This window comes from Melopsittacus undulatus, chromosome 3 (genome assembly GCF_012275295.1).
Source record: "Melopsittacus undulatus isolate bMelUnd1 chromosome 3, bMelUnd1.mat.Z, whole genome shotgun sequence".
Classification (NCBI taxonomy): domain Eukaryota; kingdom Metazoa; phylum Chordata; class Aves; order Psittaciformes; family Psittaculidae; genus Melopsittacus; species Melopsittacus undulatus.
In genome coordinates, this window is record NC_047529.1 from 91,327,292 (window position 1) to 91,458,592 (window position 131,301).

General features: G+C 38.8%; 3 protein-coding genes across 10 annotated transcripts in view; 2 read left to right on the top strand and 1 right to left on the bottom strand.

The window, feature by feature from the left end:
• Positions 1–1,332, top strand: part of LGALS8 (galectin 8) — a 15,701-nt gene extending 14,369 nt beyond the window's left edge. For all 3 annotated transcript variants that reach the window (XM_031046245.2, XM_031046246.2, XM_031046247.2), the window contains exon 9: positions 41–1,332. In XM_031046245.2, the coding sequence (XP_030902105.1) occupies positions 41–190 (150 nt within the window). In that variant the 3' untranslated portion in view covers positions 191–1,332. The remainder of the gene's footprint in view (positions 1–40) is intronic.
• A 981-nt stretch (positions 1,333–2,313) lies between these two features.
• On the bottom strand, positions 2,314–38,190 carry HEATR1 (HEAT repeat containing 1). Its single transcript, XM_034060694.1, has 45 exons — positions 38,187–38,190; positions 37,827–38,004; positions 35,326–35,542; positions 34,238–34,379; positions 33,610–33,711; positions 32,763–32,903; positions 31,986–32,197; positions 30,595–30,728; positions 29,785–29,893; positions 29,338–29,448; positions 28,743–28,860; positions 27,413–27,520; positions 26,904–26,999; positions 25,846–25,934; positions 25,360–25,571; positions 24,968–25,089; positions 24,267–24,464; positions 23,592–23,775; positions 23,183–23,331; positions 21,450–21,642; positions 20,750–20,922; positions 20,262–20,429; positions 19,172–19,414; positions 18,340–18,471; positions 17,830–17,936; positions 16,653–16,796; positions 15,770–15,888; positions 15,379–15,500; positions 13,796–13,924; positions 12,959–13,189; positions 12,156–12,282; positions 11,122–11,288; positions 10,453–10,499; positions 9,490–9,613; positions 8,525–8,665; positions 8,032–8,321; positions 7,326–7,476; positions 6,687–6,845; positions 5,871–6,005; positions 5,509–5,613; positions 5,247–5,415; positions 4,303–4,457; positions 3,750–3,908; positions 2,956–3,064; positions 2,314–2,534 (listed from the first exon to the last, which is right to left on the bottom strand). Exons 2-45 carry the CDS (start codon positions 37,966–37,968, stop codon positions 2,446–2,448), a joined length of 6,474 nt encoding a protein of 2,157 aa, XP_033916585.1. The 5' UTR covers positions 37,969–38,004; positions 38,187–38,190; the 3' UTR covers positions 2,314–2,445.
• A 15,087-nt stretch (positions 38,191–53,277) lies between these two features.
• On the top strand, positions 53,278–121,694 carry ACTN2 (actinin alpha 2). 6 transcript variants are annotated; one of them, XM_005146001.3, is made up of 22 exons: positions 53,533–53,637; positions 78,548–78,662; positions 79,211–79,330; positions 85,819–85,905; positions 86,964–87,051; positions 89,122–89,200; positions 92,499–92,580; positions 94,613–94,698; positions 97,350–97,442; positions 98,465–98,695; positions 99,844–99,991; positions 101,500–101,650; positions 107,851–107,959; positions 108,719–108,859; positions 109,249–109,431; positions 110,600–110,734; positions 111,214–111,393; positions 111,747–111,893; positions 117,633–117,710; positions 118,834–118,899; positions 119,789–119,947; positions 121,301–121,694. In XM_005146001.3, the coding sequence occupies exons 1-22, from the start codon at positions 53,533–53,535 to the stop codon at positions 121,457–121,459; spliced, it is 2,742 nt and encodes a 913-aa protein (XP_005146058.1). In that variant the 3' UTR covers positions 121,460–121,694. The 6 variants fall into 6 exon arrangements, with proteins under 6 accessions (XP_005146057.1, XP_005146059.3, XP_005146058.1 ...); XM_005146000.1 differs by lacking the exons at positions 94,613–94,698; positions 117,633–117,710 and adding an exon at positions 95,848–95,933 and having other exon boundaries at positions 53,278–53,637; XM_005146002.3 differs by lacking the exon at positions 117,633–117,710 and having other exon boundaries at positions 53,512–53,637.
• The last annotated feature ends 9,607 nt before the right edge of the window (positions 121,695–131,301 follow it).

The following is a 131,301-nucleotide window of genomic DNA, read 5'->3' on the forward strand; positions in this document are numbered from 1 at the left end:
CTGAGCTTAAAACTTAACTGTTTCTTTTCTGGCTTTTCAGCTGATCATTTTCTGTGATGCTCATGAGTTCAAAGTTGCTGTCAATGGTGTTCACACTCTGGAATACAAGCATCGTTTTAAACAACTTGAAAAGATCAACATAGTGGAAATCATAGGAGACATTCAGTTGTTAGATGTGAGGAGCTGGTAATATTTTTCAATCAGTACTAAAAGAATTAAACCTCTTTTAATAACAGTGCCTCCTTGTCAAGTACAGACAGGTGCTGATTCGTGCTGAGCCTGCCTTTATCTATCTAGGCTTCTGTGTCTGCCTCTTGTGAGTGAGGTGAGTACCAGAACAGCTAACTGCAAGATTAAATCCTCCTCTACTTTACAGTATCCTGGCAAGCTAAGTACATGTTTGCTCAGATAAATCTCCTGTATTACTGAACCTAAGAATATGAAAATACTGCATCATACTTCATCTAACAATTGCACTCAGTGTGTTCAACTTAATCTACTACTCAGCATTCCTTGATAGCATACATTCAATATAGTGAAGCAGAAACTATACTGAAGTAGGATCTGAAGATATGGTTACCCACACCACATGGGACATTGATAATTCATTTAAAATAGAATTTTTAAATATACCTTACTACTTATATTAGCACTACTTTGCTAGTTTATATTAGCAACTATAACCTTCTGACTGAGGTGGATTAAGGAAACAATTGACCCATCAGTTCTAGCAAAAGGCAAGGAATTTGATCTTCTGAGGCTGCTGTGCAGTAGGACCTTATCTGGCACCTTCTGCTTGTGTTTTAAATCAAACATAGAGCAGCATTTCTAGATTTTAGTGTTTCAAAGTGTTACAAATGAAAATTATTTCACTGGTAGCAGCTGTGTGAGCTTTTGAAAGCTTGTTTGATCTGAAATGGCTCTGAACTGAGTTGAGATTGCTCAGGGACTGAAATGGATGTTTGCTGTTTTCATTTAGAAAAAATAGATGTGTGAACCCAGGTACTCCAAACAGGGTTTCAGCTGAGATATAAGACTCAGATATTCATCAGTGGAACAAAGAATGAATCTTTTTTCAGTCTTGTATTAAAATACTATCTGAAACAAGCTGTTCTGTTCAGTTTTCTGTACAAATGTCAGTCTCAATTTTTATACTTTTAAAAAGTTGTTCCTGGCTGTCAATACATGTATGAGGGATGTTCATATTTATCTTAAAATGAGTGATGCAATTTCAAGAATAATATGTACCTTGAAAGACTTTAAAATTAATCATCAGATTTAATGTATAAAAAGCATAAATAAAAACATTTGTGAACTCTGCTTTTCTCTTAATGTAGCTACATAGCTATTATGCCTTTTTGGTTTATATTTTGTCTTGTGTTGCTTATTATCTTACTCATATCTCCTCACTTCCCCATTGAGGAGCTAGGGATCCACAGACCAGTTACCCTGAGTAGGTCTCGGCTGTGCTGGTGTGTCCTTCAGGACAGTGTTGTACCGCACAATCAACTTAGCTGACTGATGGTAATGGAGGAGCCGGTAGGCAGCTCTCACTTGGGTGTCCTTGCCTTTATCTAAGAGTTGAGCAGGAAGTTCTCATATGAACATTCTTTTTGTTTGACAGCAGACATGATTAATAGTTATTTTCTAAGAAAATCCTTTAAGAGCATGAATGACCACAAAGGGGCAACTTTGCTGTAGAGATCTGCGTGGCATGCTATATACCCTGAACAGAGAGGCCTGTTCCCAGCACTAGATGGGACATACGAGTACCTTCTTTATAGTGTTCTTACCAGTTGCATTTTAAATCATACTTTAGAATTTCAGTGCCTTTTGTATTAGTGATGTAAGGAACCAGCACCTCCTGGTGCAAACCAGGTGCTCAATTTTTTGGTGTGTTTATTAACAGCACAATTTATTCTTCAGATAAGTAAGTTCTATTGCTTTAGCTTGTCTTTAAAGACTAAAAAACTCTATGAATCCCAATTTATTAGGATTTATATGAATCCTAATATGAATCCTAATTTATTGTAACTTTTCAGTGTCTCCCGTGGCTTTACTTTTTGCTTCCCTGAAAAGACAGAAAAGCAGATTCTCAGTAGTGCAGCACCTGGGTGCCATGAGTTACAGCCCCTCCACAGGGAGAGGGATTCCGTACCCCAAACACAGCAGAACTCGAGAGTGTCTTGTGTGTCACTCTGCCCTATCAGAATTTGCTTATAGCTTGCTCCAGTCTCCCACTGTTAAGAAAACAGCAGTTAAGGAAAAGTCATGCAGAATGTCCCAAGACCATCCAGAAATTACAAAGCCAGATTCTTACAATGTTTTATTAAAAAGTTAAGATCTTAGCTCTGATAAAAATTAGTATGACTAATTTTGCCTGTAACAGTAGCCTGTGTCAAGCTAACATGATTCAGACAGAATCTGAAAACAAAGGAAATCAACTTAGAAGTAGCTTTGAAGTGGTTCTCCTAAAATGACTTCTAGTTGTTGAATTGTCTTCTGACACAGCTGTTCAACTTCTTCACATTCATCTAGAAAAAGAAAGAAAGCAGGAATTACGTAGAGCAGCCACTGAAAGCACACCACTTAATGAGGAAGGCCTCATCACTTGCCAAGGCCAGAACTGGTTTCAAACACCCGGTATGAAATTATTATTAAAAAATACTTTGGTGCTGCCTTAGGACTTGGGTGAATTATTTCTATTGTAACACTGATCTAAAACATGAAACTAGGGAGAGGTGCACACTGGAGAAACTACTATAACTGAACTTTAGAACTGTTGCATGCAACCCACTTCAGTTTGCATCCTGTGCAGTTTAACCCACCGTATACTGATATGTAAGTTTTACAGCAACTATAGCAATCATACTGTCTGAACCTTTGAAAAGTGACCCTTATTCTCTGTTTTGTCTTAGGGGAGTTGTCTGCACCAGTGCCACTTTAGAACATTACCTTCCATGAGCTCAGCTAAGAATGGAATGGATTCAGGTAGCAGGACCAGGTAGTTCTCTTTCAGTTTTTGTGCAACTTCTACCAAAGCAAGCAGAGCAGCAAATCGGACCTAAATCAAAACAGTAATCTTTGTAAGGAAACAAACATTTCAGTATAATTCTCTTTCCTCCCCTGCCTGCCTCCACTTTCTTTCCATCTAAGTTTGTAAATGAGCTCCTGCTATTGAAGGGAACTAGTTTTACACCAGTTTAAATCTCAAGATTTGGGTTAGGGTAATATGAAAGGAAAAGATAGGTCGCAAGAAGCAGGTAAGTTGATAAAATGGTCTTGAATTTCCTGTTGCAATGAAACTGTTTCACTGTATCAGAAGGACTTAGCTCATTACAATGACAACCCAAGCACTCCCCTTGAAGAGTACAGCCTGTCAAATAGGAGAGCCTTGACAACTGTATGTAGTAAAGTTTGAAGGTTTATAGATAACTGTCTTCCAGTTCCCCCTCTTCTTACACAGCTTTTATTCCAAGAGCTACCCAATCTTTAAAGAACCCAAACCACACAGTGCGGAAGCTATCCACATGTGGAATATTGACTGCTTACAGTAAGAGCAGAAGGCCATCTTGTTCACATCTCTCTATGGCCTGGGAGTAGCACAGTACTCCCAATACAATATTAGTATTTTAACTTAGGTGAGTATTTTAGTAGTGACTTGGCTAATCCAATTCTGGTTTCAGATGCACTGTTCCCATTTTCTAATGCAACAAAGAAAACCAGTTTGAATGCTGACAGCTCCCAACCTTAGAAGAGGTGTGCCTCATTTTCAGCAGGATCTGGTAGTTCAGTGGTTTCCAAAGAGAATCATCTGCCATTGCCACTGCAAACTGAGCTATGCAGGGTATCAGGTGTGCTGTCACTCTGTCCTGGAACTTCTCATCTCCTCCAAGTGTATTTTCTAGCTGTGGAACAAAAAGCTTGTCAAACAGATCCAAACAAATAAATCAAGCCAAAAGCACTTCTAGCTTTGGCTTTTAGGTACTCAAGAGTTGCATCAAAGACCAGCACTGGGAGTGCAACTGGTCTGCAAGAACCCAACATGCATGAACTTTACAGAATGAGGATGTTTAGAAAGAGGAGAAAACAGTAATTCAGAGCCTTAGGCAAAGCAATTAATACTGCTTTGTCTTGGGCCACAGACAACCTATTGCCTGTGGCCCAAAGACAATAAATTAATTCCTCCCTTTTTGTTAAGGAAGAGGATTGACGTGAGGTTAAATAGGTAAAAATAATAAATCTTTCAGATGGGGAAAAAAAAAGTCAGTTTCGAATTGTTTTTCCTGTGTCTGTCAATACCTGATCAACCAGAGGCATCATCAAGGTTTCTGCTCTTTCCTTACTCAGGAACTTCTGCGTGTCAAACAGGAAGAGCTTGTGCAGACAATTCATGGTGAACTGCAACAGCAGACAGCTCTTCTCTGTGCTATTCTCACAGTCAAAGAAAGCTTCATCTATATGTCAATCAAGAAGGAAAAAAAACCCCATTAAAAAAAATCCCTGAAACTTTCCCACAAGATAGAAACATTATTCATTTGTGAACACAGCTAAAGGATGACTACATAGCAATTATGTACTCATCACTCAGAACAATAAAGATGCAATATATTATCTGGCTTTCAGCTAATGCCCTAGCAGGTCTGCCACTGCTGTTCATATTCAGCTGGGGATAAAAGGGACTAGACATGGGCTACAGGAAGACACAGGCCATACAAGTGGATGTGGAGAATTACTTCACTACAAATAGGATGAGCAAATAGTTTCCCATACAAAAAAGTAATCTCTATTTTTGCCAAGAAAGCACAGGAGTCTGAATACTCCAGGTAACATGTAGGAGAAATCAAAGCAGGGGCGTTGGAACTAGATGATCTTAAGGTCCTTTCCAACCCTAACTATTCTATGATTCTATGAAAGTATGGAAAAACAAGAAAAGGCTAAACAGAAACAAGCTGTCCTTTTCCCACACAATTTCATTCTCATGGAATTCACTGGGACTGACACTGAAAATTTTCATGTGGTCTCAAGTTTCTACTGGCAGCCCAGAGCCCATGGATGAAATATGTCCTTTTGTTCCACTAGAATAAGAAAGATGCCTTATTTATGAGAGAAAGAAGAAAGGGAAACGATATATGTGCCATGAAGTAAATCCTGCAAGACTAAACTTCCACCAATTATAATTAACCTATTTCAGCAATTAAATTAGCCTGCCAACACCTCTCTATAGTTAGTAACTGAAAACTTACCAGTTTTAGAAACGTTGACCTGGTTCAGTGTCTCAGCAAATGGCTTCAATAAATGACCAGCAAACAGGGTGAAGAGGCCCTTGAGCTTGTCTGCAATGCAATCTGCTATTCGGTGGAATGTCAGTAGTCTGTCTTTTAGGGCAGACTCTGTTCTGGACCAGTCGAAGAGCTGAAAGTGGAAGTCAGATTAGCTCTTTCCTGTATCTGTCCATTGGAAATTACAAATGTGCTGATGCAGATGTATTATATTTAAATTTCTTACCTTAAAGAAGAGGGGTCTGAAAGAAGCCTCGGAAAGTTTCATAACCATGCTTATTAGACAATCAATAATGTAAGTCTCTGTCTTACCAACTTCCTCTAAATCATCCTGGGAAAAATTAGAAAAGAGAATCCCAAGTTTGAAATGTAAGAATTTCAGTTTTCAAAGCATATTTTAGTTTGTTTCAGACTAAATACCTAACTGTGATGCTTTCTACCCCAAGAACAATTCCAGAACACAGAGTATTTGATACCCAGAATTTCCAAGCACAAATGCCATGGAAACTACTAATATTTTTTTAAACAACTGATAGAATTAGCACACAGAGGTTGAGCTGCTGCTGTTCATCCCCCTAAACAAGCCACCTTGGCATGATCTGTTCGGAAGTCCAGGGCTTTCATGAAAAACGCTGTCAGCTCAGACTGATGGGAGATCAGGTGCTCCTTCTCCATAGTAACAATATGCTCCTTCAAAATGTTCATAAGGGGAACCAGGCAGTTCTGCAAAACAAAAGCAAAGTAATGCAAAGGCAACTGTGATATTGACAGTAACTGACAAACATAACAAAATAGGATTTCGGCACTTCACACATTTACTCATTGAAATGCTGTCAATAAAATAAATAAGCTTTTTCGTATAATTTTGGGGGGTTTAAGGTAGTCGGATTCCTGAAAAGAGTTTGGTCTCTCTTGGCTGAAAATTATGACTCAACTTGTGCTCCCAGCAGATAAACCAAAGCTTTTACGAATGGACAATCTCTCAAGCATTCATCATCTAACATGCTAAGGGTATTAAACTGGTGCATTTCTCCCATGTCTAACTTTCCTGAATCACTATTGCAGTCCAAAAGAAAACAGAGGTAATATAAAGACTGTGCTAGGTTTGGCTGGGATGGAGTGCATTTTTTTCATAGCAGCTCACATGGTGCTGTGTTTTAGATTTGTGACCAAAACAACACTGTGAACACACTGATCAGTGCTCACAAAGCATTAAGACTTTCTTTGTTTCTCACTCTGCTGCCCCAGCAAGTAGGCTGATGGTAGGTAAGAGGCTGGGACAGGACGCAGCCGGGACAGGACGCAGCCAGGACAGTTGGTCCAAATTTTGCACTGCTTGGTTATATTTTTTTCCCCTTTCACTCTTTTTAATCACAATGCAAAAGAATGAAAAAAATTCCTTACCTTCCGGGTATTTGCCACTTCACTGTAACACTTCATAACTGCAGGCAAGAATATTCGGGGAGCAAGCCTTGTAGCTAGGATAGTTTTCAATGATGAAACACGTAAGCTTATCTGGGAAGAAGGACCAAACTCGACCACAAACTTTTCCAAGCGGACAACCTATCAGGAAATCCAACAAAAGTCAGACATACTTAGAACAACAAGAACTTGTTTTATAATAATCTGTTGCAAATGGCAGATAGGAATTCTGCTGTTTGCAGCACCTGGAGCACCTTGTGTTAAGATGTCTGTGTACAACGCTTCACTGTCTTTTTCAGACTGCAAAAACATATGTCAGCAGTAAGGGGTCAGAATTACCCCAACACATTTGATGTTATGGATATTATAGAATGATCCTCCAGGATTCATCTTCCTTTACAAACAGGCAAACTACAATCTATCAGAGGGAGGAATAGCAGATATTCTTTGTTTTAGTTATCTGCATAAGAAGGTGAGTGGAAAAGTAGTATGTTATGACCTTGCACATAGTTGGCACATCTATTTCAGTTTCAGACAGAAAAACTGATCTCTGTGATCTTCTTCTAGGAACTGGGCAGATCTTGTCCCCTTTACCTATCTGTAGGCAGTAAGAGAGCTCACCTGCAGCAAGCAATCCAAAAGATAAGGGCTAAGGAAGTGTGGTAATGTTTCTGCAATCTTCAGCAGAGCAGTGACAGCACTCAGCAAGTAAATCTCATTGGAGACCAGGTCCTTCTTATTTTTTAAAGTCTTCAACAATGCTGGCATCAGCCTGTCAATAACCAAGCATAGACAGAGGAAGATTAAACCACCGACCAGTTGGCGGCACATTTCCAGTCCTGTAAATCCATGTGTTAAGCCTGCAGGGACAAATTCTACATATTTTTTTACATGTGTATTTGAGGAAACTCAGTATTCTTGGCTATTCTGCTGTATTTCATTTTTTCGACGCTAATGAAGGGTATTAGACTTCAAATTGCAGAATGGTTCTGGTCAGAAGCTATCATTAAAATCACCTAGTCCAATCCCCCTGCCATAGGCAGAGACATCTTTCACTAGTTCAGGTTGCTCAAAGCCCTGTCTTTTGTTTAAAGATTTAATGACAAGAAATTTGAACTCTACTGGTTCTAAAACACTTATAATTTCACCACTAGCTTCTTAGTTCTATGACCAGGAAGCACCTTTAAGCACTAAGAATATCTTTATTCTTACCTATACAAAACACACACTGACAGACTGCCACTTGGCCTTCACCAGCATTCCTTCAGTAATGTATTTTAGTATAATTCCTGCTGCAATTGTTCTGTTAAAAAGAATCCAACAGTACCTTGGAAGCTGAGGTATTGCTTGGGCTTTCAGTGTATAGGTGACCTCAGCTATACATAGCAAAGCACTTCCCATTACATTCTTTTCCTCTTTCTCTGAAGAAATTAGATCAATGGCAGTTTTCAGAACAGGAACAAATGGCACTGGATTTTCTGTGCCAAAACCTTTGCAGAGTAGCTTGAGGCTGAACAAAGCAGTTTGCCTGTTGATGGCTTGCTCCTCCTCTTCCTCTTTTCTTTTACACTGTGCAATAGCAATGAGCTCAGGAACTAGCTCTAAGAGCTGCAGGATCTAAAAGGACAAGAGAACACACTTTAGACATGCAATTAGAAACTCAGAACATGCAAGGTAACAATGGTCAGGGAGCCTACATCTCACTACTCCTGTCCTGCCTGACAGACTTGGCTACTTGTCATCTTTACATAGAGCAAACCACTTCTACATCTCTCTGGTTACTTCTGCTAAAGGAACTGAGCTTAACCACTTAGCCTCACCTGGCTCTTCTGCCACTTTGTGCGTTGCTGCACCTTATTGTTCAGAAGGTCCATTGCCTTACGTCTCACAGATGGGAGCTGATTCATTATTAGTCCCCTAATAACAGGGATGAAGGTTTCTGTTGGCAATAAGGCATTAACCTACAAGAAAACACAAACAGAACAATACCATAAACGCTATTCCATATGCTGTGTGACCTGGTGTCTTCCAAATAAAACATGGAAACTCTCTTTGACTTCTCACATGGGTTTCAGGATCAAAGAAGAGAGGACAGGCCAGCAATGCTGGATCTGAGGTAAGCAAAAGAACAAAGAAGGTTCCAGTTACAAAACTTAACGTATGTTCACTGGCTGCTAAGCAGCCATTATCCACTACCCCCGAGCTTTCCTTAGCAATTCCTGTTTACACTGGTGAGCTCTCCTTCCTTACCCTAAAATACTTCTGGTAGTGCCCTGTGCACATACATCAGGAAAACTGGAATACACTTCACAGGCAAAAAAAACCCACAAAATTGAGAAATAAAGACACGTGCTCCAGCATGCAATGGGATAGCCAGTCCAATTCTAGAAATATACTTCTGATCCGAAAAAGATTAGAAATAAAAACATAAGGATTTTTTTCTCAACTTCAATTCCACATAGAAATATACAGCAGTTCCATTAGCATTAGTTAAACCCTTTTATGAATTAACAGTGAGAAATGCTGCCAAAAGCCATAAGTTTTCACCATGTAGTGAAATGACTGCAACCAGCCAGTAGAATACTAACTAAAGGAAACAGGCATTCTTGTCTAAGCTGTTAGCTGTAGTTACTGAAGTTGTTAGAGGAGTTTAAACAACGATGCACCAGCCTGCAGACAATCCAGTAAAGATTAGTACTAATCCAATAGGAAACCTGAAAAAAGTTATATTAATGAGAAAAAGCAGAAATGTCCCACTGCTAACATGAGAGCTAATGAAACATACTTTATCCAGCATATCATAGGACTTGTTAAGCAGAACCCTCCAAAATTTGGCTGTTGGCTTGTCCGCATTTCCTTCCACTGAAGATGCCACAGTGTTAATATAGTGAAGAACTTCTTCTAATAGCCTAGGTAGAAAGAAAGCATCTTTTAGTAATAACAAGGACACTACAGAAGTTGACTTTCTTTCTGGTAAACATGAAATCTCACAAAGCAGCAACAGTAAAAGAAAATGAAACACCTAATGGAGAGACTAGCAGATCACATCATTAACAAAAAGCTATGGCAATAAGGACAATCACATGCACACTAAAGAAGTCTACCTATTACCCCCAGATTAGCATCTACATACAGCAGTAGTTCTACTTAACAACTTCAAAAACAAAAATGATCTGGAAAAATGTAGATGTTTAAAAATGAGCTTTTAAGAACACAGCATTTAAAATAAATCCTATATCCTTTTTCACTTAGAACAAACAGAAAAGTTAAGCCTCCGCAAAAGAAACCCTCAATTTTGTATCATTGGCTGTTACAGACCAATGACTACAACTGTGATCACTGGTAATTTTATTACACCAGCATAGGAGCACCTGTGAACAATTATTTTCTTTTTTCCTATTAATGAAGCAACATGTTTTGCTAAAACTCTGTAATTCTTTAAGAGACTCCATCAGCAACAGCATAACAGTTATGGTCAAGTGTGCAAATAAGCACTAGCAGAAATGCAGGAAGAGTGGATATTGGGTAGACCAATCTTTCAGAAATAAAAAACTCCACATCTTATAAAAACAAACCCCAAACAAAAACCCCAACTAAATAACTTTTATATAATAAGTACAGGTTGTTGCTGAGCACAACTGAAAGTGTCCCTGGGGTAGAAAAAAAATGTCTAATGGAACTGTATTTAAAAACAATCCCAAGTTGTAATAAAAGCTAAAAAAAATAGTGGAGCAGATTTAAAGCATACCTCTGTTCCAACTTCTGCAGCTCTTCTGTTTCTTCACATTCAACTATCTGGTTTAAAAAGGAAGAATGTACATGCCAAGTGTGAAACTTCCATCTCCCCACTGAGTTACCATCCCAGTATATGCAAATTTGTTTGTTCTAAATGAAATGTCCACTAACATGGTAAGCATGAATTCCCCACATCTGCACTTAATCCATCATTCTAGAAGGAAATCTGAGAATCTCAGAAAAGCAGTCCCAGTAGCAAATACATTTGATGCTGGTGGACAACATTCAGTTGAAAAACAGTAAAGTACTTCCAGCTAGAGCCGCAGCCTAAAATTTGTTAACATTTATTTTCTCTTTTCAGATTAATAGTATGAATCCCATTCCAAACTTTGAGTTAAACTTTGACTCCATAGAGCCAGTGGGAATTCACTGGGACCAGAATTTCACTTTATTATCTATTTATCAGTCACACAAACAATCTATCTGGAAAAGCTGTATTAAAAACCAATTAACATTACTGAGAGGTTTCAAAAATAAAGGTCAACAAAGGTGTCAGTTAGATACACTGCACTTCATCCCCTTTGCATATAAAGCCATACTAAATAGCAAAATAAATCTCATCTATTACAGTATGGCACAATTAGTTAATGTGGTAAGTTTAAAAGCAATCTGCCATTATTACCTTCTTCACAAAACTCTGAGATGATAAAAGCTGTGACATGAAGGAGACTGACAAGAATTTGAAATGCCGAAGTTGTTTGTCTGAATGACACTCCACATCAAAGAGCTGCCCGTCCTGATTTTTTAGCTTTGTCTTGCATGTTTTTGACTTTTTTGGCCCAGGATCATCTGTTGAAAATGTTCACAAAACAAATTTGTAGCCAACAGAAAAAGATAAATTTTGATTTCTAGTTATGGAAACAAAATAAAATTACAGTCAGATGTCTTTCAAGGATAGTCATTCTGTAGTACCCCAAATTATATCAAATTTCCAAGGAAGATGCTCTGGAATACCACAGGAGATTAATTTTTCATTTCAATAGCCTCAAAAGACGCAGTGCCATTTCACTGCCGTGCCATCTGATCATTTTTACATGAAGAATCTTTTTTCTTGGTGCCAAAGCTATGGTAAACTGGCTAAAAACATGAGTCTTTAGAGGCAGGACCATATACACTGCATCACACACCAGAAACGACTGGTAGTCCCTGTGATCTTGTCTTCTATAACAGCTTTTCATTTCAGCTAAATGATTTACTTGATCTTTTAAATGAGGAATACTGTTTGATTCTAAGTGCTCAAATTAATCTACAATTAAAAGGATTTAAAAAAAGGTAAGTAATCACATATCAGCTGTATTATTAAGAAGTCATTATAGTAATTCATATCCCTCGGTCTTCTGTATAGAGTAACAGAATCAGAATCATACAATGGTTTGAGTTCGAAGGGACATTTAAGGTCGTCTAGTCCAACGCCCCTGCCATGGGCAGAGACACCTTCCACCAGACCAGGTTGCTCAAAGTTCTGTCCAACTTGGCCTTGAATGTTTCCAGAGATGGGACAGCCACAGCTTCTCTGGGCAACCTGTGCCAGGGCCTCATCACCCTCATCATAAAATATATCTTCCTTCTATCTAGTCTAAATCTATCGTCTTTCAGTTTAAAACCGTTACCCCATGTCTCCTGCAATTGGAGGGTTTACATGCATTTTGTGGTTACCTTCTTTGTTCTCAGGCAGTTCTGTCAAATACTGGATTATTTTCATCATGCCCTGGAACTGAGTCTGTACATTAAATTCACAACAGATGGAAATCCAAAATGCGGTGTCTGCTTCCAGAACAGCATCCTGTTTATGGTTTCAAAATTAAAAAAAAAAAAGAAAAAAAATAAAAAAGAAAGAAAAAAGATCAAGAATTAGTATTACTAATAAAGATGAAAAGACTCAAAAACGCCTTACTGAGTTTGTGAAAATGTCATAGTGAGCTGGATTAATACCACGGGTAACAGCAGTAAACTCTTGGGGAGAATGTAGTTCCACAGTGTAGAGATTAAATTGCTACAGCAAAGGCTGCATCTTTTCACCAGTGTTGCTTTAATCTTTTAATTTTCCTCAAAAACTATGCTTTCACCTAACTCATGGGCCTGCCTGCACAAAAACATTATAGTTTTTATCTTGCTCTGTACAGGAAGATCCATGTCACGTGTCACAAACATATTTGTTAGAAAAAAACCTCTTTTAGAATACTGGAGCCCTTCATAATCAGATTATCAGCTCTTCAGGTCAAGTACTGCTGTACAATATGATCCAATTTATTCAGGCTCCAGGACAAAACAATACTGCATCTGCAGTACAAATTGTATCAACATCACCATGAGGTTCTGCTATAGTACAAGCACAGAGCTCACTATATATTTTACTATAATCTAAGGGCTTGTCTTGCACTTCCTTAAAGGACAGATCGTGAAGAGAAAGGGGAAGCTCAGTCTCTTGAGGAGAAAGGTGACCCCACTGGTCTTCTAACCTTGTCTGTGCTTGATGTTGCAGTCACAGTTTTGGTGACATACTGCTCGAACAGCAGCACTAGAAGAACCCAGAGGAACTTGTCTCCTCCCACTGTAGTGATCAGCTGGGCCAGGATTGGCAGGCGGCGGTGCTCTGGCACATGGGGCAAGGCATCCACAAACACACGGATGATCTTGATCACCACCTCTTCCACACTTCCAGAGGACTCTGACAGATCACTGTCTTCAGCCTGCGTACAAACAGGTACAGCAGTTCAAACAGATTAATGCAGGTGGGTACAAGTTCGCTCTTGTAAATTCAGAAAATAAAAGAAAGCCCTGCGTGCCTGATGATGGCATTACCAAAAGCAAAATCTCAAAGAAAGGGTCAGTGCTCCAAAATTAACAGTTTTCAATCACACAATTCCTTCTCAGTGTTTCAGGAAGATGCTGCAAATAAAATCAGAAAAATAGGAAGGGGAAGGGAAAAAAATAAAGGAAGGGGGGCAGGGAAGGGAGATGGAAAAAAGGTGGGAGGTTACTTGGTACCAGTTGATGATGAAAAACCTCAAACTTAGGTACGTTTCAGGTCCTCTTTTAGGGACAGGTGTGATACTGTTTTAGCTAAATCATTTATGAAGTGCAGGAGCTCATAACATTCAAAAGCAGTAGTCTGATGAACTGAATTTGTCAGACAAGGAGCAACCTGTTAATACGTTATATATAATTGAACTTCTATCTAAAAATAATCCTAGATTAGGCTGCAATTTATTCTACCACTGATATTCTAAACCACTTACTCGATAATCTTATTGTTCACCTTTTTTGACTCTTTTGCATTACATAGACAGATTTACCTGTATAAGAGCTGGAATAACCATCTGCACTGTCTTATTAATTACTTGGAATGTGTAAGTATCATCCAGACGCAAGACATTTGCTCCCATGAATGTAAAAATGGGCATAATATTGTGGAGAACTTTATCCTGGAAAAGAAGACAAATGAGATTAATTTATTTTTTGAATTCTGCTGCTCTACATCTTATACCTTAAGGCATTTCCCCTTCCCACAAATGCCACAAGGCTCCTGTTAAAGAAAATGAGACTCATTAGTATCTTCAAAAATCTCCACTGAAGTAATTTTAAATGTAGAGTGTCCCTTAAAGCCAATTACTATGTGATTGTTAGAGTTCTAAATATTTAGAAATCCAAGATACACTTCTAAGCAAGTAATTCTTTAGCGGAAATTGGGAGTTTAATCTGATGAAATACCTAGTGCCATGCAAAATCAGCTATGGGGAGATTTGCAGAAGCACAAATGTGAGTGTGGTGTGGTCATTTTCATACCTTTCCCACCCACCTTTTTTTATATGTGTAAAATATCCTCAGTATCTGCAATCATACAATGGAAACCCACCATGTTAATTTTAAGTTTTGTCTTTTTGGGGGGGTTAGACTGTAAACACAGTAATTAGTTTGAGGGCTGGATTAGAGATGTCACCTAACTCAAGAGTTAGTTTCCCAGATTTTACCAAAAACTTAGAGCAAGAAATTATGGGCACATTTTTCCTTCAGTTTTAGTGAACTGAACTAGTGTTTTAGATTTAAAAAGAGAGATGAGACTCAGACAAAAATACTTCCTTGTACTCTGACCTTGAAAATCTTGTAAGAGCTAATATTAATGTAGAATAAAAGCTTGGTTCTATAGCAGGTGATGGCAGTATGATGGCAACAAAGGAAAACAACCCCAAGAAACAAAATCCAAATCCTGCACAGATTTGTCAAAAACATTCCAACTAATGCTTTTCAGAAAACGCTATCCTTCCAAATGTGTGGAGAAAGTACTGAGGTTAAGATGAATACACAAATTGAGTCTGATACATCTGGATACATTTTGCAGCTTTTAGAATTTCAGAAGAATCTTAGAAGAGTGAGCGTACAGTCAAATATCGATCAATAGAGGAAAAGACCTGCTTCTTGGTCAATTAAAATCACACCAACCTGACTTTACCGTCATTCAACCACATTTCCCAGTGTTGTACAAGTTAGGAACTTGTAGTATATGTGCTATGTATTTTTACACGGTATAAGTAAACAGGCTGAATGTTTTCTCTCTGGCATATGAAAAAGCAGGGGAAAAAAAACAAGGCACAAGAACTTTGACCACAGTGGGAGAGTGAAGCAAGACCGTTGTCAGAAAGCTAGTTCCATTTTTAATGCACTTAACTGCAAGTCATAAATGACCCATGACCAAAATACCAAGACGGATTTGATCTCAAGTTAAATGGAACAGAAAGCCCTAAAAGAGCAGGGAACCTGTATATTCTGCCTCTTGCTCCTTTCAGAAAGTTTCTCCCCATACAACAGTTCTATCTGTTCTTCACTCTTCCCAGTGTTTGGAACCTGAATACTCAACATGTAAATTTCAGGTACTACTTACAGGAAACATGCCAGCAACAGCACCAAGGAGAAGCAGTGCGTGGTGGTGTGTCTGGGGCATTTTAGAAATCCTGATGCACTGAACTATCAGTTCCACATTGAATTTTTCTTTGTCGAGGGTATCTGCCAGTAAAAAACATTCACTATTAAAAAATACTAATACTTCAATGGTCAACTATATAAGGAATAAACAGCACACTCAAGCACAGGTTTAAATTTGCAAGCCATACCTAAGGGATCTATAAAAATGATTTAGAAAGCAACTTTGTGTACACTGTAGACGAATCTCTCTCTCCTTAACAATACTATGTAGACTGAAAGAAAGAAGAAGTTAGAGGCTATTGTTTCAATGTTGTACTGGTGAGAGAAGAAAGGAATCCAGTCATTTTTACCTGCTGATATCTTGCTACGATCCGAAGTCAGCTTCTGGCATATGCTTAGCAGGCAGCTGAGGATTAGCTGCTTTGTATATTCCATATTTTCTTCTTCTGATGCCATAGGTTCCAGACACCTACACATTCAGGAATTACATTAAGAGATTGAAAAAGGAGACAAAAGTAAGTGACCAACTGCATATTAAGACACAAATAACCAATGGCAATCTTAATTCTATAGAAGTTCTAAATTGAGGCTTCTAAAAAGCATGGAAAAAAGTGTCTCCTTTTTTGTTTTCAAACACATCAACTGGTCTTATAAAAGACATTTAATCAAAGCACTGTCAAGAGCATAAGATGATTACCTGAAACATTATTGCCAGCCTATGAAAAGGCAAGTCTTAAGTAAAAGAGATAAATACCCAACCTATATGTAAACTTTCCTAAGTGTCTGGATATAGGGCTGGCAGGAAAGAGACAATTTTCTTAGGTTACGCTGCATGAAGGTTGCTCCAGAGTGTTTTGAGAGGAATTTCAACACTTAAGAGTATTATTATAATAGCTTTACAAAATACACAAGTCCTGTTGATTGTGCCAGTTTCAGCACTGGTATCATTCTTAGCAATCCCAAGCACTCCGCCTAAGAAACAAAAGCTTTACTAAGAAGCTATGCATCTTAAAAGTCTTTAAAAGCCCATCATATTGTTTAAAGGGAAAAAAGTCATAATAACTTCCCATTCCCCTCATCTGATTTACCTAAAAGAAGTTCAAGTAAAAAAGGAAGGCTAAGCTACCAAACATGACAAAAGAGTAGAGAGAAAGTAGCCCACATTTAACACTTTACAATGTCTACTGCAGAAGAAAATGCTCAAGGACTTATGTGTTATGGAGGCATGATTACCGGCTCAGCAGGTTAAAAAGTGGAGATACTAAAGCCTGTGGATGTCTGAGTTTCTTCTTATGCTGCAGCAATTCTAGAATAAGCATAATCCTCTGCCAGCTGAAGTGGCTTGTTTCTGGTGCCAATTCTGCATCTTGAGGCTTTCTAAAAAGGTAAGACAATCAATCAGGATACACAAAGAGTAAAGTGGTTCAGGGGACAAAAACATACGTAAGTGAAAAAAAGACAAGCTTTCTTTCACATACTAATACCCTTTACTGCTTCTACTGTGAGAGGTAGCAATATGAAACAGTGACACATTTTGAACAATCAACAGAAAATTCAGACCAAACTTGGAAAAACAAACAAGTATATTATAAACTCTTGACAGACATTTACAGATGGACCTATCTAATGGGTGACAATTGCTAAAAATGGTTAAGTGAAGGAAAATAAGAAGAGCTATTCTATGTCAAACCAAGAAAAGCAACTCAGTATCCTGTTTGAACAACAGCTGACAGCCAATGCTTAAAGGAGAGAATAAGTACAGTGGACAAAACAGCTCCTTCCTTATGAGAATGGAGAGAAAAAACAAGACTAAGATTTCTAAAAGCTATAGAATCACAGAATGGTTTGGTTTGGAAGGGACCTTAAAGATTATCTAGTTCCAAACCCCCTGCCATGAGCAGGGACACCTTCCCTGCTGCTACATTTTGACTGTACCTATTTTTAATGTCTGTACTTCTAATGATTATATTAACAATTTAACTGAAAAAACCCAAAATACTGGTTTTCAGTCAAGTATCAGGAATACTTTGATAAGTATCCGTAGGCTTCCACCTACAGATATGTAATATACCTACATATGTAATTTGTCCCACACATCTTTATTACTAACAAAGTTTAATACCTAAAAAACAATCCTGTGCAATTGTGTCAAGCCAAATTTATAAGATCAAATGTCAACATTAAAACTACTGGATCTTTAAGTTTGGATATTTTTTTTTACTATAGTTCCATCAGTTCTCAAACAACAACAGGAGTTGGTTTTCTCCTTCCCAAAATAGCTCAGTTATTTTACCATGCAGAGGAAAAGAAGAAATGGATGCTTATGCTTTCAAGACAAACCATGCAACACGTAAAACACATCGCCTTTCCAAACTGTACAGTAATATTCTGGAGTTTCTAGTTATTTTACCTCTGTTGCTGCATTTTCTGCCGTCTAGTTTGCTGAACAGTGGCCAGACTTGTGGTTTTTTCAGGAGGCTCCAGCTCTCTGACAATCTGCTCAGCACACACTGAAATCTGAAACAACAGTACCAACAGTACCAGTGAACAATGTGTTGTATCCCACATCCATACCCCCTCTTTTTTATTTTAAAATTACATACCTTTCAGGCACATATGCATATATAATCCACACATTCAAGTCATATCCCAGAAACCAAAAATCAGTGCAGCAGAAAGAAGGGATTTTGGGTTAATTCATTTGCATAGTAGAGTAACTAATGCATGGCTTTTAAAAATATACCTTCTAAAGCAGTAATTTAATAAACTTTTCACGCATTAATCCAATTATATTATGTGACAAATCGTTTCTGATTCCTTTCGTGTTACGAATTATATAAACAACAACTGTTACTGAAGTGACACAGAACTACTGCAACAGGTTTGAACATATTTCTGTGTTCTAGAGTTTGTCACTTACCCCTTTAAACACACTGCTAATTGTCTGGGCACAAAGTGGATTCTTGCAGTTTAACAGTAAGTCAAATAACACTTTCAATAGCTTCTGTTGCACCATTCCATCTGACAGAGCTGCAAAGAATGGTTTAGTAATCTACAAAAGGGAAAAAAAGGATGCAGAGAAGTTTACTGTAAGAGGGCAACAAAAATCACAAGCTCTGGAATTCAGGTATGTTGGATTATGTATCCAATCACCCATGCATGTTAGTGTGAACATGTATCATAAAAGTACGCATATTAGCTGGGTATTTATATATATACAGGAATCCTCATATGCTCATATGCTCATAACAGACCTACTGATGTATGAAATTTTTCACATAGCTTGCCTGGTGGGGGAACAAACTTGTTACTGCCAGCCTTTGGTAAGTATACAGTAACACCTCACTAATAGAAGGCCTGAATTTGTAGCCCCCTTCAAATGAGACTGTTTCTCACCTACTACATTTTCTTGACAATTTTTCCTCAGAAGACAAACATGAAATAAAGCTTCTGCCTGACTGACAAAAACTAAGGAGAATGGAACAGTAGTATCTGCAGACAACGATAAAGGTATTCATTTGAATGCAAATACAGTGTTATTTCTATTTCGTACTTGTCAAAATGGAGAAAGCAAGAAGCAATTTCTCCTGGTATATTTAAAAGAGAAAGTTTTGCAACCTGTTTAGACGTTTCCAAGATGCTATGGAGACCATTAAAACTTGTACTAAAAGAAAAGCAGGTCAAAAGCTATGGACTCTTCAACCCTGAAAGTCCTGAACACTGCTATTGGGTTTAAGCATAAAAAGCCATACCTGCCCAAGAGCTGTGATCTGAAATGGTGGAATTTCTTCATAGATTTTCTTGGCAACATGCAGACTTTTGATAAATAAATCCAGACTCTGCTGATTCTTGCACAGGAGAGTTGCTGAATATTCATTAAACTTTCCAAGGATGAGATGCAGGAGAACAACTTCATCTTTCAACATTGCCTCAGGATTCTTAAAGACCTTCTCTAGCAACCGGTCTAATGCAGGCAAAAGGCGTGAAAGAATCATCTGCAAACAGAGGAAATTCATAACAGAAGTTTTTATCCCTTCTCACTTCAACAAACGTCCAATAGCACACCTTCATTTTACTGCAACATCCCCTTTGGCAACAAACCAGGCACAGTATTTCATGCAACAGCTATTCAAGAGGAAAAATACAAGACTTATTGCAAGATCACCACAAGTACATGCTCATCTGCTACTCTGCTATTCTCCTTTGCAGGGCAGTATTTCATATTTTCAAAGAACAGAAAAAAAAGCTATTATTTTTCACTGATTTATGATTGCTGTCTCTTACAAAACCTGAATTTGAGCAAGAACTCTCATCCTCTATGCAGTTCACAGTCCTTTTGAGACACATACAACTGAACAGAGCATAAAAATTTGTAAGTTCATTCATTTTTTGAATATCAAATTCATGTATTTTCCAGCACTTAGAGAAGTCTGAATATACCGGATAAGAGGAAGTTAATACACACAAATAAAATTGGTATTACTATCTAATACATTATGATTCTGTACAGAAAGCTCTACTTGCACTGATATCTAACCAAGGTAATAAATTTCTTCTGGAAGAATCTTCCTACAAACCAGCCTTTGTCAGTAGCATCAAAGGAGTTTCCTTAAGAACTCTACTACAAAATCCTGCACCCCTTGCATTCCTGGAGTATGCAAGTATTTTGTTTCACTAAAACATACTTTGCAGCACTAGTGCACATTATTCGAGGTATTGACTTAATCCCTAATAGTCTAATACATTAAAAAGTCATTTAGCAGCATTATTACTACATGAAATTTTATTTCAGCATTTCAATCAAATGCAAACAGAGAAAACAACCAGAAAGGTGGTACTTACCTCACCATGGACTTCATGAATAATTTTCATTAAGTTTCTTGTAATATATGATGGAAAAATGGGGTTCTGTACACAATCAAGTACATTTTCCAATGCTTCCGACAATTTTTTCTGTTGGGATTTCTGTTTTGGTTGAGTCTCAAGCTCCTCAAATAGAGTTTCGATAATCTAGTTCATTAAGAAAGTGATAATTAAGTTCTTTCTTTGAATAAATATGCCTTAAATATCTATTGAATGTGTCTGTAATAATGTAATCTAGATACACAGTTCTTCATCTGTAAATAAACCACAAGTTAATACCTCTTATTTGACTGATATTCTCACTTCCCTGTAATAAATCACTTAAATGTTTTTTATAGCCTTAAAATAATTAGGCTACTATATTCTACAATGAACTTTCCCAATTAACTTGATTTCTTTTAGAAAAGATAACAGGTCACAGCAGCAGAGAGAACTTGTATTAATGTACACTTCAGTAATGAAGATACCTGTGCTATGTATTTAGGGTCAGATATGATTTCTTCTGTCTTTTGCTCCAAATGCTGAAGAACAGGATGAAACAGAGACTCCTTTATCCCGCTCAAAGAATGGAGGCAGTTGAGAGCAGCCCTTCGTACTTCACTCACAGGACTACCCAAGTTAATTAGCAAAGATATCAACACTGCAAAAAGAGTGAGGGAAAGAAGGAGGAGGAGAAAACAGAATAAAGCAAGTGGTCAGAATTTAACGTATCTGTCCTTCTAGAGACATCAACATTACTCTGGAATTAAAGAGTCCTCTCTTTTCACTATAAACGGCTACATTACACAAAACCAACATGACTCACAGATCATGGCTCTGAACTTCATCACAATACTTGTATTTGTGTTTAAGCTCAGAGTTCATATATTGCTACTGCCTGCCACATCCTATACAGCACAGAAAGTAAGGTGCTGTAGCTGACTTTTTCAGCATAAGTGTGTGCTTCTTTAAAGCTTTTAAGAAGAAAAAAAAGAAGTGGCTTCACCTACTTTCAAGCTTGGGCTGGTAACTGCAGCAGTGATTCAGCAAGAGCTGTCTCCGCCTAGTACAGCTGAACATAAATAACCACAGATACCCTTTGTGATATAAAATATATTAAAGTAGCATAAAATTAAGAGATACTGGGATTAGGTCTTAAGGTGAGAGATATAAACTGTTTTATTTTACCTGGAGATGATGGCAATAGCAGTTGTTTCTTTTTTTGGTATGTCTGTGATTCAAGCAGTGCATAGCCAATATATAGGGCTTGAGTCTGTAGCATTGCATTGACTTCATAGTTCAGCTGATTTGAAAGGTTATAACTGTAAGTCCATAAAATTGAAAGGAATTTGAAGAGAACCTCTGAATCTTTTAGATGTACCTTAAATTTAACAAAAAGAAAACAAAAAGATAAAACCACTTGATATTAACTAATTTATTCCGCAAAATGCTACTGGCAACATTTGATAAGCCATCCAAATTCAAGGAGTACACAGAAAGAGAATTGGAGTCAGAATCAGTGTCTTTTGAAAGAAAAAGTTACTGAGTTGAGGCATTTGGGTAAACAGTACTTGCATATCCACAGGTGAAAATGCTTCTTAACAACTGCCTTATTTAACAGATAATTTGTAGTCTATAGGTATGTAAATACAGTGGTTGTTTTTTTTAGTCATAATAAACTGAAAACACATCCACCTGAGTATGTTTATAGTGTGTCAACTGCACAATTGTTATATGCAAAATAAATAACTTCTATTTGCTGTTTTGTGCAGCAGTAAGCTTAATATTGAAAGTTCTCCAAGTAATCCCCAAATTTTTCAGTCAGCCATACAACGTGATTTTTCAGAAGCCTATAAACCAGTGTCTCAGAAGGGCTGGGCAGCACAGCATTCTGTGATGAATATTCACATCAACCTTCATTCTTACAATTAATCATGGCCAGGCTCTGGACAAAAAACTAGCAAATTCTGAATCATAGATGTACCACTGACCATCACAGACACCTTCCCCCCTCCCCCCAAGAGTAATAGATGCTCCAAGAAGAATAATTTTATTTTTTCACTCATCTCAGCCTGTAACTCGCCAGGCACTGAATCAATCTCCTTAACAGCTCAGTGTCAGTACAACTTCACTAGATCTTAGAGTGCCTGGTAATTACAAAGTTATATATAAGAATTAACACCAGAAACATGTTTTCTCACTAAATCATTGCTATTATGTCCTTCCACTGTTTGTGCTTGTTTGTTCTTGCTGAAACAGATCACATTCTAGTAACAGCAGCTTTGTGTCAATTATTTGCTTTTCTTTACCTCAGATGAACAGTTTTTACCCTCTGTCATCTAAAACACAAATTGCCAAAATCCTTTATTCTCTTCACAAAAGTGCATCGCTTCATGTGGGCGAGAAAATGTGGGATGATGTTACCAGGCAACATAGAATCATAGAATAGTTAGGATTGGAAAGGACCTCAAGATCATCTAGTTCCAACCCCCCTGCCATGGGCAGGGACACTAAAACATGTAAAGTCTCGTCAAAGTTTTCTTTTAATATTTTAATTTCAAAACTAACAAATTTTACTGAGCAACTGTTTGCTTTGCTCCCAGGTAGGACCAGAACTTTCAGCTCAGACTTCAAGCTCTTGACTTTGTCCTGCAAATCAGTGTGACGTTTCCACTTTACCTCAGCTGGGCCATATATTGGCTTGTTTGGGTTTGCCTTGATTTTTTCAACTTTAGTTTTCTATTACATGTAATCAGGCTTAACTAACCAGCTGAAGCTTAGACTTTCATCTGCCCACATCTAGCACGCCACAAGCAGCGTTGCATGATCAGTTTTCCATTTTCCTCAGTTTTCCTTAAATTTATGTAACTGCAGTAATAGTTGATGAATAATAATTCAGGCAACAAATGCAAAAGTAATACCCTCAGTAAGAGGTTCATCAGTGCTCTGTACTGGACAGCATTGTTTCCCTCACTTGCTCCACAGACAAGCAGGTCAAATAGCCCCAAAATGAGGTGCAGGTAATCTTGGCCATCTTGATCCAAAGATTCGGGATTCCACCAAGTTTCCTCTGAAAAAATACAGGTTATAAATAAGACACAGTGGATGCATATGAATGCCTTCAAAAATTAAAACACACATCTCTAGTTAAAAGAAGACAACACACTTGGCTGATTTTATGTTCATAAGTAATCTTTACAGATCCCAGTAACAGTAAAGCAATAGGGTTGGGGAAGCAAGTCCTGCTTATTTCCAACAACTTCTGAAGACAAAGTATTTCACCTTCTTCAGTTTATTGATATAAAAGACAGTTAAATCCTTAACACTTACCTTCTGAAAAGGAGAGAGGAGATTTTAGGCCATTAATGAAGGTTTTCAATAAGAACAGGAACATGGCTGACTCTTCTGCATGAGCAGTCTGATCACTATTGAGCTTTTCTATAAAGGCAGTTAACAAGTCCTTAGGCACTAAAGTTTCCTCTGTTGTTTCAACAGACCAGTTTAGGGGAATTTCCTGTGAATGAAAATTCGTTTTAATTCATACTGTCACAATTTCATGCCAGGGAAGGCAGGAACTGAGCATTAAAATTCAGCAATATTTAACTTCCACTCCTACTGAACAAGCCAGATTAACATTTACTCAGTGAGTAAAGCCCTGATATTCCTAAACCTAACAATGACACCACATGATGCTATGGGGTAGCTGATGGAAAAGCCCCATACTTTGTGCCAAGCTCACAGCACTGAAGCATTGAATTAGGTGGTGGGATGCTGGCCTAAAGCTCTGGAATTTAATTTTTCAATGCAGACTCATCAGAGTGGTAAAATATGAGTGATTTCTAATGGCAGTTTCTGGTACTGCTGCCAAGTGTGTGGTTCTGCTCTGAAAAGAAATTAAGGTGAAATTTCCAGTCTTTCTCAAGGCTTCTGAGCTTCTTTTTCTCCAGTAAAAACAGATTTCTCCATCACAAAGAACATAGCCTCTCCACAATGTTTACATCTTACCTCTTCAGAGTCACAAGCTCTGAGGCTTTTTATTTTTTTATCCAAGAAATGCAAGACTCTGATAGCCACTGAAAAATAACTCTCCTTCATCTGTGTATTGCAGCAGCATTGAACAAGCACTGAACCAATTATATGAGTAGTTACTTTCTGTCTCACACTGTCAGATTCCGATTCAGCAACGAGTATCAGATTATCAACCTTAGAAAGAGAGGGGAGGGAAAACAACAACAAAAAGTATATAAGACACTTAACTATGACTTTACACCTTTTTTCATTTTCTTGTCAAATAAAATCCCTGTTACCTTCTATCATCAGCAACAAGTTACTGGCTGCTGTAATGGTACTCTCTGGAATCTAGGAATGCACAAACATCTGTTTCTACAAACTAACCGCAGTTATACTTGTTTTATCTCTGGAATTTTTATTCAGTAAACTAGATTCCTGGAATTTAGTTACACAAATCATTTGTTCAAAAAGGTAATAGCATTGCTTATTTTCCTTATATGAAGGCAGAAATCTGTTTTATCTACATTGTATTAGGGTTTGTTATGCAATGTATACATATTTGCCTAGCAGCTTGATGACAGCACAGTAATGCTCAGAACAGAACATACAAAGTTTTTCAATATCATGTTTATTCTACTCCAGTGTCCACCTGGAAAGTGGGATCTCTGAAGGTTAGGGTACCATGGTACACCTACCATTTGCAATAGTAAGGAAGGGTCCCCTGAAGTCATGTTTTTAGCAAACAGCAGAATCATTTTCTTGTTGGTCGCTGCAATTAACTCTGCAGTCTTACTGGTTTCAATTGCCTCTTCAAAAGCTATTCCAAGAAAAAATAATAATCAGACAATCTAGGTATGCAAGTCACATTAAAACACTGGTGCCTCAGTATTTATAAGCACTCTGAAACACACTAGACAATTTCTTCATCTTCTCAAAGAGTTTTTAAAAGAACTCCATGCACACTCACAGCAAGATAACTCGTTAATGACAGCCAGTCTCCTTCACCATGTGTTCAGGTTCAGTAATGATGATGCTCTAAACTGTCACAAGTTTTCCTTTACCAAATTAGTTACAATTAATGCTTTACCTTCTCGCCAGCCTTTCAGTAAAGGGTGTAAGGAGCAGAGATCAGACTCTGAGAGGCAAACAGCCATTTTCCAATCTGAAGATTTTGAATTTGCATTAGTGGTGACCATAAAAGGTAACAACCGCATTACTGCTTCATCCAGAAGTTCCTTTTTCTCTCTCAAAACCTCCTCTGTGACCAAAATTTTTATTGCTCGCTCCAGAACCTTGCACCTAAAAAAGAACAAGTCACGTTGAAAGCCCATTGCTCAATCATACCAGCAGCATTCCCTTGGCTTGCTCTCCATTTTCCATGGGAATTTTCTGAATCCAAATAGCAGTGAGAACAAATAGGGAGTTAATGGGAAAGCGTAGGCAAATAATTGAACATTTTTCTTGTAATAAAAAGTATCTGAAGTAAAAATCATTTTAAAAAGTATTCTTTGGAGTTAGTTTTTAAAATGTGGTTTATACAGAAAGAATGTAGACTGAAAATGGCAAAACATACCACTTTCCGTCCTTTGAAACATCAGCTTTCTGGAAGATGCTCAGAATACTTAAAACTACTACTTCTGGATTGACTTGTTTCCTGAAAATCTGAAAAGTAATCAAGAAAAAGAAATGAAAATGTAATAAAATAATGGAAAATGCATCTGCTATATCAAGTGGAAACAGGGATCTACATCACTAATTGCATCCCTAGTGATAATCATGTAATAAGAATATTATCAGGGTAAACAGAAGCATATTGAGAGATATGCTAAAGTCTACAGAATTTATTGCATGCAGAAAGGTCCTTTCCAATCCTAACCAATCTATGATTTTATGGCTGGTAAAATTGACAAACAATAAGCAAACCACTTTATAATTAAGAATTGCTTTTACTTTACATAGCATCAGTATGACAAAAATATAAGGCACATTAACAAAAGATATGAAAGTTTAAAGAAGCACTAGTGCTTCCATTTCTATTTTTTAGTGATTGAGAATGAATGAACACAAAAGACCAATAATATTACTGCTAATAATATTCTGCACTACTACTAGCAGAAGCAATAGACAGTTACTCTAGCTGGAAACAATCAGCACAATGCATACCAGAGTCCCATCCAGTAAACCTGAGCTGGTGTTTAGAACTTCGTCACTATCAACTGATCAAGTGACTCTCACATGGAAAAACTCAACTGAGTACTTCTCAAACTGGTGTAATGACTTATCACAGCACCATTTTCCATCCAAAAGGCAGATAACATGGTTTGTTTTTTTATAAAAAAATATATAGGATGAGCAGAAAGGACACTTCAAGTAATAATCGAATAAAAAACTACATCAACACATCCAGGTTAACTGCAAACACTTTGGGAAATATCAGCAAGCAGAAATTTGAAGTGGAATTGTGAGGTAGTAAACACAAGCCTCCTAAATTTGTGCTGCTGCATTCTGTTAAAGGACGAAAGCCATACACCAAGGACATGAGTAGAATAAGGGCAATTACAATGAATGTATTTCAGATACAGATATTCAAGAAGAGCTAAAATCTCATCTGACTTATCAAAAGCTACACACCTCCAAAGAATTGAGAGCAGACATTACAACATCTTTGTTGTCATCCTTGAGGCGATCAAGAATTGCTTCTTCTATGAAAGACTGATCAAAGCCTTCCTGAAAAAGCAAAGGAAAATGAAGAGCCAAATGAAAAAAAATTATCATTTTTGGTAGCACAATTTACAGGCTTTTAATGAAATACCTGAACCTTTGTACAAGAAAAGTGTTAACATCATCTAAATTAAACCTCACAGGCAGACTAACTTTGAACAACAAAAGAAAGCCACATGTAAATATTAACTTAGATCCTAGAATACAAGCATCTCTTAACAAACGAAAGCAACATCCAGACTCCAGAATATGGGAAAATGGTGACAGAAGCCTACTGAAAACACCATGAAAAACAGCAAGGATGACATACGCATAGTTTAGTGTACCACCCATCTTCAACTGATGTGTCTGGCAAACAGCTTTTAGAAGACTTCATATGTTAAAGTCAGTTCTGTAAATGACAGACTCAGGACACAAACCTTTGATGTTTCAATAATATCTTTCAAATGCTGAAGAGCCAGGACCCGCACAGCTGGCTGAGGATGATTCAAACTAAGTAGAAGGGAGGTATCAGAGTCTTCCAGAAACTGAAATACAGATTTCAGAGTGACACACTGCATGTTAAAAATACTTTAAGTACATAAAAGGATAACAACAGTAATTCTTTTAGCACTTTTTGTACCAGAAGAAAACCTCTATAATTCAGACCTAGAAAGTGTCAATTATGGAACAATGATCTTGTGTAACTGTTTCAAATTTGTTCTTCTTCACTTTGACAGACAGTTTGGGAATATAGCTTCAAAAGTACAGTAAGCCACAGGCACCTTTTTGTCCCAGGAAAGCACTACACTTATCTAAGGATTCTGAGAAAGCTCTGGTGACAAAGTCAGTGTGACAGAGCACAGATAGAAACCATTAAAAAGTTATCCCTGCCAGTCCAATTGTGTACACTTATCTCAGGAACCTTAAAGGCTAGAAGAGTCATATGAGCCTTTGCTCTGCATGCCTTGTTCTTCTGTTAATCCACTTGCTATGCAGTCACAGAGTCTGTGTCTTTGTTAGATCAGTATAAAAAAATACATGAAGGACTTTTTTACGTAGTTTATCATCTTTTCCCAAGTGCTTTCAGTCTTTCAATAATTGCAAACAACAGCCATAATACTAACCATCTCTTAATAACAAATTCCTTGGACATCCATACGTGTTGTATTTGTGGTTATTCTGTGTTAGGCTGAGTTTCAATTGCTCTTCAGAAATGCCACAGTAGAACTCTGTAGTCACTCTATTCATCCATGTTACTGACCATGAACATCCATAAAATCAATGCAACAAGCAGGACCTTATCACCTCCTCTCAACAGCAATATAGTTGTCAACTTTCTCAAAGCAGACACCTCTGACACTGACAGAATCTTTAAATGAGATGAGGCCTTGCTGCACACCACCAGGTTGTCACTATCGACCACAACAGTATATGTAGTGGTATCGATAGCAATTGAGGCAGGTGGAAATGTTTACATTTGAACCATGAAAAGAAGCTCACACTGCTGTTCATGATACAGACTTAAAAGATCTGATAGCTTTTGATTGTACCACAGTTTTGATCAAAGCCCTCTCACAACACATTTAAGTAAGTTGTTGGGGTTTTTTGGTGGGGTGTTCTGTTGTTTTTTTTCTGTGGTGGGGTTTTTGATGGGAATGGTAGAAACTCTGTTTAGAAAGAGGAAAAAAGACCAGAAATTTGCCAATATTAGCCTTCTGACAGTATGACCAGATAAGAGCTAGGATCATGGACTGAGCTTCTACCTACCTTGTATTTGCCACAGCTTAATGAAAGAGAAATAAATTGGTGAAAAAGATTTTGGTCAGCTTCATCTGTGCAACCTTCCAGATGTTTCTCCAACACAGACTCTAATGCTTTAGGATACCTGCCAACAAACAAAACCCCAACGTTTTTCACAGAGTATTACAGAAGAATGTGTATTTATTAGAGAAAGGCAGGGAAATACAAGGAAGCTGAATGCACACACACTCATCTGAATGCATATGCACACTCATCTGAACCAGCTGCTTTTAAGCAGCTTTGCAAAGGCAATCAGTCATTATGTCTTAACACAGACGAATGCTATGTAGACTGCTAGGATAAATAAAGAGCACAAAAGGTAATGCTACACAGCAAACAGCTGTACAAAGCCAGTAAGTCTGTGTCCACGTATTACAGTGATAATAAAACATGCAAGGACAGATCAATAAAATAAAGTTTGGAGACAAAGATTAGGAGTCAGTTATTTTTACTGTATTTATTTGGGCAAGAATATTGTGCTTACTATAGCCAATAAGCTGAGATCATAGCTGACATCACCACTCTACAGACTGAGGATCTGCCATAGCAATATGGAACTTACTTTCTCTCGAGAAGTCTGATGAGAGGAAGCACCTTTTGATTGAGTGCAGCCATTTTGGTGGGATTAGATTCAGTCTCTCTGCCACAGGAAATAAACTCTTCAAGAAACTTGCTAAAATTACAAATGAAAGAAAAAGACATGTTTTTGACAGAACAGTTTTCATTAATATTATAAAGCACATTGCTAAGCAAGTTAGGATTAATACACATTACTTATTGCAAGTACAGATTTGCTGCTGGTCTGAAGTTTCACTTTGTCCCACAGGTACTCCCAACCAGCACTAAAATCATGGCTCTTCTGTATTATGGATTTTTTTCTGTTTCAAAAATCCAGGTTTGCAGTTAACTCCGAAAAACATGCCCATATAATGCTAATGCCATTGTCAGGAATTAGTTATTAAACCAGAAATTGCTGTAGTACTGCAGAAGAAAAATAAAGTGAACTCACAAAGCCAATAGATTATCTAAATCCTTTTCCAGTGGTATACTCTGAAGAATGGCTTCAAGATGTCTGACATAAATCTCTCTCTCTGTCTCCTCAGATTCTTCTTGCTCCTCTGAGGACAACACATAATCATAAACCATGAACAACAACAGTTTGAGAATAATCCCCTCATACTCATTAAAGCTAATAGCTTGTAGAGGCATCATGATCTGGTGAACCAAGCACACAACTTGAAGACCACAATGTTTATTGATTACTACCATTAACTGTCTGTGAGCTGATAGCAATGCTTTATCCCAATGTCATTAAAATGACAAAGGCTGTATTGCTACCAATAAATTCAAGAATGCTTTAGAATGTTCCAGACCTGCTACCATAACCAACAGCAACTCCCCACAGCATTCCCTGATGTGAATCTGGACCTCTTCAACAAAAGTTTTCCCCATCACAATTTGGCAGTTACAATCCCACAGTAAAAAAAGACTTAATAGTGCAGACACGGGCTACTGTGTACTCTACCCAAAAATGGTTTTGCAGTACTGCAATACCTCTCTAAGAGTCAGAATTCATATACCAAAATTGAGCTACTGCTGAAATATTGCAAATCAACACCTAAATCAAAGCAACGTAGATGTACCAATGCCTAAATAGCCTCCACTGTGGAGCTTGCAAAAACAAAAAGCAACACACAAAAGCTCAATCAGGCCTTCACAGGTATTGGTGCAATTTTAATAGGAGAAGGAACTAAACTTGGACAGCTACATTTACCACAGCCATCTGCCAACAAGATTGTAATACTGTATGCTAACTTACCTGTATCACCTTTTATGACAGTGCTAACAAGGTGAGGCAACAGGTAATGCAGTAGAGGAGAAATATCATAGTCTGTTGAAAGGCCTTGCAAAAGCGTTACCAGTTCTGGGGTTTTGCACAGATAATGAAATGGCCTGCGTAATGGAACAAAAGAAACAAGTATGTACACTCCTTGTTACCAACACTTCCAAACCATGCAGAGTTCCTAAGGATTAAATTTTCAGCAATAAGGGTAACAGCCTCACTGTAAACAATGCTGAAAAGACTCAAAGGGTTCCACTTCCTTATTGCCAGAGGTTCATTGGCACATTTTATATCCAAGAAGAAAACAGCGTGCTGCAGTCATGTTGAGCACAGCTGCTGCAACGGCACAGTAACATACCTACGTTTTTGCACAGTTGGTAGTACTAGCGAAAGTACTTGTAAGGACTGCAAAAAGAGATACCCCCCTCCCCCCCCCCCCCCCCATTTCAAGGAGTATATCTATTACCCAATGGCAGCAAAAGGAAGGGTGGAGAAATAATAGCTCAATGACAGGAGATCCGCAGAAAGAGTAGAAGTAATTTCCCTTCCTGCTAATAAATCTCTCATATCTTGTCTCCTTTTATGTCGACTAGCTGGGAGCTGTATAATGCATCAAATATGCCTCCCTTTAGTTCCCCACACCATAGCTTTTAACCTATTTTCCTTTACTATGAATGTGTTCAAGTATCTCAAAGGTAATCACTGTACTTATCCCAGCAAAGATTTATTCTATTGGAATACCCACACTAATATCTCTGCCAGCAACCAAACTCCCTTTATCCTGCAGGAGTTCCACCATCATGTTCAACATGTTCATGTCAACAGCACTAGCTAACTGTATCTGGGCAGTGAAGACAGATTGATGGGAATGAGATAATACATGTACTTCCAGAACACCTGACTTGTAGAACCAAAGAAGTGCTGGTATAAAAACACATACACTTCACGTGTCACACTATATGAACTCAAAGCCCTTCCACTGAAGGAACGGACTATTTTTTTACAAGCTATTCAAATAACCTCTAATTTGCACCACCATTATTATGCTGTTTTCTCTTACAGGATTCCCACTTTCAAGTAAATCTGCTAGCACAGTTCAGTTTTACACATTGACAGCAATCCTTTACTGAGGGAAGTGGCTGAAGAGGGACCAAAAGGTGACAGACTCACCCCACTGAGACTCCTTCAGCTGTACCAAACATACATGTTTTCAAGGCAAGCTCAAGAAACTTCCAAGCCCTTTGAAATGTGAACTACCAAAATTTCTGATAGAAAAGTAACCCATTAATGAGGATAAAACCCCTCAAATTATCCAAGCGGAGTCTGAGCTTTTAAAAACTGGGAAAACTCAATTCACGTAGACTTACTTTTTCCCAAGTTTGTCTCTCTTCTGAGTTTGTAGCAGCAGGTTCAAGCACGCCAGCCCATCCCTGACCAATGAGGGCACTTTAGATAATGTTTTGCTTATTTGTAACATCAAGGAATGCACCAAGGAAGGCTCCACTGTCACTTTGACTGTCATCTGGCAGATTATCATGTATGTTGCAGCTCTGTAATCCTGTATAGATGATTTCAAGCCCTAGGAAAAGAGACAAAGGTGAATTTTTAACACACATACACACATAGAACTACTAAAAAATAAGCATAATACATTAACATAAAAATAATTGTCATTATGACATCCATGGAATCACACTACCTTCTCTATAGGTTAACTTCTAAAGGATCTATAAAGTAACTTTCAAGAGGAGAAAGCTGTCATGCAGTGTGCACAGATACAGAAGATACATCCATTAACTGCTGCTCTATTCATTAACAAAGTAACAATCCTAGAGGAAAAAGGATATTAACAGGAGCTGTCCACCCTGACTCCATTTCCTTATCATTTAGCACAAGCCTCTGAAACAACAAGGCTAATTCAAACTGTGTATCTATTTCTCACAGCTCCAGTCCTCATGCAGAGTTCTTAAGTCCTCATCTGAAGTGTGAAAAAACATTATCCATGGACCTTTACCTGCCTGATGTTTCAAAGCAGGCTGAGTCATACATTTCACTTGGAAAGTCCCTCTTAAATGTTAGCTGCAGATGCATGTCTGCAGAACACAGTACACTTCACACAGGAAGGAAAACAAAGCTTCAGGTACCTTTTGAATGTAAGGAAGCAGCATAGAGACTATAGTGTTTGTTATCTTCTCTGCAGCACCAAGAGCTGATACAATGGTGGAGGCATAGAACACAAGCAGAACTCTCAATTGAGCTGAGTTGCCAGGACACTCTGAAAAGACCTGGACCACAGAGAAATCAGATGTTCAGACATCAGGAAAAAAGAAAACACACATACAGCTTCCTCCCAAACCAGCAAAATCTCAGAACTCCAGCATGTAAGATCTACTAGCTCCTGCTGGCACCACTGAAGTCACCATCTCCTCCTAGCAGTAACCCTCACCAGAGGTTACTGCTCCCTCCTGAGACAAGGTAGAAGTAGCACATTCTAGTTCTCTAAATAATTTGAGCTGTCATACATCTTACCCTTCTGACACTACAACTAGTTCTCTATTCAGCATTAACTGAAAAAAACCCAAATAAATTTACTCACCTCCTAACATTCTGAAGTTCTCATTAATATTTGAATATGTACATTTGAAAGAACTATGACACCCCTCAAAAAAGATCCCCAAGTTATGATCAGTTACAAACTAATAGCAGAAATGACTTTATAATAGAAATTAAGACAATGAAGTACTTTGAAGTGATACAGTATCACTAAATAATACAGTATCACCAAATTGTTTTGTCATGTCTCATTGGTTCTCAGCCACTTTCTTATAAGAATTTCTGATAGACCATCCATATAAATATTATTTACTACTAAATTGCTCTTTATACTGTTTGATATGTAATTCAAAATATCAGTAAATAGAGTAACATTATACGAAGATGGGGAAAATCAAGTGATAACAAACAAATAATATGCCAGAATAAATGAACAACCTTCACAGATTTTGCCACCAGCCTGCAGATGAAATCCATGAAATCCAGGTCTTTGTAGCAGTGTGTAATGACAGTACCCCTTGCCAGTGGGACTCCGGGTTTCTTTACATGGTGAAGAAAGTAAAATCAGAACACTCCAAGGTAAAGTGAAGCACCCAAAGTAAAAATCAATATAATCTCTAAATTAATCCTACTGATAAGTTAACACCATTTAAAGAGAAACAAGAAATGGAAACCCACACACCCCTCTGGAATTTTTTGTATCTACATGCAGACAGACAACTGAGAGCATTACATGTAATCTATATTCAAATAAACATGAATTTTACTAACTGACATATCTTCCTAGTAGTAGCAAATACTTGCACCCTAAAAGCACACTTTAACTTCGCCAAAGCAAAGAGTAATTACAATCAAAGCTTTTTATAATTAACTTTATATTTGAAGAAAGATAAGAGAAACAACAGGTGGGCATCCAGGCTCCAACCCTGCAATTAGATATTTCAGTACAGTTCTACAACTAACCACATGAACAGGTGGACCTGTTCATAAACCCAGTAACAGAGCTGAGATATTATTAATAAAGTCACTCATGTTTATCCCAGCTTGCATCTGTTCCATACTTTACCCTTATTGGATCCATCCAATGCCATTTATGAGTTGGGCTTGTTATATTTAAAAGCTGAATAACTCTCACAAATAGATTAGTCTCGTGATATGGCAGAACACAACCAATCAAACTGTCTTGATTGTAGAGATGGATGTGAAATCTAAGGGGGAAAAAAAACCCAAACAAAACATTACATCTGCTTTGTGTGTGTATATACATATATATATATATACATGTTTTTTAGCAAGATGAGAGATCACTTCCACACTGACTCAGACATATAGTCCACCTACAGTCCAGAATCCCAAGGTGGCCCCTAGCCTGTATGTGCTACAGGAGAGAAACACTGCTAGCAATTTTTTCCTCACTAATTTTAGGTCCTTACAGAAATTCAGACTGCCGTATTTTCTTCTGCATAGATTTCAATATTAAACTAGACATTACAATAATCCAGCATGAATTTCAGTATAATACATATATTGAAAAAAAATGTGATTAACAGGTTGTATCAACAAAATCACCCACTCTCCCATGACATGAAATATTACATTTTCTGCATCTGGATAGGAAAATGTATCTAAATAAATACAGCATCACTCACAAAATAATTGGTTTGTTTTTTCTTCACACCTTTCTGCATAATCCTGAAATAAGAATACTTAGCTAATAATACAGGGGCATGCTAGTTGTGGTTCACAGTTAATACTGAAAATTAGGCATCTTACACAGCCCATTGCTAAAAGTGTATTAGGTAAATGCCTCTCTAGGTCCTCTGTAAGATGGCTAGAGTTGGGCAAATTTGGTGAAAACCAGGCACAGAAATAATTGCTTTTATATAGAATATCATGACAGATCAAAATTTTCACAGGAATTTATCAAAATAAAACATCTAATTGGAAAACAAGACCATCTGGCCCCATACAGACTAAGCCTAAATGTATATTTTTAACATTTTAACCTGGGTTTTGGTTTGTTGGTTTTGATTTGGTTTTTTTTTTCCCCTAGAAAACTGAAGTAACATTATTTGAAATTATTCCCATTAGGGAAAACAATCTGACATTTCTAGTAGCCTTATCTGTTGACATGGAGGATATTCAGTGGATTACCTGTGAATCAGCCATTCAAGGCACTTCTGCGCTGGCTTAAGCATAAAATAAGGGGACAGATGAATCAGGAACAATGAAATATTCTTATTGAGCTCTTGATTTACTGCCTTAGACTGAACACTGCGTTCCAGGCCTTTGGACGTGGAACTAAACAAACTGGACTGGAACACTTCAAATGAAGGATCAATCCCAATCAGTTCTTCTAAGCCAGTGCATCCTGTGGGAAAAAAAACGGAAGAATGCTTTAAATGCAACAGTTCTGTTTACTAGTCCTACTCACCTCCTCACTGGTATGTCCAACTTGTTTGCTATACTGGTATACATCACAGTCACTAAGAAAACGAAACCAAATACTAAACAGGTCTAACACCAAAATGTTTGCTACGCTTAAAATTTAGCTAACAAAGAACTTTAACAAGTAGCGAGCAGGCTGAGGAAGGTGAACTGTGCTCTCCATTTGCAAGACTTCATCTGGACTAAGTACTACACACAATTCTGAGCTTGTCAGTAGAAGAAAAACACTGCCATATAGGTGTGAGTCCAGCAGAGGAACACGACTATGGCAAGGGGAATGGAAAATAACACACAAGGAAAAGAAGGAACTGAGTTTGTTCAGCCTGGAGAAGACAGAGCCAAAACGAAATCTTCCTGCTAACTACTTAATGGGATATAGTGTAGGTTTTCTAGAAGAGGAAGCCAGACTCTCGTCTGAGATGCACAAGGGAAAGATGGGAAGCAACAGATACAAGCTGCAGCACAGGAAACTTCCAGCCAACATACGGATTTATTATTTTTTTTTTAAACACTGGGGTGGTCAAACGGATTTAGAGGCCAAATACTGGATCAGAAACCATAAAACCTCCAGCCTCAAAATGAACCAGACACAGTCCTGTAAATATTAATGGCTAATCCCAAAGGAGGCAACTTCAGCTGAAAGAAAGAAACCAAAAAAATGCTCTTTGTTGCATCAAAGACATACGTATGTACAATCTTGTTACTTAAAACTGATTTATGGTAGCAATCGTCATGGTTTTACAGAACAGCTTTCTTATTCAAGAAGCATCCCATTCCCAGGTAAAGTTCTATGTAAAAATAAAAAGAGATAAGCACAAAGGGTTTGAATTTTTTAAATCTCTTCTGCCACTTTACACTATTTGTGGCCATAATATTACCAAAAAGCAGGGCACCTCAGCATGTTACCATGGAATCAGAGAATTCCGGTTGGAAGGGACCTTGTAAGATCTCCAGTCCAAGGCCCTGCTTAAAGCAGGGTTAGCCCTGAAATCACACCAAGTTCCTCAAGGCATTACTCAGTTGGAGTTTTCAAAAGGATGGAGAGCACAACCTCCCTGGACAACCTGTTCAACTGTTTGACTTTCCTCAGGGTTAAGATGCTTCTCTTATATCCAGTTTGAACCTCTATTGTTTCAACTCACACCCTATCCTCCAGCTATGCCCTTCTTTGGAGCACCTGATCCACTTTCTTGAACTCTCTAAAGAGGTACCACCAGGCTGCTCTTAAAGAGCCCTCAAAGCCTTCCCTTCTCCACTTCTCCAGACTGATACCAGAGATGCTCTTCCCACCAACTTCTCATTACAGGGCAAATTCTCCAGCTCTCACCCACTCTGGGGTCCTCGAATCTATATGCCCAGAAATGTTCTCCAAGAGGACCTGCTCCATTATTATTTGATGAGAAAATGAACATGAGCCAGCTTCAGTGTGTGCTCTCAGCCCAGAAAGCCAACCCTATCCTGGGCTGCATCAGAAGAAGCATGACCAGCAGGTCAAAAGAGGTGATCCTGCCCATCTACTCTGCTCTCGTGAGACCTCACCTGGAGTACTGTGTGCAGTTCTGGTGTCCTCAACATAAAAAGGACATGGAACTGTTGGAACAAGTCCAGAGGAGGGCCACGAGGATGATCAGGGGACTGGAGCACCTCCCATATGAAGACAGGCTGAGAAAGTTGGGGCTGTTCAGCCTGGAGAAGAGAAGGCTTCATGGAGACCTCATAGCAGCCTTCCAGTACCTGAAGGGGGCCTACAGGGATGCTGGGGAGGGACTCTTCATTAGGGACTGTAGTGACAGGACAAGGGGTAACGGGTTAAAACTTAAACAGCAGAGATTTAGATTGGATATAAGGAAGAAATTCTTTACTGTGAGGGTGGTGAGGTACTGGAATGGGTTGCCCAGGGAAGTTTTGCATGCTCCATCCATGGAGATGTCCAAGGCCAGGTTGGATGAAGACTTGGGTGACATAGTTTAGTGTGAGGTGTCCCTGTCCATGCAAGGGGATTTGGAACTAGGTGATCTTAAGGTGCTTTCCAACCCTAACTATTCTATGATTCTATGATTATTTCCCCAAGGACCAGAGTGATGCTGACTATCCTGTAGTTTCCGAACTACCCTTTCAGCTTCTTCTGAATAGGGGTTTGACTCTCCCATTTATCTTTTTGGGGTAGATGATTGTCAAAGTCATGGCATCTGGATAGCCCAACTCACCCATTGCAAAGAACGTGTCCCTGTCAATGGCAGCGGCTTCCTTGCTACTGAACAGCAGCGATGCTACTTCGCTGCGATTTAGGAGGCTGGGATCATTCTGGGGAAGCGCCAGCCGCTTCAGCTGCTCTGCGAGGGACGTCATGGTCCGTGTGCCCGGGAAAGCAGCCTCCAAACAAACCTAACGAAAGGGAAGCAGACCAGGCCCGCGGTAACTCATCTGCACGGACCCACGCCGCCTCCCCCCAGCTCCCGGTGCGGGCCCTGCTGTCAGCTGCCCCCCAGGGGCGCACACAGGCGGGGATGGTCAGGTCCCAGCCAAGCCGGGAAGACGCGGGACAGCGGCCGGCGGTGACAGGTCACCTGATCCTGATCCTGATCCCGATCCCGATCCCGATCCCGATCCCGATCCCGGTCCTCAACACCGACCTGGCTCTGCGCAGCGCCTCTCCACGCCGGACCCCACGTGTCCTGCGCGCGCCGCTAACCCGGAAGCGAAACGGTAAGTTCCCTCCCAGGCCCAGGGCAAAGCCACTCGCCTGCTCCCGCTGTCGGGAGCGCTGCTGAGCATGCGCTGTTGTGTCGGAGCGGAGCCGGGGTGCGTGAGGACGGGTTTGCTCCTCCGGGTGGCTGCTTCAGAGTGCAGCGCCTGGGCGGAATGGGGGAGCCCCGTAGCACCGGCCAGCGGGTAGTTTGGATGCCACAATACCTGTGAGATTTTGTGCCGATTCCGGGAAGGCAGCAGCTCAGACTGGGGATGGGTCCCTCTAAAGGTGGACTGCGTATCTTAGTAGTAAGGATGTGCGCAACTCCTGATGTTCACCTTAGGATTTTTCCATATCTGGAGTGAGGTGGCACTATCTGGGAAGTGCGGGACTCCTACGAGGAAAAGGTCTTGAGAGCTACAGCAGTGTGTGTAGGCTAGATCCCATTTGAAGAGCCATAGCTTTGTAGGGTAGAAGAGCCCTCTAAAAATCAGCCAGTCTCAGGGCCAGTTTAGAGCAAGTCACTCAGAGTTTTGTTCAGTTGCATTTGGAGAATTCCACAGCTTCCTTAAGCATTTCATCCTAGGTTTGGTTACCTTCAGATTAAAAATAAATCCCTAATATTAAAACCCATGGTTGGACAGGTTGAATGAGGTTTTGAGCAGCTTGGTCTAGTGGAAGGTGTCCCTGCTCATGGGGATTGGAACTAGATTGTCACTGTCCCTAGAAGTGTTTACAAACCGTCTAGATGAAGCCCTCAGTGACACGGTTTAGCGGTAGACTTGGCAGTGCTGGGGAACTGTTGGACTTGATCTTAAAGCTCTTTTTCAACCTAGCTGATTCTTACGATTCTGTGACTCTATGGCTTGTGACAAACCAGGAGAAGCCTGGAAAAAAAGGGCCAGAAATAAAGCTGACTTCAGTTGATGTCAGCCAATGGACAAAATGGTGCCAAATGTAACCATTCCAATAACCGATCTGTAAAATTATTTCTGTATATTGCTGAGAAGCTGTATAGCTGTGGCAGAAATAACAAATTTGTTTACATAGCAAAGCTGCCTTTATTGGCAACCATTTAGCATACAGTAAAAATACAAAAAGCTGATAAACATCTAGGGTTGCAGAGGATTGTTTAAATGGTTAACTGTATCCATTAGGAGTATCCACTGATTTCAACAAGACGCTTTGCTTGCATTAAGTTAAACCTGTGTAGGAGTGGGATCAAAGGGAGGAAATTAAGCTGAATGTCTGACTTTGTGCCTAATTATATTTATTGGTGCCTTGTCAGAGAGCATGTACTAACTATATATCATGTTACTTCTGACATGGCATTACCTGGATGTAATGACAGCAGCTGATGACCTGTTAAGGGTTGTTACCACTGGAGTTAAAACAATGATAAGGTGTTTGAAGGATATTACTGATTGCTGTAGTTTTTTTGATTGTTCTAACACTGAGATTCTGATCATCTGGCAAATGAGCTGGGTAGGGGTGGTGAAAACTAAGAGACCAGTTATTGCACTTTTCCACATTCCCTGTGGCTTCTGTGCATATTGTTCCTTTATGAAGCCTTCATGTGACCTTATTTTTAGCATAGTTTAAATCTGCATAAATGTGCACATTTCTGTGTCTAAAAGTACCAAACAGTAAAATATGCAGATTTCACAAAGGACAGAAAGCTGTTTCTAAACCAGAAAACTGGTCATTTTTTAGCAACATGGTTCATTATTTGAATACTCTAGCCAGAAAGATTACAAGTTTTAAATGCTAAAATGTGTTCAGGTTTTCCAGTACTCCAGGTTTTCCATGGGGAGTTGCAAGACAAGAGTTTTATATCTTTGTGCTTTCTGTTCCATCCTTATTTGGTTTCAAAGTAAAGCTGGGATTCCCTTTGGAAGCTAATTGGAGGAGCAGAGACACCTTCTGCAGAAGGAAAAATATTTGTTCTTCATTTAATCCTAAAAACCTGTTTCCTGGGAAGAATACAAACCCAGAAAGTCTATTAAGAAATATGCTTAGTTTTCACTGTAATTCTCCAGTGGTGAAGCTGAATATCAGAGACTTCCTCCATGCTGGACTACAAGGAGATGCTTTTCTGAACTTAAATCCAAGCCACTTTCAGCTAGCCTCTCAGCTTCTCAGTGCCTGCATCTTCACATAGCTCATCTGTATCAGTGTACAAAGCCATACTAGAGCAGAGATCACCTCTGCTGATGGCTGCTATTAAACTACATTTGACCAATTAGATTGCCTGTTAAAAAAAATGCTAATTTTTATGTGGAAAAAAAGATCTGATTCAAGTGTTTTCTGCCAGCCTGTTCACTCGTAAGCACTGGTGTTTGAAAAGATTTGACTGAGAAATGTAAACATTATTACATATTTAATGTTCTTTACATCTGGGTAAACTTGTGCTACTGCTGGGGCAAATATAACTGATGTCTTTACAGAGAGAACAATCTAGTCTTTATATTCTTTTCCTTTCAAGTCACCTCACCAGCTGTGCATATATAGGGCTATATCTACCTTGGGAAGTAGTGCAACCCAGAAGGAGGGAATCTGTAGAATGAAGTGGTGCTGAAGAACCCTTGTGGCATGGTGTGTCAGAGGTTTTGTGCAGACTAGATCTTGTTATGCCCTATACACCCAATTCCCACTAGGTACATTCTCAGAGTGCATCCTCTGTTTTGGTTTCATGTGTAGGCAACAGATGGTGAGGGATTTCATTTTAAGAGGAAAAGAGAATAATTTCTCATACAGAAAAGGAGTGTACAGTAGTGTTCACTAGCAATAGATCAAAATGAAGGTAAGGAATTGAGTACTGCCTATGGAATGTATTGTTTACATACAAAGAGTGCGCTTAAGTACTCTCAAAAGCTTATTAACTCATTTGCTAAGATGATGCTTCTTTTTCCTTCTTGCACCACCTGTAGTCCTGCAAGTCACCATGATTTTGGATTGCTACAGCAGTTTGGAAGGAAATGGAAGAGAACCACCTTCTGTGTGCTTCACTGTCACTTGCTAACAATCTTGGTATGTTCTCTGATGTTTCCCCATGCCATTTCTAATAGGGAGTGTGACAGTGCCTGACATCTAAAATGTAATCTGATTGTAGCATAATGAAGTAATACTAAAATCTTTCTAGTATGTGCAAAGGAGGCTGTAACTTCCTTAGAGTGTATCAAGTTTTCTAAATTTTTAAGCAACAATAGATGCTAGCAGGTATCTGTGTTTAATGTGGCTGCAGGTATGCTAATTGACCTGTAAACCAACTTGTATTCTGGAGCAATGGCTTCATATTTTGTAAGTCAAGGTAACCTTATTGTCAAAGGACGTATTTTGTTTTGCTGTTGATTGTAGGAGGCATGCCAAAGTTTTGTAGTTTTGCAGGCTGTGCGGTTAAATCTGCTCAGAGGTAATCTCTGTCCTTTGGTCTTAATTTGTGTAAACATCTGTTCCCTGTTGGAACTTTATAGTTAAGATTGAATCAAGGGTCTCTGAATTTATAGTTACTGTAATTATCAGGAAGAACAGTGCTTCATAACTTAAGGCTGCAGTAATGTATTTTCCTCTGTTTTCAGTTCTTTATGGTCTCTGTGCCAATGCAGCAGTCACCCTTCACCTCTGGGCATTATGAAATGATGAGACAATACCCTTCTGGAGGGTATACTTTGATAAGGCCTTGAGGCCGTTATTCATTGCCTCAGCTTTTGTTAGAAGCAATGAGATTGGAGCCATTTTATCATGTAGCAATGCAAATACATAAAACAAGAGAGTTAAGATTTGTTTTCCCTACCTACACATCCTTCCCTAAGGGCTTGATCTTTTGTGCTCACATTAGTGAAATTCAGGAGTAATTCTGATGAGGTCAGTGAGGTTGTATGGACGTGCAGCTGATGTAAGTGGAGGCAGAAACAAGCATGATTTGATAATGGTTACAGGGAATTGCAGTTCTCATTGCTGGAACATGACTGAAGGGAGAATAAATCTTCAGCTGAACTGAAGGGCTGGGAAGCTTCCATGCTATGCAGCGTATCAAGCACATCATCTACTTACTGACCACTGTGGCAGGCAGTATCACATTTCCCCGGCTTTTCTTGGAAAATCTACTGCAGCTTCCCCCAGCCATAAATTCTCATGTGTAGCTGCATTCCAGATCTAATAATAAATAGAAGCCCTCTGGATGGGGTGATGGGAAGCTATTTTGGGGATTTTACTGTATCAAAGGCTTTCTGATGTGGTAATATAAACTGGGTGCTTTGGCTTGAAAATGATGGTAAAGGAAGATTTGAAATACGTATTCTGAATAATTAGAAATAAAACCCAAATAAACAAGCTAGCTTCAGCTAGGCACGTGCAGAGAAAGCATTGGCTTGAAAAGGATAGGTAATAGTCATCTTTGTAACTCTGTAGGTCTAGTTTGTCCCAAAAGCAACACAGAGTGTAAGGAAGATAAATGGAGATGGTGAAAAATTGAAGAAAAAAACAGTCCTTTCAGTGCTGAGCGACTTGATGAATTGTGATTTTTTTGTTTATTGTTTGAAAGCTCAAACTAGAAAGCTGAATTTTAATAACTGCACAATTGTTGCAACGAATAATAGGAAGATGTGTCATAATTGCTTTGACTGTGATAGTCCCTTGTCATGAAGTGATATTTATTAGGCTGGGAAATATGATACTGCATGCCTATGTTAGCTGTTTATTATTGTGAAAAGATACCTATGCCAGACAATTTACTGAGAGAGTAGGTGTCATAGATCCATTGTGTGGTAGTTGTGGGTCACACTGTTTAATATATTGGGAGAACTTTGTAATCAGAGCATAGCAATATGGCCATTAGGGACTTGAATGTAATAAGCAGTAAGGAGAGTTTTGTGTACTAGATATGTCTCATCTTTCACAGCAGGGCTGTAAACAGTAAAGGAGACAACAAAATGAAGGATATGGAGAAGGAAAAAGGGATCAATAAGGAACATACTTAACACAGATACATTTCTTACTGCAATATACTGTCTTGCTATCATCTCCTTCAATTGCCAGTTATTCAAACAACTGCCAGGCACTGAATATGAGTAGATCTCAAATGGTGCAACTATCCATTCCTGATCTGCAGCTGTTGGAACCTCTATTTGCTTGTCAGACAGCCATTTGTTGGGTTTTTTTAAATGCTGATATGGATCACAGCTCTTACCCTGAAGGAGAAAGTGTCATTCCTGTCTGGATGCACATTTCAGACTTTTTCTAGACTGGCTGTTGGAGCCATTGCTGCTCTCATTTCCCCATTTGGCCCTGTTGCTGCCAGTCCATGGGCCTTGTCCATACCTGGTTAATATGTGGTTTGAACTAGAATGAGCTCCCAACTTTACATGGTAATGCCTGAAAACAGTATGATCCACATTTAGTAGCAGAGAGAAGAATATATATCTGCCAGTTTTGCTGTTCCATTATATTCAGTTACATGTTTTTATCTATTCACTTTCAAAATTTTATTTATTTTATATATTTTTTTTTTGTGTAGGAATGAGTCATGTGTTCATGTAATGTCCACTGGGAACACTAAGAACAACTGAACATTTTTTAACATATATATGTATGTGTATCTGCATTTCAGTGCCATTTAAAAACATTTCTTGCTTTTGTATTTGCTTTTATTGTGCATGGGAAGCTGTTTATGCTGTTACGTGTCTTTGGAATGCTTGGGAAAAGCCCCTGTTGTTAGAAGAAATAGTGTGTTTGATTTAGATGATGAGGGCATGCAACTGAGATTTACTGGTGGTAAGCCTTGATCTCCAGATTTGCTGATTTACTAAATGTGGCATGTTTTCAGAGTTAAGATAGTGGCCCTGCTGTCTCGAAGTGATGTAAAGACCTTGTGCTGCCTTTCGTAGGATAATCTTGACAACTGGAAATATTCTTTATAACAGCTAATAACTCTTAGTGGCAGAAGTATATGCCAGTGTTTTCTTTGATGCATTTCTTACCCTGTCATTCTGCATACTTTGTGTATGCTGGTGACTTAAGAGAGTTCTCTGCAGAGAAACTACTTGAGAGGGACTTAGAGGCCCAGTGATACCAGAGGCAGCTCCTTGGGCATGCTGAGAAAAGAGTGCTATTTCTGCAGAAGGCTAGACAGGGACTTAGTATAGTAGGTAGGAAGGCAGCCTGGACTTGAACATGTGGTGAAGGGGAGTGTGTGGTGCTAACAGTCACGTGATTCTGCCACTGATGCTGATACATCTCTTTTAAATAAACCTGGTGGTCAGGGATAAAATAATTCCTGCTGCAATGCTCTCAAATACAAAACCACTTCAAAATCTTACTTGCTTTACTTGTAGTAGCATCCTTTTGGTTTACAATGCCATCTGATTCTTAACAGTATGGTAATGTATGTGCCTTGTTTTAGTCTGCAGAGGGGGAACAAAAAAGTAAACAATTTATGAATCATTTAATCTTGAAAATGTGCGTTGTCTGACTGTGTCATTATAGCACATTTAAAGACTTGTATGTGAACTACAACAGACAGATCTGAGATGCAAAACACAGTGATCTTTCTTGAGCAGAAGCTGTAGTAGTTATGTAACTGTAAGACTGCACTGAAAACCTTGAATGCTTTACTTAGGTTTTTTTATTAAATGTCAGTCAATTTGGAGCTTATTTCTAATTAATTTATAATGTATTTGTAATTAGTTGTAGAGTGTATATCTTAAAAGACCATCAAGATCACAAGTCAATGATTGATAGACTATGCCAGTTAAGTTTTCTAAGTGATCTTAATTTAGCTGTGTCACAATGCAGACCTTGGTTGCATAGCCACAAACTACTTCCTTTCCAGAAATCCTTCTGTTTCAGAGTATTGTATAAGCAATAAGCAGTGCTCTGCAGCATTATGGTTTCTCTTTTTTACTCAGTGAAGGTCTGCTGCACTCATTTGCAGCATGTTCATGATACATAATTTATGATTTTCAGCTCTGGTCCAGCAGAATCCTGTATTTGTCTGATGTTTCCATCACATGTTTTAAACATTCTCTCCTGCAATTGAAAGCACAGTCTGTGACTTTCCTGACTTACATACTTGTACTTATCAGTAAAAAACCAGGCCCTACAAAATATGAGCCTGATTGGCCTAATTTTCTATAGAACATCTGCGTGCCAGGGTTACCCATAGAGGAGATGTAATGGGGGTTGCTGAGCCGTGCGAAACAACTGAAAAGGTGTCTTTGTGTTCTAGAAGTGTGTTTGTAACTGAATAGACTCCCCTAGAGAAGTCCAAGCTATATTTGAATCTGCCTATTTGAACTGCAAAATAAGCATTCTGCTGAATGCTTTTATCCTGGGAAAAGAGGCCAGGAGAAGATGTGCTCAGACATCTTAACTAAAAAATAGATTCCTAAGTCTGTATAAAATACATGCCTTCCAGCCTATAAGGGCAGGTTCACTTTTCTCCTAGTTGCTGACTTCACCTCCAGTAACAACTATTGTCCATATGAACTGAAAAAATATCTACAACAGCATCTGGCTTGAAAATAAAACTGTACCCAACCAAGTCTTGAATTTGGCTCGCATATGGAATTCTGGAAAGCTACAGGTATTCTGGATTTAGCTGTGGGGCACAATAGAGATCTAGACTGCACATTAGCATAACTCCATTGCATTTATCCTGTAGACAAACTGGTTTCAAAGTGAAGAAATACACAAATACTCTCCTCTTTTGCTTAAGCTAAATGGGACTTACACAGAGAGAGAGGTGAGCCAGTTAAGAAAAAAAGGACTTGTCCATGTTCAGGGGGATTGAGTTTCTATGAGAGCGTACACCATGAGTAGATTTTGCTGGTAAATCTCAAGAGCAGCTGGTCTCATACTGGAAAGTATGTTGTGCAAAACTGATATCGTTGCTCCTGAGATGAGAATATGGCCAAAGTCAGTAAGAGAGATCATAGCTGGACAGGAAACAATTGTCTTCACAACAGCAATTGGAAAATTCAAGCCTTGTTGCTTTCATGTCAGGCATAGCAGGAATGTTGCTCATTTTCTCAGTGCTGATTCTTAATACAGCTGAGTGTCAAAGTAAAGCTTTGTGGGACAGGATGTAAGTGCAACAGTTCTGGAAAAAGAAAACTTGTGCTATACATGTTGCAAAAAGAGCATGTTATCCTTGTTTGTCAGTAATTCAGGTTATGCCTAACGCTGCCTTAAAGATGAATTGTCCCTTTTACTAATCTTTGCATTGCTGCTGTGGAATGTATAGTAAGTTGTAGCTAGTATTCATTGTGACAGACTGGCAATTTGTTCAACCAGCTTTCCTTCTTGAATGTGTAACCTTAATTTCATTAATGTTAGTGAAATTACACCAGTATATCTGGAAAAAGAAATAAGGGCATTAAGACTGCAACTTGTCTAAGGTCATTCAGTCAATCCATACAAATGCTGAGTGTCGAACACAGCAGTGTCTGATATCCAGTTCCCATATCCTGTACCCATAATCTCTACCTCATACCTCAGTGACTTAAAACCTGCCAGGTCTCCTCTGTGCCCCTTAGATAATTATTGTCTGGAAACTCTGACTTAGTTGGTGGTATTTGTTTCTAGATAAATAAAGGTATGTTGTCTGTACATTCCTCACACACATCTCTGTTCTCTCTTCTCAGTGTGGCCAAAACTATAGCTGAATAATGTGTTATTTTAGACAAATAGTCTCAGGTAAATCAGTTATGGGCCAGAGGCTGGCTCACTAAGGGATTTTTTAACTAGTTCTATTCATGAAGTACAAATTGTATAGCCAGTTGCAGGCTTTCACATTGCTCTGGTCGCACACTTTCCTCCTTGCTTAGTATCTGTGTGATAAGGCTAAGCCAACATAAAACAGCCAGGGTTCTGGAAACACATGATGATGCGAAGGTTTCTTCAGGGGGTTTGTAACAGACCATGCTATACCCCTGGTCCTGCCCATTGCATTCTCATCACTGAGCCATTTTTAAAATCGTGGATCTGCCTCACCATTTTTTCCGATCTTAAGCCAGCACTATTTGTAGTTTTCCCACCTGTTCCTGCGTGTATTACGTTGTAACTGTGCATATTGCTCTACAACTTCAGAGTGCTAACAGTCCAGCTGCAGCGTTGTGTGTGAATTGCCATATACATTTCCCAGTTTTTCCTTTGATGTTACATTTCTAATGTGTGCAAAGCATTTGTTGAAGCTTCTGATATTATTTAGTTTATTTAGTGATCTAATCTGTCTTTGTGAGTTGCATCTACCCAGACAAGAACCAGTAAACACAAAAGGCACCCACAAGAGGCTAGCTGTAGGGATGATGGTTTATTCTGAAATATTTAATAGAAATATGTCAGAATGTAAGGTCTGAGGGCTCTTCTCATTCAGGAAAGGTGATCTTGTGTAGGGCTGCCTGGCAGTCGCCATCACTAGAAGGCTTGCCGCCTTCTGTATTACATCTTTCAGCACTCACATTACAGTTTTTGATTGTTATTATGTAGCACACTACTGCCTAGTGATACTGTGGCAGAGACCAGATGTTGAATGTTTCCTACTACTGTCTGCCTTGAAACCTTTCTAAAGATCAGGACCATCTGCTGCCCGGGCTGCAAGGCATCAAGTGCGGCCGTACAAATAGTAGGGACATCCCCTCCAGAGTATAAGGGACCTTGAGTGCCTGAGCAAGTCTGACATACTAGCTAATGCTAGGCATTTTTTGGTGCAGGCTGCACACAGACACAAGAGACAAACAGGGAGGTGAAGGGTGTGCAGCAGGTAAAGCATGCTGTAAACATAATTGTTCTGTAGGCTTCTCAGGGCTTTTAGACAAGAAGAGTCTCTACCTCTGCAAACTTGTGTTGTAGGTAGACATTAAGGATCAAAGGAAGTATTGCTGACACTATTTTAAAGATGGGAGAGTGCAGCACCAGAAGCTTGTTTCTGTTTCTGTCAGTAAGAATAGTCTGATAGGCTGACACATAGCTTTTGGGGAAAATTTTATCCGAATTGACATGCTCAAGGTCACACAGGGCATGTTAAGCCAGTATGGATCATCCATGTCTCAGCCCCGTGATTTTCTTTCCACACAAAGGGTTGGCAAAAGCCAGTGATCTCAGCGCAGTCAGCATTTTCTCCATACTCCTGAAGCCCAAGATATGCTTTGGTAGTATTTGTCTGTCCTATAAATGCTTCTTGCTACACTTCATCCATGGCTGAATTTCAGGGACAGAGTAAGTTGTCTCTATATATAGCTGATGAAACACATTGGGATCTTCTGACAATGTCAGTTGCTACTATGAAGCCAGCAATGCAGGTTTTTTCATATTTCTATGCTTTTATTTCCAAACCTGTCACTTTAAACAATATACTTTAAAAAAATATAATGTACACTTGGTTCTGTATAGTTACTATCATCAAGTATGAATAGAATGGGTATTTTTCCATCAGAGTTTGTGCCTCTTGCTGCGACATATGGGAGAGCTAACATGCACAATGCCCTCAATACTTCCCCTTACCTCAGACTAAATCAGAAGTTTGGTTCCCAGATATGTGCTTTTCTTTTTCCTTTCTGCCTTTCTTCTGTATATGTTCATCATGGGAATATGAAGCAAGTGTAACATTTATTTGTGTTGTCTTTGCATTGGATTTAATTCCTCATTTTGTAAGTTTTTTCTAAACTTACAAAATAGTGCATTTCCTACATTGAAGAAGATGGGTTGTGTTTATTGTGTTAGAAAAAAAAAAATAAATAAAGGGATATTTCTCCCAAACTAATAAAAATCAAATACATTTTATAGTACACCCCACCATTCTGTTTAATTTTGTCTGGGAGCTTTAGCATAGTTTTTGATGCAATCCAACATTTTGGCCCAATCTAAATTATCAATGTCTTAAAATAGTTCAGATATTTGTTGGCTAAGCTTTAAATGAGTGGATACCACAAGAAAAAGCACATTTTTAGGGACAGTTATGACGTGCTTTGAAAATAAGAGGGTTTTTTGACCTCGCTCTTATGATTCTTCTAACAATTTACACAAGAGAACAATCACTTTGAATTTATTTTCTTTTATCTTTCATTGACTCCTTTCTTGAGAAGCCATCCTACTGTTCTTTTTCACAAAGAAACAGGCTGTGCCTATGGAAAGAGGATTGCTTAAAGACTCTTTAAGTCAAGGTGTCATAAGAGTCTTCATTTTTCTACTGCCTTTCTGAGACAGTTTTGGCAGAGATGAACTATTGTATTCCCTCACAGAAGCGTAACACCTGAAAACTGATGGTAATCATTTTCACATTGGTTGCTTGTTTCACATGTGATTATTTAAGTAGAGAAATCTGGCTAATTTCTTATTCTAAATCTCACTAAGTTCAAATAGAAGAATGGTCTGGTGAAACATTGTTGCAATGTTCAGCATTTGGAAGTTTTAAAAATCTAAGGTTTTGTGAGAAGGAAAAGCAAGAAGCGGGTTAGAGGGATTGAAAGTCTGATGAACATTGAAAATACTGAGGAGTGAGTTCTGGAAAGAATGATATGATAGCTTTTGGGGAGCAAATGGATGTTAGATATAAAAAATTTCATTAAAAAGATTAATTATATCAGTTGATACAGGAGGTGAAAACTCTTTTCCTTTAGTTAGAAAAGCCCTTTGATTCTCAAGGAGCTTAAAGCAAAGCATGCCAGGAGGCTTTCACTTAGGTGGTGTTAGATTCAAAGATCCCTCCTAAGTTTCAACAGTGATAAGAAATGCTGAGTAAGTTCACCCACAGGCTTGCTCCTGCTGTTAGGAAAGTTCTGGCCTTCTCATGGGCAATGATATCTTGTTGCCACAGTGTTCTCCTGGGGTAAAGGCATAGGCCCTTACTACCATTTATGTTAGCATGATCTCACACCTTTTCCCAAATAAAAGATAAAAATAGTTGACAATTCAGCTCTGCCATCTCCATTTCTGATCTCCCTGTGCTACCTTATTTCTCCTGATCTGTTTGGCAGCCATGATGGTGCTTGGCTATCTTGCCATGTCAGCTTAAAATTCCATACATATGGTTTATTGAGTTTCTTCCTCTTTCTCTGCTTTAGGTTTTTGCCCTTTCTTTTCTGCTCAGCTTCCTTATTTCTGCTTTGATTTGATTTGATTTTCTTTCTCCTTAGGCATATATAGTTTGTAGCTGTGAGGCTCTGCCAGCTTCAGTGGGGGTAGTCCTAACCTACTTCTGATGTGGGAATAAGCTGATTGAAGCACACTGCCTTATTCATAACTACTCTGCTGGGGACAGCTTTCCTTTTCTCTAGGTGAACTGGAAGAGGCATATCCCTTTCCATTTCAAGTTTGGCATCAGAGTTCCATTTTGGCTCTCTTTCCACTACGGACCTCCATTCATATGCTTCCCATTTACCATCCACACAGTTCATTTATAAAATTAAATTAAAGTAGTAAACAAAACACCAGATACTCCTCCTAAAGCTCCATCTATAAATATCTTCTCTGCCTACTCATGCTCTCTGATTAAGGGGAAGTAAGCAGTTATTTAAAGAACCTGAAATGGGTCAGATTCCATCAAGATAGGCAGGTTTTTAAAATGGGGATATTCTCTTTAGCTTGCTGTTTCATAGGTAAAAAGCCCAACTGTCTCAAATGCACCATTGAGGAAGTTGAAGCCCTTTACATTGAATTAAAAAAAAAAACACAGATTTTTCATTCTGAAATACTTTATTTTTCATCCAAAATGAATTAGCATAACCTACACAAAGTGGTTTTTGAAATATTTGCACCTTATAGAAAAATGTGAGTCTATTCCTGTTTGGAAGTAACTTGAAATTTTTTTATTTTTCAGACCAGATGAGCGATACTATGGTTCTACCTGTTGGTTTCTTAGGACAGTAGTGACTCCAGCGCCATCCGTAGTGTGACTGGATACTCTTTGTCATCATAGTGCCTCAGGTTTTATTTCATGACATGAGCACTCTGGCCTGTGTTACAGGATAAGGGTCAGCAAATAAAACATGGCTTTTGACTAATACCTCCCTGTATGAAGCCACCAGTATCTGTAAAGCTCCCCTGTACTGCACAGTGGGAGTGGCGTGGTACTGACTCCATCAGCCTTTGAAGGTTGAAACAGATGATCCTTGAGGTCTCTTCCAACCTGGTGTTCTATGATGGCATTATATGATTCATCTGAATAGATCCTCAGAGCAGGCAGTGCCAAGAAAAGGCATGAAGCTGGTTGCAATAACACACCTCTAGTGAGGTAGTGCGTAAAAAGTCACAGGTCTTGGCAGTGCAGGAGAACTCTTTGTACGGGAGACGGTTCTGGTTCAGAGCATTACAACTTTGCATGTGTACTTCTGGGACTCCTCTGACTTCTCCCTGCTTTTCCTCTGGAAACTTCTGTGCTGTGTATAATGAATAAGAAGAAATAGTTCTACTGACTTCAAAGGCTTACATAGTCATTTAGGTGATTGAAATCAGACATGTATCACAATCTACAGATGTCTGCCCAGCTGTAAAAATAAACCACACGAATTACACCGGGGTACACATAATGTGTGCATACATTAAATATTTTGGTTTGTAATTGCTATTTTATATTGTCTGAGAGTATCCTAAGAGAATGCTCATCACAGGTGGAAATGGTAGCAACCTTGAGAATATTTGCATTGAACAAGTGAAAAGCATGTGATTCTGACTTTGCTGCTTAGATTTGAAATTTGATTTTTAGACTGTTTGTCTTACAGTATATATACATCAGTCTTTGTAAGTTCAGCTTGCTTTGCATGAAACATGTTGCAATCCTCTTCTGAATTCCAGTCTGCAACCTTAGTGCTGCATTTGTGACATTTTTTGAGCTGATGGGTAGGTATTAGTGGTGCATGTATGCATGTTCCTCTAAATTGCATAGACTCATGGTATAGAAGGTGGCTTGGCAGAAAGTGCAGCTTTAGTTAGTATTAGGAAGTGGAGGACACATGATGTTAATTGCACTGGTTATTCGTTCACATTGGCTTAGAGACCTCTGGTTCCCTCCACTGAGGATAGTTCTCCCTTATATCTGACTGTCTTTTACAGCTTCCAAAAGCTCAGCTTTTGTGAGCATTTTCTTTTTCCTAGGTAAGGTTGAAATCGTATCCAGTGTGGACACTGCTGGAGAGGATGACCTTGGCTAATGGTAGGTGCAGGCATTAATGACAAGCTACATGAAGAACCTAGTAAACTTGCCAGTTCCCAGAAGAAACATTGTCGCCAGGACAACTGAAATGATACATATGACATGGGAGATAAGGGACATGCTTGCCAGGATGTGTGATCTCAGGGCTGGCTTTTCAGATTTACCCTGTGGAAAGCACAGCTAAATGCTTCCTGCTACATATTTATAAAGTTACTAGGTTCCAGAGACCGTTGTTATGTGCTTCTCGGGATGTACTGAGCGTATTTCCTTGCGAAAAAGACGTATGTTGCTTTTCTACATTGTGCTCCCATACTCTGTGGCTTAACACCAAACCTGAGCTCCACTGGAAAACTGTTTTATCTTTCGAGTATCCTTCTCTGTACTGGCTCTTGGGAGCCTTCCTCTGGAAAGAAAAGCACAAAGAGGTGCAAGGATCCACTTGGACTTCAGACTAATGAGAAATAGTGTCCAACTACATTAGCAAATTATAGATGAAGTAGCTATCACGTCAGCAGGGAAAGAAAGGGGATGGGTGCCAGGTGTTTTGTCAAATTGGAAGGAAGGACAGACAGAGGAGCTGACAGTGATTTCTGGCAGAGCGCTTGCGGGCGGTGCGTTCCTTACCCCCTCGCAAGGAGATCCCGCTGCCCGGCACAGAAGCGGCGCCGCCCAGCCCATGGTGCAGGGGGTGGTGGCCGGGCCACGGGCGGGCTGGGTCCCGCCGCCGCGCCATGTGACAGCCCGGCAGGGATAATAAGCGGCAGCGATGAGCCGCGCTGGGCTTCTCCGGAGGGTCAGCCGCAGGGACATACAGCAGCAGTAGCAGAGAGAGAAGGGGCAGGAGAGAGAGGGAAGGAAGGTCACCACAGGTCAGCAACTACCTGAGAGTTTCAGCTTCTACTCTTAGCAACTCATCAGTATTCACTGCCCGTCACCTTGGAAAAAGAAAAAAAAAGAAAAAGACACTGCTACTTACAACTCATCAGCAAGTAAACTAAACTTAAAACATAGTAGAAGCCACAGCAGCTGAAGCTGATCCCCAGGTAGCATGAATAGCATGAACCAGATAGATACAAACATGCAGTACACCTACAACTATGAAGAAGATGAGTACATGACCCAAGAAGAAGAATGGGACAGGGACCTGCTCCTGGACCCAGCATGGGAGAAACAGCAAAGGAAGGTCTGGAAGTAATGTGTGTTTGTATATGTGCCTCTGTGGGGAATGGTGTCCTTACTGCCATGCTGCATCTGGAGTTGCCAGGGCGGTGCAGTAAGGGCTTCTAGTTTTGTAAGGGAATATATTTTACACTCTATAAAGTATGTGTATGATGTATATTAGCTATGCCATATTTTGACGATAAAGTATTCACTTTTTGAATTCTTAAACAAAACCTGTGTAAGGTGAAACTAATTTATGAGAGTCAGGAGTTTCTTTTTTATATTGCTCTGGAAGTATTCTGTCAGTACCTCTATATTTATATATTGGTATTTCAGTAATTTTTAACTTTAATTCCTGGGTCTTCCTTTCAGAAAGCAAACTCTGAAATGATGTCTGTGCCTTGTTGCTTTCCAAAAGCAGTAAATGACAATTATAAACAAGGACATGAAGGAAATGGCTCACAACTGGTGTGCTAAAATTTTTGCAGTGTTCCTGAGAAAACACTGAGAAATCACTTTTGAAATTGTGACCTTGCAAGTCAGCTTTATTAGAATTTGCTCTTAATTCTGACTGAATGATCTGACAAGGAAAATATTGCCTAGAAATATATTCAGGCTAGAACTGAAAAACTGTATTTCATGATTAGGTTCCTACATGCCAATTCACTGTCTGGGAAGAAACAGGTCTGTAAACTGCTTGCAATATACCACCGCAGAAGAAATGCTTCTTACCTTTAAGGTGTAAGAAAACTATCGTACAAGCAAGTACTGCCCATGCTCTTTTTGTGAACACAGGCAGAGGTTATATCCCATCAGTACTTTTGACAGGGGTTTGGTACTTTAGTAATATTTGCAGTATCTAGTTTCAGAACACCGAGTTTTAAGCAGCATATAGAAAAAGAGAATTGTTGTAGAGGATTTGTTACTTCCTAATGTAAAAGGTGATGCTGAAGGCACAGCTGACAGATCTGGGATTAAAAGGTTATCTGCTGGTTACAAGAATGAAAAAAATAAAGAGGGGGACTCAGGGAAACGGTGCTCTGGTCATGAAGGTTGAATATTCTTTTTGTGAGCAGCTCACTTAGTAGAAGTTGCCAACTTATAGTGATGACAGTCTGGCCCACTGTTACGATCACAGCTTCTATAAAAGCTATACTATAAAAGTATAGCTGTAAAAGTAAGAGCTGTTAGAACTGTTGGGGCCACTGGGTTTGCTTTCCATTAAGATTGGTAGAGCCAGTATTTTCCTTTCAGTTTTTACTTATAGCCTTCCTTCTTCCTGAGTTTTAGGTGGTTTTATTAGTTTTCTTGCATTTATACTTGTTAGGATCCTCCTGTACAAATATAGTGGGAGAAATTCTGGGGGAGTTTAAAGTTCACGTTTGTTAATCTACCACCTGCTGCAACTCCTAAGCAATTATTAAGATGTACTCTCTCATCAACACATTTGTTTTAATTTAGATGGTGTACTATGCTTTTATTTTTTATAGTGAAAATGGAAATTATCTTGGTGCTTCAGTGCTTTAGTGATTTGAAACTGCTCAGCCAAAACAAGTCTTGATTACATCTGATTAGGATTCAATTGTCCAGCATTTCAGATAATTCTGTTTTCAAAATAAAGAAATAATGCACTGGTTACTAGATAGCACTAGGGTGCAGTTTTCCTACAGTGCAGATAAATAATAAAAAATAAAGGTAATTTGGATTCTCTTTACAGTAAGTATATTGGCTTTTACAGAAGAGCAGGGACCAGTTTGTATAAGACCCCATAGTAAATGTTTTGTTTCTGTTCCTCCAAACAGAGAGTGATTTTTCAGAAAGTCAAGTTTCCAGATAGATAAATTAAACCAAACTTTGCTTTACTTTCACAGAGTAGGAAGATTGTGGCTTAGCTCCTTTATGTTGGCTTAGTTTTAATATGAAGGTGGTACCACTTCCAACTAAAATTCATGAGAGGGGATCTTCATTCCTTGTCCTGGAAAGGAGACTAAATTTATTATTACATGAAAAAAGGTACCTTTGTGATAAAGGGCCTGCTAAACTTTATAAAATTTCAAGGCTTCTGTATTTTTTCTAAGTGGTGCTAAAAGAGTTGCAGCAAGTGCTTTCTTTATTTCCTTATTTATGAGGAGAATATTGCAGATACATGGGCACAGATCTTTGCTCTAACTGGTAATACAATATTGAAAAGTGATCTCAGCGGAGCCCTGGCAGTTGGCAGCATATATTTTCTATTAGATAGTCTTGGAACAAACCAAAAATAAATGCCATTGTTTCTATTGTGGGCTGCCCTCTCCAGACTTGCCATTTCAGTGATATGCCTGGTATGAGATCTGTCAACAGATGCTGGTAACACATGATGACGTCCATAGGATTACAATGGACGTGACACCTAATTATAACCATGGTTCATAGAGTATTATGGTCTGCTGTAATCCAGGCTCCTTGGTGGTTGCAGATGTCAGATTAAATATGAAGTACACTATAGGAAAGGAGGCTGAGTTGTACCTTAGCTCTGTCTCCCTGAATGTGAAAAACAATTTAAATGCTTTATTTAGAGTTACATTTAGCCTGTGTCAAATCAAGAAATCAAGAAAATACAAGAATTCAACCATTTGCTGCATTAGACTGTATTGGTGAAAACTTAAACAGGTTCATATGGTTGGAAGTTTCAGGTTGCAACTTTAAAGACAGACTAAATGACAAAAAAAAGTAATATTTTGGATGGGCATGCTGTCTTCAGTAGGAAACAATTAGAGAACTAATTACAGCCTTGGTGCCTTCTAAACTTGTAGATGGGAAGCATGAGATTGGAAACTTCTGAAATCTACTTGACCCAGCACACTTCCACTGGCCACATGTGCTTGAACAGCAGTTGAAATGTCTATGGAAATGGTCCCTTGTTCCTTCAGCACTACATGGAAACACAAAAGTATATAGGAAACCAAAAAGTCTCGCCAGAGGGGGTGGGATTCTCTTGTTCACTCTTCTCTGTAACCTTAGGCAAGGTCAGCTCACCTCAGACCTGTTTTTCCCGCTGTTAAAAAGATGACAGCAGTGATAACTGTAACAACTGATAGAAGTGGTTGGTTCTATGGGATGTCAGACTAGTGATTATCGGTCTTTCAGTCCCTACCCTGATGGACTGGAGTGGAAGTAAAAATAATGCTAACTCATAGTAGAAGACTTAAAACCTCATTTCTCTTCTCTTGATGATAAATTTATTTCTTAAACTTCCAAAAAATTTCAACAGATTCCACAAACCTTTTAAATTTCACTAAGCCTGTGTCTTAATGTAACTAAAAGGAACATAGGAAAATGCAATGTCCCTTAACTTAGGAAACCAAGTGCAACAATGCTACTCAAAATGCTAACATACTATACTGTTTGCAACATGTTTGAACTGCCCACCCTGCTTAGTGAGTTGTGTGTTAAATGGTGCTCTTTCTTATTTGTAACTTTTGCTATAAGTACTTTATTTTAGGAGTGTGGGGATTTTGAGCTTTGAATTAAATGTGGTTTGTTAGTTTTTCAAGGAAGTCTTCAGCCTTCAGGATAAAGATCTGAAGCTTGTGATTTCTTCTTCAGGGCAGTTGTATTGTAAAGCACTCAGCTGGCTCCACGTATTTCATGTGGGTCTTCTCCAGTCATTCAGACATGTCTGTGACACTTCTGCATTAACACATGTAGGAAATAAACAGAAACATACTTCTTGTCTTGCTGATACTTTTATAGATAAATGATCTTATTCTAGCTTTGCTTTATGGCCCTGATACCACTGCTTTGTTAATGCAGAATGTGTTTTAATGTAGGTCAGTGCAATTTCTGACCATTTTGATGGGGTTTTACACTGGTATAGAACAAACAAGCAGACTCAGAATATTTATTTATCTTCATATTGCACTCTGTGAATGCCAATATTCTTGATGACACTGAATGGTGTGCATGAGTGAGGACTTTGGAAAAGATTTTTGGGAAAGAAGCTGTGTCCTTCCAGTCTTCAGCAGTACATAGCAGATTGCATTTTCAGTGTGGCCTATAAGGATTTATCTGCATTACCTCCTTTGGCTGGTAACACAACTCCTGTTGTCCTTGCAAATAAGTAAAATAGCATTTGGAAGCTACATGCATGGCAAATTCTTTGGAAGAAGCTACCAGGACTATGAATTATGGATAACATCCTTCTTTTTCTAGTGTTGCTGCAACTTTTAAGTTCAGCAGATTTGAGACGTTCATTGCAGTCTGAAAGAAAAGATGACCTTGTGTTCAGTCTGACTTCAGTGTCTATAAATAGAGGTACAGTCAGTGTCCTGGATTCACTCCGAAGCTTGTGTGGTCTTCTATGGATGGAATCTAAACTGGTTTCTTATCAGAAACGTTTTCCTGGAAGAAGTCTACTGATGAATGAGAAGACAGATGAAGCAGTGGAAAGCTTAATGCTTTAACCAGGAGGAGAAGGAGAGAAATAACCAAGCCTGAATGAATGAAAAAGAAATGTAAAGCAGAAAAATGTTGGCAAGAGATGCTGGGTGCTACTAGCAAAATTCAGTATTGTAGAACCACTCCTCATGGATTTAGAGGCTCTGAATTGACATCATTGTCATGAAGAAAGTGCAGCTCTAACAGTAAAATAGAAACAGAGGTAGTAAATTGAGAGTATGAGGTGGTTCCAGCTAGAGAGCCTCTCTTCCTGTCCCAGTACCCATACAGTATTGAAGCATGGAAGGGTCACAAGAAAGCTCAGGGGGTGCAATGAAAGCTGAATAGATTGGAATTTAAAATCCTTATTTTCACAATTTATATGGAAGTCCAGTGTTGTGGAGTATGTGAATGGTAGAAACCCCTTGTAAACTTGAGGGTTGGACAAAACAATTTTTAAAAGTCCCTCCAACCCAAACCATTCTGTGATTCTTTGAGAATACAGCAATATCTACAGTGTGTCCAGGGCATTCCAGCCTAGGTATTGCCCTTTTACAGAGATTATCTGGAAATAATCAAAGTTAGGGGTTTGGGTGTGGTTTTGAGGGGGGGCAGTGTTTGGGTTAAGCTCCCATAGCACACAGAGAAACCATCCATCTCTAGGGCTTTAATGGGGTGAGACTTTTTATCCATGTGGAACATCAGTGGCATTGTTGAGAAGGCACAGAGATTCATCTCAGCAGTGAATGTAGGAGGTGTGAGAGAGGCAAAAGGTACACTCCTTTCTAAGGGAATATCAGCCTTCTCATTAATTATTCCCAGTACTGACCTGTTAACAGTTGGATATTTCTTATAAAGGTGGTGGTCCTGGGTTGAGTATATTTAGGACTAATTTCAAGAGGGGATTTAATTTGTTAGGAGGAAAATCCTCCAGAGTCAAAAGTAGAATGATAGTGGGAAAATCATGTGCTGTACTGAGACCTACATTGCAGTTCTTTGCCTCCCTTCCCCTTTATGCACCAAATTAGGATGACATAGGTACCTCGGGAATTATATAGCCTGAAATGCAGGATCTATAGAAGAACAGTGTCTTGCCAAATGATACGTACCACTATAGATGATGATGTGCCTTTTGGTAACATGAAGTTTCAGCAGTCCAAGGCCAAATGCTTCTCCTCCAGGTGCATCAAGAATTTTCAAACAGTGGTTGCCAAAACCTCTATCATAAAGAACACACATGTGAAACATGTTATTTCTATTCAGATCCTGGGTGCTCTTCAAGTGACCTTCTCAGTGGTAGATGGCCTCATATAGGGTCTGACTCAGAACTTGGTAGCCAGTGGTCGGACTTCAGGGGTTTTTTTCTGCCACATCATGTCTTGATTTTTCAGCAAATACTACAACTGTCCTAAACATTAGACACTGATACAATAGAAGGGCATGAAGTTGCAGTTTCTCTCAACCTAGGAAGAGTTGCCATGATGGTAGAGGGACTCTACAGAAATAAGGGATGTGTTTATGGCTTGTTCTGTACAATTGGCCTCTTAGAGATTAGTGCTTTTTAAAATAGTAACATGTTAAATTCCTCTTGCTGATGCTACTTGCATGGAATGGTGCTTGAGAGGAGCATGCTGAAAAGATAGTGGAACAATCATATTTTGTCAGTGTGCTTCATATTCTGCCTTGGAAGCTGTCAATAAGGTGTGCAGCTAAAGAGGGCCCTAAATACTGTGGTGCTGGTGTATACAGGAAAATTCAAAGAAAGCTATTACGAAATTCAGTTAACTAGAAATGTTTATGGAAGTAGTTTTGAATGGGAAGGTTTTCTTTATACTAAGTGTGAGAAATCAATACATTACTCAATATTATATTTTTTGCTTAAGCTCAGATGGCCCTCTGAATGCTGACCCATTCCAGGCTCTGTGTGCTTTTGTTAGTGTCACCAAATGGTAATTCCTACAGTCCCAATTCAGCTGCTAATTGCTAATCACCCCCAAATATCTGCCAGCAACAGAATTGGATGTTTATGAAAAGAAAAAAGAACCGTTTTATAATGGGAAGCAAAGACTACCTCCTGCCTGCACTCACAGTACACACCATTGCTTCCCCTGAAATTTGTATGGAAAAATGTCTGCAGATACACTGATCCAATTAGTAAGACAATAAGGACTGGAAGAAAGTATGGGTCTAAGTGGGTTTCCATAAGCTGCAACCAAGGTGCTTAAGAGCTAGAGAAAAGCTGTGTGTTAAGCAGTGGACTTTGCTATAATCTTTTTGGGGTAGGAGGTCTGTATCTTGCTGCGGATCTGTGTTTGGGTCACTGGAGAGCTGGAGAGGCATGGGAGGTGTTTGCCTGGAGGAACACTGAGAGACTTCAGCTCTGAGAATTCAGTAAACAGGAAATCCATGCTCATACAGTTTGTAGCCCTGTGCAAGAAAAGCAGAGCTGTAGTATATTTTGTAAACTCTGATAAATTGTAAATTCTGATCTCATTTAATGATGTTTAGTTTGGATAGTAATTTCTGTATTGCACTGTACGGTTCTACTGAATTAATTTCAGTGTGACCTCCTGAGCATTAGGATTTTCTTCAGTTGTGAATGATGGAGGTTGAAGCTAGATGGTCTTTAAGCCCCTTCCAACCCAAACTATTCTATGATTCTGTGATAATGGTAGTATTTTAGAAGTTGTACTGCAGAGCCTGCTTACAGAAGAATGCACTGGATTTGTATCTGGACTGCAGAGGGACATGATGCAGGAAGAAATGTGTCAGTGAAATAGAATTAGGTGGAAATTTGTGCTGCTTAGTTTTGTCCCAAGTCAAAAAACATCCCTCCCACATGTTATTTTATATCCCTGTAAGCAAACAAATATAAAAGTGCTTACACAGTTGGCAAAGTTGAGTTGTTCTGGATAGCTTTACTGCCAAGCATATTTTCTTCTGAGCTCTAATTGTCAAGATAAACAATGTGTAAATGTGGTTGTACTCCTTTACTGAAAAGATGCTGACCCTGAATATGTCTTTTATGGCTATGCATCCTTTACTCTCGGCTGATACCCAAGGAGAATGGATTCACATCAAGCACCTCCATTTCCTCCTAAATTAAATTTCATTTCTAGTAGTTTAGGGTGATTTTAAGTTCTTCAGTGTCTGAAGAACATAATTTCATGAAATGCTGTGAAGAGAGTGCGTGACTTTTGTTCTTATAATTTCACTGGTTTGGTTGGTTTTAAATATGCCTCATGTTGAGAGACTTGATGTGTGAAGCTGATCATAACTATACGGGTGCTATACAGTGCTCCTTTTCTACCTGATAAAATTGGGCAGGTATTTAAAGATTGAAGTTACCTCTTTCCACATCATTTAACTAGCAAATACAATGTTGTGATCACCCTCTGTGACTGTTTCTGTACATATTCTGTAGTTGTTTTCTGCTGGCAGTACAAGTAACTCTTCAATACAGATCAAGATGGCCTGGTCCTAGTAATCCTCAAACTACTGGTATGAAATGATTACAGGCCAGGTGTTACTGATCTGCAGAAACAGAGCATCTGCAGAGATATGCACAGAAGACTTTGAAATGCAATGTTCATCTTTTAGGAAGTGTTCCACTTAAAATGGTAGCAGTGTAAATACACTTAATTATTTAGACAGCCCATCCAAAGGGAAGCACAAGCTGACAGTTGTCTAGCTAATGTTTAGTTAGTGTGTATGCTTGTACCTCAACTTTATATGTGTGCTAACAGGTGAGAATTTATGAATTTATGTCCTACATGCAAGAAGGGCACTGCTGCTCCTGTGTCTGCTCCTGGATTTCCCTTTTTGAGTTGTAAGGAAATATCCCTTTATGTCTTCATCTCAAAAACCGTGGTTGTAATACATAAGTGCTGGCTTTACAGATGAAAGTGCTGTTTACTGTATGGGTAAGATTTTCCCTTTACTTCAAATGCTTCCTCCCAACTGTTCTTAACTGTCAGAATCCTTCAACTTGAAGTCTGATGCTTATTCTTATTTCTCTTCAAAACCAGTGAGAAAATCATTCCAGCCATCCATTATTTTGATAAATGGCAGAACCTAATTTAGGGCAGATGGCTTCTACTCTGAAGATCCCCCTAGAAAACCCTTGCTCACCCCCACTACCATAGCAGGAATCTGTGGAAAGTGACTGCCCTAGTCTAAAATTAGTATCTGTGATTATTCCTCAAGTGTCTAAGGAAACGCTCGTATTTTTTATAGGTGTTGAACACCCAGGCATTTCCACTGACGTCAGGAGGAACTTCTGTCTATTTTGCACCTCCGAGAATCAGCCTGCTATTTTGGCACTCACAGAAAGGCCTCACATCTAGCATTAAGCAGTAGTTTTATTTAACTCCGTTTTATGTTCAGTCTTGGCACCAGTGTAGCTTTTCACTGCTGCACGATTTAAGACATTGCACTCTTTAATATGAAGAAAATTGGTACCCAGCTGCACTGAATACAAATAAAAAAGGATACATAAATAATTGTGTAGCTCTGGTGTGTTATTTCACCTAGAGGAGTTTCTTCAGGCTATGGAAAACCTCTATAGCCCAAGTTTATCTCCAGCTGTAATCTGGAGTGTTAGTTCCACCATGAGTTTTCTTTGGCAGCGCAACTGACCACCTTTGACTCTACTCCTGTCCATAGACTTCTAGTCCCCTTCATTCACTTCAGTATAATGATCTACTATATACAAGATCATTGAAGAAATTTGAAGTAACCCTCACTGTTTTAACCAGTTCATAGTGCAGTTTGCATTGCAGCCCCACAAGCTGTGCATGTACACATTACGTATAATGAACTCACCATCTGACACTGATACCAAAAGACAAACAAAACACCATACATGAGCTGAAGTTGCTTTCCTTTTGTCTATAGCCTTTATTTCCACAACCAGGCATGGTTCCAGTGTGGCTCCTGTTAAGAATAGATGTGCTATGAACAAAGAACTGGGTGTTTAATTGACAGAGCAGTTTGCTTATCACACTGTGCTGTCTAAAACACGGGTGTTTTTGCTTTCAGCAGTTACAGCCATCCTTGTTTGTTTACCCATCTATTCTTAGCTAAGTACTTGAGAACAGGTTACTTAGTTAAATTTCATATTCCTATATCATCAAGCTATCCAAAGATCTGGAGTAATTATTTGCTTTTTATTTTGGTTCATGGTTTATGTTGTTTGTTTCTTGAGTTTTTTTAGAAAAGCTCAGTAATTTAGGAACCTGAAGCTCACTAAAAATTATTTAGGAGCTCCAGATTTTTTCTGAATGTCTGCTGGTTTACAGGATATTTAAAATAGCTTAGGAAATGTTACTCTGTAGCTCATGTCTCATTAAAAAAAAAAAAAATTAGAGTTAAAAAAAATCAACCCAATATGTTTTAGTAGTATCTTGAACAACAGAGGCTACCAAAGTCGTATAAAAACAGGTTTTTAAAACAAACATGAAATGAAAATTGATTTTTTTATCATTAGTTACAATAATAAAGAAAATAACACAGATTATATGCTTTGTGTACTGAGAAATATTGCATTGGGTAACCTGGCATATATTTCTGTTTCATAATTGGGAATTAACACGTGAGGTTTTCCTTTCTCCATAAGACTCTCAACTGAAACCTTAGTTCAGATTACAAGTAAAACTAGATTGGGTGATCTTCAAATGTACTAAATAGAAGAAAGCAAAGATGACAGTTTCTGTGCAAATATTGTGGGTTCTGACTACTGACATTCCTTTCCCATTATTTATTAATGTCTGGGTCTTAAAGATGTGTTTTGGTTTGTGTGGAATTGAAAAATTTTCAGAATCTGTTTTAGTTTTTTTGGTCAGAAGACACGCTTTTCTGATTATGGAAGTGTTTTTAAGAATGTTGGTAGATAGGACCATACTTTTATCTCACTCTGACTGTATTGACTGTTTCACGATGGATTTACTTACTCACCTGACAATGTAGTAAATAATTACTGGATAAAGATAGCATGGTGAAGAAAATCAACAGAGAAAGCAAGGGAAAGACATTTGGAAATCCAGACAACTAAATCCTGGATTAGCCTACTTTAATAAATCCCTCTATTTCCAGAGAGCATACCTTTAGTTCCTTCCATACTATAGTGTGTAAATATTTTTTTCGTCTCATCCTAAATAGTACTTGGTTATTTAAATATGTATTTGCTGAAACAAAAATGTTAGCCGGCCCTGTCTTGATACAGGAGCATTGTAGAGCAGAGCTGGTGGAAGAAGGACCTGAGACTGGAAAGGAGAATAGAAGATATGATCTCTTTATAAGAAAGCTCATTTGGCACTGATAGGGTAGTGGTAATGCATCTTCTTTGTTTAATATACTTAAGAGAAAGGCCTGGGCAATATAAAGGGCATAAACTCCACCTTTAAAGCACACATGCAGATTTATCCCTTTCAGATCCAACACAGTATGGGACATTTTGGCTTACCTACAGTTTGTTTTGAACTTTCCATGGGAAGAGGCAAATACAACAGAGATTGGATTTGTTCTATGATAACAAAGATGTGGCCAATTGGAAAAGAATATAGATGAGAGATAAAACCCCAGAAAAATAACTGTTCTCAAATCTTTTATCATTGTTGAAACAGTTTCCTCCAAACCTGCTGGGATTTTCATTGTGAATCCTTTTTGGAAGATGACTTCTAGTTTGTTGGTGCTCTGTCAATGCTGAGCATGGAAGGTAGTGCTCCAGAATTAGCTCCTTTTGAGCCATGTAGCAATGAATGGATTTCTTTTGACCTTATAATGGTTTGACTTTTTGTATATATTTTGATTCCATGACATGCTAAGTATTTTTTTCTAGCCTGTGTTTCTTAGTTTCTCAGTAGTTAGATACAAAAAATGTGCCTTAAATGTGGTTCTTTGCCTAACTAGTGCTTACAGTAAAACCTCCCAAATATCACTTTGCTCAGAAGCGAGCTGGAAAGCACCAGAATGCAATAGCTCACTGTTCCGTTGATTCACTATGCCTTCAAAAGTATCAGGAGTTGTTTTGATTTTGTTCACAAACTTGTAGAGAGCAGGAGAGAGAGGATGCATGAAAGATGTCTATGCAGCCATGCACCAGTACATTGGAGTTTCTAGCAGAACCTACACTTGCTCTGCAAGCTCACTGCTTAAGTCCCTAGTTTCCTACCTGATTGGCTGGGGAGAGGTAACTTTTGGGCAGCATTTTGAGATAATGAATATTTCTATATAAATGCAAAGATGCAGGATTTGTTCCATGGGTGATAGAGTCCATTAAAGGCTTTACAAAAATGTGTGCAATGTTTCTTTGCTGCACTCAACTTTGTGCATTGGCAAATCCATATGACTGGGTATGAACTGGCTTATCTGTAGATAAGCACTGTAAAGTTTTGTGGTGTAAAGTCACCAGGAATGCTGCGTAAGGTGTTAGTTACTATAGCCATACTACTTCATGTTGCAGTGTTAGAATTATTTGGTTTTCTAGTGTAAATTCAAGGTCTGTGAAGTGCAGTGTATTGGAACAGAGACTATGTATGTATGTTAGTATGCTCTAAAGTTAGGTTACCCCATTAGAGGAAAATACTGTTGTGCCATGCAAATAGTTGGCAGTACTCAGAGGTTCTGGGTGCTGGACACTCCCAGCCACGCTGTATGTGAGTACTGTGGTACAGTCTTTGTGGGCAATGCTGCTCTATTTCTACAGATTTCAGTAGGAGACAGTTTGAAGGGCAAATTTGGCAGTTGCATGTAAAAAACCCCTCAAATCTACCATAATCTGTTAACTGTTAAATTATTAAATGCTAGAAACAATATGGTCAGAATGTTCATAAACTTTTCCTTCAAGGGAAATACAAAATAAATATCTGAAAACAAAAGAAAACAAAATCCTTGACCAAAACCAGATTATTCAAAACTTCACACTTGAATTGTTCTATTAGTCCCTTTTTTGTTTGGTTTTGGTTTTAAAGGTTTAATCCCATTTAAGAACTATATTCTTAAAATGCTTGATTCACAGATACTTTTTTCAACAATATTTGTTTTTTGAGGCTTGTGAAAGAAGTTTTTTCATTTGCTACAGCATTTTAGATTTGTGAAACATACATCAGACTGTAAAATCCTGCACAACCAAATTGAGAGATGAGCAGCGCCCTCCTAATTCTGCATTTAGAACTCTTAGTCCATGGGCGTATTTACATTTCACCTCTACTGTGGGGTGAAGTTTTTGGACAGATGTGTGAAGAGGTTTTACTACTTGAAAAGAAGTTGTACAAAAAAGCAAGAACTCAAATGTTGAGTCTTTACTCATTGCCTGTCTTTTCACAATCTAATATGAGGGCTATTATAAGTCAGAAATTTGTTTGTGATTTGAAAACTTTGTTTCCTTCATAGATTATACCACTTATTTACCATTCTGTAGTGCTAATCTTGAACGCTGAGAGTTTTAATGCATTGAAGAATTATATGGAATCTGACAGAGGTATTAGTTCTAGTATGACAAGATATTAACATACCTGTTCTTTTTTACGTAAAGGCAAAGAAAGTAAAGGCATCAGAAAGGTGGTGTATAGCTGTAAATGGTGTCATGCATATTGTTATTGAAAATTAAGAGGTCAGATCATTGCAAGCAGCACTGGATTACTTTCTGTTACTCCAGGGCTGCTGTAACACAGCCAGACATTCTCGTTTGAACAAAGTGTTCACAAAGAGTATTACCTGTAAACTATTTGTGACCATATTTCCTCAAGGATTCAAGCATATGGTGTGAACGGACAAACACTATGGCAAAAATAGTCATTCACATCCAAGAAAAAGCTGACTTGTAAACCCCCTGACTTTCGTCACTGCTTTGCAAGGTGGTGACAATATTCACTGAAAGTATCAGTATTGCAAAGCCTTTCTAGCGGAATATTCTAATAACTCCTACCCCCCAACTCATGATGAAAGATAACCTTGTACTGAAGATGGACTTTTAATTTATTGGTTGGGAATGCATGGCTGGGGGAACCTTTCACTTTTAGGTCAGTGTTTTGAACCCAGGCCAGGTAAGTAAGTGACAAGGTTGCTAACACACGCAGACTGGTAATGTCTATGAGGTGAGTTGTACTCTCAGTTTAGCTCTCTGGGGGACAGGTGTCCCCATCATTTAAACCACCAGAAATGGCAGCTTCACTGGAGGTGCCCAAAACTGACCTTATTAGTGAGAGGTAGCAACAGTGACTTTTCAGCCTAGAGGTGAAAGCAAAAACAATTTCTGTATGTGAAAATGCTTTCTCAGATTGCATCTCTGGGGTTATTCACAGACATTGCTCTTCTTTAACAGTTCACTGAGCGACTTTTTTCTCCATACTTGAGTGGCTGGCACATTTCATAATTCACTAAGAGTTTAAGGAGGAAAAGATAAGTAGCAAGAACTAGATTTACAGTAGTAAGTAACTGGTTCATGCTAAACACCTAGCTTTGATTTTTAAATGTAGAATTAACTTTGGATGACTGAGAACAAATGTTGAAGATGTTGCTAATCATTGTGTTGTTTTCCATCTGTCCACAGTAGGTTCTGTTTCTGATTAAAGTTCTTTAATGACAAGGCATTTATAGTTTTTTCAACTTCCTTGCTACTAGCTCTTTTTTGGGCTTTTTTAAGAGTAGTATTTGAGCACCTCAAAAGCGATGGTGAATTTTCCCCCACAATAGTGCTGTGGAATATGAAGGGTTTATTATTCTCATTATCCTTGAATACTGAAGTGGGACACTTAAAAATACTCAGCTATGGCTGACATCTGCTCCTATTAAGCTTATAGTCCCATATGAAAAAATCATGGGTCATAAAATATTCAGCATTTAGGACAAAAACATTTTTAAAATTCAAGTCTTAAATTATTTAAAGGCTGTCACAAAGCTGGGGAAAAAATACAAGTGTCAGGATCTCTTCTGCAGGATTGTAAGACACACCTTGGGAAATGTGTGTACCTGTAGAACAGATCATTGAATTCACTTTCATTTTAGTCCTTCATTTTAATTTGGGTTGTTTAACTTCCCATGAACACTCTGCTGCCTGTTGATTTTGAGTCTTCCTTTTTCTTTTTTTGTATTATTCTCTGCCTTTGCCTTTCTACTTTCTGTTTCTCCCATATCCATAACAAATTTCCTCCAAGGTTTGGGGTTTTTTTTTGTTGTTGTTGTTTTTTCTTTTTTTGCTTTTTTTTGTTTTTGTTTTTTTTTTTGAAGGGACAGTAGAGGTCATATGAAAGTAGGAGGTGGAAACAGGGGTCACCATACAAAGAACATGCTGACAGCAACAAAATTTACAGCTATCTGTTGCATGCCAAGTGCTTGGATTCCTAAAAGGGAGATGCTTTCTGCTGCTGAATGATTTCTTATTTTGTAGTCTTTGGATAACATATATAACTACATTTTAGGGCTTCTCAGTCACAAAATCTGTAGAGTCTTCTTGCCTATTCTCCCTTTTCAGGACTGCAGTGTAGATGCCAATTAGGATGTGAATCTTCCACGAACATCATAGAAAGTATGGCTGGAAAAGAATTTAGTCCTACTCTTGGGCAGAAGCAAGTATGATCATGCTGTTCCTGACATGTTTATCCAGCTTGTTCTTGATGATATCTAAGAAGAAGAATTCACATTTACCCAGCCAATCTCTTCCAGTACTTTGATGCTTCTAGAGTTAAAAGTTAATCTGAATCTTCCTTGTTGTTTTTTTAAGATTGTCACAATCAATCTCAAGCTCTATCTTCAGTGAACACAGGAAAACAGTATATTCTTTTCTTTGCTGTGACTTCTTAAACATTTGAGACAAATATTACTCTCTTTTCAAACTCCTCATGATTAAATCCATGCAATGGTTCTGTTATTTGTAGATGAAATTTTCTAGAATTTTATTCTTTTCATGGATGTTTCATGGCTTCTTTCCAACTGGTCCATGTTCTTCCTGAATTTCATGCCCCCAAAAGGGGACAATATTACAGCTGATCTCTTTCCAGTATTGAGATTGGAAAAAATACTTCTGATGTTGACACATCATTCTTCTACTTAGGCATTCCAATATTGTATTTGCCTTTTACAACAGCACGTTTTTTTAAATCAGGTTAGGTTGTGATCTGCTGTTACTCCTAGATCCTCTTCTTCAGTGCTACTGCCCTGCCAGCAGATCTCCATCCTATGTTTTTGCACACACTTATTAGTGGAGGCGGGTAGTACTTCAGACTTGTTGCTAATCTGCATCCAGCTTTCTTCAAGTAATTTCATTGATTTGTCAAGATCAGTTTGAATTGTAGCTCTGTCATGAAACCTGCTCACAGACCCATCATTTTGCTGTTGTATTCAAGTGTTATAAATACTCTATTCTGTCATCTAAAGGAGTCAGTAAAGTATACTATAGGAAATGCTTCAGGGCAGCTTTCTGCAGTAGTGTACTTAATAAGCCCTTCTATTTAATAGTGAGCCATTACCTACCATTAGTAGGAATAAACACAGACTTGCTGAACATTCCTTTCTGTCCCCTGCACCCTCATATGGTTTTGTGTTTAGTTTTGCTTTTAGATAAATAGCTCTCTGCTTTTGCAACCAGCTTATCTATGTGACGTAAAAGAGGTCTGCTTCTGTAGAGTTCTGCTGTGGGGAACCTTTAAAATGCTCTAGCTTAACTGGTGGAACTAGGAAGAATGGCTAGTTAGGCAAAATAATGAGGAGAGGGCATGCTGGCTTAGAAAGGTAACACAACATATATTTTTTCTTGCTTGTCCTTGGATGTTTAATTTTTCAAATATAAGATTGGATTCTGCAAAAGTTGAAGTTATATTGTAAAAATATGAACAGGTAAAGAGGTCTTACGAGTTTTTATAGTGCAAGATAAAAGCATGCCTATGCTTTTACAAAAGATTTTAATAGGGTTCTTGCCTCTTTTATTTCTGTGTTGTTTTTCTGAGCAGGGTTCTCTTATCTGAGTGATTCTTGAAATTCCAAAAATGAAAAGTAGACTTAGACCAGAACTGCACCTCAGTTCCTGAACACTTTTTAGCTTCAAATAGGATATTAAACATTGCATGTGCTTTTACTTCTAAAACATCAATGTTTCTAATTGAATACATTTAAAATAGACAGAATTATTTTAAACAGATCAAAACACTGAAGTGGACAGCCCTGTGGTGCTGTATGTATTTTGAGAAGTTGCACATGCAGAACTTTCAGATATGGGTGTCATCAATAGTAATGAAAAGGAAGGGGAGTAGACCTGTTGTAGCATTATACTGGTGGTCCATCTGAGTTGTCTGCAGGCTTACCTAAATTTTCATGCTTAGTCTGACACTTTTCTTTCACACATAAAGATGAGCTTCTGTGCTGAAAAATTCTCTGCATTTCCAGCTGTCTTAGGTGATACAATAAAGCTATGTGTCTGCTCCTAATAAACCTTGCAATATTTTAACTGGTTTACTCCCTCCAAACACCCTGTGAAAGCCTCTTGTCTTCCTTCTTTTCCTTCCTGTTCTTCCTTTAAGAAAAAACCACTGAGGTGAGGACAGTGCAGGCAGTGACCATACTGAATTTCCAGTACATCTTGCTGCCCTCTGAGTTTTCTGCCATTTTAGTCCAGTGGCACAAAGTAACCTTTCTTGTTGTCTCTTCTGAAAATAAGAGCAACACTCACTTTGTAACAAAAGGTTCAGTAATCTTCTTGACATTTTCCAGGGTTCAGCCTTGCCAAATTATTCTTGAAGGGATATTTACATGCTCTGTTTTTTTAGTTAATAGTGAGCAGTGTTAAACAGACGTGCAATCATTCAGTGCTGGGAGGGGGTTGCATGTTTTACAGGAAACCCTAGACTCTTGCAGGATTAGGCCACCTGCTTTGTAAGGGCTGAGGTCTCCCATGCTTTTCCGTGCAAGCAAATTGCAGAGTGCTACCAAGACATGTGCAGTGTACTGTATGATGAATGCATCCCTTTGGCAATGTCTGCTGTGAATGATGAGGAAGTATGACCAACAGATCAAGGGAGATGATTCTTCCCCTCTACTCCACTCTTGTGATATCCCACCTGGAAAACTGTATTCAGTTCTGGGGCCCCCAGTATAAGAAGAATGTGGACCTATTGGAGCAGGTCAGCAGGAGGTCCACAGAGATGATCAGAGGGCTGGAGCATCCCTCCTGTGGAGACAGGCTGAGAGAGTTGGGCTTGTTCAGCCTGGAGAAGAGAAGGTTCCTGGGAGACCTTAGAGCAACTTCCAGTGCCTAAAGGGGCCTATAAGAAATCTGAAGAGGGGCTTTTTACAAGAGCCTGTAGTGATAGGACAGGGGAGAATGGTTTTAAACTGAAAGAGGGGAGATTTAGATTAGATATTAGGAAAAAAATCTTTACTCTGAGGGTGATGAGGCACCGGCACAAGTTGCCCAGAGAAGTTGTAGATGCCCCAACTCTGAAATCATTCAAGTCAAGGTTGGATGGGGCTTTGAGCAACCTGGTCTAGTGGAAGTTGTCCCATCCCATGGCATGGGGACTGGGACTAGATGATCTTTAAGGTCACTTTTAACCCAAACCATTCTATGGTGCTATGAACTGAAAGTTCCCTTAGTTACTAGAGCAGATCTGCTGACAGTGCAGAGTATGCTAGCGTGTCATCTCTGACACCATCTGTTCAGATATATATATGGATGTGGTTAAGCAGGGAGGGCTTTCCCCAACTTTGAATTTGGTGGGCTTGTGATAAAGCTTCTACTAACTACTTTTTAAGCCAATTCTGTGGTATCCTCTCATTTCTTCCCAGGAATTCAGCTTTGACATACTGCCTATGATTTGGGGGTTTCCTTTTAAAGACCTTTTGGAACACAGTAAACATTTCTCCTACTTTAGCCTTCCTATCAGGCTTCATTATCCTTTCACTGTGCTTCATTTGAGTTGTTACTGTGCTCTGGTGTGTTCTGTTTTAAAATCCCATTTTGTCTTCCAAGTGTTTTGGTGTGATCAAGTTGTACCAGTGAGCCACCTCTCCTTTTATAAGTCCTTCCAGCTTTTTTAGTAACATGCCAATGCACTGAAGCAAGGGGAAATAAGAGCAAGGGGGCAGTTAATTCAAACCAACAAGTAAAATATAAAGGTCGATTTATTTTCAATTCACAAAAATATGTTATTACACTTAATATGCTAAAACTGTAGCCAATCTAGATGTTCTAGGAACATCTAAAAGATACATCCATAGTCATTGGTTCACATTCACATCAAGCTGATTAATAAGGGCTGTGCAATTTTCTGCTGTGTGTCACCTTCATGCCCCTTCTTTTGGGAGCAGAATTAAATAGTTGAAAGAATGAGGGCCAACACAGACCCTGCCCCAAGCTCAGAGAAAAGCCCTGATCCTGCAGTCATTAGAGCACTGTGTGGTTACATGAGCTAGGAGATCATGTTGCAGGTTCACAACTTATATTTTAAAACATGGATAACAGGCAGATGGGAAATTCTTCGAGGGGGAACCTCAGTCTGGCCTTGTGGGAATGTTCTGGCAGAGCTCTTTCTGTAACACCCACGCCATGTGCTCAGAGCCCAGTAATGTTCTGTATAGCTACAGAGTGAATCACTGTATCCCATTTAGCCTAAAAGTAATGAAGACCCTCAGCTAGCTAGAGAGGAAAAAAACTTTAGAAGAAAAGTTATAAAGAAGAGTTTTAAGAAACAGTTCCATCAGACTGAGCTAATTAGGGATAACATGTATGTATATAAATGTGTTCAGTGTTTATATTTGAAGTTAATTTTCTTCAAGTGTCTTCTGCCTTGGGTGTTAGAATTTAAGGTCTACTTAAAATGACATGTGCTTCTGCTGTACTTAACAAACACGGGAAGTATTAGGTTTCCTATAAATGCGGTATTTTTCATAGCTCAGGTAAAAATTGCATTTTGTCTTTATTTTCTTATGTAAATGTTACAGTAAGTCCAGAAACTCAAACCTGAATGACTCATGTGGGCTAGCAGCCTTTTTGGAAGGGGCACAGACAAGCAGACACATGCCTTCTAAAATCAGTATTTTAAAAGTTGTAAATATTATAGCAGACAGGAATTGATTTGCACTGGAGGGAGTTATGAGACATAGGTACTAAATAGGATACAGGCCTGCAATCTTTTATTGGGCTGGATCCACTTCTCAATTTCAATTCTGAGGGCAAGTAAATAGATCTTCCTGGCATGTACCCTGTACATGTCCCTCTGCAGGGTATGCAGCTGTTTTGGTGATGTACGTTTTGGACTCGCTGTAGGTGCCAAACTTGCCCTGAGTCTTCAGCAGGGGGAACAAGTTGTCTTGTGGCCCACCGTCAGGTTACAGTTTTGGAGAGGATGGTTACCAGTGCCTTCTCAATTCTCTTTATCCCTACTATCACATACACATATGAAAATCAGTATTAGAGCATCTTGTTTTCTGGCTTTGAAGCATTATCAAAAGTAAGTTATCATTACACTCACATAAAAATGATGTGTGGGTTTACTCAAGAGTGTAGGAGAATTCACCTCTTAGAGATACCACTTTTTCCATCAAAGCATATCCTTTACTGTGCATGTGTAAAAATATTTGCACAGAATGGGTGTACCCTATTATTTTTTTTTTGAATTAGCTGCACTTGATTGATAATTGATTAGGGATAGCTTCTATTTCTGCCCATTGGTGGCACTCTTACTTGTCAAGGGCTTGTAAAATTAAGTGCTTTGAGTAAGTTACCTGGTATAATTTGTTTTGGTTTTTTTTTCCTCAGGTACACACTTTGCTGTCACAGCTTTATGAATCCAAATTATGGAGAATATGCCATTGCCAGTCTTCACAATGAGGCCAAGTGAGCATAGAACATAAACTGCACTCCCTTTTCTAGAGCTAGCTTTTCTAAAATAGACCTGTGACTGCAGTGGACGATTAATAGTGCATTAACAGAACATTTACCTATGGGACTGCAAAGTCGTTGGCTTCCTGCCCCGCAGCCTGTTTTCTGCGGTCTTTCATCTAAGAATGCCAGCAAAGTTTCTTCTGTAGTAACAATTTTGGAAAGGAGAAAATGCGATTTATTTATTTTTAAAATTAGGAGAGCCACCTATGGTAAATACATGATAAAAAGAAACGTCTAGCTTTCTAGGCACTTACTTATATCCCTCCTGGTATTCGGCTTGGTGCCTTCTGTCCTGCCTTGTTTCTCTGGTCAATCTGATATTCTGAAATGTGCTGTACAGGTCAGCAGAAAAAGGAATTTGCATTGTCTAAGTCATTTAATAGCTGTTAAATCTCAGTGGATTACAAATTTGCGGGGTACTATATGCTGGCTGTATCTTGATCTCCCTGACTTAAACGTGCTTTGAATTGTTTCTTAATAGCTATGAATAGAATTGTTAGTTAAAGCCAAAGCAGTGAGAACAAGTGGTGTCACAACAAGAATAGAAGGATGAGGGAGAAATGGAATGGGGGTTATGGAAACTGTTAAAATTTGCAAGTTAAGTTTTGCAGTCACTTCAATAGAGTCACTTATGGGTTGCATCACTGAAACATAGTAAACACTTCCTTAAGCAGCATTCCTGTAGCCATGTTTGGTCCCAGGAAAGTAAGCCAGTTTGTAAGGCATCAAGCTATTAAGTGACATGCCGAGAGTCTGCTGTAATGTACTGCAGCAACACTTCCCATGAGGCTCAAGACAACTGTCATGAGGGGATAGAACCATTTCATGACCTGGTGCACTGGTAAAACAGAAAGCCCTGAGAAACTGTGGTTTATATAAAAGATCTAAATCTCATGTTCAAGGTACAGAAGATAATCTAGGCTATCTAGATACAGATAATCTAAGTAAAGAATCCACACACAGTAGAGTGCTTCAGCAGAACTTAATGAGAATGGAGGCTTTCTAGGTAATTCCAAGTTTATCCTTTAAAATGCTACAATATTGATGAGAAACTCCAATGCTACTGGAAAGAAATAATGTGCAGATATAAAAATGCAGCCCATAAAACCAGGGACTGTCATCAAACTGTTTATTGAAAACACCTTGACTCAGCAGTAGTAGCATCTTTTCCTTGTTTATATCATAGCAACACTAGCTGCTTAGTGTCTTCATAAAATGAAGAAGATTCAGAAGAGAGCTTGTTCCTCAGCAAATTCAGTGCCATAAAAATGTCTGTTTTCAAGAGAAACTATTTAAAATGAATGAAAACTTTGTGATCTTTGGATAAAACTTATGTTGTGTACCTATCAGTGTGGCACCCAGTAAGTTGAAACACCTGTTGTAGGGGCAAAGTAGAGGACCACAGTGAGATTAGAGGTGGACAAAATTCTAATTTGTTCTTATGTATATATCTATATGTACATATATAAGGTAAGGAGTGCCTGGTTCCATTTTTCCTTAAGAAACTGAGAAGTAGCTTTCTTCACAATAAGAATCAGATTTGTATTTTAAGACTGCTCAACTGGTGGGGTCATTGCCATTAAACAGTTAATTAAATGGAAACTGGTGAAATCTCATTTACTTGAGTAGTACAGGGTCAGAACGCTTACCATAAATGTCTAAAAGAGGAGATAAAAATGGCTGAGGTTTTTCTTCAAATTCCTTGTTGAGTTTACCATAATGTGCTGGAAAAATTCTACAAACTGCAATAGTATCTGCAGAGAAGCACATCACTTAAGCTTAATTCATGAAAGGCTCATGCATTTACTGGTTCAGCTCTCTAATACTTTTGCCAGATTGCCATGCAAGGTTCATGTGCATTTACCCTTGAGTTCTTTCAGCTGTTTTTTCTGTATTACCATAATATTGTTCCTTCCAAGGATACTTGTTATAATTTTTGGTATTAACAAATGACTTAATATGCTGCTAAACCTTTCTAGATACATATCACTAGAACAAGATACTGCTTGAGGCAGGCAAATTAATCTTATAAACTAGATCCTACCCCTATAATGATCCAAACCAAATACTATCCTAAGACTTCATCATGTTGAGCCCTGAGGGTAGAGGTGCCTTGTATCTCTGCTGTGTTGCTTGATACACTGATTTCAGGTCTCCCATAAACTCAGTAAAGCTAGTTGCCTTAAAATGAGGAAAGTTCTGCCTTCCTGAGTGACTGCCTTTCAAGTTAATACCCCTTTATTATAATAAATACATTTGCAGAGATGCTTCAATGAAGCTATACTTACCTTCATCTGTACATGCAAAGATTTTCTTATGCTTCTACTTGCAACTCATCCTCTGCAAGTCAACAGAAACCCTGCTCAGATCCAGTTCCAGTACTGCTTTTTCTCTTCTCTTTCTCTGAATATCAAGAATTAGGGATTTCACTGAACAGCTCCCCCATATCCATAGCACTTCTTGCTTTTTCCTTTCAATTGGATAGAAGTGGATAAGACTAAAGTTTAGCAAGCTGTTCCTTGTCACTGTAGGAGTTCTGAGAAAAGAGCCCAGCAAGCTGCACATAAATCCTTCGCATAAACTGAGTGTAACCCAGCGACAATCAGAATGTTATTCTTAAACAGAAAGTTGCATTTTCAAGAATAAGCCATTTTTGAGAATTCAATCTATATCTTCTTAAGGTATGAAATCTAAAATTTATGAGATTCAGTTTCAGGGAAAGATTTGCCTTCATCTAGTTGCCTTTCTTATTCTGTTTCTGAAAGGTCAGAAATTAAATAGTTTTAAAAAGCAGGCAAGAAAAAAGCCAATAAAAATTTCATATTGACAGTGGGGATTTAGAATATATGGCAACCATGGTAATAATATTTAAAATCATGGTGTCGTGGTTTAAACCAAGTCCACACACAGCTCGTTCACTCACTCCCCCCCTTGCTCCCCCAACTCCCAGAGAGTTAGGAAGGAGAATCCAAAGAATGTAGCCCCCCTGGGTTGAGATAAGCAGAGTTTAATAGCTAAGGCATAACACAAATCACTACTGCTACTACTACTACAAATAATAATGATAGAGCCAATAACAAGTGAAGAGAATACAACACCTCACCAGCCACCAACCCATAACTCACCCCACCCTGCCCAACCGAGCACCGACCGATACCTCCTCCATCCCCCCAGAGCTCCAGCCCTTCCGGGTCTCTCCTGGTTACCTCCTGGGTATGACATGCTATAGTATGGAATACCTCTTTGGCTAGCCTGGGTCAGGTGTCCTGTCTCTCCTTCCTCCTGGCCTCCCCTCGTCCCTGGCAGAGCATGAGCTCAGAAAAGGCCTTGGACAAACAAAACATTTGAGCAGTAACTCAGAACATGCTTGCTATCAGCAACCATTCCCAGCCCGAAAGTCAAAACACAGCACTGCACCAGCTACCAAGAAGGAGAAAAATGATTGCTATTGCTGAACCCAGGACACATGGTAATTTGAAATAGCAAAGGAAGGAGAATTGCAAATATGTAGCAGTTTTAAGAAGCCAAAGTCTAACTTACCAAAATGTATGACCTTGTTATATACCTAGGGTTAAATACCTGGTGAAATACCTAGTAAATTTGTTTTCCATATGTTAACTGAAAAGCAAGGAGAATTTGTCAGAAGGCTGAGAAGTAATGGACATTTGAAAAAGGCTGATTTTAACAACTACATTTCCTGCTAGCCCATATTTTTATTTCATTCATACAAAGGTAACATATATATGACCTGTGTAGATCAATGGAGTTAGTTCTGCTTTTCTCTGCAAGTAAAAGCAGACTTGTTTTCTCTCCATGGAGAGGAAAATGTGGGTGGTTGCTTTTGTGACCTATTTCCCCTGCAGATTTAAGTACCTGCATTTGTGTGTTTCCTGAAGTTGTAGCAGTTTTCTGAAAATCATACAGTTAAGAAATAAAACCATTGGTAAGGCAGCCCATAGGTGCAAGATCTGAATGCAAAGCTTCTACACTTGAATTATTGTAATCCTTCAAAATCCATTCTAATTGTCCATGTTTTCAAAATTCATTCTGTTTCTCACTGTAGTTGTAAGTAAGGGAAGTCTTTCTTCGGTTACTTTGTCCTAAAGAGTGTTCTCACAGCTTCCTGCCTGGGAGAAATGCATGTTATTTGCCCCTGGCATAGAGAATCTGTATAAGAACTGTTTGTCATGACATGAGTTTAAGTAGTGGAAGCTTTTGCTTCTGTGCTTGCTATTGCCTCCATTTTTCTGTTACCCAGCTTCCTTTTTATCATATAAATCTTTCTTTCCAGAAAGAATGTGTTGCAGATAAGTCCCAACATAAAATTATGTGCTCAAAGAATGTTGAGTAGTAATAACTTAGATAACTTCTGCCTTTATGTGCAAATCTTTTGTTTAGGATGTGTTTATGAGCAGAATCTATCATATTGGTTCTAATCAACCAATTCTTTGCATCTGCATGAATATTCGGGATAAGAATTTTGAACTCAGCAACATGTAAAAAATTAATGGGAGTTGGACATCCAAATTTTAAAGACTGCAGTAGTGAAAATCTCAGATGCAGCTTTTACTCACATGGCTTAGCAACTGTTTTAGAAAATGCCTTGTTGATAAGATTCTTTTTTAAATTACTATTACAGACGTTTACAGCCTGGTGCAATTCCCACCTCAGGAAGGCAGGCACGCAGATTGAGAACATTGAGGAGGACTTCAGAAATGGCCTCAAACTGATGCTCCTCTTGGAAGTTATCTCAGGTTGGCTTAAATGAATTTTGCTATGTATTTACAGCATGCTAAACACTGTTAAAGAACAAAACTTGTTAACAATTCAAAACAGTGAACACATCCTGTCTTCTTAATATTCAGCTACACTATCACAGACAGGAGCGATGACCTAGAAGCTGAGTAGCAGGAAGCACTCACCTGTCAAGGCCAGGCTGGAAGAGCCTTGGGTGATATGGTTTAGTGGGAGGTGTCCCTGCCCACTGCAGGGGGGTTGGAACTAGATGATCTTAAGGTCCTTTCCAGCCTTAACTATTCTATGATTCTATGTTTAGGGCAAAGATTAAAAATTTACTCTGGTTTTACTGCTATATCAAGAAAAGTCTAAGTCAGATGTTTCAGCATTTGAATTTTCTCCTTGGGGTGTTGTTCAAAGCCCTATGACATGCATTCAGAAAAATACCTGTTAGAATGACTGCTAACAGTGTTCAGGGCACATTCACTCCTGAGTTCTAATTACTTGTGTGTTTCTTTAGCCAGGTGAATGTAACAATAAACACATTACATTTGTTACTCTGCAGGGGAAAGACTACCGAAACCAGACAGAGGGAAGATGCGCTTCCATAAAATTGCTAATGTCAACAAAGCTCTGGATTATATTGCCAGCAAAGGAGTGAAACTTGTGTCAATTGGTGCAGAAGGTATGTGAAAGAGCTTGACAATGTTTAGATCCTAGGCATTCACATGGCAAAGACATCTGACAGAGACACTTGGCCAAATCACGCGGATTATTCTCCATATATAGATGCCTCAAAAATCCATTAATATCGACTGCTGATTTGTATCTGTGAAAGGACAGGAGGTGGAAATTTGTGGACACTTGGAGAGAGATGGGGTATAAATGGTCTCTAAGATCAGTTTATCTTCAGTGTTAAATTGAATTGTCTGTGTTTCAGTGGGTGTTCAGATAAAGACTTTCAGAGAATTATGTTTTCTTTACATATTATTAAAAGTAAGTAGCTCCTTTAGAAATCAGGTTGGATTCTAGGGTGTGCTTTATCCAGTCTGGGACATATTTTAATCTTTAGGAGGTATTATTCATACAAGACAAAGGCTGACATCACTATCAGGTGGCTGGGACCTACTCCCATATTATTATGAGACTGACTGTGGATGGCAGCTGTATTTCTAAAATTCGCATGTAGAGTTAAGGGAATGATCAAAAGAAATGATAGCTTGGGAGAGACTGAACATATGAAGACTGTGGGCTGGGATGTTATTTGCCAAAGTCATTTTTTTGTTGTTCTGTTGTTCAGGTAGTTAAATACCAACATGCAGTTGGCTAGCTAAATGCTTATAGATGTAAACTCTAAGCAAAAGAAGGCAGGCTCTCACTGCAAGTGAACCTACACCTCCCATGAGAGTCAATTCATTGTTTAATTAGGGTTAAAAAGGTCTGTCTAGAACTAGCTGCTCCATGGAGATAATTGTATTGCTTCACATCCCTAGGCCTTTTAAGATTGATTTATGTGCCTTCTCTTCTGGTTTTCTGATTTCTCCAGGCTTATATCTGTCTTTATTCTGACTTTCAAACCTTGATCTCGGGGAGCTTAGTGTAATTGTGGCTTAAGCAGGAAAATTCTTAGGTGGAATAGGAGCATCTGTAGAAGTAGTGGAGAGATCTATCACCATTTGTTGATTTCTCAGTGGTTTGACCTCACCCATTTTGTTCTTCAGGTATTGTTTTCCAACTGTGTTCTGTTTCTAGATCTAGAACTCCAAAATCCCAAGAAATACATGTTGTCTGTGCCCTTTACTCAGAGTCTGAACTGGGTGGCCCATCTGAGGCCAAATCCATGCCATCTGTCTTTAGGCACATAACAGATGCTTTTTTGGGGAATATGCCATCAGTGGGGAGAAACAGGCAGTTCCCTAAGCTATTTCAGATCTCAGAAGAGCTCTGCTGCATTTCAGAGGTGGCTGCCTCCCTCCATAAGTTGTTACAGGCAGTTAGGGGCAGCTGGGCCTTACGCTTAATTAACTGAAGTGGGATGGGAAAATATGCCACTACCTCTAAACCTCTACTATTAAGGTTATCCTGAGAGCGACATGGCATTGAACAGACAGCAGAGGGTACTGAAGAGACAATTTGTGTGTGGAAATGAAAATTAAGATAGCTGGTGCAGAAATACTGAGAGTATGGAATGTGGAGCAAAAGAATTGTAGTTTCATATCATGCTGGGACTCTCAGGCTTCATGACTGAAAACAAGAGTGTGGCAAGAAGAGTGGTTGTGGGACAGAGTGGTGGTGATTGTCTCTGATCACAGGTTGTACTATGTTTTGCACTAATGTTTTTACACCTCTGTCCTTCAAGTAAGGCTGGAGTATTTAAACCAAGACACATCAGTCATATCTGCTTCTGAAAGGAGCAGGTCAGCCCTCTGCACTCCCATGTCCCTCATTTTGCCCTGCTTATTGCAGCTCATTACTTCCATGGTACTCAGTGCTTGAGCACTTTCTGTATCACCTGAAGGCAAAGCATCTGGGATAGCTCATATCAGCCATTAAACTCATTTAAACTAACCCTGCTGTTCTCCTTGGCACCAAGTGGCATGAGTTTAGATGCTTTGTCACAATAGGCAATTCCCTCCGGGAGTTAGAGGCAGGAACAAGAGGAAGTAATTTCTTCCAGCTTCTCAGCTAGTTGCTGTAAGGTGATGTCTGTCCATGCACTCAATATTTCTTTCTGCATGTAGCAGTAGTCCGTACTTAGTAAGCCAGGAGATTAAGGTGATGTTCTTGGCTGTGCTGCAGGTTTTTATTGCCTGTTTCTGGAATTTTTGATCTGTAAAATGGAGGGATTAGAATCAAAATTCATTCATTAGCATTAAAAGCCACATGTTAAATTCTTGGATGGAAGCACAGGAGAAAAATCCACTGCTACTGTCATATCTTAGCTGCAGAGAGAATCCTGTCATTGTAAGACATTGCACTATTTCAAGTATGGCTGCTAACACACTTTAGATTGCATCCATGTGGGCAGGAGCAGATAGATTTGCATGCCTTCCACTCCTACTCTAAGCAGGCTGAACACAAAGGCAGCTCTGCCCCAGACATGCTTAGTGCTCTGTTAAGTTTACTACATCCCCTCTACTAAATTTGTTATCTAAGGCACAGTGCCGTGCTGATGCAGCAATGCAGTATCACATCTAACTGGGTATAGTTTCACATTGTGGGACCTCTGGCACCATTACATGTTTAAAGAGTCCCTATGCCCCCTTGTCCTGCATACTTGCTCCCACACTCCACAGCCCTACCCTGTCACTTAGGCTGACAACTGTTTCTTGAGCTATGCTGGAGGCTGGATCAGCAATCTGATCTGGTTTTAAACCACACTTCACCTCTTTTTTGTCTTTTGTTACATTTTTCAGCATTCTTGACTGAGCAGCCATTTTAGGATTAAGGTGGAATGAATGCCAACAAGAAGGCAGAGGACAGGTTCCTTAAGCTTGTATTGTTATCAAAGTCCTTAACTCCTTAACTAGCTGCCCCTGTGTGTAAGCGTGGGGTATATCGGCTTGTCTGCATCCATCTGTTTTGGCATTCTCTGAGTTACATGGATGCTTGGAATACTTTTTAATTTCCAAAGCATGAAAGTTTTGCTTCTAAATGTGCTGAGGATCATGTTTTATTATCTGACATGCTGAGGGATGTACAGCGTGTACGCCCAAGGGGACCAACTAGCGTTTAAAATGGGGCCTCAAAACAAAAATTAAACTGTGATTCCTGTAGGACACTAGTACAAAACTCAATTTAGTATTTTTAAGGAGCCAGGAATAGTCTTTAAAGGCATTATTACTGTTCTGAGGCTGACTTCTTTGGGCTGTATGTGTAGCGGAGACAGCTGATCACCTTTAACTGTGATGCTGAACGAAAGTCTAATTTAGCTACTCTCATCTGCCTTGTGGAAGAGTCTTTCCACTGGTGATGAAATGAGACTAGAGAGTCAAAAAGCTAAAGGAAAAGCTGTGAAAGTAGTCCTTACGAGCCATGCACAGTCCAGGAGTTAGAAGTTTTCCCTTAAGCTTTAAAAAGTGCAATAACTCCATTTGTAAGGTAATTGCATCCAAAAAAAAAAAGATACGGAGAAACATAACAGACAAGTATCTCGTTAATAGGAAACACTTCTTTTACAGTTGTTATTCTGCAGGGGATATTACTTTTCCAGGGGGCAGGAGAAATCAAATCAAAAGATCAAATGATCTGCGAAACTGCTACAGGGAGGTTGAATAAAAATACATAAATAAACCCAAAGCAGAATGAAAAAATGACACTAAAACCTCTGAGAACTTGCCACACTGCCTTGCTCAGTTTTCTGAGATAGTTTTTATTGTTTTCCCTTCCCTTTTCCTTCTCTCTTGTCTTCATAGGTCAGCAAGACCTTTTTTTCCCAGAAACCTGTAGATCTGTGTATGTGAAGCGTAGGAACTGTATTCCTCCCAGAGCAAGCAGTGTGAAGAAAATACTGAAGTCTTTTTATTGACCTGTAGAGGAAAATGATAGGATTGAATTGGTATTTTTTCGTCACTGATACTTTTCGACATTTAGCAACTTTGTTTTCCTTCTGTTTAGATATTTTCCTGTATTTCATATGTGTCTTTTTTGTGTGTTATGCTAGCAGTAGATAATAAGAAACCAAACCTGGCAAATTGCTTGAAGTCTCCTTGAGGCACAACATAGAAGTCTCTTTCTTGCTCTTTCATTTTGTCTGTGTGTCCATAAGGGTATGTAAATCAAAACAACGATACAGTGATTAGGCAAATCCATGAATTGATTGCCTGACAATCAGCAATGCCTCTCAAGTATTTAAACTCATTTATTTTACATTTGAAGAAATTATTCTTTACTGTATATACATATCAGACATCCTATCAAAATACAATTAAATACTTGACCAAGGAGGCAGGAGGAGAGAGAATTAACTACATGCCCTAATTGCCATTTGGACTTTTTTGGCTGGGAGAGTTTAGTTCTGAGATTTGAAAAGACTTGAGGACTTTCAGGAGTAATAGGATAATAATACTGCATGGAAGGCAGGCTAAGGGAGGTAAAGATTCTGGTAAATTAGTGTAGAACCCAAATGGGAAATCTGAAAAATAGCCTTTCATATATCAAGTTGGATTATCACACAAGAAAAGAAAGTATAGAATAGTGATGGGTGGTGTATCTCCTACCACATTTGTTAATTCCATAGGTTCAAATGACAGCTTGTGTCACATACTACTGCAATTTAACATTTATCTTAAGTCTTGGAGGCAGCAGCTGCTTTGTTTTTTAAAAGTTGCCCCTGGATTCAGAGATCTTTCAAGTAGAGTGACTGCATTTTCCACTGGCACCTCTATTGGCATTTGATGTTAAATTGAGGAAATTCCTCCTGCTGCAAGTTCCTCCTGCTCCTTCCCTGGAACACCAGTGAGCCCCCGGGCAGTCACAGCTGCTCCACTGTTTGAGGAAGGCTGGAGGTGACTTTCAAGTAAGAGAGCAGCTGGTGCCTTCCTGCGCCGCTGCTCTTTTGGTATGAGGTGACTGGGAAGGCAGCCTGTAGTTCCCCTTTCTCACTGTTCCACCATCTCCCCTGCTCGTACTAGACCCTTCTTACAGTCTTACTATGTTTTCCTGAGTCTCTCACCGTACTTTTCAGGTTGATTTAATTTTCACCATGCTTAAGTGGTCTGGCTGGACATTTTTTTGGTGTTGAGAAGTTTAAGTGGTATCACTGTTCATATTACAATGTAGGAGCACTGAATTCTGACTTGGCTTGTGGAAGGGACTCCCATGAATATGTGAGAATGGTTGGAGGAAGCACCTTCCTAGAATCTTCCGTTATAGGTTGACTCAACCAGCCCTGAAACAAATTGATATTAAATGGGATTTTCTACCTCTGAGATTTCAAAGATACATAAATGTGCATGGCATCAGAGCTGTAAGACATTACAATGTTGTGGCCATGTTTTTGAGCTGCTTGGCAGGAAGCTATGTAGCTTAGTCTCAGGTAGTGCTGTGCCTCTTGTGCTGTTCTTCATATCTAGGCTGTGCTGGTACTATATGTAAAATTTTCGAAAAGATCTAAATAATATAGAGGAATTTTTGATAACCATTTTATTAAAAAATAATTCTGTTAATGGCCTGTAGTTGCTTAAAATCTGTGGCAAGACCATATTTTTTTCAGTTCCTTTGTATCTGAAAGCAGTAAAGCTGATGTCTTTCAAACTTTAAGAATGAATTTCCCCTCAGGGTCCCTTAAAAAAGTCAGCCTAAAAGGTAAAGATCTGACAGAGTTACAACTACCTGGAGAGAAGCCCTTCAGTGTGGAAGGGCTGAAGTGACCATGACTTCAGTGGTCTTCACTCCTACTGCCAGGGTAGCACAAGCCTGAGTTTGTTGAAAATAGAACCCAGATGAACTCTGTAGAAAAACAATTATGGTCGATATATAACAAATGTCTTAGATGCAATATATTATTTATTGAAATATATAATTGTTGTGGTTTAAGCCCAGCTGGTAATTCAGTACCATGCAGCCGTACGCTCACTCGCCTCCCCCTTCCCCACCCCCGCTCCTGGAGGGACTGGGAGGAGAATCAAAAGAATGTAACTCCCACAGGTTGAGATAAGAACAGTCCAGTAACTAAGGTATAACGCAAGTCACTGCTGCTACCACCAATAATAATGATAAGGGAAGTAACAAGGGAAGAGAATACAACTGCTCACCACCCACTGACCAATACCCAGCCTGACCAAGCAGTGATCTAGCCCTTTGGGGTAACTGCCCCCAGTTTATATACTGGGCATGACATGCTGTGTTATGGAATACCTCTTCGGTTAATTTGGGTCAGATGTCCTGTCTCTGCTTCCACCCAGCTTCTCCTCCTCCCTGGCAGAGCATGAGGCTCAGAAAGTCCTTGGTCAGAGTAAACATGACTTAGCAACAACTAAGTCATGTTATCAGCGTTATTCAATCATCAGTGTTATCAGCACTGTTCCCAGGCTGAGAGTCAAAACCACAGCACTGCACCAGCTACTAAGAAGGAGAAAAATGACTGCTACTGCTGAACCCAGGACAATGAGGAAAATAAGCGAAAATGGAAAAAAAGTCTAAAAACTACTACTGTCTCTTTTTTCACCTTAGAAATTGTTGACGGCAATGTGAAAATGACACTGGGTATGATCTGGACTATCATTCTTCGCTTTGCTATTCAGGATATTTCAGTGGAAGGTAATAGTAATGCAACTATGTTAAATAATTAGGAAATTTCTTCAAGACATTTTTATGTGAATTGTGCACAAGGGAGATGACTATTTTAAAAATTAATTATTTTTTTCACAGAAAGTGATGCTGAAAGTTCCCTACCTGGTGACAAAATGTATTTCTGGAGAGAAAAAGTAATTGCCCTCCTTATCCTAACAGAGACCTTGAGCCAGCTTTCTAAATGCAGAAGTTCTGGGCATGTCTCTCAGTTATAAAGATAGATACATGCCTGGGTTTCTGGGCTTCCATGGCCTCAAACTATACTTACCTTGTACGGTTGTCCTATTCCCAGCATACTTTCTTAGTACTGTCCATTTCTTCCATTCTTTGCCAATATTATCTGATTATATCCCTCTTCTTTCTAAAACTTCACCCCCTCCCTTTAGATTTTTTTTTCTTAACTTTCATTGGTAACTGGCTCCAAGCGTGTGTTGTAGTTACAATATTATTTAAATTAAGTCTATGCTGTGAAAAGTCTAGAATTCTAGAAAACTCATCTCTATTTTCAACACAAGTAGTCCATTCAAGCTCAGCACGCTGTACTGCCCATAATTTGTGGGACACTAAATGTGGACCTAATGGTCTGTTTGATTGTTTCTGTCGTTTACTTCTGCATTCAGATGCCCTTAGGGTTCAGATAATAAAGGTATTTGTTCAGCACTTGTACCTTCCCCTAAGCAACGGACTGAGGCTGCATGTATTTCCTGTCTGGCTCTATTATATTTGTATTAGGTATTTTTCCCAAATATACATTCTGTTAACCCATATAATTTCTTAAACTTCTAATATCCCAGAATTATTGTGCATGTGGAGGCTGTAGTCTGAGTTGTTCCATTTGAGCTGACCTCTGGGTCCTAATGGAAACTCATTAGTCTATTTGTATCAGTTATCTTTTAGGATTAAATGTTGGCTTATGCCAGGCAGTTTCAGGTGGCTGACCACATTTTAGATGTCAAGAAATTAATTACTTAAGCACTTGTTACATGATTCCTTTTTTTTTTTTAACTCCCTGGTGTCTTTTACAGAGACCTCTGCCAAAGAAGGGCTGCTGCTGTGGTGTCAAAGGAAAACTGCTCCTTACAGAAATGTGAACATTCAGAACTTCCATCTTAGGTAAACTACCATTATTTCAATGGGCAGAAGCAGTCTAAAATATTATAGGTATTTTTTTTCCAACAGTTGTGTAGGTATATATTTAATAGGAGAATTCCACTCTTCACTGTTAACTAGATTAGTTTCAAATTTTCATGCTTTATCTTCAAAGTCTTTTTTTGTTTAGCCTTTTGCATTATTGACCATGGCTTACACAGCATTTAAAAGAAAAAAAAATCTCTACTACATACAGAATGACCATGTTACATTATTAGAGGCCCTTGGTGTATGGGAGTATCTGCAGCATAGTGACTTGGCAAATGACTTCTTTCAAATGAAAGCCACTGTAGCTATAGACTGGTTTTGTCAAAAATACCACTGTGTGGCATATGGCAATATCTCATTATGATGAATCAGTCTTTAGAAATTTGTAATGTAACTATAAATAAAGAGCCAGAAATGCACTCAGTATACAACATTAGCACTTTAATTCTATTCTTTTTTCCAAATCAGGACCACGACCTAAGCTGGAAAATTTAATGAAGCTCCAGCTTTGTGGTTCTGTGTTTTCATTAAGGGCTAGAAAGCGAGTTCCAGTCCATATGCAGGCTGTCTGGTTTTGGGATTTCACTGGTCTAGTTCCTATAGCTCTGCCAGTGATCCACCTCATTAAACTACATGACTTGTAATTTGCACTGTTTAAGCATATAATCTTGCCTTCCCTGGAGCTCTTATAGTGCTTACAACAAGAGCTCTGTATTATAGTGTTTTTGTGTTTTGAATTAATTTATAATGTGCAGCACCTAAAGCCCGTGTAGTGATAGAGAAGGTACAGTTCAAACATGCATCCACAGATAAAAATAATTTGTTTTATTTACAGCCCCTGTATTGCCTTTAAGAGATTTGAAATTGATTATGTGTTATTTTCCTTGAATGTACAGAGGTATATTTCAGTAGAGATTTATATGGATGCAAGGTATGCTGTAAGTTACAGCATGAGAATCTTAATACATATGCATACATATGCTGGTCTGATACATGGTATGGGGAAAACATGTTGAGTTGAAGTACCTTGCTTATTGTTTGGGTTGATCAGCTCTTACATAACTACTTTACAATGGATTTTACAGACTGCTTCAGTCTATACCTTTTGGAAGAAAGCTTTTTGTTAGTTTGATGCTCATTTTCATTCAGTTTTACCTTCTGGATGATTTTATACTATACACTGTATGCATTTTCTACTTAATTGTATTACATTTTTATTAGAGGTGGATCTATTATTTGACAGACCTACCCAAACATCTTCATGACAGGGATTCTAGACAGGGATTCTAACAGTCTTAACATGTTTAGTAAACACAATTACTGCACAGGGTAAGACCTCAAACTCACAATCCCAGTGATTGCATAAAGTGTTTCCATAAAGTATCTCTAAGAATAATTGCTTCTGGCTGAAAGGAACCTCTCATAATCTTTCCAAATAGATGTTATTTGTAGCTCCATTCATTGTCTATTCTTGCCTCAAAAGGTAGTGGTCCTGAAATCACATTGAAGTGTAAGAGCTCAGATTGAAGCTGTCATATGTGTGAAGAGTTTTAAATAAACTAAGCTGATTTATGACTTCTTACTTCTATGAGCACAGTATTATTGTGCTATTAAAATTGTCTGAAATAACTGACACAGAAAAAGCCAATCGCTTCAGCAAATTCAAGTAGCTGCAGGTTTGCTCTCCTTTTATTTTTTCACAAACATGCTGTAAGAGTAATAGGAGATTGTGGACTTTCATCAATGAATGTGTAATCTTGGAACACTGCACAAATTAAGCAATTGAAATTAGGACCTGTTGTACATCATGTACACTGCCTAGAAAGTATTGTGGAGTCCTTCTATGTGTATGGAGTGCAGAGTAAGATATATACTACAGGAAAAGGAGCAGAGTAACAGAAAAGCTCAAAGGGATGAGAGTTGACATAATGTGTCAGAATTTGACAGGAGAGTTCCTGCTTGATTTAGGCCTTGAAAAAGGATCACAGTGTAAAATGCCATTACTTTATTAACTAATCTTTTTCCATTCTGTTTTTTATTGTAAAGCTGGAAAGATGGCCTTGGATTATGTGCACTTATCCACAGACACCGACCTGATCTTATTGACTACTCCAAGCTAAATAAGGTCATCCATCTGGGTGGTACAACATGCTGTCCTGCAGTGATTTGGCTCACTTCTGGTTTGCTTAGCATGTTTGCTACGAGACAAGCTGAGAAATGCATACTAATTCTGACTGGCTTTCTAAACTCCCTCCAAAAAAATGGTGACATCGAGGAAAGGACCCCGTGACTGTCCTGTGTCCTTTCCTTTCCATTACAATGACTTTAGCATTTAATTGCAAATAATCTAGTCCTCAGCTGCCAGGCAGTTGATGGAGTCTTTCATGCTGCCCAATATGGATATTGAATCTGATACATTGGAATTCTCTATTCACCACTGGTCGTATTTTACAGTCTGTCCTGTTCTGAATCTAGTGTAAATGACTGTAGATTGCAGAGCTATACACAACGACTTGATTAATCCTAAAATTCCTTAGAACAAACACCTTGGTAGTCAGGACTACTCAGTAAATTACTAGTCTACCATGGAAAACACCAATTTCACCAATTAGCTTATACTTATACTTTCAGACAAGTGGAAACGAGACTTCCTTAGGGTAGGACCTCATGGGGATTACAAAACTGTTTTATTACAGTGTACTACTCTTGGCAAAATGTATGCTTTCTAAAAGATACTAGCCATTTTGGCTTGAGGGGGAGGAATGAGGAGTGAGTAATAATGTGAGAATTTTTGAGTACCATTACTGCAAAATAGAACCTAAAAAGAAAGTGGAATGTTGTCTTTTCATGTTAGTTCTCGATTCATACATACCATTTTCTGCTCCCTCGAATGAATGCATCTTAAGGTCTCACATAAACATCGGTAAATCAGAAAACTTAATAATGGGTTTAATTTGTTGAGTGTAACAACTTCTTATTGATGAGAAAGAATGGAAATCATAGACTACAGTTTTGATTCCATGCACTTCCATTACACGCTGATTTTACTAGGGATCAGCTGTTATTAGAAAGCCTTTGATGAGTGAAAAGATAAATGAATGAAATTAAATTATTTGAAAATTTAGTTTGCTTTATATATGTGTCAGATCTATGCTGGGGTCTTCAAGGTGTGCAGTGATGAAAAAAAAAATGAACTAACTCCTGAACACTCAAGATTTTAATTCAGGCAGTTGTGAAGACAGCTGCAGATCTGAATCAAAGGGCAAAATATTAACTATTAACACTAGCTTGGTTTCTAATGCTATATATAACCTTTCCTACAGATAAACATATTCATGGAATGAATGCAGAGACAGCTACCTGTCTCTGCATACATGTGCTAAAGCATGGCACAAACAGTAGTTTGATTGAATTTGTGCTTTGAAAAGTGGTACACAGTAGTAAAGAACTTCACAGTACAACCATCCTATATGAGAGTACTGAGAAAAGGGAATAGAACATAAGCAGATCTGCTTCAGCATTACTATTTCACTCTTAGAGGTTTCCAAAATAAGAACAGGTCAGGTTTCAAACTGAGGCTGAGCTGTGGCACATAAAGCACATACAGAAAAATCCTAAAATAGATCTTGCTTTTCTGACCTGGCTGTGTTTGATTGACTTCTCATTTTGGTTACATTAACAGCTGTCTTGGTGTCTTGTTTCGTGGTTGCTTATCTCCTGCATGCTGTCCTTTCCTTTTCTCACCAATGTGTTTTGTGTGAACCTGTAGCTGGAAAGATGGCCTTGCTTTCAACGCCCTTATCCATAGACACAGGCCTGGTCTACTTGACTATGACAAATTAGATGAGGTATTTCTTTAGCTGTAGCTGAGATTTTTAGTTACTGTGGCTTGTAGTTTTGTTTAAAACGATGGATGATGGGGATCTCCAATTATTCAGAAGTTTCTGTGATTTTAAAAGAAATCCTTTACCAGTAGAGCACTATTTACTCATGGACTTGGTAACAAACACACAAATAGGAGGTGCTCATCACACATCCATAAGCAAATTGTTTTAAACTAGTCAATAGATCTCACTTAGATTTAGTGTATTTTTGTCTCATTTAATTTCCGTAAGAGTTTTTGTATACACAGTTATGTGCATACAAATGTTTTCTTACATATGGTGTCTTATGTAATAGAAAAAATAAGTTCATGGGTTTTAAATACTCTTCACATTTGAAGCTTCTCTTACAGTGATGCATGAAACTGCTAAATGATGATACAGTGATAACATAATTAGAGACTTTGTATTCTATTATACACAAATTGTTAGGTTTCAAAATGTAAACTGTTCTTCATGACATATTTTATTGAACATGCAACTTTCAAAGGAAAGTATCGTATATTTATATGATACCTGACATATGTATGTGCATGAGGAACAGACTTCTGTGAAACTTAAGCAATTGCTGTCATTCCATATTAAATAATCTTACTAAGAAGTTTATTTCAAAGGAATGCAAGAAGCATGCTTGAGACTAGATTGCTTTATAGAAAGTGTTTGTTTGTATCCAAATGGAAGCCCTGGAAATTCCCCATAGAAAACAAATTAACATTTTTTCAGCGCCATGCAACATCTCTATCTTTGCTCTTCTGTGCCTTATTTTCCGAGCCTCTTTGTAGACATTGTTCAGAATATGTGAAAATAATGAAAACATTAATGGCATGGACTGCCATTTCACATAGGGTGTTTACTTTCCAAGCTGATACGGGAAGGCTGCCTTAAGACAAGCCCTAATCTGTCACTGTCTTCCATTGTCTGTTTATCTGAACTGTGCTCACTGTTTCCTTTCTCTTTCCTCCAAAAAAACAAAATCAAAATCTCTAACCCAGAGGAAGTTCATTTCTAGAGGCATTACAGATTTGTCTGTCCAAGCCAAAACTGAGAAAGTTTGCTCCTTCTGGAGAGTTGTTCTGTCTGTGCTTGCTTTCTCTCGTGCATGCACCTGACCAACCAAAAACTCACTAGAATTTGTATCACTATAATGTAATGTAGAGTAGCTATAAAACGTACAGGATTAACTTTATGATGAATTGTCTGGTATAGCCTACTGGACCAGTGGCCTTGACTGTATGCGTTATTGTTGTACTTCATTCAGAATTAGCTCAGAATTATGAGTGTAGACCGCATACACTATTTATGTTCCCTTCCAGAATATATTTGCATCAGAGTCCTAGTCATACATGATAGGTTGTTACTGTTTACTTTTGAGAGTATAGCAGTAGATAAACCAAAAGTTCACCTAGACTCAGCTTTTTGAAGAATAATAGTTGTGACTCCAATTCCCAGTTTGGAAAACAGAGTAAGTTTTAGTGTACATACGGTAGTCTTGCTTCAAGGAAAGACTATCTTTAACTCATTGTCTTTTCTTCTTTGATACAGGATGACCCCATAGGAAATATCAACCTTGCCATGGAAATTGCTGAAAAGCATTTGGATATCCCTAAGATGCTCGATGCAGAAGGTGAGAGTTGTATCTTACTGAAGTCTGTGTTACTAGTAGAAGGCAGTAAAACATCTTTTGCAATTAGCAAATTTTCAACATTCCTTCCGCTGGAATCATAATGGAGCAACCTGCTTTGTTTTCAAATAATTATTTTCCTTCTTGTTCCCTATGTATTGGGTAATTTCACCCTGGTGGTTTGCCATTGTTCATATTTATTATAACACTTTGGACCCTCATCTCAGGACATCTCAGCCCCAGCAGTGATAATTGGGGTAAAATGCAGGATCAAAGGATAATCCTTGCCTTCAAGAAATAAATATCTAATAAAGGGAAATAGAACTGTGAGCAGTTTAAAGCACATCCTCTTTTCAAAATGTTTAAGTGAGACAGAAATAGAAGTACAGAACTTTGAAAATATACTAACAACATGCAACCTATGGAAGAGAGCTAGGTTGAGAGAAGCAAATTTTGTATTTATTTTAGCTGTAAACCATTTGTAGTGATGGTTTTAACAATAGCTTGATATTTGTTTTTTTCTAATAATCTTTAGAATTTGTTGACAAATAACAAAAATATTTATAAAAGCTTCTGGAATTTCTTCAAGGCAACCAAACTTTTGTGCTCTAGGCAAAAAGCGCTGTCAAAGTACTGGAATTTGCCTACACTAGTGGAAAGCCTTCTTCTCCAAGTATGTAGACTCTGCCCTGGTGGTTTGTCAGTAGAGCAGTGGTGACACAGGAATTATCCAGAACACTCATACGGTGTCTGCTCTTCTTGAAGTCTTTGGCAGGAAAGTCAGGCCAGTGCAGAATGATTTGGAAAATCCAGGTTGTAATCCCTTCATTGAAGAGGTTTCTTGGTTTCACCTTTATGCTTCAAAACAAATTGTTTAATTATTTTACTCTGAAATACTGTGCAAGGGAATATACAGAAGTGCTACCTCCTTACCATTGAACCTCATTTTTTTCTCTTCACATACAATGTAAGACACCTTTTTTTCTCCTCACCAGATTTTCAATACAATCTAGTCCTTATTTTACTATTCTTTTTCTTGTAGAGGAGGAGGAAGTTAAATCATGCTGCTTCTAATACCTTTTAAGTATCCACCATAACTTTTTGCTCTCTTTATTTCCATTGTGTTCTCATTGGAAACTTTGCAATGTTTAGTTCACAACTATGCGAATTAGATGCAAAATCAATAAATACTTAGGTCCTGAACTTGGAAATCTCACTGTTAATACAAGAAATTGTCACCTCATTCCTGGGTCTTTTCACACCAGTGTCTTCCCACTCCTTAAATTGGCAGGAATCCTTACAGCTTGCACTGGCATCCTTCATCACTCAGCTCTGGTGTAAACCCACCTTTTTCGGCCTTTCTCTGTTAAGAGCTGTAAAGGTCTGTTTTTACCAATGTATCCATATGTTGATTGCACCCTCTATACTTCTTTCTTGCTGTAACAGGGACAAAGCTATCAGCCAGCCAAGCCAAACTTTCCTGTGATTTATGCTATTAACTAAAAAGACAGAGTGGTTCAGGGATTGCAAAACTGTTACTATCCAGGCTTTTCTTAGCACAAAATAAATTTCTACATTGCAGGAGTTATACAGGTTTCAAATATATGTCAATACCCTGTCAGTCATGGAGACCCTGTGCTAATGTACACTATACATACTCCTATTTTGTGACTGTCAGTGGTTGTGTTTAACGCTGGAATAATTCTAGTGATCTAGATGAATTTGCTTTGGAGTGACAGTGAAGCTGAACTCAGTAGATCTGCCAGCCATGCCATTTGCTTGGAAGTTTTCACAAACCAGAAGGTAGCAATACAGTCTCAGCCTTCAAATGTTTCTCCATTTCAGGGAACATTCAGTCTTTTCCATTTACTGATTCCTAAATGCTAGGTAGTTTTGGTATCAGTAAACAGATGCAACCTGAATAAAGGTGTATTTATTTTGAATCCTTACAGCATTGAGGTGGCATCATCAGCATAATCTGATGGAAGTACCTTGTGAGAATTTCTGAGCAGTTAACCCTCTTCTCTCTACACAGATGTAGTAAACACTGCCAGACCTGATGAAAGAACCATTATGACTTATGTTTCCTGTTACTACCATGCATTTGCTGGTGCTCAGAAGGTGAGATTGTAGAAGATGGATCAGGTCTCATCCTTCACCTTCTGTCTTGTTTCTTTCAGCAATTTTTCCTTTTCTGATCCTTTTCTCGCTAGTTTCTAGAACAGTGTGTTATAGCTGAGCTCATTTGCTGTTGCCTGATTTTCTCTGTGAGATGCTGTCTCAGTAGAGCCAGTAGTAGTCCATCCATTTGCTCCATAGAAACCAACATTACTATCTCATCTTTCTGTATATTTACTAATAATATCCAGTAGGTTTTTGACAGCTGGTTACTGAATGGAATAGAGGACATTATCCTCTTTAACTTGTGTTAACTGAACTTGTGTGCATTCATTTGAAGCACCTATAAAAATGCAAGATGAAAATAAACTCATAGTGGAAAAAGCAGTTACAATAGCAGAATGCCATTGTTTCCCTGCCTGCTGGATATTATTCCTGTTACAGATGTCAAAATCATTATAACAGGTGCTCAGAAAATAAACCCTTCTCTTATGCTTTCAGGATTGTTTTTAAAATGTTTTAAATTGTTAAATGGTAAGTACAAAGGGCAACATAAAATGTTTCTGCAACGCAAAATGGACACAGAATCATACACAGGCATCTCAGAAGAGCTCTGGAATCATGTCATAATGAAAAGAGGGAAAATTCTAAAAAGCAAGCCTGTTCAGAGTTGAACATACTTCAGGTATTAATAATATGAACAATACAGATATGCAATGCTAAATTATAACTAATCCACATGCAACTTCCAGAGAACTTCTCCCCAGATCAAAATGTAGTCTGGTTTTCCTGTGTCTTAATAAACGCCCTCCACATTCTAAGTCACTGGACATATAAATGCCAGTTCTAGTGCAAATAGTCCTGACAAAACCAAGGCCACTTCCCTTGTGACAATACTGCAGGATCAAGCTTGTTTAAAAAAAGTCCATCTCTTTGTAAGAGCTTGTGTTGAATTTCTAGTGTACGTTTTATTCTGTCAGCACCCATCAATCTAACGCTAAATTTATTACAGCTTTGTAGAGTTTGTAGAACACAGCGCTATGGACAAGAAACCAATCACAATGACACAAGTTGTGCTTTAATTTATGCGTTCTGTTTTCTATTCCTCAATTATATATATATTTTTTTTTAATTTCTCACCCCCTCTTGTAGATATTGTGAACACTCCCAAACCTGATGAGAGAGCTATCATGACATATGTGTCCTGCTTCTACCATGCTTTTGCTGGAGCAGAGCAGGTATCAACTGTCCCTTCAGGTTGCTGTGTTTCTGACTTGTTATTTCACATTTCCACTAGTGTATTAAAAACTCCCTAATTTAGTTCTTTGTGGTTTTAATTAACAATTGCAAGTATTATTCAAGCACTAATACTTGTTTTTAACCAACACTTGAACCTGTTTTAGTTACATGTTGTGTAGCAAGTTGAACTTTCCTAATTCCAATGGACCTTTCTAATTTTGGGTCTTTATTTGGTGGTTATAAAGACTATTTCAGAAAAACTATTGGAAGGTACTGTGAAATGGAGTTGCTGCTTGTTGCTCCATCAACATCTTATACAGTTGCTGCATAAAAGAATGTTTGACTTTTGGAGATGGAGAGTATTCTAGAAGTACTCATGCTGAGTAGTAATGTAGGACTAGATTTTCAAAGATGCCTAAAGACACAGGAGGGCTCAGAAGACATCCAACACAGTATTTGTCCCTGCTTCCCACTGAATCCAGCAAAATTATTTGTGGATCAAAGTACTAATACAAAAGACAAGAACAGCAATAGTAGATCTGTCATACAGAATGGGATTCTCACAAATGTGTCATTTCCCACTGTTCTGCTTCATACAGTTCTAGCCTGTAAATGGACATAAACCAAGCTATGTAGGAAAAAAACAACCAACCAAACAAAAAAGAACTTTTAAAGCAAATTTTGCTTCATCCTCAGGATTTAATTTCCCTTCCTATCTAGTAGGCCCCCTACTCTCTACAGCTATGCCACTGTGTCCTCTTGCTTCTGGGTATGGTGGTTTTGCTGTTCATGCAAAAGGGGAATTCCCAATACTCTGTAATACCAGAGTCTCCACAGATATTTGATTAGATGTACTCCAGGCTCACATTTGTATGAAAGTGTGACCTGTGATGTCAAAGTACTAATGGAAATGTTAAATATGGTAAAGCTGTTAAATATGGCAGTGCCTTCACAAATAAATTTGGCAGGAAGCATGAAAAGATTTGCTGTCAGTGGTTCAGCTGCATATATTCTCAAGGGTATATTTACATATGATGTGCAGCTATAAAGTGGTCTGGGACTCCTGAATCGCATGTGGTGTCTTTCCAGTGTAGCTAACAAACCTAATACTTCTTAGTGTGATTTTAAAAAAAATAACCTAATGGGATAACTTTTAGGAATGGCCTAAGTCATCTTTGAAAGTAAAAGATTTATTAGGTGTCTGTAGTGGCAGTGTGCAATTACCCTTGTATGATAAGGCCGCTGGAATCTGTGACTACGGAAGGAGATTAAATATACATCCAAGTAACCTAGGAGCACAAATCAACAGCTATAAACCAATGTGATTTTTATTTTCAGCAGCCACATTCTTCAAGCCTGTACCCTGCTCAGAATGTGTTTATGAATATGTCCTGTTTATTTGCTGTGTTTTACAGGCTGAAACTGCAGCTAACCGGATCTGTAAGGTGCTTGCTGTGAATCAGGAAAATGAGAGGTTGATGGAGGAGTACGAGAGACTAGCAAGTGAGGTAAAGACAGCTGTTACCTGTAATGTGGTTACAATTATGTTGGTAAAGTACTGAGAGATTCATGGACTCTGTGCAAGACAGCAAAGTGAAGACACTGTAAGGGTAAATGTCGCAGTGGTAGGGTACAAAGCTCAGATGCCCAAGATGTCAAGGTTCAGTGACTCCTTTGCTATAGACTTTCTGTGTGACCTCCAGCAAATCACTCAGTCTCATTAATGGGCCAAAAAGGGTGTTCTGAAAAGTGTCATCAGTCTGCTCCAAACCCAAACTTGCTGTCCCTGTAACGTCTGAAGGCAGGCATCCTTGTCCACATGTGGACCATCCAGGTTCCTGTCACTCCAAGCAAGCCTGTTGGCTTCATGCACTATAAAGCACCCGCAGACAGGGTCAGTCAGGGTGTTCACAATGCACCTGTGAACACAGGCAGCAGTGAATGAAAAAGGGGGCATGTTGTTCACCTCCTGTCCTTTCTTGGTAAATGGAAAATTGTGAAGTCAGATGTACTACAGATGTGTAGTACACAAGTCAGAGCTCACTTGTGTTTAACCCATAACATGCAAAAACACACTGAGATCATAGACACAAAGACAGTAGCATTATGCTGGTGCTAACTGACTTCTGAGTGAAGGTTTTTATATGACCTGAGTTACTTGGCTGGTATCTGTCCTGATCTCGTAACTTTGACTACTTGGGACATCACAACCAATAGTTTTGAAAGTGGCAAGGGATTTTGGGTAACTCAGGTTTTGAGTAAATACATAGAGACACCTTACATGTGTGTTCATCTTCTGAAAATTGGGGTATTTCTAGAAATATGTAGAATGTCTTGGAAAACTAGTTACAAGAGTATTGCTCAGCCTTAGAAACATTATGCTTACTTGCTTTTAAGGCACTAATACCAACTGAAGTCATTAATATTAAAATGGAGCAAACTCAATTAGGATTTGTGCATTCAATATGATCTTTTTTTTTTGGTTGCTTTTCCATTGCTTTTATTTCAACTGTTTGTGGTGGTTTGAAAGCTTTTAGAATGGATTCGCCGGACAATTCCTTGGCTGGAAAACAGGACTCCAGAAAAAACAATGCAGGCTATGCAGAAGAAACTAGAGGATTTCCGGGACTACCGCCGCAAACACAAACCTCCCAAAGTCCAAGAGAAATGTCAACTGGAGATCAATTTCAACACCCTGCAGACAAAATTGAGAATCAGCAATCGGCCAGCTTTCATGCCATCAGAGGGGAAAATGGTTTCAGTAAGTAAAGGAGGCATCAATATTCTGTTCTCCTTTTTATCAACATCCTCACAAACATTTCAATATGAAGGATTGAAATGCCATTTTAAGTCACCCTCAGAAACTTCAGTTTGTTGCACTTTATTAATATCAAACCACTCTTTTTACTCATCACTTTTCATTCTAGAATCTTGCTTTCTCTTAAGCATCCTCATGCCTCTTTGAAAGCTGTCTCCAAGAACAATTTGTCTTGAAATGTGAGATAATACAGAGCTTCCTTTGGGAGAGTTATCAATAAATACCTCTCTATCAGTGAGGCCACATATGGTTTATTTAAGCAAAACTCACAGTGGTTTCACTGACATGTTGGTCATCAGACTCACAGAAATAGACATTGCTTGATGTATGTTTCTGCTCTTTTATACTTATTAAATTTGGCTTTTTTCTTATGTCTGTAAAGATGAGAATAGTCAGTACTAAGAATTCTCATCTTCTGATAGGTATTGTGAGTTAGCTGTGGGTCAAAACATTTCCTGTGGAAGACAGCAAACCTGTTTCTGTACTCTGCTCTATCATTGTGTTTTGGCTGCTCAGATTTGATAAATAAGAGGATTGTGTTAACTGAAAAGGGCCATTGTTCACTCCCGTGTGCGGAAAATAAGAGCCCTGTTACTTCAGTTTCCTACTTATGCCTTTGAGTTTCTGAGGAAGCTCACAAAACGTGCACTACAGAAAGTGAAATGAATTTGTATTTCAGACAAAATACATATCAAATCCTCTTGATGCTAATTATTTTGCTACTGTCAACTTCTGAGAGCAAAGCACTTTTATTTTGGGAATTAATAGGATTGTCATAAAAGAACATTGTAAGATGGGAGGTAAAAGCAATGTATCATGAAGAAACTGAATGTGTCTACACTTGGAAGCCATTTGTGAAGGGGTTCCTTTATGAACCTACCTGAATAGGATGCACTATTAGGAGTAAATGTTGGAACTGCAAGACTTCCTGAGCTGCCTGACAACATTTTCTATGATTCTGGGATTTTACAAAATCTGGACATAAAAACTTCTGGGTTTGGAGCAAAATTGTGAATGAATCTGACATCTGCAAATTTGGATTAAAAAAGGTTATAGTTTCATCCCTTCCCTCCCATGTATTCTCTTCACAGGATATTGCCGGCGCTTGGCAGAGACTTGAACAAGCTGAGAAAGGCTATGAAGAGTGGCTGCTGAATGAAATACGAAGGCTAGAAAGACTTGAACACTTGGCTGAGAAATTTAGGCAGAAAGCTTCCACTCATGAACAGTGGGCATATGGTGAGCAGAGATGGCTTCTAGCATTTTTCATGTATAAATGTTCGAAGTTGAACTGTCAGTGCTGAACATTTGCCAGCCAGAAACTCACAAGTAGTTTGGACAAGTTTAGAAATCTAAAATAATAACAGATAAAATTGCAGATTTTGTTGACTGTAGTCATGATCCTAACTTGTAGGCACTGATGCTAATGAAACTGTCAAAATGATACTCTTGAGGTAGTGAGTCAAACTTCATGGGAATATTCAGCATTTGAATAGAGGCCCTTACTGGTAATGGATTCCTATGTATTTGTGCATCAGCAATCCAGTGACACCACTGGTTAAGTGTGAAATTATTAACAAAGTTAATCTGAGTTGATTATCAGTTGGTTATCATGATGTTTTGAACAGTTCACATAAACTACATGATAATGGACTCATTTCTGCTTTTCTCCATACCACGGATTAGATCCCATTTCTAGTTCTATTTTTTAATGCTAACCTAACCTTACATGAAGTTGCAACAGCCATAGGACCATACACTGGCATGCAGTTTTGTTTGGGACAATTAAACATAGATCTGCTCTATTATCCTATTGTTTGCTCTGACAACAGTCTTCCTGCTTCTGCCGTGCTTCTGGCTTTTTTCACCAAGAATCTTTTCACACTGTGAAAGGAAACCAGAGTCCATACACGTTGCTTGAAGCATACAAGGCTGTAAACAGCTGCCAAGCAGATACTAGAAGGGAAACTACAATGTTTATCAGCACAGAGAGTTTATTTTCTGAGCAAGAACTACTCCTTGTGACATGTTACATGTTATGTAGGGAAAACTTCACATAAGCTAGTACATAGCAAGGAAACAATAGTCTTTTATGGCTCTAGAATTCAGAGAGCTGCGTAATGCCATGTGGTGAGCTGCAGTTGTAGGGGATATCTGCATAGATTCAGTTGTCTAACACAGGAGGTACTGAAGAGTGGTATTTCAGTTTCTGATTTCTACCTTGTTGCTCTACTTTTGCAAATAGGTTGGCATTTTCCATTCAAAATTCAGTGTTACAAAAGGCAGCCACACATTTTTTTTAACCCTCCTTTGGAAGTGCTAAAATTAATTGAAGGCAGAGCATGAAAAAGAATAAGAGGACATTAGTAAGAGTGAAGCTGAGCGTAACAGTGTGATTTCTGGTTTCATAAGTCTACTCTGCAGACTTATCACAACAGTTTAGAGCCCCAGTTTTTGCTGACACACCATTTTTATGCCAGTTTCTCAAGCAATGTGTTACTCACTATTTTAGACTAATATAAACAGACCATGCAAAAATGAAGGAATTACTGACAGATCTCTGGAAAAAATGTATTTCTAAATAACACTGTTGTGCTGACAATTTGCTACTGATTTTAGTGGGAGTGGGACTTCATCTCAAACATGTGATTGCCACTGTGCCTCAATTTAAAAAGTTTACTAAATTTGCAATTGTTCTAACCAATAAATTAATAAAATATTACTAATACTTAAATTTCCTCACTCAGGCAAAGAGCAGATCTTGCTTCAGAAGGATTATGAATCTGCTTCTCTGACAGAAGTCCGCGCCATGTTAAGGAAACATGAAGCTTTTGAGAGCGATTTGGCTGCTCACCAGGACAGGGTGGAACAGATCGCTGCCATTGCCCAGGAGCTGAAGTATGTTCCATTTAAAGGCTTGCAGCTGCTGACATTTAACTTTGCGATAAACTCTTTCCAATGAATTTGATAGTCATAGGTACCAATGTAAGAATTCCAGAGATAGCTTTGTAAGTATATTATCTGAGCTGGTGACCGAGACCTTTCCCTCATCTCCCCCTTACCCCCAACCAAATATAGACATTCAACAGACCAAAATAATCTGAAAACAGACATTTTTAAAGTGACTTAACTATAATCTTTTAGCATTAGCACTACTGATGGGTCCATTACATGTTAATGAGAATCCTGGAGGTGTTTGTTTTTTAGTTCATGTGGTCTGCTTAGAGGTACTGGCTATGAGTTGCTTAACTTAGAAAATACTTTCGTTTACACAAGTTACAGGTCAAGCATCTTCACATTAAAATTAAGGATTTTCCCCCAAGTATACTGGTCCTTTCAAAAGGCTTCACATCCCTAAATTATCTCTATAGCAGTGGATAGTGCACTGGATTTTCTGAAGATTAGTTGTCTCTAGCATACTTCCTTTTTTATTATAGTGGGAAGTGCCATTGTCTTCTTTTTACAGAAAGGACAGTGGGGCATGTGGGAACTAAATAACTTGCTCAGGGTCACAGAAGAATCCAGCAGACAAGCTCTCCTATAGGAGAGCAGGAGTTTTCACCTATAGTTCTGTCAGTTTAGCCACAGGACCCACACTTGCTTACTCAGCATACTATACCCAATTAAGGCTGTTAATTCACCTACGTGAAGCAGTTTTGTCAGCAAAGCTCTGCTCAGGACTGTACTGTCATTGTCACATACTGATGTCGCTAAGTAGTAAAATCATCTTGGTATATGCACCAAAGTAAGCACATTTGATTTTATAATCTTTTGCAGTTAATTGTGGTGGGTTTGTACTGTAAGTCAGTGGCACTACCCCTGATATTAACAATTTGGCACAGTTAAATTCACTGCTCACTCACAGTATAAATCTGGAGAGCCAAAAGGAACAAATGTGCAGTAGTGGTCGAAACAGGAGCCAAGATCAAAATTCTCATATTCCTGCCCTTGGCTTCAGGTCTCCAAGTTTCAATTTCTCACCTTCTTGAATAGGCAAAAGAGTTACTACTCAAAAATCAAGTGTTAAGAACCATGCCCTCTTTTCACTTGGTGAAAGACCATGACTCATAAACAGCTCCACATTCATTAACAATTTAAAAATCAGAGAGTTGTTTAAATATGTAGTTCATTCCTGATAGCAGCAGCACTTACAGGGATCATCTAATTCAAATGGATTCAGAAGAAAAATCCTAATTTTTCCAGGCTATTTAAAGGAGGAAAAGTAAAGCAGAGAAAGTACTGGGGCTTAGTCAGTGTGAAAAAAGTCTGAAAAACACCAAGAATGGAGATTTCATCGAGTATGTGAACTTATGAAACACCTTCTGGCATGCCTTGATCTCTGCTGTGAAGTTATTTCATGCACTTACAGAATGCCTTGACTTGGAAGGGGTTTTAAAGATCATCTTGTTCCAACCCCACTGCCTGTGGCAAGGACACCTTCCACTAGACCAGGTTGCACAAAGCCTCATCCAACCTGGCCTTGAACACTTGAAGGATGGGGCATCCACAACTCCTCTGGACAACATGTTCCAGTGTCTCATCACCCTCTTAGTAAAGACTTTTTTCTCTACCGTCTAATCTAAATCTACCCTTTTTCAGTTTAAAGCCATTATGCCTTGTCCTATCACTACATGCCCTTGTAAAATGTCTCTCTCCAGCTCTCCTGTAGGCCCCCTTTAGGTACTGAAAGGCTGCTGTAACATCTCCCCAGAGCCTTGTTTTCTCCAGGCTGATCAACCCCAACTCTCTCAGCCTGTCTCCATAGGAGAGCTGCTCCAGCCCTCTCATCATCTTCATGGCCCTCCTCTGGACTCACTCAAGCAACTCCACGTTTTCTTTCTGTGGGGCCCCTAGACCTGACTGCAGTAGTCCAGGTTGGGGTCTCATGAGAGTGAGTAGAGGGGGAGAGTCACCTCCTTCGACCTGCTGGTCATGCTCCTTTTGATGCAGCCCAGGACACAGTTGGCTCTGTGGGCTGCAAGTGCACACCGCCAACTCATGATGAGCTTCTTGTCAACCAGCTTCTTGTCAACCCCTAAACCTCAGGGCTGCTCTCATTCCATTTTCTGCCCAGCCTGTAGCTGTGCTTGGGATTGTCCTAAGGTTTGTTCCTCTTTATACTAAAGAAAAACTGTGGAACACCTAATAATTTTTAATGCAGGTTCAGCTTTACAAGTGTTGAGTAACTTTGGGAATGTAGTATACATAGCACAGCATCTGCTTACCAGTGTTATGAACCCTGTGTCCTTTACCTCTGGTGAGGCCAGTGAACACTGTATCCTGTCTATTTTAGGACTGTCTCTTCTCAGTTGTTTCAGTAATTTGCTATGTGAAGTTAAATGAGTTATTTGTGTCCTGGTCTGCAAAGGTGCTGAAAACCCATTGCTTCTCTGCTTCCTCATACAATGGGCTGTCAGTGCCTGTTTTTTCACTGAGACTCACAGTTCAGTCAGGCTTAATGCCCTTCGAGAGCACTGAATGAAAGGTCATAAAGGTCAAGGTTTATTATTAGCTGCAAGAAATGGACAGTTTTTATTTAAATACTGGTTTCAGGGATAATTCCTCACACAATGCAATTACAGAGGAAAATGCTAATTTATTTCTCCATTTGTATTTTTAAAGAAGGATTGATTAATGTCAGAGTGCCAAGAAATGAGCATTGGCACCTGATAAGAGAGTATTTTAGTCAATATGGGTATCTTTTTCCTTTGCTTTTTTGGGTTTTTTTTCATCACTGGATCAGGTCCTTAGAGAAATCATCATGATCTGTGTCTAAATGGCAAGGCAGTACAGCTCTGTGGTTTGTTTCAGCAAATCTCTTGGCTGCCTACTGTCGCTGTTTCAAAGTAGAAAAATCGCTGTGTGACCCTGCACTCTACCAGTTACAGTTTCCTCCCTGTTTTGGTATTTTCTGCTGCAGCAGCTCAGTTCACTGCACACTTAAAGTTGCTACAAGCTTGTTCATTGGTGCTGTTTAGATAGAGGATTTGTGTTTATGTGCAAGCAGGTGATTCCAGCTAGGATACTGCTAGAAGATTGTTGTTGTGTTCCACTCTGTATAGACTTAGATATTCCTTGGCAATGAGGCATGACAAGGCTTGAATAAGGCCATATACAAAGCTGTAAAAAGTCAGACATTTCTAAAATGGAATTTGCCATTTATGACATAGCAAATGCTAAACAGAACTTGTGTGAACTGTACTGTGAAATGCTGTATTCATTTCTGCCATACACGTTTATGAACTCGTCTTCATTTCAGTGAGAAAAGTTTTAGAATGTAGTTTCTTGTACATCCATCACTTCTAATACAGCAACAGATTTTCAGCCAAGAAGACCACTATCTGTAACACTGATTTGGAGAGTATTTTTGTTTCTGGGAACCTGGGCTCAAATTGTGCTTACGTGTATAGTTAACCTGAGCTGGTTCTGAAGCTGTGTTAAAGCATGTTGCTCAGCAGGTTATTTTTGTGACCCTATCACTGTTGCTAGAGTGACCTCATACTTAAGTACCTCTCTAGATCAGGGGAAAATTTGAGTAAATTTTTAATTCTTTACAGATAAGACTGAATTACTTGTAGGAGCAAGAGGAATTGCTTAATGATTTTTAAATTCCAAAGGCTGTAGACTTCAAACATCCAGGTTAATAGAAATGACCGTTTTCTTAGAAGGTCTGTAACACATGTGCAGCAGTACTTTGTGACAAGCAAAGCTTCCTTTTACAGAATTTCTTTTCACAGCTTAAATGTTGAGATACAAAAATGAATAAGACAAGGAATGTAAAGCTGTGCTTTATTTCCAAGTAAATAATCTCCTGAGAGTTGTTATTTCTACCTCTGCTCCTGCTATGAGCAGAAAAATGTGGTTGATACCTATAATATACTTGAATATTATATATATAGATATTTGAAGTCAACTACAAGAGGCCCACACAGGTAGTGGAGCAATGCTATTTAATGCCACTTGGTAATTTATCTTACAATTTTTGACCCACCGGTGCCCTTTGTAAAAGTTGTTTTGATATGATTCCTTTCCTACGTATTTGTCCACAGCACATATGCCTGGAAGAAATAGGATAGCAGAGATCTTATGCGGAATGACTGAATCTCTCTGGCAGAGCTGGTGGAGGAATGTTAGCATATTAACTTCCAGAACTTTGACCAGAGCTAGTACAATCAATCCTTCGCTTTCATAGAAGGTCACCTGCCCTTATCCTAATTGACAAAAGGAGATAAGTGATCCACTGAAGCAAAAATACAATTTGCAGTACTGTCAGGGATGTGACCTGAAGTATCTGGAAAACCACCCTGTCCATATTCTGATATATTAGATATGGTATATGAAAAGAGATCAGAATACAAATCTCCACATCCTTACTGACTCACCCTTACTGACTCTCCCTTACTCCCTCCACATCCCTTACTGATCTCATAGCTTGCACAGAAACATCATCTAGTAATCTCAACATGCTATAATGAAAAAAACCCCAACAAAACAATTTCCAGCCAAAATCTTGTAGCAGCAAACTATCTCACCCTGTTCCATCCAAAACTCCATGCTTCTGACATGAAATTTCTTAACAGATAGATGGCTTTTGTTGTATCACATAAAGGCTTACAAAAAGGCTTGCTCCAAAGGAGGAGTAAGTTTTCAAGTTCAGGAGGCCTTTTATGATATGACTTGGTAGCACCTTTCTCTTTATGTGTAACAGTTCTTTCAGTTTTGGGTTGGTGTTGCTATTTTTTAAAATTGTTATTGCATTTGATTTTTACGTGTTTTGGCATTCTTCACTTTCAACAATCAATAAATTGCAGCACATCAGAAGCCTCTTTAAACAGAAAGGTTTACATGCATCTCAATTTCATCCCAACTACATTGCTCTGACTGAGCTTAGAGGAGGAAGCATGAATACTGCCCCTGCCCTGCAGTGTAGTTTCACAGCAGAAAGCTACCTATTTTGTCATTTTGACCTCTGTGATTCTCTAAGTTACTGGCAAAGTGATCTGTACATTCCTCTTGCCAGTTGTCTAGAAAAGAATGCTCAAAAGAAGAGAACAAATTCTATCTGTATTTAATGTCTTGTTCAAGTCTTAAAGTATATCTTAGCCTCATATTGCCATGCTGTCACATATCATAGGCTCTGCAATGTTTAGTACTGGGCAAAGTGTCCTCAAGGAGCCAAGAGCTAAATTCGGTGGATGGTGATTCACCAATAAAAGTCAGCTTCTAAAGAGCCAAATACATGTATTTTATTATGGTCATGATGGCTGCAGCAGAACCAAAGGGATTATCTGCCACTGAGGTAAAAAATTCAATTTGAGATAGACTTAGTGCAGAATCTCAGGACAGAGCCTTAAAAAGTTACCCAGTCTTAGGTAGAGTAGTAAGTTGCTTTCTGTCAGGATAGTATAAGCTTATTAAGCAGGTGAAAAAGCATTGCTAACTGCTACATCCTTTGTGGGTACGCTGATTCATGCTGGTGGCATACATGGGTCTGTTGATCCCTGTGCTCTGAACCAGCCAGTTCTGGGTGTAGCTCTGTGGGGAGTTCCAGGAGAGGAAGATGAAAATTGTTCTTTGTCCCAGATCTGTGCAGCCCATATTAGTATTGATGGGCTTGTGAGAGAGAGATTATGCTTTGAATGCAACCTGGGGTCTGTTTCTCCGTTAAATCATTTCAGAGCATATGAAGCTGGAAAGAATCATTGTATTATTTAAAATTAAATGTATGTTTCTGAAACTCTATCAATCTTCGGAAACTTGATGAAGCCCCAGATTGAAGCATTCTGTTCTTCAGGAGATCAAATAGCTTATGCCACAGGAATAGCTGAGACAAAGATGGTTAGACACCTTAATTCTCTTTAATACCTGGATGTCACAGATGGGTACTTCACTTTTCTCACAATAGAGGAGGCTGATCCTGCTCCTGTGCTCCACTTCTTGAAATGCTGAATGTCCAGATCACACATGTCTGCACTGCCACACTTGCTTACCTGGAGGAGAAATATTGCAAAAAAGAGGGGAGGTGGAAGAATGTGGACAAGGCAACTGCCCCTGTCTTTCAGAACGTCACACAGATTTTTGTCTTCCATCTTTCTTAGTGAACTGGACTACCATGATGCTGCAAGTGTCAATGATAGATGCCAAAAGATATGTGACCAATGGGACAGCCTGGGAACACTTACTCAGAAAAGGAGAGAGGCACTGGAGGTAAACCATGTAACACTGATCAACAGCTCACCTGAGGCAGGCAGGGCAACGAACCATTTGTTTCTGATCTGGAAACAATGCCATTGAGCATCCCCTTTGGAATCCAAACAACAGGAAATCCTTTCCTTGAATCCCCATTTCATTTTGGTGTGATTTAATTTGCAGATAGAATTGCTCAGAGCAGACTTGGCAGTACTCAGCTGTCAATGACAGTTCTGAAGAAACAACAAATAGCATGCGGTTTGTACCACCACTCTTTAGGAATTTGATGTCCAGCAAGGATAACAAAAACTATTAGGCCTTTTCACACTTGTTTGAGGTTAATCAGGTGAGGTACAGGATAATGGCCAGCACTGAGTTAATTTTTTGGTAGTGAGTATTCCAAAGCACTATTCCAAAACCTCGTTCCTTAAGAAAAGAGGAAGTCACACACATGTATGCTAAGATGGAAAACACATGTCTTAACTCTTTCTATACTTACAAAGTAAGATTAGCAGATTTTAATTGACTTGCAAATAGTAATTTCACCTGTTATCCTTTTTTTTTGGCATGTACCCTTTTTAACATGTTGCATATGAGAGTATCTACTGCAATTAGTCCTACTGCTTTGAGTGAGAATCCTTCAAGCAGGTGGTGACATCAGTCAACACTACAATCAGTTGCTTTTGAAAAGAAGAGGCATGACTTTGTGCATGGATGGGTATGTGTGTGAAGTCTTGGCCTGGTAACAAACAAATGTACCTTTCCTGATCTGTACAGAGGACAGAGAAGTTGCTCGAAACAATTGATCAGCTTCACCTGGAGTTTGCCAAAAGAGCTGCTCCTTTCAACAACTGGATGGAAGGTGCTATGGAAGACCTACAGGACATGTTTATTGTTCATAGCATAGAAGAAATTCAGGTACATGGTTGTTTATTCTTTGGCATACAGTCCTAAGGAAAACAAGAAAGGAAGCTTTTCTGTCTTGGAGGGTAGAATGCGTGTAAAAAAAAACAAACCTATCTGTCTTGACATTTTGTTTATGATAGACAATGTCTCTTTACTATAAACAGAGGGTTTCACTGGTATGAAAGAATATTCCAGAGATCATGGAAGAAGTGATAATTTTGATAAAGTCAATGAGGAATGTTTCATGGATGTATCTACCTGTATTATTTCCTGCATGTGCAGATGCATGTAGACAGGGTGTTTGAAAGGCTGAATAGGATCTGTGCTTATTTACAGTAGATCTTCCAGATGTTGGAAGAAACATTGAAGTTATCATGCTTTTCTTCTCTTTCTGATTTTAGAGTTTAATCTCTGCACATGATCAATTTAAAGCTACTTTGCCGGAGGCAGATGGTGAAAGACAGGCCATACTGTCAATCCAGAATGAAGTTGAAAAAGTTATTCAGAGTTACAGCATGAGAATAAGTGCAACTAATCCTTACAGCACTGTTACTGTGGATGAGATTCGTAGCAAGTGGGAAAAGGTAATGTATGCTAACTATAAAAAAGACATTTTAACATGGTATTCTAGTTTAGGAATAGCGAGAATATTCACCGAATTTTACACCAAGTCTGTAAATTATTCTAGATCATCAGATGCCAGAATGAACTTTCTACAGTATCTTGTGCTCTCTCTTATGTTTGCTAAGCTTGCTTCCCAATATCTCTTCCTCCCATTACTCAATCTTACCTATGTCCTTTTTGGCTTTTTGGCAGGCAAGAGAAGCATGAGTTAGAGGTAGTGCAAAGCCTATGGCTAGCCAGCAGATGAGCCAGGGGGTGCTGTCAAAAGAACAGGAAATGACTCTGTTCTTTCTTGATATAAATGGTAGTTTGTGTGTCTCCTCTACCCCGCTGCTGCTTTTCACAAATGTAAAAAATCAGCATCTTTGGGACCATTAATGTCCTGTCCAATTAGATTGAAATCGGCAATTACCTTAAAAAATTACGGGGGAGGGATTAAAGAGAGGCTCCTAGAGCAATCACACAAACTTTATTTCATTTGGAACCAAGGCAGATAATATGCTGAAGGTAAACGATTGTGTAGAATGCGTGGGTTTACCAAATACATAAACTTACACGGACAATAACATACCTTTAATAGGTTATAAAAACCAAGCAATCAGGACTAAATTCAGAATGCCTCAGGCAATCCAGAAGGATAAGAAAAAAAAAGAAAAGCATTTACAATGCTTTAGATGCCTTCAGCTATACATGATGAGCACAATGAGTCTCATGTTATCCTGTTGTAATGGTTGTGCTCAGATAAAATGTTTTGCACTGACTTTTCTTAGAACTATTACTTGGAGACTGAAAAATCACCTGTGGTTCAAAAGAAAAACATAGTAAGTGCTCTAACATCAGTCTGAGTTGAGTAATTGTCTTGAACTTGAATCCAGCCAGAGGTGAGAATTTCTTCTCTTTTTGTGTCTGTCTCTCTCTCTGGTCAGGCTGTCTAAGACCATGTTAGTAATTTCTCATGTGAGTATAAAATTGGTAAATAAAATAGTGATCATGTTTCTGGCTTGTCCTGATACCAACCTTCAGAGTAATAAGAAAAAATAGTAACTGTAGACTTACTTGCTCCATTTGTTTTGCTCCACAACTGTTCAATTGTGCCTACTCACACTCAGTGCTTTCCCACTCTAACAGGTGAAGCAGCTGGTGCCCCAGAGGGATCAATCCTTGCAGGAGGAACTAGCCCGTCAGCATGCCAATGAGCGCCTGCGTCGCCAGTTTGCTGCTCAGGCCAATGTCATTGGGCCATGGATCCAGACCAAGATGGAGGTGAGTCTCAGACCCTCACACACAAGTTGATGAACAAAGAGGTTTATAATTTTCAGTCTCTGCTTTCCATGCAGGTCAGCAGCAATCTCCATGATAGTTCACCAGCTGTTTGATTCTGAAGTATTTAGCACCTGCTAAAATGGTTTTTAGAACTGTGGAAGCTTGTACAAGTGGTAACTTGATGGTGAGCAGGAGATGTAGCTTTGAAAAAAAAATTCACTAAACAATTACTACTTAGCTTCTGCTAAGGAAAGATACCAGGATCACTGGGGTCCCAATACTAATTCCTTAAATATATCTGCCTCATTTATTTTGAAATATGTTTTCTACTGTAAAAATTACCATCTTCACTGTATGACAGTTTTATTACTATTGCTTGTTACTATGAAAGTATTATATATTTTTATGAACATTAGTCAAATTAGCAAATTTGAAGCTTAAACACTGTGGGTGGGGGGTGTCTTTGTCTCTTTTGACAGGAAATTGCCCGCAGCTCTATTGAAATGACAGGGCCTTTGGAGGACCAGATGAATCAGCTGAAGCAATATGAGCACAATATCATTAACTATAAACACAACATTGACAAACTGGAAGGAGATCATCAGCTTATACAGGAAGCTCTGGTGTTCGACAACAAGCACACCAACTATACTATGGAGGTAGCCATTTACTCCCTTTTGTACTTGTTAGTTTATTCTGCCCTCTTCTGCCATGTAGCTACCTTCTCTGATCTGAAGAGCCTGCAGCAGACGATGGTCTTTGGCAAGCTTTCTAATAATCTCAGAAGACCTGTTTTATTTTAACTTATTTTTACTTTTAGTGAAGAAGTACTCATTTAGAAAATATATTTTTATGAAGGCCATGTATATTTTTAATGATCTTTGATCATAATATAGAGATAGCGGTATGGAAAAGGTATAAACACTTAGAGCTGATATTTTGCTTGTTGTACTTTTTATATTCAGAAGAATATATTCGATTCTTTAATAAATCAGTATTTTCTCTCTCATAGCACATCCGTGTTGGATGGGAGCTCCTGCTTACCACCATTGCTCGAACTATCAATGAGGTTGAGACTCAGATCCTCACAAGAGATGCCAAGGGTATCACCCAGGAACAAATGAATGATTTCCGAGCATCATTCAATCATTTTGACAGGGTACAGTACTCCTGCTTTTTCTCAACTCACAATATGCATTGTTCCCAAAAGCAACTTTATTTTCATTCCAAATGGAAGCCTTTTAAAAAAACTGAAAATGTAGTTGCATGGTCTTTATTTTAAAAGAGCAAAAAAAGATCAGTTAACAAAGAATTGACAGCCTTATGAAATCACAGCATTGTACAGATAAATTAAAGATTAATTTCTACTCTTTAAAGGTAAAGAAAAAATATAGTTCTGCTAATATGGTTAAGTATTTGTTCAAATAACAGGCAGAACTGGATAAATCTGTGTGGTTTGGAAAATAACATGCCCCTTTATTTTAAGGCATTGCAGCATGTTCTACTTGCCAGAGGCTTCCATCTCATTAAATTTAGCTGTAACCTGGATTACAGGTTTTTTTCTTAGAAGCACAATTTTCCCCTAGAAAACATTTGTAGGGAATATAATTGGGGCACTGATAGCTGTCAAGGAAAATCCTTTTTTTTTATGGCTGCATGTGGGAAATTTGAGGTTGGGTGGGTTTTTTTTTTCAGTTAATCTAATCATGGATGAATAAAAGTAGGAATGAAAACACTATTGTAAAGAAACTGAACTCACTCCTGTAAGTTACGCAGTATTCATGGATAAAAGATTAAAAAGAGAGCTACTAATTGGCACAATAGCAAAATACATGCAGGCAGCAACCTAATATGCCCAGCTGGAGAACAGTCTGTGTATGTGTTAGCTCCGCTGGCTCCATGCTCACATGAACCCACCTTCAAAACCAAGTTCACATTTATAATACTGACAGAAGATTACCATAATACAGCACCAGGCTGTGTCTTTTTTCCCAGTACAGATTCCTGAATTTAGCAGACTGTGCTTAAACCCTAACTATAATTATCATTATTCTGTAATCTCATGAGTCAGATCCTTCAAATCATTTCAGGCTATAGCAAAATGCTGCTTTATTCTCACTGATGTCCTGTTTGTACATCTCTGCACAAAATGGTTGCCCATACCTGGACTTCTACTTGATGTGCATTGGATGTTGACAGTCATAGTTTGCTAAATGTTGTAAGAATATCCTTAACTGTTTAGAAAGAAAATCAGAATTGTCAAACTTCTGTTTTCTGGAGAAACACATAAGCATAGGGAAGGTCAGCTACACAGGAACTAGGAACAGCTGTTATGGAAAATCTTAATGTGATTCTAGTGCAGCATAATTCCTTTTTGTATTTTCTAAGGAAGTGGAAGATAACATCACAGAAGCAGAGATAAATTTCCTGGGGTGGAAAGAAGTAGCATACTAAATGACTTTCCCAATGCACTGGAGCAGATAACTGAGCAATTTGAGCTATTAACAGCAGATAGATTACCAGGCCTGGACAAATTACAGGCCAGTATTTGAGAGACCCTAACCCTATTAAGGCAAATCAGGGACTTTGCACAAAGATTTGATAGCTCTCTAAAGATGAGGACTGAATCCTAGTATATCTTTCTCTAGATGGCCATTTCTAGCATCCATGTGTCTTTGTAGTTCATAGATGAGTTGTCTGCCACGCTCTTGGCAAGGCTGGTTCAGTGGCTAAGTTGATATTACAGGCATCTTTGGTGCCTCAGAAGGTCTTGAAGGGAGAAGCTAAATCCTACACAACCAACTCTATTGTCATGGACCTTTAGGCTTTGCAGATACAGTAAAAATTTGAAATAGCAAAGGATACATTACAGCAAGGCAGGTTGTGTGGCCTGGAAGTGGGTGCTGGTGTCACACAGCTGCAGGCAAGTTGGAGATGGGCTATGAGAATAATGCATAACATGGATGTACTTCTCAGTTCCTAGATCCTTGCCTAACCCTGTCTGCCTCCTTTCTTCTGCCTGTAATGAGTCATGGCTTCAGGCAGTGTCCGTTCTGCCCTTGCCTCTGTTTCAGGAAGCCTTAATGGCTGGGTCAGAAGTGGGAGATGCTTCATCAACTTCTGTGGCCTCAACAGCCTGAGTCTGGACTGCAAGTTTAGATGCAGACCTTACCTTCCCCCATGACAGATATAATCCAGAGACTTAAAAAAGAGGCTTTGAAGGATCATGATAAAGAAAGAACCATTTTGCATATGCCCCCTTTAGTATACTCCTTCCTTTAGCATCAGACATGGGAAATTGGTCTAGAAGGATTTTTGCACTGCTACAGTGCAACAATTACATTCTCAGTAGACTAATAGAAATTAAAGAAAGGAAAAAGGAAAGATCTAAAACCACTCAGCCATCAAGCCAGGCTTTCTGCATGGGACATATAGTAGAAACACTGATAAAAGAGAAACTTAAACTGATTAAATTACACTGTAATTTGATAGGAGGCAGATGCGACTCAATCTGCGCAGGCTAGGAGGAGACATTGGGCAAACTGTGTTTGACAGCGGCTCACTTGTTTTTGATTTTTATATCCTTCCTATGTCAAATGGAATTAGCAGCGTATGTATTAAGTTTTGTTGTGCTTAACAGCATTTCTGAATGCCTGACAGGGTTTAAAAAAACACGCTGAAAGAATTGGACCTCTATTCACAGTGATGAATAGCCAGAAAAGATCCCCAAAATTAATACTGTCCCTGAGGAGCAGGCTTTAAATACCTAAGCAAAACAGAATCATTTATGCATTCTATAGCTCTGACTTCTGTGGCATTTCTCCAATGTAAGACATTCTTTAATGTCTGACTCAGTATGTGTTGAGGATGTGAGCAAAGTACTAATATGCAGAGCAGTTCCCTTCCCTGTTTTAAAGAATGTATTTTGGCAGATATAAACCTAACAACTTCTTTTGCTTATAGATCTGAGGAAGGAATCGCTGCCTTCCTCCCCAGGAAGAATATATAAAAATTAAGAATCTTAAGTTCATAATTTATTATGGGGCTTAATTCTGCAGTTCTTAATCCTTTGAAAGAGAGCTAAATAACTGGGTGAATTGTTTTAGCTGGCTTCTACATCTTAAATATTTGGAAGAAAAGTATTCAGGATACAAGTGTTTTTGAGGGGGCTACATGCCTCTGACTCTCAAACTGCAGTAAGGAGGCACCATGCATATAAGAATTACACGGGCAGGAAGAGTTGTGCCTCTTCCAGTACATCCACCAGCAAAGGTGAGCTAACACAGAAACCATAACAAGTTATCCTTGTTAAAGACAAGTGGTAAATATGCTATCTCCCTTGGGTCACGGGGGCAGCCCTGTAGGTTTCTGTGTTTCCAGCAGGCATGTATGCACACTGATACCCCAGAGGTTGTTATTCCTGAGGAGGCTCCAGCTTACCCACTGCTCCTTGCTGGAGGCTGTGCCTGCAGCACAGTCTAGTTGTAGGTATAAATATAAATCTTTAGCAGTGCAGGTTTCCCTCCTTAACGTGACTGCATAGAGAAATAAGGTGGGACACAATGTCTGAATCACAGAAGCAGTTTAGAAGTGTTCAAAATTGTGCATAAGCTGAATAATGGGATGCAGACAAATTGGGACCAACACAGATGCACTGTCAGTCACTGATCTTGAAGTATTTTTATGCACAGATTCCTTTTTCAGATTCAGTGTACTAAGTACATTCTAATAAGATTGCAAAATATGTGACAAAATATCTGCAACTGCTCTGCATGTAATATCCTAATGGCTGTTAATGTATTCTACTATCGATTTTTGTGCAAACTACAGATCTTAAGTAGAAGCACTGCATGCCAAATGATAGCATCATGCCACCCTATATTTTACTAACAGAAAAAGAAGAGCTCCCTACTAAAGGAATCACATGATCAGCCTTATGCAGGTCGATTAGCATTCAGGAACCTGGAGGATGTATTTAAGAATGGATTACTTGGACTCAGATGCTCACTTTTAATAAATCACAAAGGGGAAGGAAAAGATTCCTGGGGACTTATAATGAAACGAGAAAGAAGATTTCAGTGTTTTACTTTTTGTTGGCAGGAAAAGATGAACAGAGCAAAGTTATTTATATGCTTTAAAAAACTGATTTCAGTGCTTAATGGTGGTCTGAAACAATAAAAATAAATACAAAGAAACATTTCCCAGTGATACAGCACTTGCATGGACTTGATCTATGCATTCACTGCAAAATACCATGAAACTCTGATGCACTGCAAAGGCAAAGATCCCTTTTCAAGACATATATGATGCAGATTAGAAAAAAATCACTATGAGAATGTGAAAACCTCTAGCATGCGGCACAGCTACTTGGACCCTCACTGGGGAGTTTCACTTAACCAGATGATGGTTGTGAGCTCCAGCACAACCACTGCTCTCTTCTCTTAAAGAAAATGGTTTCTTGGTAGAACTGCTGGCATTTCTTACTCCCATCTGCCTTTTGATGCCTGTTGCACAACTACCACTGCCATGTGTGCCTGATTAGGGGGTTCATGCACATACTGACCTGGGGTAGTCAAGTAGCTAATAGTCCTCTACCAGCATCTGATAGATAAGGTCACCCAATATATCTTCAGCTTTAGAAGTAAGGTAAAATGAGCTGACTTCACTCCTGGTGCGACCTGTCTCAGCCCATCTCCAGGACGGTTTTTGAGAGTTTCAAGTCAGCTTAGATCATCATATTCAGAATGATTTATAGCGGGAATTATCCTATACAATGGAAACATTAAAGGAAAAAAGTTTCACTGTGCTTATGGCTTTTAACTAAATGCTACTTCAATTTGCAGCTTTGCTTTATCTCTCATCAGTGACTTCCTATTGTTATTTTTCAACTTGCCTTTATGGAGCTGGTGGAGGTGGGTGCAGAGGGAGTCAATATAATAACAGCAAGATATGTCAAAAATGCATGGTGTTACTAACTTTATAAAGCACCACTTTATCATTTTACTATATTAAATAAACCCAGTGTATTTGTTAAAACTCATATAATTTTACTTGTGCATAACTATACAGAAATTTTAAAAAATAAATTATTCATTTAGCAGGCAAATATGGAGCAGACAGAAAACCTTGGATTTTCTCCAGTCTGCCAGTCTGTAAAATCAATAAGGGTAATATTTCATTTTAGAACATCTCTTCAATTGTATTCAGGTTAACTCAATCTGAAGTACACCACTAATAGGACACATTTAGTATGGACAGAAAGAAAACGATGAGCCAGTCTGTTTTTAAGACATTAATGTGGGTTGCTTGACCTGCCAGAAGGAAAATATTATTGGTTCAAAACAATGATCCAGTTTGATGTAGTGCTACTAGGAGCCATTTAACCTGGAATTCAATGGGACTTTTCGAAAGCCAGTTTTTAAAGCAAAACTTTATGTACAGGTTATTAAAGAAGACAGATAATTGAAAATACATTATGCCAGTTGTAAATTCATTCTGTACTTCTACTCTCTTTTGAGATATGCATATTCTGTTGTTAAGTAATATTATTGGTGGGGAAAAAAGGTTTTGCTCAGATTCAGTGATCTTTTTACTGCATCTCGCATACACTATATGACAACAGAAACTGAAGGAAGCAAATGGCAGTTTTGTAGAGTAAAAGGTGCTTTGTCAGCAAAAATGTTAAAAAAGAACCTGTAGCTGAAGTAAGGATCTGTAGTTGAAGTAAAGACCCTCTTCTACTAAGCAAAAACTATATCACAAAACAGCAAAAGTTGTATCCTTTTTAGGTAATTCATTGCAATATGTAGAACGTTCTTTACTAACCAACTAACCTGATCTGTGATTTTCTTTCTTTCCTTTCACCTTCCCAAATGCATGACCTGTGATGGGATGCTAGGATGAATCTGACAATCTGCATTCTGATGAATTTAAAGCCTGCCTCATCAGTCTAGGCCAGGTTGGAAATGACCTGCAGGTAGAGGAAACCAATATTGTTCTGTTTGCAGATAGATCAGTATAATAGCCGAAGAGACTGTGGGTTTAAATTCCAATGTACTGGTCATAATTGAAAAGATCTTGTCTCTGAGAAGACAACTGGATTAGATGGACTGTCAGCATCACTTGGAGCTGTAGTTTTCTATACATTTTTCAAAGATCTTTCAGGTTGTTTCTTTTACTTGGTTTGAGATGATTTATTTGGACTCTACTAGGTAACTCGAGGAGCTCCTACACATCTTACACTCAGGCTTTTGCTTTTCTCCTCAGGCTCTATACAAGCTCTCTGTTGCCATGTCCTGATTTAGGATGACAGAATTCTCCCCTAACAGCTATGTTATATCACAACATAGAGGAAACATTTATTTACTTTCTAACTATAATATATTTAACGTTTATTCAGCTTTGAGTCAGGAATGCCACAGATACCATATTGCCTGGAAAATGAGCAACCTCCTTTTGCACAAGGTCATCTACTGTTCTCCTTCCAAGCCTTGTAAATCTCATCCTTTAGCCAGTGTGCACATCTCTCTGCTGTAGTCCAGGTCTTGCAGTCAGAAGGAAAATCCCTATACTTACTTCCTGTATGTCAGCAAGCTCTCATAATGTACGTACCTTAGCCTTGGAGTGGAGTATTTGCAACAGTCAGTGACACGCTATTTTCAGACTGTAACTATCTTTTAAGCCACTACTGCAGCCTAAGCAGAACCTTTCAAAGACATTTCGTATGAGGGAGGCAGCTTGAGCATCTCCTGAATTTGACTAGTTTAGTAACAAACTTTTCTCATTGCCCTTCTCTTTGTCTTCTCTGGTTGTGTTCTCTGTATTTTTGTCTCCTTTACCTCCTTTTATCCCTTATCTCTCCCCTGACCTTTCCTGATGTTACTTTTTGTGGTTAAAATGTCTGTTTCTTGTGTGTAACATGTTAGTTACTTCTTCCTCCTTTAAAACTGATGATGATTCTGGTGACCTGCTTGGGCAATATCAATGAATATGTTCATACACTGGATCAAATATGCCAATGGTCTAAACTCGTCATCTCTCTGGAAACTGGATTCTTCAAACCTTCCCTTCTATATTCCTTACGTTGTTTTGGTCAATAGAGGAAGAATGGATTGATGGACCACGATGATTTCAGAGCTTGCTTAATTTCAATGGGTTATGATTTGGTATGAATTTTAAGAAACAATGGCAAACGATTCTGCTTACAGTTTATAACATTAACAGAGTGGCACTAAAGCTTATTTAAATTGGCATATTACTAACAATGTAATTTACACTTTAGAGATTCATGTTTGCCTTTTTTCTATTTCTAAGTGGTGAAAAAAAAAAGAAAGGTAAAACTAGACACTTGAAAACCATATTCTGTGGTTCACTGCACTGCTCTTTGAATTAAGGAAACTTTAAAAGTTGAAATTAACAGTTAGTTATTGATTATTTTTTTCTTTCTCCTTTTTTATCTGCATGAGGAAGAATGAGTTTGATGCTATTTAATTCTCCTAAGCTACCTTTGGGCTTGCATTTTCTTTCCTTCACTTATTTATTCTAAAATTTCACCCCCAAATGCACCCTTTTTAGTGGAAAAAAGGATTAGCCTTAGTTCATCTGTCCTATATTTGGCATGAAATTTTCAGAATTGTTTCCCTTGTAGACACACTGAACCAAGAAGTAAGTACACTGCTTCTTAGGCTATTGTTTCACCTACCTTTGTGGTACCTAAATTACAAAGGATTTATGATGGGTAGAAAATTGTTAAGTTAAAACAAAAAGGGCACTGAGGGAGGCTGGGAGGGGGGAGAAGTTACAGAAAGTTAATTGAAAGGTACATACTTCATATTTAGGAGAAGAAGTACATTTTTCAAAAGCACTGAGTCCTTTTTTACAAAAGAGGGGTGGGCATTTAAGATCCCGGATTTCACTGACATTTATGTACCTAAGTCAGAAAGATGCTTTAAAGACTTCATAACCACTGGTCCCTTCTGGTTCATGAGAGACATGGGCTGTTAGTGACTGATGTTATGGTGACCACTTTTTTTCTTGTTTTGGATTCTGTGAAAGGGTGAAGCAGAGTTTGCCCGAATCATGTCTCTGGTTGACCCCAATGGGCAAGGAACTGTCACTTTCCAGTCCTTCATTGACTTCATGACCAGAGAAACGGCAGACACAGACACAGCTGAGCAAGTGATAGCTTCCTTCAGAATCCTGGCTTCAGATAAGGTCAGTCATCACACTGCTGTTCTGGAAGATTCAATAGCTCTCCTATTTAGCTCTTCTTTGCTGAAAAACTCACACAAGCCTTTTAGTAAGAGTGAAGCTTTGTTTTTGGTTTGTAAGACTTCAGAGAAAGCCTTTGCCTTTTCTTCCTGTTTGGAACCAAGACTCTTAGCTGAAATAGGTGCAGAATTCAAGACTTTGTCTGGGTACCCTCATATCGCAAACAGGCAACATAAAATTGGACATTTTAGACAAGACTTAGGCAGTTTGTCTGTATAACGGATGTACTGTACATCAGGTTGTTTCCACACAACAGCCTTGATTAGAGGGGAAATCATTCTGCCTTTTGTGCTGTTGTGCTGTGCAGAGTTTGGCCCTCTAGAACATAGCTAGGGTCAGCTGCACAAGACTACACTTAGTTGTGAACCATGTTGCAACCGGACAGGTCATTCAACAGGGTGATGCAGTGTGGTGTACCCCTATCCTAGAAGTAGCAGGAGGAGAAGAAGGCCTCCTCTAGTTATTGGGTTCATGGAGGAAGCTTTGAATTTGGCATACTTTCCTCCCCACAGCCAGATCCACTGGTGAATGAGTGGTGTTTGAAGATGAAAGGGAAGATAATGGCAATACAAAAGCTTCTGAAAGAGTCAGGGCCATAAACAGTGCTGCCAGGAAACTAATTCTGTGCTATGGAGAAAGAAGAGATCACAGCAACCCTAATTGCCCAAGCTCGCTCTATTGATTTTCTCCTTCTGGCTGTTTGCATTGATTTTGTGATCCAAGTTACTGCAGATCATATTTTGAATTCCAGACATGTTTTTAGTAGGAATTCATGTGGAAGGGGAAAGCCAGGGTCTCAGGAAAAAATGTTTTTCATTACGTTGCTTTTTTAAATAATGTCAAGTCTCTTAACAGGAGGGTATTCTTCATATCATAAATACAAACCATTAAAAGCAATAATGCATCTTTATTGCAAATATATTAGGACGTTAAAACTAACAGGATCGAACTGAAAATGTGCCTGTCCTGTTGCTGTGGAAGGGGCAGCAGTGTGCTTTGGAGATACTGACTAGCTATCCATGGATGGATGAGCTGTTATCAGTAGCAGTCTACCCATGGCTGCACAGTGCTTGGTAGCTAACACACAGACAAATAGCCTGAGACTGGATTTTGATCTAATCACTTTGCTGGTAGGATACTGCCCTTCAACTCAACACCAGGGATGAAATTTACTGAGGAAAATAATTGGTCTCAGAGAAACAGGCAGGATGTCCAAGTTTAATAGTCACAGATACAGAAAATATTTTGTGTCTAAAGAACACATACTGAACTTGTCAATCCTTTTTCCCCTCCCAGCCTTATATCCTGGCAGATGAGTTACGCCGAGAGCTGCCTCCTGAGCAAGCTCAATACTGCATCAAGAGAATGCCTCCATACACCGGCCCAGGTTCTGTTCCTGGGGCTCTGGATTACACCTCATTTTCGTCAGCACTGTATGGAGAGAGTGACCTCTGAATGTGTAATTGGCCATCTTCACGGTAGACACTAAAAATACCCACCTTATTGCCCAGATTGCTTCTCAAAAGCTTTGACAAGCTGATTTAAAAATGAGTTTTACAAATACAGTAGATACCGTCAGTGTAAAGTACTAGTAACTAAAGTAACTAGTGTATATTCAAGTGTGTAGCATGCTAGATTTCTGCATTGTTGATTTTAGGTTGTCTGTCCCATACAGTGATAGAAAAAATATATATACAAATTACAAGTTATTAATTTTTGAAATATCCATTCAGAAAACAAAATGTAAAACCAGGAAGTATTGAAATTCACAAAATATTTCTCCATTTTCAAAAGGTTTCAATGCCATATGCGCTTCTTTTACAATGTTCATGAAAGTATGTTGGAAGTCACGCTTTTTACTTTCGTAGAGCAATATTATTTTCCTCTATTGTTTCTGATTTTGTATGCTTCTACCGGTGGAATTTAATAAAATAGTAAAATGCAGTTTTTCAGGGAAGAAATATATCAACCAAGTAAACTACTTAATTGCAAAAATAATCCAGAATGCTATGCTTTTGTCTCTTAAAGATGGCTTTATCTTATCACAAAGAGTTGTAATATAGGGCAGAAAGCTAATTAAATTGCAGGTTTAGAGTTCTGTAAGCAGTACTTTTCTTTAAGGCCTTTAACTTTTACATCTGAGGGAGTACAACTTTTATAATCTGAAATAATAAGGAAGCTAATTTCATGTGAGCTTTTTGTTTTGAAACCCTCATTTTTGTCTGTGTTGAACAGTCTTTGCTTCTTGATATAAAGCCAGCCCCTTGTTTTATTAGTGGGCAACATTCATCTCTATCCTGCATAATGCAAAATCCCATCTGAGAAAATGTAGTGTGGTTGTCTTGCAGCTTTAAGTGTTCAGTGCTCAAGTTTCAGTTTGTCTTGACTTCTCTGGGATCGCAGGCAGTTCTGTCTGTATTATGCTCCTGTGTACTAGTTGTTTACTGTTTTTTTGTTTTTCCATCTTGAGAAATGAGAGAGAAATAAAAGCAGTAACTTTTTTACTTGAATCCTACCGACACTGAGGAAATGCAATGTAATCAAACAAAACCATTTACAAATGGTGATGTGAGCTGTGCAGCCCAGTGCTATTAAAGCAATGATGTGCCTATTAAATAAAGTATGCTTTTCAAAACCTTATGAGACTCTGTCATTGGCAGTTATCTAGTGGTTCTCTCCAGAAGTGGAAACACTTCTGAACATTAAAGGAGGTTTCAGTCTGCTAGAAGTTCAAAAAAGCATGTTGTGCATTTCTGTACACTGTGTTTACTTGAACAACAGTTGCTGTGTTCTGGAGGTAGACGTATGACTTCAAGAAGTAAGGTGGAACTCAGAATGCATGGGACAGAGTTTCCATTTAAGTCACCTGAGCACAGATGTCCATAGCTTGTTAGACTCCTAGCTTAGATTGATTTCAATAAGACTTAGGCACTACTGCTTTTGAAGATGTTGGCCTTTTCTGTATCTCTTCTTTTGCTCGTGCAAAAGATGTTAAATACACAATGATGTTTTAATGGCTTTACTTTGCAATCAATGAATGGGAAGCATTAAAAATGTGTGTGATTTCAGTTCTAAAGCAGGCATCCTGCAGGTAAGGTGTATGTGGTGGCAGCAGTTTCAAAACAACCATGGAGAAGACAAGCAATGACCAAATGCCACTTCCTCCTCCACCTTGTGTTTAATGACCAGCAGAGGACTTAGAGAAATACTAGGCCTAGAAGCACATCTCCTACAGTGCATGTGCAGCCTCGCACACAGCCAGAAGCTGCTGCTCCCGCTGCTGATACTGACGTGCAGTGCTATCATCTCTTTCTGTGATGACAGTGCCAGTTGAAACTAAGTTGGGAAGCTTTGCCATAAACTGATGACATTTAAAGCTAAATGGACAATTTACAGCTGGGCAGGCTGAATCCTATTAAGAAATAAATCTGTATATCTCTCACTGAAACAGTTTAATCCAACAAGAAGACTAAAACCTTCAGCTTCCAAACATGGCACAAAAGCAAAATCTCAGTGCTATAGACAGGATTATACTAAAATTTGGCATAGAGACAATTTATATCTGATACCTCTATCGAGTGTCATTTATATTCCCTACCTGCTAATTTTTGTATTGTGATATTCTTCCTAATTTTCATAGTATAGAAGAGACTTCTAAACTGCTCCTTCAGCTAAATGTTCTGTTGATCAAAGAATGTGAGAGATAATGTTATCAGCAGCAAGAGAAAAAGACTTTTGCAAAGGAATTCTTTCATTCCCATATCAGGTTTCTAATTTCTAAAATAGAGGGAATAGAACCAGTGGCAGAGAGCTGCAGGGTTTTATTCCCCATCTGTACTTGCCTAAAATGCTATATCATATTTATTACATGAAAATAATAATTAATTAAATGAAATTAAATTTATTACATGAAAGTAATAAATATGGTATATGGTGAAAGATGTATTAATATTTATTGAATACATCCTTCACATAAAAGAAAGACGTATAATAAAGTTTCTCCCGGCATCAATTATTTTTTGGGTAACTAGATTAAATAAGTCAGCTGTGCTATTATATCCTGAACTTTTCAGGTTCTTTCGTCAAGTTCCAGGGCTGTGGGCTTAGCAGAGAGTTTTCCTTTTCTTCTGAGGCTCCATTTTTAGTAGATGGCATTTGTGTTTTTCTGTAGAATTACTCTGATCACATCTGGGATCAACGCAGTTTTTGTCTATGCAGTTCCAGCAGCAAACTAGCTTTTTACTCTAAAAAAGAAGCACAGTAACAGCACAGTAACTAAGGACAAAGATAAAGGATACAGGAAAACTGACAGTTCTAAGCTGGCTTTTATTTTTGTCTCTTTATAATATCTGCGATTCCTTCCTAATTTTAAGCCAAGGTGTGGGCTGCCACCACAAAGGACAAGTCTATCTATCTCCACTTTTTCAGTGATCCTATTTATGTATAAATAGACCAGTTCCCTGGTCCGGTTACCATGCTGGCTGAAAACACATATCCAGGACATTGAGAATGGCAAATTATCCCCTCTGGCAGCAGCCTGTATTTGCATTGCCTTAAAAGTAATGGTGTATCTGTGGAACTAGAGACACAGCCACACACTTTCACTGGAAGTCCCTTATTATTCACAACAGAAGAATGCTTATGTGCAGACAATAAATCTTGAGCCAGTATTAGGAATACCACCCATTTCCCTTTTAAAGTAAGAGAGCCATACTGAATGACAAGCCCAGTCTTTCCTGTATGTGAGCTTGACAAGGATTTTATATTCTAAGCTTCAAAAGAAATTCCTCTGTGAATCTGCTAGGTTTTGGGAAATTTCATTAGCATTTGTAATGCTACTTTGCACAAATTTATTATCAGCATATTACTTTAATTACTTGGAAATTAAGTACAGGACATGAATGTCCTAAGGGGATAAATCTCCTGAGCCCATTATAACACCCATCCAGCCCTCATCTACTTGCCTCATCTACTGGATGTTCTGTTTCAAAACCTGGCTGTTTTGTTTGGCCCCAATTCATGGAAATTTTATTCCCTTCAAAAGACCTGTTAAAGCTTTAAGTGAAAAATGCCCTTGAGTGCTGTCCTCAGAAGGACTGGTTATGACATGTGCTCTCCTGAGCTGAAGCCTTCCAACTGCCCAATGGCTACCCGTGTCAACAGCTCAGGTATAGAAGAGTTGTGCAGGCAGACCACGGACACAGAGGCTCCTGCTTCAGGTTTTAGCTAGTCTGCTGACTAAAGGAAATGTTTACATAAATTGCCACCAAGTCTTGTCTTGATTTGGACTGAACTGGCAATATAGGCACACCAAATGAATGTAATTTGAAGAAAAAAACCACCACAGCAAAGCCTAGAATGCCTATATCAACCATTTGGTTCAGACTTGCATCCTAGCTCTGACAGTTACCAGTAGTAGGCACAATGGGAAAGTATAAAAGCGAGGCAGTGTGTGGCCATCTGTGCCCAGACAAGTCTCTGAGCCTCCAGTAATTTGTGGGTCAGGAAGTTGTGGAACTGTGCGGCTATGCCAAAAACTTAGCCTGTTTTTTTTTCTGCTAAAGCAGTATCTTCTCTGAGAGTTTTTTTTGTATTCCTCTTGGTAGGACCTACTCCTATAAATTCTTCAGCGAGCTATTGGATATGCTTAAAAAAGGTCTGCTATTTGCCCGTTTATCTTTTGCAAACTGTTCGTTATACTCTTTTTTGGTTCCCTTATTATCTCTTAGACTTAACCTGCCAGAATTTATAATCCTGTTTTCCTCATATGGACATGATGCCAGCTTTCTGAAGGATGCTTGCAAAATGCAGGCAGTCCAAGAGAGAGGAAATCCTACCTCCCATGAGATAAAAAAAAGAACAACAAGCAAACAAAAACAACAACAACAACAAAAAACAATCATGGTTTTAACAAACTTTTTAGCAAACTTAATTATGTAAATGAAAATCAGACACCAGTAATGTTTAGTGGATGCTTGATTAGCCACGGCAAGCTGGCAAGCAGCCAGATTGTCCAGCAAACAATTTTGCCTCTTGTTGGAAGTAACAACTCTGTCCTTACCTGAAGCAATTTGTGGGAGAGGGGGCTGTACCGTTAAGATTTTGATATAAAAATGTACAAGTATTATATTCTTTAGCCATTGTTCTATTGTTTCCCATTTTTCATTTGAGTATAGTTGCATATTCACTTTAAGAAGCCGAAATTATTCATTCTTCTTAACAATTTTTCTCAGCCACCTAAACTTAAGATGACTGTCTCAATGTCACTCCAAATTAAATATTGTAATTATGCTTGTGCAAAGCCCTTCCTTCCATCAAAACTGCATAACTGTTTTTTTCAGTTTATTTCAGTTTATTTCTGTTTTATTTCAGTTTATCTGAAACCATTACACTACGACTGACCCCAGTTAACCACTCTGCCACTCTCCCTCTTCTTGGACAGGGTTTTTGTAAGACTCATTGTTCCTTCCAGCCAAACCAAGAACCCAGATGGCCCACCTGGCTGTATTTGCAGAGGACAACTGGAATAGCCACAGCAGAGTAAATATTCTGCCAAAGTCCTCTGGGATAGCTCCTTATGGTAACACCTATCTCAGAGCCATTACCCTTTTTTCTAACAGTGGCATTTAGCTGAAGTGCTGCTCTGCAGACAGGACTGCCTTTAGCAGTGGCATCTCCCTGCAAGCATTACCGTCTCTTCTCGTTGCTTTCCTTTCTTAATCAGTCACCAGCCTCTTTCTGTGACTGCCCTTTTCCCACTTCCAATAGCTGTCCTTTAGAGCTTAAATTTTCCTGACTGGAGATGTTAAGTTAAATCTAATTTAAAGATCTAAAGGCTCCCTTGCATTTGGTTTGTAAAGGAGACGCTTTATTTCTACTTGATCTGAATGCAGCTATTCTTGATTTGTACTAAGGTAATTAAAATAAAGTATTATTCCCTTTGGTTTTATTTAAAAAATATTTAATGTATTTTTTCATATCTTAAGATACACAAGACCTTCAGCATTAAGGTTCTTTATGGTAAGTTTATACTGTTATACCACTTGCATATTTCTTTCATTTAATGATTTGATTTGAGAACAATTTTCTTTCTTCATGGCTAATATTTCCAGCAAAAGCAGTTTTCTAGAAGGGTTCATATTTCTGGAAGCGTTTCCTAAAATTTGTTTTGTAGCTCATGTCTGGGTCTCAAATCCATGCCCTCTGTCACCTTGCTCCTGACCTCATCAGATTCCTGTTCACCTCTGTTTCTGCTCTCCTACCTAGAATGAATTGAATGTGAGCAGTGAGAGCATTGCTCAAACCATTCTGAACGAAGAGAGTATTGTGATTTTACCCTCTATGAAGGGTAGAGAAAAAGTCACTGCTATGTCTATTTATAAGCAGTTTTCGCAAAGGGTTGAAGCCTATCGGGTTAGACTTTAAAACAAACTGAATGAAGCGTGCAGTCTCGAAGTCCTTTAAAGGAAAGAGGATTGCCTGTAAAACATGCTTTTCTAGCAGATAGTTGATAACATACAGGATTGTTTCTACATGTAGGGCAGAGAAGCCAAGTAGGGCATTGGTCTTTCAAGGAATTTCATGCAGAAGTGTTTCCTCTGCCCTTGTAAAGCATCTGAACAAATTCACTGTTCCATGAAAGCAATCTACGTTAATAAAGGCTGTTCAGCCCCTGGAATGGAGTCATGATTGACAGCTGGGAACACTGCAGAATCTCTCCAATGCCACTCATATCCTATGACCTGTGCATGTCCCTATTCTCTGCCTTGTAGTGCTATGTCTGCACTACCAGGATGCAGATGGCTGCATTACTTGGCTAAGCCTTGGGTGATATGGTTTAGTGTGAGGTGTCCCTGCCCATGGCAGGGGGGTTGGAACTAGATGATCTTAAGGTCCTTTCCAACCCTAACTATTCTATGATTCTATGATTCTATGTCTGCATTTCTCGTTGGCCACTCCTCCAAGTTTGCCACACGTTTATACAGTCTTCCTTATTAGACACATTTTCATAGGTCTCAAGCTGTGTTGAACACAAACTGATGTGCTTACCAGATGAGGTGTGATCCCATTTATAGCGCACAAGCACTTCTTGTGTATCTCCGAGCTAGTCCACCTGTTGGTAAGACTGTAAGAACACCAGCAGACTCCAGATGCCCTCAACAGCTACACATCAGACCTCTACCCCTGCACCTCGCACCCATTAGCCACAGAGATGCTTCTAACTCAGGCCCTAATCCCTCCTCCTTGCTATGCTGTACGCATGCTACATCCTGCCTAGTCTACAAGATTTTCTTCCTTGACCTTGGCCCTGTTTCATGGCTATGGTACCTAAAACATATCCAAAAGCTGAAAGAGTGTGCTAACCCGTGTTTCATCTTGCACACACATGAAGTGAATATGCCATTTGAATACACAGGTGTGCAAGTAGAGTAATGAACTACTAAGCCATGTCTTTGGCCCCAGAAAAAAGAATCAAGATATGAAGATGTCTTTGTTTGCTTCAAACACTTCCTGGTTTTAAAAGATCTGTGAGAGCCAATCTGTGTGTGTGAAGAGCTGGGGAAAGTGGTATTTTGAAAATACCTTCAAATATACTTGAAACACCAGAACATGATCTGACTTCAAGATTTTTTTTTTTGTGAAGGATATTTGGATTTATGGTTTAATCCTGTTGCAATTGGGAAGATGTTAGGTTCACTGAAGCACCACTTATAACCACCTTCAGAAGTCAGGATTCTCACCTTGATGATAGATGTTTGCATGATATTTAAATAGGACTAATTTCCAACAGTTTTAAGATCAGGTTTCTCAGATGGCACCTTTGTGTTCTCCATTCCTTTAGGCCATTGCTCCAGCAATTCTAAGCTCCTCCTAGTGTTACTCTAAATGTATAAAAGGGAACGGTATTTTTACAGCCTAATTTAGTAAAATAAAAACAACAGTCTGTAAGATAGAGAAAAAGCATTTTTCAAGCTTAAGTGCATGCACACTGCAAATCCTTGAAGGTTTCCTGCAAACACACCATGTGGTAGTGCTTCTCACAGAAACAGTTTAAAAATCTTAGAACTGCACATGTGTGGCAGCCTCAGCATAGGGATACACATCAGGATTCTTAGCCCTGTGCAGTGCTGTTGTCACTGAAACTAAACCAGTAAGAGGGACCTCAGATCCTCTTAACACTCTAAAACAGCATGGCTGAAGTTCTGTGTTGATGCTCGCTTAGTTGGATGAGCTGGTGCAATAATCACTACCTTAAACTGCTCATTCCTCTTCCTTTCACCCTCTGGAGTGTGTCTTGCCTTGGTTGTGCTCACTCAACTATCTGTACAATTCCAGTCTCTCAAGCAGATAAAAACAGTCCGAGGCCAGGCAGCTGCTGCCCTCTCTTCCTGCTGCTGTTCCTATGTCAGCCCCGGAGACAGCTCAGCTGCAGAAAAATTGGACCAGAGACCTGTTCCCACTGTTCTTGTTCTTCCTTCTTTAAGGAAGAATTCTGTTCAGAGACTAGCACCTGCACAAAGAAAGGCATGGAGGTAAGAGGGTGTTGTAGGATGGAATTTGGAAATTACTTTTCACAGCACCACCCAGCCAGACTGGCTCAAACGGGTTGTGAAACTGTGGAGTAAATGGGATATGTGAAATGATCCTTTTCAAAAGCACCTTCAAATTTTCAGCTTGCCTTTTTTTTTTGTTTTCCGCACTGACCTACTTTGCAGCAGTTACACAAACAACTGCATCAGCACGCAGAAGGACGTGCTGAGCTGTGGTGCAAAGATCTGTCACCACAAAGCAACTGTGGAGGCAGTGAGCTTTTTAACCTGCGTTGCTGACAGAGAAAATTTTCATAGCATTATGTGGTATGACAAAAAGGTTGGAAGTTGTCTAGAAGTCGAGCAAAAAAACAATACCCCCCCTGAAATCTCTGAATGAACAGTTCTCAAAGCACTGCCCATCTCTCTAATATCTGCAAATTATGTATAAGAAGGACAAAATAACGCACTCTCTAGGAGTACCTGACTTTTGCTTCCATGTAGCACATTCCACTTCTGTTGTTAGGCTTTTAAAGTTTGTAAGTTTCCAGACCTTTGCATCTTGCACTCGAATTCTGGAGCACATTTTTGCAGTGGGAGCTCAGGCTGACCACTGCACTGGCTCACCAACAGGCAAGGTCTGCTCTCCACCAATGTCTCCTGGCATTCAAAACCAGTGCATGGCCTCTAGAACTGACACTGGGTTGCTATCTATTTAATTCAGACATATACATTATTTGAACATAAAGCTAAATTTTTCATATGTACTTGCACCACCACAGACCAAAGTAACAGCTGATCATAAAAATTCCTAGATCACATTGTACTCAAAGGATTCGTAACCAACTGGTTTGCATCTCAAAATAAATATCGCGCATATTTATTTTAGTAAACATTAAGTTTTCAGTAATCCCCTATACTAAAGGCTTTTCACTCATTTTGAGTCCCCTAAAAATTTTCCAGGGAAAATGCATCTTCACCTGCAGTAATCACTCTGCTTAAAATACTGAACCAGCCAAGGACAATGGATCAGGCTGGTCAATAACCCATTTCACAGACTTGGTTCTTGTTTTTATATTTTGAATACTGTACTAGTTTAAATGACACTGCTGTTCATGTGTATCACAGGCTTTTGATTTATTAACACTGTAAATGAGAGCAGCGGTTATCCCCTTGAGCTATTCTGACCCTTGACAAGCAAGCATTCGCCATACACTGTGCAATGCCAGAAAGGCTGGTCCACAGTTGTGGCAGGGAAGTGTTTCTTTCTTTGAAAATTGAAGTCCTCAGATAATAAATTGGAAGGATATATCATCAGTCCCTAAACTCTTGCATTAAAATAAGGCACATTTTACTTTTGTTCAGCTGTCAGATTATGCATTTACTTACTGCACTATAAACTTGTTCCAGCTTTACATGCCAGCAACATGCATCCGTAAATCACTGGCAAGCCTGATTTCCAGTTTATGCAAGGTGTATTTACATCCACTTCCTCACAAAACTAAGTTTGTCTTTAACCATATTATAAGTGCTATCGGCATTTTAAAGACTTCTCCTAGATGAGGTGACAACACGTTTTGTTTAGCCCTGCCTCATACCAAATCACCCCAGTAACTACAGGGTCATCTAAAGCTCCCGGTATTTAACGTCAGGGGAGTTAGTTAGGCGGCCAGGCCTTGCTCTTCTCATAAAGCCCGAAGTTTAACAGCTGCCGTCCTCAGGCTACAAACGGAAAACTAACCAGCTCCTACAGGGAGTTTTCAGTCC

Bases quoted from the DNA above. Each gene is read 5' to 3' on its own strand.
- HEATR1 (XM_034060694.1), bottom strand. From the start codon at position 37,968: ATGACGTCCCTCGCAGAGCAGCTGAAGCGGCTGGCGCTTCCCCAGAAT. The intron at 34,380-35,325 runs GTAATCCACTGA...TTTCCCCCTTAG, and splicing joins CTTGAATGGCTGATTCACAG to ATTTCACATCCATCTCTACA. The intron at 2,535-2,955 runs GTAATGTTCTAA...TTCTTTTTCTAG, and splicing joins CTTAGCTGAGCTCATGGAAG to ATGAATGTGAAGAAGTTGAA.
- ACTN2 (XM_005146001.3), top strand. From the start codon at position 53,533: ATGCAGTACACCTACAACTATGAAGAAGATGAGTACATGACCCAAGAA. The intron at 92,581-94,612 runs GTGAGAGTTGTA...CTCTCTACACAG, and splicing joins TAAGATGCTCGATGCAGAAG to ATGTAGTAAACACTGCCAGA. The intron at 111,894-117,632 runs GTACAGTACTCC...ATGGGATGCTAG, and splicing joins CATTCAATCATTTTGACAGG to GATGAATCTGACAATCTGCA.